This window comes from Onychomys torridus, chromosome 4 (genome assembly GCF_903995425.1).
Source record: "Onychomys torridus chromosome 4, mOncTor1.1, whole genome shotgun sequence".
NCBI lineage: Eukaryota > Metazoa > Chordata > Mammalia > Rodentia > Cricetidae > Onychomys > Onychomys torridus.
Window position 1 is genome coordinate 54243934 of NC_050446.1, and position 144179 is coordinate 54388112.

A 144179-nucleotide genomic window follows, 5' to 3' on the forward strand; every position below is an offset into this window, starting at 1 on the left:
ACCCTGGTAATGCAGTAGCTGGCAAGAGTGCTTCATCTCTAAGCCACACAGGAAAGATGGCTGGCTTGTTAAAGTAGAGAGAAACCCCTATTTTCTAGCATTTCAAATTATTTCAGAACAATCTACCTTTTCTTTTGTTTTTAAATAAAAGATTTTTAGAAAATATTGGTCAAAAATTTAAAGAAATAATTAAAATAGGGTTAAAGATGTAAAACTCATCAGATTACATTATAGAGACCAGTAATGACTAAATTCTCCCTAGATTTTATGAACAACCTTTATTTACAGAAATCAAACTTGTCCAATAACAATATAGCAAAGAAATACATATCAAAATCTGCTGCCATTGTACTTTTATGGTTTTTATTGCATATTTACAATTTGGGCACATTATAAGGATATACAATAGAAGCCACATTTCCCAGCCCTTAAAAATCCTATAGGAAAGGCTAGATAAATCACACACTGGTATATTTGAACATGAGTACTGGAAACATATGTATGATCATAATTTCACAGGTGAATACTCTGTGTAATGGAACAGAAGATAAGGACAGTACACAGTAGGAAAAACTCACCCAAGTATGAAACAAAAAAGCTGGCCTGAAAAGATGGAAACGATGTCCTTCATAGGTTGAAAGTCTACAAAACCATACCGACCCGCTGTGTAAAACTGTGAGGTAGTTCTTGCTGTCTCTTTTCTGCTTTGCTGACAACCACTGGGCACTTGTGCAAACAGGTGTCTTTTTCAAGCTGTGGCACCAGGAACTGGCTCTTGTATATCTTCCCGCTTCTTTCTGATCCCCCCACTTCCCTCACAAGGTGTTCTGACTTTCCTTACCGAAAGTGGGTGGGAAATGTCACATGACTGAGTTAGTGCCATTTCTTCTAGCTACTAAACTAGCATGCTTAGAGTGGAACCTTTCACAGAGTGGAGCTAATTCAAAGATTTCACGTCTTAGGAACCTCTCGGGGAGCTGTCTTGTGGCAGACAGGCTTCTTTACTTCCCTGAAATGCCAACTACCACATTCAAACATGAGTGCTACCATTTCTACCCCAACTTCTCTTACTATTTAAATATGGGAATCAGAAAAACAGTTTACACCTCTTTACACACTCCAAATATAGAAATCAGAGTACAGGACAATCACACTGGGGAAAAGAATGGTAGTTTCTTTTTAAAGCCCACCCCTAGGAGGCAGCAATTTTAAGTATTTACCCATGAGCAGACAAAAGACTATATTCACACAGATGTACGTAAGAATGATCACTATAGATTTGTTCATAACTGCTGCTCCTGCAAACAGCCCAGTTAGCCAATAAGAAACTGGAAAAAAAAAGTGGTAATATAAATGGGGATACAATACTCAGCAATAAAATAGGGATGAATTAGTAAGAGACCAACTCCACGGATAGATCTCCCAAATATTATGGTAGTGAAGAAGCCTTGTCAAAGAGGGCACTTGGTGTGTGAACTTTAGATAAGTTCTAAGACAGAACAGTCTAACTTGAAGTAGGAAAAAGAGCAGCACTTGTCATGTAGGGGTCAGTGATTGAGGAAAAGGGCCATTTGAGAGCTTTCTAGAATGGCAAGTTTTCTTCTACATAGTACTCCGTGTATTTATGAAAATACAGTGCATGTGAATGTTCTGTGCATGTAAATTTTATACCAAAAGAAAGCTATAAGCAAGTCTGGAACCCTTGCTTGTGAGAGGTATGCTGAAGTATTGAGCTGGAAGCATATAGAGGTTTGCAATTTTAGATGCCTCAAAAAATCATCTGGATGGCTGGACAGATGGATGGGCATTTGACAAAGCAAGTGTAACTAAGGCCCAGGTGGTGAGGACACTATGACATTGTTTTACATTTTATAGACAGTTTTATGGTAATACTTTGGGAAACAGAAGGTTTAGCATTTATTCCCCTCCCCCCAAAAAATGCCCTTACAAAAATATTGTCAACAAATACTTCTATGTGCCGATTTAGAAAATTAAGCTTCTCTTCAGAGTATGAGGTGAGCAATCAGCTCCCAAAATCTATGCTGGTTCAAAACCATCTGAGTAATATTTGGATCCTCTCACATTTTTGGAGAACTATGTCTACTCTCATGTAATACTCAGAGAGACTTGACTGGCTGAAGACTACCACCTGAGCTAAGATGAAGACACATTCTTCAGAGAAAAAATAACCATAAGAATGGTTTGTGCTCCATCTTATCAACTAAGTCAGTCAGGAAAAGAAAGCACACAGGTTTGAGGCTTCAGAGGACAGGCATCTTCATTCTCCAGAGGCCAAACTATCTGGTGCCTCTAAGGACTCCGCCTCAAGATTGCTGGGAACTAGCCTTACAGCACATGGCCCCCATCAGAAATGGTATTCTACATGTCCTATTTCAAACCCTTCACAGCTCTGCTCTAGTTGCCTGACAGTAACTATTTTTAGCCATATGTTTAGAATTCCTGTATCATGACATATAGGAATTACATACTGTATCTTGCCTCATAAAGAGCTCTCCCCAAAATAATCTCCATTCTTTGAAATATTTACTCACTAGCTTTCATAATATTTAGTTTCGGCACTGGCTTTCCTGTGCTCTTGATTTTCATGTCTGAGCACAGGTTCTGCTGTGTCCTGAAGTGCACAGACTAGCGTTTATTCTCAAGTCTCAGGCTTGCTTTAAACTACTGCAAGGGCATTAAGTCACACTGTGCATCACATCCACAGACTGGCACCACCATGGCACACCTTGGTTTTATAGCATGTTTCCTTCTTAATACACTCCAGCCATGACTTTCTTTGGCTTGTGTTAATTAGTGGAGTTAATGGAGTTGTCCCATGCCCTGTCAGACGCAACATAGATGATGCTTGTGTCATGCCCTCCATCTTAATGTTCCATCATCTTCCCACAGCAGTCTGTCAGCTTTAAGGCTTCATTCTACTGATGAGGGCACCAGCCCCACCCTCAATACTTCAGGCATGCAATCTAAATGCACATTTCCTTATCCACTGGTGAGAAGGGGGTAGGAATGAAGAGGGCAAGGGTAAAGTGGGACGAGGTGAGGGAAGCATGCAGCAGAAGGAATAAATAGTGTGTCCTCGCCACCACTCCATGGATGTCACTTAAGACAGGGCAAGATTAAGGAACACTATTTTCTACTCTGCAGGATTATAGCAATGATGCCTTCCACTGTACATGCCCCTTCAGTTCTCAATACTTCTGTAGATTAGTATATTTCATTATTGGAATTGATGACTTGTACACTTCATATTTCAGAGTCTCAGGGATAATCACTGACATATATTGATTCTGAGAAGTCAAGGAATGTCAAATGCTATTCATTTTGTTTCACCAAGATACTTGTTGGCTACATATCAGAAAATACTTTCTGCTCTCAACTGAGACTCTTCTAGAACTGAAAGTTAACAATGGTAAGTTTGCTAATTCAGTTAACTGTTGTGGCTATCTTCACATATCTTTTTAAATCCTAGAGAGCTTTTTCTTTGGATGCTTAAGTGGATGACAGTCTATTTACTGATACTTATTTCTGCCTGTGCCTTCTATACCGACTCAAGACCTACAGAATTACATCTGCTACAGTAGCTTTAGGTTTTAGCAACCATCATGTTTTTCTTATGACTCAGTGTGCTTTGGGTAGGATGTGAGACATACACAAGAATACCAAATCTCTTCTGGAAAGTTATACAGTATATAAAAGAACAATGAATGATCTCTACCAATGTATACTGTGCAGTGGACATAGTCACCCAACCTAACAAACATACCACTGCATGCAAAGGGGTTTAGATGAGAGAATAAGATTTGCTTAGCACTGCCAAAAAAGTAACTTGACATGTTCTCAATGAGAAGACGACAGTAACAATGCTAACAGCATACCACATATCCGCTGAAAGTAACGCTGTGACCAGCACAGTAAGAGCAGGGAACGTTCACAAGCCTACTTAAATCCCAGTAAAGTAAGAGATCCACCCAACTCTGCAGTACTGAATCCCAGTGAGCAGGCTGAGCAGTTTCCCCAGTATCACTGATGAATCACCCTTGTCAAACAGGGTCAAAGCAAAGAGAACTGGGAAGGAGGCCAAACTGATCTAAAGGAAGCTGTCCTCTTTGCACCAGAGCTCTGCTGAGTCAGACATGCACTAAGAGAAGACATCCAACCGCCACTGTCTACTGAGTTTGCAGGGGAACAAAAGCACAGGCCACAAACAAACAAAGAAAACAAAGAAAGAAAAAAGACAAGGCAAACAGACACAACCTAACAAAGGCTGCCCAGCTAAGGTCAGTCAATGCCTAGGAGACTGAAGGAATACAGGGGCTACGGCCCTGAATCGTTAAGTATTTCTTTTTAATTACACTTGTAGGCTAATGTTAGTATCAACATAACAAAGGCCTGAGATTTCAGACAAACTGAAGCCACATCCTTCGTGTGTCCTCTAAGAGAACTGTGACCATATCAGGAAAGTTGGGTGGGAGGTTGCTGGGTTTTTAATTCATAACTCCTGTGTATCTACAAAGACACACACACAGAAAGGGGCAGCAATGTGCCAATGAAGAGTGACTATGCTCATTCTGTATATCTAGTTGCATATGATTATTCAACTCATACACGGCATTCCCGTATTTTGTCTTACTTTAATTTTTGCAGGAAAGAGAGCTTAAGGTGTATGAAAATTAACTCATTTGGAATTATGCATCTATGAGCTTATGGTATAATGACAAAGTCATAATAAAACACTGATGACTCTGAAACTCAGGAAAAGAAAGATACTGAATATAAGAAACAAACATCTAAAGGTTACATGTCTAAGGATCTAACATCATACACATTCCAGATTTACAAGTCAGTCCTAACTTTAGAACATACCACTGTTTAAATATACCCCAGAGCACAGAGGATTATGTCTAATGCTCACAAGGGAACACAGGTGGAGGACTGAGCATGTGACACTCAGGAAGAGTCTAGGCACAAGACATGTGGGGCAATAGTCAGCCCCATGAAGGGCCTGATGAAAACAGGAAAAGGTTAGCACCATGATGAAGACTGGAGAGTCAGAGGAGCTCCTTCCTCACAGGAGGCCAGCCCTGAAGGAGGGTTATCAAGTATAGAAAGAACTTCTGGATGGTCTCAGAGTGGCAGTGTGAGACAGGGAGAGCAGTTGAATTTTTCCCTGGACATTATGGCACCATTAATCAAAACTACTCCAGGAAGAAAAGGCAAGGATGATATGTCCTTCATTTAGGTGGAGATGGCAGGGAGGCGGCTGAAAGCCGTGCATTTTAGATCAGACATGTAATGCAGGACACTGGAGATGGAGTGCCTAATGGCCCAGAGCTGAGGACAGCAGCAGAGTGCGCATGTACAACCGACCTGTTTTAAATGAGTTCAGAACTACACTCAGACACAGCAGAAGATATCATCTTTGAGGAATGGATTTGGGAGAGATGCTAGAAATGGAGAGAAAGGGGGGTGGTGAGGTGACAGAGAGCAAAAACATACAATTTGGTAACTGGAAGACTAAGGTTGATTTTGGGAAGAACAGCTTCCTGCAGAGTGAGTTGTAACAGACACTGAAAGGTTTTGCAGAATGAGGGATGAGGATGGACTGGCAAGGAACATGGACTTCAAGGCTGGCAGAGAAGAGGCTGGAGAAAACTGGCTTTAGCATAGGAGGGGATGTGAGCATCTCTACAGACCACAAAAATAAACTAGCATTCAATTCTTTGCATAATTCTGTACTAATCATAAATCCAGTTGTTTTTACCTTAAAAAATCTAAAATAAAAATTAACACAATGTTAAATTATATACATTTTATAACTTAATACAAACATAAAAGCATTACCATTTTATGACAAATTTTATTTCTAAAGATCTGTACAGTTTTTGTGACTAGACTTCTTCAGGATGATTTTTGACTCTAGTATCATGAGATATTAAATATTATTAACAATTTCTGCTTTAGTTCCAGAGTAATTACTGTGATATAAAAGATTACATTGAAATAGTTAAGCATACCTTCATCCTCAGCCCTCCTTCCCCAAAGACAGGCATCTTTGGGTAGTTAACAATTTGGACAGCATTTTTTAAGAGAAAAATTAAAAATAGTCTTCTATTATTATGTTCTTAAAGGTCTAATTTTTTCTCACAATAAACATGCTTATTTCTTATTATATACACATGCATATATGTGAAATTCCTGCCTAAAATACATGCAGCCACCATTAAAACCAAATGATTAGCCCATCCTCACAACCCTAAGAATGCCCTTTTAGTAAGGCACTCATGTTTAGAATTAGGATGTAACTACCAAATTAAAGAAGACGTTTATTAAGCACAGACAACTTTTAATACATTATGAATACAATAGGAAAATGTCTTTCAATTAATATGATATATCAAAGATCTGAAGGGTTTTCTTCATATAGACAATAAAAAATAATCAAATCTGAAGAATTACAAAGTAAAATTTTGAGGACACCACTATCCACTAACAGTCTAACTATGGTTTAAATATTCTACATCACCTGGGGAGGAAGGGCAATCGTGTTTTTATAGAGAATTCCTAAACTCCGATTAGCACCATTCAGAAGCTTATTATCAGTTGTTCATCTACAAACTGACAAGTCAGGTCAAGCGTGAAAGCATGGACTCAGCGCAGTGTTTACAGTTCCTTCTTCTAAGATAGCTGGAGTCTATAGCATCAAAGCATGTTATGTGATTATGCCTCGGTAGCTGAGAGGTGTTAGCATTTAGAGACGTGTTGTAGGAAGAAAGGAGGCTTATTCTGCTGGGAAATTCATCTTAGTGAGCTGTGGCTAACACAGCAGTATGCCAACAGCAAAGATGTGTGGGCATATGACCTGCAGATCTGTGGGAGCTGAGGACATTAGCTTTCCGAGGTCACCATTTCGGGATGTCTCAGCTGCTGCCTTTTGAGACTGACCAGTTTCATTCTGTCTCTGATGTGTTCTGCAGTAGAAGCCATGTCGCTTGGACTCCCAAAATATTGTTCAGTTCTAAAATCAGAACACATGGAAAATACACAGGTTAATACAAATTCATTTAACTGTAACAAGTGCATAAAAGCAAATGTTATCATAAATTGTGATATAGCCTATGAGCAGAAACTATTTCAACTGGGGCAAGGCACAGTGACTTGCACCTGGAACCCAGTCTGCTGGAATTGCTTTCTTTTGCTGCAGATAAATCATGACATTAAGCTACTTTTGATGGTTCAAATCCAGATATCCCTCGAGATTTTTCTCAGTGTAGACTATGAATAATGTTCTTCCAAGGGAAAAAAAAACTGGTAATTTTTTTTCAATATGAATTCCAAACACTCACTGGAAGTTCGTGACACAGCAGTATGTCCCTTGTGTCACATATCTAAGTGCTTTCTATATATTGATTCTAGGATGCCCCCGTCCCAGCCTTGACCTGAAAAAGCACAATTACTCCACCCTGTACAATTACTCAGGGAACCAAGACAGAGCGCTGCAGTCACTGCTAGGAAGTAAGGAAAGGAGCCGAGACACTGGGCTCCAGCCTCAGTATTCTCCTCTATCATATGAGCACAAAGCAGGGACACTTGGCTTCGATTTGATGGCTTGGTTTCTCTATTGTTTGAATTAACTCCCTTTGCACTACCTCTCAGTGACTCAGTGACAAGGTCTAGATCTCCAATGATCCAAAATGCTTGATTCTTTTCCTGGCTTATTGATGTCCACATCAGGTCGTCTCACATTGGAAATAGAAAAGAGGGTGTAGATCAGGGCCTGATGACCTTCCATATGACAAATCCCAGATGCCTTAGGGCTCATGAGAAGGAGACAGGTCTAGAGCCGGACAGACCTGAGACTGTGTCCTAACTCCAACACCTGGAAACTATGAAATGCTGCTCCTCTTACTAAATTAGAGCCTCCGTTCCTTCTGTTTTAAGTCATGAATAATCACCCTGGCCTGGATCTATCTGGTCTAAGAAATGAAGGTAAAGAGCTGAAGCTGCTTGATTGATGTATCTTAGGAGCTCATAGGTCTCAGTCCTTTCCTGACCCTCCCCATTCTGAATGAGGCCCCAAATCTCACAACTCCCCACTGTCACAGCTCAGGCTAGAAGTCCACGTCTCAGACTAATCTGCAATCGTCCATCTATAATTGTCAAGAGGCAAAGGTGACATCAGCAAACACCAACTATCACTGCTGCCAACAGCTGAATTTGGAATTCCTTCAGTTTAAACTGATCTATTGTAGGAGTTGAAAATGTGGACCAAAATGAAAGTGCTTAGCCTTCTGAAGAACAGATTTTCTTCTCTTAATGATTTAACTTTTAAATGATAAGAACATGCACCATACCCATCGGGGTAAATCACAGGGACAGTGAGTCTATCCAAAAGTGATTTCCCAACAGCTTCAATTTCCTCAAACTGTTCCTCATCATTAATTGCTTCAGGCTCTTCTGGACAGTCTTGCAAAATCTGTAGCAAACAAAAGGGGTGGTACCAATCAAAACCGCAAAGGGAATCAATCCCACTTGACCTCTGTAAGTTGAAGAAGGTGTTCTGGTTCCATGCTTAGTGTCCTGCCCTGAGCATCAACTATATGAGACTGAGCTATGACTGCCTAAGTATCAACTCTACGAGGCTGAGCTGTGTCTGGTGAAGAAATTCTCATCACAAATGAAGCATATCTCTGATAACAATATATAATCAGGAGTACAAAAATATCTCTGGTGATTTCTAGGAAAGAAATACTGGAATGCTGCTGTGGATATCGCTCTGTATAAATAAAATGCTGACTGGCCAGGAGCCAGGCAAGAAGTATAGGTGGGACAAGCAGAGAAGAGAATTCTGGGAAGTGGAAGGCTGAGGCAGAGAGACACTGCTAGCCACTGCCACCATGACAAGAGAGATGTAAGGCACCGGTAAGCCACGAGCCACATGGCAAAGTATAGATGATTAGAAATGGGTTAATTTAAGATATAAGAACAGCTAGCTAGAAGCCTGAGCCATTAGGCCAAACAGTTTAAATAATATAAGCGTCTGTGTGTTTATTTTATAAGTGGGCTGTCGGACTGCCGGGACTTGGCGGGACCCGGAGAAAAAACTCTCTAGCTACAGAATGCTATTTGGAAAATGAATAGAACTCATGCTTAAGAAATAGTGCCTAGCTTATTAGACAACCATTTACTAAACATTTAATGAGATGTTTACTTAGCAAAGCAGAGTGTGAATGTCAGACTCTATTCTTGAGGAGTTTATGGACTTCAAACTCAAAGAAACTGTAAAACCACAACCAATATAATGTGCGCAAATGTAACTGACATGCAGATCTGCTGATTTCGCTGGTTATAATTCTAATATAGAAAGCTTTACCATTTCAAAGACATTTCATTCTCTTTTTTTATTTAAAAATTCAAGATCTGGATTTAAATTAGAGTATTTCTTAGTTACTATGTTGTACAATTTGCTTACAGCCTTAGTCAAGCTCATGCTTACCTTATGAAAGAAAGCAGTCAAGAAGAGAAATAGTCCATGATGACAAAGGGCTTTACTTAAGTTTGCTCAATAAAATGGGTCATTATAAGCAAGATGAAGGCCAGGGATAAAAAACAAATAAACAACCTCCCCCTAAAAAAAACAAAACCACCAACTTTCTATTTGAAAAATCTTCTAACTATATTTATTTTTATATACCTTTTAAAGAATTCTCAATTTAAAAATACTCTCACATTTAAAAATAGTCTCCTCTAAAATGTCATCTGTGGGTTAGAAAGCTGAATGATTCTCTTTTGATAGAGGCGGGGTACTGGGTCCCAAGATGGGGTGGGGTTTCTGGGCCTGCACTGGCATACTCACCCTGTACAAGCCCATTAAGCACAACATTTAAGGTCTATACTTTTTCTGGATGAGTAGCATAGTTTATAATAATAAAAAATGCTCACTGAAATCATCAGCAGATAAACAAGTCAAGCCATCTTCTGTAGCTGAAGTTTTTTCTGGTCCTGTCCAGCCCTACAGACCCCACAGCCACTTATAAAATCATCATTTAGAAACTTATATTAATTAAAATTGCTAGGCCATTAGCTCAGGCCTACCACTGACTAGCTCTTACACTTAAACTCAGCCCATTTCTGTTAATCTGTATGTTGTCACATGTTCCATGGCTTTGCCTGTGTGCCATTACATGTTTCTCCTTAGATGGTGGGCTGGCATTTCCTGACTCAGCACTTTTTTTTTTTCCAGAATTTTTCTTGTCTGTTTATCCCACCTATACTTCCTGCCTGGCTACTGGCCAATCAGCTTTTTATTTATCAACCAATCAGAACAACACATTCACAGCATACAGACCATCCATAGCGATTTTCTATACTTTTTCCATCCTCACTAGGCCTTTGTCTGTCTATTGTCTGACTAGGGTCTCTCTTGCTCAGCCTACCCTTGAACCTCAGGACCTTCCTGTTTCAGTTTCTGGAGTACTGTGACTATAGATACAGACCAACATACTCAATGTCATTGGGCCCATTTAAACAAAAACACCAATCTGCACAGTTCAGCGAGCAGGTGAGAGAATCAGCTACGTCACTTTCAACAGTGTGCTTCAAATATGAAACCCCTCAATTCCTGAGGTACCCTGTCACATCTGTTTGCTCTGAATTCTTGAGGCTCCCTGTCACATTTGTTCATCCTGAGGTGAGGCTATAACTTAGGTTTTCCACATATTACTGTGTATTTTAAATCTTCTGCATATAAACTCCCACTATAAGAGATCAACACAGAATTAACTACCTAATAAAACTTCCTTCTTGAACGGGAATATACTCAGCATCACCATTGTGAAGAGAAATGGGTTCTGACAAAAATTTGCCCAAATAACACAACTATTTTTATTATTGGCTTCTCTAACTAATGACATAAAACTATGGAGAAATAAATTCTAGAATGAATCTTTAAAAATAATCATGGAACAAAGGTTTTGTTTTTAGTTTCATTAGTTTATTTGGCCAGGCTTTACCCTGAATTATGAAATCACCAAGTAACTTTTAGAAACTTTCTGACAATTACTACCGACATAGTTCCAAAATAGTTTCCTTTCTTGGCTCAATGAAAAGGCCTGACAAGATGACAGCAGAGTGTAGAGAGAGACCTGGACCTTGACTGGCCTGGGAGGGGCAAGGAGAGAGGAAGCCAGGATCCCTGTAGCTCTGGAATCCCCTGGCCAAGCACTCCAGCCCGGATCAACTCAGGAGACTTAGTGTAGACACTTTTGAGATAATACACATTCAATGAACCTTAGCAACAAAATGAATATGAACAGTAACACATAGATTAATGATATAATTACATTATTCCAACTAACATTTTAAACATTTGCAATGAATACCATCAAGGAAACATTTCTTTGTTTTGTTGTTATTTAGATTTTAAAAGAGAATACAATGGGGCTGGAGAGGTCTCAATGGTTAAGAACACTGGCTGCTTTTCCAAAGGACTTGGGCTCCATTTCTGGCACCCACATGATGATGCAAAACTGTCTGCAGCTGCTGTCCCAGGGGATCTGACACCCCCTTCTGGCCTCTGCAGGTACTGCACTGCATGTGGTGCCCAGATTTAAATCGAGGCAAACACACACACATAAATAAAAATAAATAAAATCTCAAAAATAATTGTTTAAGATTCTGCCTACCTTTTCAGCATTTGAGTGAAAGGCAATAGCCATTTCCAACCTATGCACCCTCTCTTCAGATGCTACTGTGAACTGCTTCCACACTCTGTTCAGTCGAGGAAGTGTGTCCCCTGAGGACCGGGAAGTACAGCGCAAAGATTGGCACAGAACGACCGTGGCCTGCAGCAACTGTCTGCCATAGTCGTAAGTACTCTAGGGAGGAAATCCACCGAGTTAAATAGAACACAAGCAATCCGTAAGGAAGGAGGTGGGCACACTGTGCGGCACACCGTACATCTGTACTACATGGATCCCGTGGCCTGTCAGCAATCTGCAAACACAACTAACAAATGCATGTCTAGTTGGCTCCCAGGGTTGTCTCTCTCAACTTCTGTCCTTATTCTGTGCTCGCCATCTCAGCCGGCTAAATTCTACTGGCCAAAAAGAGTGTCAGCTCTCTGATCACCCAACAGAAGAGGTGAAGTGAGCTGTCCTACATTACATATAGGAAAGTAAAGTAGGACAGTGTGAATTCTGCATCAGGGAAAATACACAAACACACCCTCAATCCCAGAACAACTCTGTATCGCTATGCTAATTCTAGTGACACACTGGGAATGCTATTTCTAATCTGCTGTCACTAACAAGAGCCTCACATGAATTCTGTGAACTACCTGATAGTCTAAACGGCACAGCATATAATACAGAGCAGAGGGAGCCCAGGGACCCTACACTTGGGAGCCAGACCCTCTTGAGTTCACATGGCCCAGTCTTGGTATACCAGCTAGCATTTTCTCAGCTCTGTGTAACAGAACTGACCTTTCTTAGACTTGGAAGGTTAAGTTACACCAACACCTGCAGAAAGTCATTCACATACTGTCCTTGAAGAAAAGAAGACAAGGTCTGTACCTGTGCAACATCAACAAATTTTCGATGTTTTTCCAGTAAAACCTTCGTTTCCTGAGCATCATCGCCCAATCTGATATGGGTCTTCAGCAGGGCATCCAGAAGTTCACTTAACCACTCTACTGCCTAAGGAACACACAGAATAAAACTGGATTCATAATTCTTGCCTTGTCATGAAATACCAGCTCTGTGCAAAAATGACCTCTGTTTGATTAGTTAGCTCTTTAATCATAACCCTGGTTTTAGAATTCATCTGATGCCATGCTCTACAAACTAATGATCTTTCTGGATTCTCAAACTGCTGTCTCAAATGTCAAGGCAGGACCTACTGAGGAGATGTGCTCAATGTACACCTAGTATCACATGATATAGGGCCATGGGTCCCTGTAATACAGTTCTGCTGGCATCTCATTACAGATGCACATTATGACTTAAAAGGATAACTTCTCTCTGTCCTTCGAGATTTTCTAAATACATGATTACATCAAGTTGCTTGTGCAGCACTGAGAATTCCCTTGTGGGACAGAAAGCAATGCTCTTCACCAGCCTTCATTCCAGGACAGAACTAACATCGCCATCAAATCGATGATAATAATTAATAAGCATTCCCAGTCTCTAGCTCAACAGAGGATTTCACTGAGCGGGTGAGTGTAGTGAAATCAGTAAACTAGCTGAAACACCAAGCTTTATTCTCTACAGGACACACAAGGACTAGACATAATAAACTGTCTTTTTTAGGAGTCCACTTTGTTCATAGTTAAGAGAACTTAACCTCCTAAGTTAGCCCATAATGAACTTAATCTTAGCTAACTTCCTCTGGGGCTGACCAGGCCTTACCTGGGAAGCATCCTCTTCACATTTAAACAACTGCACCATCTGAAGCATCTTCAGCCTCCGCACATCTACCATGTCCTCACATCTAATAAACCAAACACAAACTCGGCTTAGTATTCTGGCCTCAGGGAGCTACAGCATCATCATCTCACACGCATGTTTAACAATACACTAAGATACTTAGTCCTATGCTCTAGGGTACTGCAACTATTTTGTACTGACTTGTCAGAAGTTTATGAATATCTAATCTATTATCTATGTTACGTCAAGACCTCAAAATACCTGGAATGATACTGAATGACAAACCCTCTTGAGGATAGCATGGATTCTGCAAAATATTGAAGCAAAGCATAAACGCAGTGGTCCACCAAAACCCAAAGAAATCTCCATCACCAACTTTATTAAACAAGCTTCAAAGATAAAAGTATAAAAGTTTAGAGGATGATGCTCCATGGAAATGTAATACATTTTGTCAAATTATATTATCTAGGACAATACTAAGTTCTGAATAAAATGGTATGGTTCTATACTCTTTAAGAAAAAAATAATCCACATATCTTTTGAGGTAAGACAAACACAATGCAGAACATGGTTTAATCTCACTGTGGTCTGCATAGATAATATATAAAGTAAATTCCAACAGTGTCTGGTGTAACTAAGATATGATCCATTTCCTTCATCCCCATGCAGTTCCATGTACAAGAGGCAGGAATGAAGCTCCTGCAAAGTTCCACATATCAGAAATAGGTAATCCACTAGGCCCCAGACTCTAGAGTCAATGTTCCTGAAGAAAGTCTAATGATAACGCAGAAGCAGCTTCTAACAGGCTACTTTAAAATACAGTTTCTAATGTTACAATGCAGCTTATTTAAGGGAAGTCTACAAGTGACAGAAGAGAAATAATGATAATTATTTCTCAGATCTAAAGCAAACTATGTAAAACAACTTAATGATAAAGATGATTGCCACATTAAGCTCAATACATACTGTGTGTCACTGGGAAAACAAGACAGTTTGGCTTAGTTCAAATTATACCATCTAAACACACAGGAGTCAGATTAGAAAATGTTTATGGGAAATGAATTTTAGTTGATAAAATGGTAAAAGTTACATATCCATGTGAAACATTTTGCTGGGGTGGAGAGGAACAAGTGACTCATTGCCTAGTATAAGCATCCACCAGACAGAAAACAAGGAAAAAAGAAAGACGTCATGGATGAATGAAAAACACAAGCTATTTAAGAAACTAAAAGCAACTGCAATCCTGTGGGAAGCTACAGGCTGCTAAGAATGCAGAGCGGAAGGTGTTCTCCTACACTATCCCAAGGGCACAACTCCATCTCAAAAGATCATCTGTCCTGAGGAGAGTAATCCACAGTCAGCCATCTCTGGCCAGCTTCTCTCACCAAAGTTCAAGCCTCCACCTCATGGAAGACATGATGACATGAGACCTTTGAGGCCCCACAACTATCCTAAAGATTATTACCTTAAGATGGATAACGGTGGAAATGACCACCAGTTATCAAGATGAGTTGGTTTAGATACGGAGGCTGAAGATGAATTTCATATGGTTGAAGTAGAAACAATGAATCACAAGGCAGTCCGAGGACAGTAATAGTGGCAACTATGAAAAGATCTATACACCCATCAGCTGGGTGCTTCTCATGACACCACCTGTGGTCTTGAGGTTCCTGCATGGTTCAGAGCCTGTGCATGTTAGTGGACAGCTCCTGGTAGCACAGAGCAAGATACCCAGTCAAAGGATGGAGGTGAGCAGGATGGCTGGGAAGGGATCTGTCCCTGGAAGTGGTAACAAGGTTCTACAGAAAAAGGTAAAGCTTGAGGAAAAGGGAACTGAAGAGGCAGCTGCAGTGAAGGGATCTATATGAGCTCCTCCAGCCAAAAATGCAAAAGAACCAAACCAGAATGGAACAGACAAAACCATCAACAGGTCAGGAATCCAAAGAAAGCTAACCAACCAACCTACCAACCACCAACCAACCACAAAGAACAAACACAAACACAAACACAAAGAAGAGGAAAAACAAAACAAAACAAAAACACCCAAACAACCTGGTTCTGTAGAAGTCATTAAGGCAGGGATATAAACAAGTATAGAAAAGAAGGGTTCTCTTCCCAAAGTGGAGCCAAGTTCATCAAACATGTGAAGAATTGCTTCCGGATAAGTAGCCAGGAAGCTCCTTGAGATCTCTGGCAGTGGAGGAAGTCCCTTTAAGAAAATAGTTGAAACACTTTGAAATATTCCGTCTTCCTTTATTGCTATAGCAGCTGATATCTGGCTGTCTTTTTTATAATTTTGAAGTGAGGACTGCCCCCCCCCCCCCCCCCCCCCCCCCCCCGTGTTTGGTAAATGTTGACCAGATTTCATTGCCAAAAATGTTGTTTTGATGCCTGGTTCATTTTCAAGGGTGGAAATGCACTCTTTACTTGGCTTTAAGCATGCATGGAATGTTAGGGTAGGACATAGTAACAGTGCTGGGGAGACAAAAATAAAGGTGTGGAAACACTCAGTATTCTCATAGAAACAGAGGCAAAGGCTTCATCCAATCCTTGTACTTGTGAAGATTACTCTTGTCTGCAACAGCCTTATGAGCAACAAGACCCAAGGTAGAAAAAAGAAAATCTTGGGCATCTGAGATAAATTTAAATTTAGAGATAAATTCTAAATTTGATAGCTCACAGCAACTTGAACTAAGAAAGAGACAGCAAAGTTCAGGAGAAGATGAATCTGATCTAGACACAGCAGGTTGGAGGAGAATGTGGCACATCTAGCTAGAGATCCTCCAGAGGCAACCCAAGTCAGGAGGTCTTGGTAACTAGCAAAACATGAGCATGCAGGGCAGGCTCAGGGAGGACTCAAAGAGGAGAAGGACACCACATGGCCTAGAAGCCACAACTTCAGCAATAGAAAGAGAGACCAGGAGGGACAGACCAAGAGGTTGTTCTGTGACACAGCTGTCACCGACTTTCAAAGACAGAGTACCAACTACGTCCCATGCTATTTAGAATCAAGCGAGTCAGATCTGAAACAGCCGGATTTTTCCAAGATTGGGTTTATTACATACAGCGACTAGCAGTTACTGACACTGGAACAAGCAAAGAGAGAGGCAGGGAGGGCAGAAAGGAGAATAAAGGATAGAGAATAAACTAGAGGAAGTGAGGAGCACAGGTTAGACCTGCAAACGACTGAGTTGTGAGGACAAGTGGTGACATCAGAAGACAGCGGGTGAAGAGCGAGCCGCTCTCCTGCGACACTTCTGCGTGCACCATCATTATTATACTTCATATTGGAGAGAGAAGCACCCACAGCAGGAACTAGAGCCAGCGTGGAGAACAAAGGTTGCTAGAGTAAGAAGCCAGAGCCCAGATGAGGGAGGGCTCACCCTAGAAGCTGACAGAGCTAGCACACCCCGCCCGCTGTAAGGACACTGCAGGTCCAGGACAGACAGGGTGCAACAGGGATTCCTGCCTTGTGACTCTGCGTGGTGTAGAGGAAATGTCTGGGAACTTCTCCTCATGACTTAAGTTTCCAAGTGCGCAAAATTCCATACAACCATGCCAGAGTATGAATCTGTGTCCATTCTTGCCTCTGTAATTTTAATCTTGTACTTTCTAACACTTTCAGGTCGTCATTAGAGACTGAGTCTCTAAAAAGCCTTAAGTTCCTGTTAGTCTATCAAGTGAAAAAAAAAAAAAAAATCAATGCCAGTCTGTGGTCTAACCCCACAACCAACACAGCAATGGCTATGACAGAGATGAGGCGAAGAGACAACCGGGTAAGGTTTAACAGAATTCTAACAGAAAACAGAAAAGCACGCTTTTCAAAACAGTCTTCTTTTAGTGAGAGTATCTGAGCACAACTAAAATCTCTATAACCAGGTAAAAGGGAGAAAGGTGTCTCTTCATCAAATAATAATTACCATATTCACCCCAAACTACTATACCTGTACCATATAACAAGTAAGGGATTTGGTTTTGTATGCAAAACACAGAGTATTAACTTCTGCACAGAGTGTTTAGCTTCTATCTTAGCAGCATACTATCTTGGTGAACTGAACATTAATAGTCAGACTTTGCCTTTGTTTTCGAAGCTGCATATCTTCCATCACCCCTTGTATGTGGTCCACGTTTTCTTTATTTTCAATAGTTACATCCTTTCCATAGGCCCAGGAAGCCTGATTGGAGATCTGATCCAGGAGACCTTGACCTTTTTCCCGTAAGCCTTGCAATCCCACATCTAAAACAAATGACACCAGATTGAATTTCTTAACAAGCGTATGTCCACTTCATCAGCTAGACACAGGTGCCAAATGTAGATGCTTTAGATACTGACATGCCAGGATGCAGATCTCTCACTACCTCAAGCAACAGAACCTGTAAATGGGGCTCAAAGTGGAACACTTTCTTCTGTTGCCAAATTCTCCATGAAGGGAAGTTTCAAAACAAATCTGCATAGATGACGACTTTTAAAAACTGACAGTATAGGAATCTGTATTTCAACAAATATGATTTTCTATTTTCCCCTTTTTCCTTTTGTGTTCCAATTCTAGGGAAATGATGCCCATTTTTAAAAAAAAGATGCATAAGATTCGCAAGATTTCAAAAATGCTTACAATGTATAATCAAAGCAACAGGATGAACACTGTGAGGAGGGTCGCTGTGAGGAGGGTCGCTGTGAGGAGGGTCGCTGTGAGGAGGGTCGCTGTGAGGAGGGTCAGTGTGAGGAGGGTCAGTGTGAGGAGGGTCAGTGTGAGGAGGGTCAGTGTGAGGAGGGTCGCTGTGAGGAGGGTCGCTGTGAGGAGGGTCAGTGTGAGGAGGGTCAATGTGAGGAGGGTCAGTGTGAGTAGGGTTGCTGTGAGTAGGGTCGCTGTGAGGAGGGTCAGTGTGAGGAGGGTCAGTGTGAGGAGGGTCGCTGTGAGGAGGGTCAGTGTGAGGAGGGTCACTGCAGCTCACATGCTATGGGAAGCTCCATCCAAGATTTCTGGACTCCAAATTAGACATTTGCACAGGAGTTCTCTTTTGAAGAAAAGTATGGCCCAAGAAAATTTGTGATATGTTAAATCACACTTGGCATATGAAATATTAAACAGGTATCATGCATACCATCCATTAACTAAACAAAGGCTGTAAGCAAGTAAAGTGTCAATACAAAAATGCTTTGTAAACTAATTCCCTGAAGTTGTTTTCATAATGAATGACTCTGGTTCATTCATATGTCATCACTTTTTACTAACTCGCCTTCATGTTCTGTGTCTTCCCCATTCACCCCTTTTGTAAGGTGTCCCCTTCTCAGTCTGACTTCCAACTAAGGAAGTACATTGTGTCTGCTACTGCACATAATGGTCTTGATATCAAGTGACAGCGCAGGGTTAATGAAACTGGACCACACTCTCCTTGAAGATAACTCCCAGTGTGGACACACAATGCACATAGTCAAACCAACTATTCTTTCTTGTGGTTAGAATATAGCAGCAACAAAAATCATTGCATAAAACACAGTCTAGGGCATGCAAGGTTTATCATGGAACACGTCACAATTAATTACAGTTTCTGCGTGCATGACAAGTGTCTGTCCCTGGAATATGCAAGACACAGCTCTTTAGATTGAGTAACAGGAAGGTGAAAGGGCCAAAAAAGGCAGGGCTGACCAATCACAATGGAAAATAAATGCTTCAGCATAAATTATAGCCCTTCAAGGGAATAAAGCCTTTCAATATTATGCTTTCTGTGTTCCCTACAAATGATAATTAGTCCAAGTATATAAATTAACTGTCTAACCATGGTAATATTTTTTACAAAGAACCCGTAGTTTTCAGCATTTTTAAAATCTGCTTACCAACACTTTTCAGCTTCTCTTCAAGCAGTTTTAAAGTTTGCTGAATCGATGCTCCATCAGCTGGTGCTACGTCTACGCACAACATACCTAATAAGCCATCCAACTGCTGAGATAACTAAAGCAGAGGGACAAAGAGACAACCCTGATGTCACCGGCATCTTGTCTTCAGTGATTAATGAGGTTTATCTAATGAGGTCATCACAAATACACTTGCAGAGACTATGCAGTTAAAAGATAAGGATGAGCAATCAGAATACATGTTATCTATAAGATGGGACACACAGATGCACCAAGAAGGTTAGCAGAATGCAAGAAGTTAGTGATGGTTCCGTTTCAGTCTATGTTATAAAACATATTATCGAGAAACCATCAAATTAAAGTAATAGCTTGGAACACTCTAGTTAGACAACAGGTTTAATTACATGCATAATAAAATAATTTTTAACTAAAGAATTTCATCTCATTACTTCCACCAGTAAATTACTGTCCCAGAAAAATAATCATGGGGCATGCAAACCTACACAAGTTTTGTACAGATTGTTTGCATCATTTGGAGACATGGAAAGCAATAAGAAGAGATACTCACATCTTGGGCCACACCATGAAATTCCAAAGCTGCCTGTAGGAGATTTTGCCTGAACTCTAGCTGACTGGCCTGTCGGTAGCAAACATCGCTAAGCTGTTGCTGTAGAGACTTCAACTCCACAAGATCTTCCTCGTCCCCAGCATTCAAGAGTGCTGCAATCTGCTGGTTAAGTTCCACATATACTGCAAACCACTCCTATGACAGGGACATTACAAACTGAAGGTCAGATTAGCTCCTGGAGCACTATTCATGACTTCTCAAGAAGAGAAACAGAAAGGTTTGTAAGGCAGAATTATTAAAATAGAGGGTAAGTTCTCCATCATCGATTCCTCCCACCATGATCCCTGGAAGTCTTTCCTGTGCCTTTGTACACGGCCGCTTAGTCCCTGATCCAGTGGAAGCCTGTTTACACTCAGGGAACACAGGGCCTTGAAGTTGTCCCAAGGCAACTGCAGTCCTTCCTTGTTACTCAACATCCCACAAGCCTTGAGTGAGTTCAAAGGTAGACTGGCTCCTCATTATTTTCTCCACACTGTTTCTCGTCTGTTTCCCCCAACCTCACCACCTTCTCAGTGCATGCTGGTGAATTTTTCCCTGCCAGCCGCCCCCTCCCTCCGCAGAGGGTGTGGCAAAGGCTTGGCTTTCTCTCAGTGATGTTTCCACCATGTACCAACACCACCTCTTGAACTTGTGTTCTTGATTTCCGCTCTCAACTCTATTATTTTCATTTCACCTCACTGACCTATTTTAGATACCACAAAAACTGATTGCCTACTACTACATAGCTCCCTAAACCTTAATTTCGTGAATTCCATCCTCTGACGTCCACGTACTGACCCCAGTTGTCTTCCTTTAGCAGGCTCTCACTTCCATGGGGTCCACCAATCTATGACTAACAGCTTTACTGCCCACAACCTGGCAGCCAGCCTCTTGTTCTTTCTTCTCTCCTAGATCAAAGATTATGACTACCTGACGTACATTTCACAACCTGCAAGCAGGTTTCTCTGCCTACTGTGACTAGACCAAGCTCACATTGCTGTGGTACTACAGCCATGTGCTATATATACACAACGAGGGTCAGTAGCAGAACACATATTACAACAATGTTCCACAGATTATGTAGCTCACCATTATCACAGTCACTCACACAATGTTTATGCAACATAAAGACATATTTTTCAGTGCTCCCCCCCCCCCACTGTTGGTGGGAAGTAGACAGATTTTTTTTTTTTTCCACTTGTCACTACCATCAGACCTTGGCAAGGCTTCTGTGTCTCTCTGGTCAACTCTTCTCCATTCTCATGGCTACTGGTTTTTTCATGTCTTACCTCTCTAGCTCTCTTTTAAAACCTTATTACTTGCAGCCAAATATTTGGCCTCTTCTTAGACTTAAAACAGCTTATAATTACTAATGTATATTACTTGTATGTAAGGGTTCCAGAGCTGTGGCATTCCCATGCATGTATAATATCCCACTTTGTGCTTTGATCAAAGACCTCATTTTTTTCTTATTATTTAAAAAATTAGCATACACAGTATTAGGTTTTATTCAGCAATGTCATTTTCAAAAATAAATTTCTTTGTGTTATTTTTCTCCCCTCTTTTTCCACACACTCCTGGCACTCTCCTTGTGCCCCCCGCCCCTCCCCCCACTTTCATATTATTTGTATCTTACTGGCTTTCCCACTTCTTTCTCAGACCCTCACTTCTCCCTTTCATGGTATCTCTTCAGATTTCACAACCTGTACCTACACTGCCCTCTCATTTACTGACTATAAGCAAGAACGAGAAAGGACAGAGAGCTCCTAAGATCTTACTTCTTACTTCACTAGGGAGAAACAGGAAGCCTCTCATCTTCCTACCTGAAAACATCTGCCCTCTTCTGGGGCCCTACACTTTGCCTCACCCTGCGGCCACCGGCTACTCATGGTAGCCAGTCCACTGCTGCTGACACAGCTTTGTTTCTGCTGTCACGTGGTCTCTACCGCCCATTAATGCTTTTTCAACTGGATTACTTTCATCAGCATCCAAGTAAGATGAACTATATTTAAAAGCACATTTTAGGATGCCTACATTTTAATGTTTTAAGTTAAATCACACATGTGCTTATGGGCGGGTGTACACACACAGAGGATCTCCCTTTATAGTTCTCAATACTCATTTTCTCTCCCATGCTTCTGCAGATTCTTCCCACTTCGAGTTTTCCATCCCTGTCCTTTGCTTGGACTACACCTTCACTGAATTTCAAGGTTTGGGTACTAAATGTCATCTCCTCAGAGAGACCTTTTTCCTCAACACCACACCTCTATTGCTCTCCACTCCCCATCTCTCCTGACTTGAATGTAAATTCTGTATGGTAAGACTTTGCTATAAGTCAAGACTTCAGAACAATGTGCTCAATTAATACACATTGAATAAATATACAAAATGTAATAGCCATTGCAGACTTGACATTAAATTAAGTAGGTAATGGGATGATTTGGACAATGTCTGGAGATAATTTTTGGTTAACATGACTAAGAAGAACACAGTAGTAATACATATGAAAGCCTTATAACCAAGACCTATGTGTCTAAACTGGCAGAAATGTACAGAGGTCAAGTTACTGTCCCATTAATGGTGGTGATAAAAACTGCCTTACTATTTTATTAGTTATCTTAGAAACAACTAGTTCTTTAAACTCTTTTTTAAAATATGAAGTTATTACAATGACTGATAAAGTATAGCTATCAAAATCTTATTTCCACTGTATGTGTGTCGTGTGCATGTGGGGGAATGTGTGGGCACTACTGTGCAGCATGTGTGTGTGGGCAACTTTCTGGAGTAGGTTTTGTCTTCCCACCATGTGGGTACAGAGGACAAAACTCAGGTCATCAAGCTTGACAGCAGGCACCTTCTCACTAGCCCAAGAATGGCTATCTTAATGTGAAAAAATATCATAGAGAAAATTGCTGTCATGTTCTTAAATAGGGAGTGATTTCACTGTCTTATTTGTAGCACTCGGAAATTTAGTTAGTATTCTGAAGAAAAGTGTCCAGTTCCTGAAAAAGAAGTTGCAATGATTCTAAGCAAGGCAGTAAGCTGAAGGGTTAGAAGTCAAGAATACAATTTCTCATGTTGGTTTGGTGCACATCAAGTGTCTAAACTCTTTGGTGGGCTCCAGGGTGTACATTTTTAAAAGCACCCTTTAAGTTACGCCCACTATGATGAAGAATCACTATTGTGTGGGTGTTTTCTTTTTCCTTTATGAATTCATAATATACATACAGGTTCTGCAACTTCGCCAGGGATGCAAATATAACACAAGAACTGGTATGCCTCAAGAAATCAATAGATTGATTGGAGATGTGGATTTTACTCATTTACATAACTAAGGTTGTCCTAAAGACAAATCAGTCTATCTAGGATGAGGGTCAGGGAGGACCTGGCTCACCTATAATATATACTTAAAAATTAATCCAAGTGTTTCTTCCTAGAAAAGAGGGGGATGTGGGGTATATGTGAGCTCAGGCAAGCAGACTGCCTTTGAATCAATCTAGTCTATCAAGCTTGCACTCTGTTGTATGGAAAATGATTAAGTATAGCAAAATAAAAAAGCACAAAATTTGGGGCCTGAATTAAGACTTAAACAGCCAATGAGCTTGACTGTCTTCTTTATATTAAGACAGTCAAGCCCCAGTCACCAGTGTGTGTGTGTGGTAGAGGCACACAGCTGGGATGATGAGCATCTATGCTAGCTAGCTTTACCAGGGAACAGCATCCTAATGCAGATGAAACACTGCCAAGTCAGGCTATCAAGGTGACTCCCACACAGTTTACATCGAGATGAATTGTGTCTTGACTCCTTAAAGCAAACCTGTGTTGCTGATTCCTATTAGATGGTACACAGCAGGAACATGTGGCCTCTGTGGCCAGGACATGGACAGAATGCCACAAAGACTTTAGAGACTATATTCCACATCTTACCTTATGTTTTCTATTACACTAGCCTCCACCAAAATATAAAAGACTTTCACTGAACTAAAATTCGTTTTTTGTGGTTTTTGAGACAAGGACTGGCTTCCAACTTGTAACTCCCCTGTCTTAAAGATCTGAGACTACAAGTATTCAATACCACACCCAACTTCTATTAAAGTATTTTAAAATTTGTTATCAATTCTATAACTATTACCCGGCTTCTTACTATTTTTCCTATTGTATCAAAAAGCTGAATGAATTTCTAACCCGTAATCCCTTGCAAAGAACTACATGTTGGTAGGAGTCTCATTCTTCTTTACAGTAATCCTAAAAGCCAAACACATTCACGTTTTTAGTTTTAATTCTCCACTATGCTTTTATGTAAAATTTGAAATTTAATGCTTAGCATAGTAATTTAATGCAAATGGTATATTAAAATTTTCCAAATTCTATCTTTGTTAGCCTATCAATACTAGAATTTTGCCACAAGACCTGAAAAATGCCAATAAATTCTTCCAATGGTTGGATCTTATTTACAAAGAACAAATAAAGTTTTAATTCTGTTGTTGGGTTTTGGGTTGGTTGGTTGGTTGGTTTTGGCACAGAGTATGTGGCCCTGGATGGTCTATAACTGGCTATGTTGACCAGATTGGCCTCAAACTGTGGGAATTCTCTACCCTCTGCTTGGGATTACAGGTATGTGTTATATACTACAGCCAGTTAAGAAAGTCTTGAATAAAATACTAAATATTAGAACCTTAAATATCATAAGCTAGCACATTTATTATCAACCAACTTATTCACAAGTCAACAATGCAGCGCCACCTATTGGCTAAAACAGTGCAATCCTCCTAAACCCTACAAGGGAGACTTTTAAATCAAATGAAAGTTTAACAGAACAAAATGATGAAACTCTATGTCTACCAAGCTTTAGCAGTTATCAACTGCGACTGACTCCATTTCATCCAGACTCCCACCCATTCTTTCCACACCTATCAGTTTTACAATGAATCCCAAATACCACACGACTTAAATAAATGAATCTATAATGGCCCATGAGTGTTTCTTTTCTTGAAGACCATGAATGAAGATGTCAATTTACCTACATAAGGCCACAAGCACTAACAGCATAGGAATTAAGACATGAACAAGAACATGTTGTCTCTTACATTTGTCATTAAATTGAGTGATATCTCTAAGGAAGAAATAGAAAGGCACTCAGACATCCACTGGGAGGCTGGTAAAGCATGCATAGTCCGTCAAAAGAGTCTGCATCTAGAAAACAATGTGGTGGCGTCTGAAGAATCTACATTTAGATACTCACGGAGGTGGTGGCCTTTCCAATTTAAAAGTTCCACATACATTTCAATATGCAAAAGTACCCCGAAGCACACAGATCCCATAAGCACACTTGCTTCTTTAAAGTAACTTAATGACCTTGTAAAGACAATGTTATATAAGCATGTCTATGTGTATAATCTGCACATTTATCCTTACTGTACTCAACATACAATGTACTTTTGAATCCAATGTGAACTTCTATATGGTATGTGTATATCCATTTTCTACCTACAGGTGTTTGTCTTGGTTTCTTTTTAAAATGACAAAACACAAATACTTGTCTTCAAGCTTGTCATGTCACAAACCCTCACTAAAAGTCTTACATAGTAAGTCCACTCAGATGAAGTCTAGAATGCTCTATGACAAGCATTATTTTCAAGAACTAAAGAATAAAGGAACACATTTTAGAATCCACTTACACTATAATACTGTACTCCAGAATAATCCACACAATTCTATCAAAACAAATCCCTACCACAAAATAAAAGAAAACCCCAAACCAACTCAATAGCATTACATCATTTAAAAAGGACCAAGAGAATTAAAAAGATTATAACCACAGGAACAGGGCTTATATGTTAAATATAAATTATCCACTACAACTTTGTTTAACCATAAAAGAGAGATCCATGTTGAGAACTGTGCAATGCATTAAAACACACACATTTTCAATTATAGGATTTCATTTTTAAGTTTTTATGAGCATGAGTTCAACATTATTACTACTGGCCAGTTTTTGAAGATATTCTAAGGAGATGGGAATTAACAGAATCAACGTTAATTTTTCCAATTTTGTATTCAGTCCACTTAAAAATCAGCATGAGTAACACAGCTGAGGCTGATAATGTGCTATCTTATGATGCTTAAGGTTCTAATATTTAGTATTTTATTCAAGAAAGTCATAGCTCACAAGCCAGGTATGACTTTCTTATTGAGGCCAGGCTCACTACCCCACAGCAGAAGCTAAGGAATACTAGACTCCTCCACCTACAAAGTTTTACATTTTAAATTCTTTTGAGCCATCATTATCTACAACCAGTTTAGGGATTAATTGATTGCCCAATGTAGCCAGGCAGTGGTGGTGCATGCCTTTAATCCCAGCACTCGGGAGGCACAGGCAGGTGGATCTCTGTGAGTTTGAGGCCAGCCTGGTCTCCAAAGCGAGTTCCAGCAAAGATGCAAAGCTACACAGAGAAACCCTATCTCAAAAAATCAAAACAAAACAAAAAAAAAAGATTGCCCAATGCATATCTGGTTTCCTGATTGTCACCTTCCTAATTACAAGAGTAAACCTTTAAGTCAACAGAGAATGGACAGATGTTCTGTATGGCACATCCTCAGCTCCATGGTTGAGTTTAACACAGCGGGTGTAGTGTGGCTCTCAGAGTTCAATTGTATTGTATGTTCCCAGGAGAGCAGGGAAGGCCTCTCACTCCAAAGACTACACAATAGGAGTGTCACCGGGAAAAGGAAGGGAATGGCGTAAGTAGGATGGGGACAATTGAGGGCTCTAAAGGGAGGTGAATATGATCAGAATATTTGCTATATACGTGTAAAGATGTCACAATGAAACCTGCTACTCTCTATGATTAATACTTGCTGAAACAATAACCAAAGCCAGAAGTTTCCATCTTCCTGTGTTTTCAGATCACCTGTTCCCTGACACTAAACGTCATCCAAACTGTGCTTCTAGAACAAAATCATGGAACTGTATGGGAATTAAGACCAAACTATCACTGATTATATGTGAAGTCTCAACATGTACGTTCAGACCTCTAAGCACTCAACATAAGCACTCTGTGTCCTCTAGCAGCATGTGGAGCAGCCGCTGCAGAGCACTCCACCCCACCCAAGTGCTAGTGACCCACAGAAGGCCACTCTGTGACCTGCAGGGGGAAGGCCACTCACACTGTGCTGGCTCTCGATCTCCTCATGCTTTTGTTGCAGGGCCTGGGAAGCCCTGATGGAGTCACCAATGCCCCACTGCGCTCTCAGCTGTTCAGATCCAGGCCCTTCCAGCCAGTTCACAACCTACAAACGAAAGGTGAGATGATAAAATGGCCACATGCTCTGCAAACTTTCACTCCATTAGTTTTCCTCCCCTAAATTCCTCAAGAGTGTATACCCGAAATTATTCACATTCTCTTGTGTCTCACTGGTAGTAAATGTTTCAGAAGTAACAAAGTACTACTGAAAACTAGGACCAAAAGACCCATGTCCTGACTCAGTGGAATGTTTTTGCCAAAGCCCTGAAAACAGAGTTAAGTGATAAAGTTAAAATACTACTTTCTCGCTGTAGTAACTAACTGCAGAATCAGACTACATGAATACTCTCTAGGTGTCTCCACAGGATAAACTAAACGTTCAGACTTCTTGGGAGAAGTTCCACGAACTCCGTGCAAAGGAATATTGGAGGATCTACAGTTTGGCAGGATGACAGGACCCTGTGCTCATCTGTGGAGTCCCAGCAGCAGGCGTAAGGAACTAACAACCATATGGGGTAGGTAGGAGAGTCATTCTAGTGTCCATGTCCCACAGGGTCAGGTCCATCTTGAAACACTGAACTCGATGATACCCAAAGTTGTAGCTTCCATCGGATATTAACAATTTAGATCAGACCCTGGGTGTTTTAGTAGAAGGACATTACCAAGTAACACTGGTTATATTCCAATCTTTGTCAGGTGCTCTGGGGAACAGAGCAAGGAACTCACTCAGGAGGTTTTGCTAACTCTTCTGACACTGATATTGTTAAGGAATTCTAAAGAAGCTAAGCAGGAAGAGTGCCATCAAGCTTTACCTGTCGCTAAGTTAGAACAGGGGAAGTGAGACTAGATGGACAGTGATGCTTACATCTAAACTTAGGACAGTTCTCTTGAAGTGAGAGCAGATGCCTCCATCACTTGCTGGGATGGCCTCACAACAGTGAAGAGTGCCTTGTCTCCCACAGTGCAATTCTGCTAACACAGGGTTGACACACACTCAGTTTTCAATGTTTATGTATTATTTTTTATAATTATATAAACATACAACACAAGGAAAATCACATGCATTTCATTCTGTTAATTTTGAAAGCAGTTTTCCTGTATCATTCTAGATGTATTTGCTATAGCCAACTCTTTAAGATCCAAGATCCAAGTGATTTCTAACCTGTGGTTTTCATTTAGCACTAAAATATAATGCTGTAGTAATTTTCCATGTGGCAACTACTATAATTTTAGAAGAGTTTACAAACCTCAGTTTTAAGCCACCTCTGTGCCTGCCTTTCTCCAACTGTCCAATCAATCAACCCATCCAGCAACCCACTAACCCAAAGATGTACCACTTCACATAACTGTTATATCTGTGTTCAACATCCTGTTGTTACATGGGTTGGTGATCATTTGAAGACATTTACAGTCAATGCTAAGTGATTATATGATGAAAATTACACAGCAGTCATATATAGTATTTTTTTCTAATTTTCTTTTATTTGCTTGGAAAAACATCTACTGAAATTTTCTTATTCAATGATAAAATGCTAATGGCTAATGGTATATATTATAAAACAATCCTGTAAAATACTTGCTTCTATCTGAAACACCTAACCATCAATTTTAACTGTGTTTTCCAATAACACAGTTATCTGCAAGATATACAAACTATTGTGGAAAAATTCCTGCCAATCAGAAAAGAAAGCTCTCCATTCACTATTAGTGAGACTGAATACATTGGAAATGTCTGTTTACTACAGGTATGGAATCTTCTATGATTTCTCTTTGTGGTTTTATCTTATATTCTACTGCCTTACTATATTAACTTCTACTTTAAAGTTCAATACTAGGATGCAAAGCTCAACAATAAAACAGTATTGCTGCTGAGTCACCGGAATAACCATTGAGCTTTCTTTTGGTTGAACTCTGTTGTCAAGTTCACTGTGAACCCTGTTGGCAGGTGTTCTTCAGAATAAAAGTCTGTTCCTCAACAACCTCACTGTTTCTTCTTCAATCTTTCACCCAAGCTGTCTCTGCATGAGCAGGGTTTGAGGACCTGCTTCACTTCAATAGCCAGTATCTTTTTCACAAAGGAGACATGAGCAGGTGTGAGTCTGAATTCCAGCTCTGTTCCTACTAGAAAGATTTTGTTTCCTACCTTGAAGAGAGTGTGCAGGGCTACTTTTAGAATATGCCAGTCAGTGTACATAAGACAATCATTACTATTCCATATTTTAGTGGTAGATACAACAGTTAGGACAGGCACTTTCTTAAGAAACCTATAAACCTCATGAAAATATAGATGAGAGACAAACCATAGAGCTAGCCAGAGAGGACAGAGGAGCTAGACTGCAGGGCAGGTAGGAAAGCAAAGAGGCGGAGAGTTACAAACCCAATGCACCACAGCTAGTCTTACATAGTGACTGGCACATCCCACAGTAGTCCTGGGTGCCATATTTAAAGTGAAGAACACAGTCTTTGAACGAGTGGGAGCAGAGGCAGAATTCACTCACACTGGGTGCCGTTAGCCTCTTGGCTTGCTGACTAACTTGACCTCGAGTGCCCCTGTGATGTCCCCCTTCTCCTTCAAACTCTTGCCCTTTTGCCTTCTACACAGCATGAAGGTCCCAACCAGACTCACACCTCTTGACCCTGGAATTCCTTGCCTGTATATCTATAAAAAGCAAACCTTTGTTCTTCATCATTAGTCCATCTGCTGTATTAGTACAGCACACAAAAGCAATTAAGAATGCAGAACTGTGGAGACGCCATAACCCTAAATATGAAACTCATATAAAGGAGAGACATCTCATTGACACAGAAACCCAGTTACATGACCAACAACACACACAGCTTTAACATACTCAGAAACTGATTTTCTTCAGTATGCAACATCATAGTGTACATGCAGTAACTGTATGGCAATTTCTAATAAAATTATTCAAGTTGAGGTCAATGCTCAGTAAACAAGTCCATTTAAATGCATCAAAGATGGTGGCTTGCCAAACGGTGTTATAAAATTTTCATTTACATTTTACTCAGTCAAATATGAATGGTAACGTACTCCAAAAACAGTTCTGTGCACAATCTATAATAACATGACCCTTTACACAGTTATTAATACATTTAAATGCAAAGTTTAACCTTGGAGATTTGTCCTTAAAACCTATGAGGACAAATATTTGCACAAGCCAAAAATGTCTATGGCAATCCACCATTTTTTCATAGCTGGAGTGCCTGAGGGAATACCAGGACACACACAAGGTCAACCCAGCAGGAGGGCATGCCAAGCACCTGACTTCAGAGGGACACGGGACCAGAACATAGCCTCTGGCTGCGCACTTAGGCGACTGACAGTGTTCCTACTTTGCACCTATGGCGTCTCTCTAGAGTGGAAGAAAAGTGCAGGGAATGCTCCAAACATAACGTCTGCAGCACTGGCGGCAGAAATACTGCTGCAATGGGTAATGGGAAGACCGCAGCTCTCTTCAGGAAAGTGGCGCTATCGCCACCCAGGAGTGTGTGAAATCGAATTTTTAACTTCACAGAAGCAGCACAGAGAATATTTGCATTCCTCATGAAGTCTGACACTGCTGAGCTAAACAGTGACTGAAAATGTTCACACAACTACTTAGCACACACCTTATCAGTTACTGAAAATTATCACATGACTATTTCGCTACAGTTTATCAGCACTACTGATTGCTCATGTGTCATATTCTCAGAGATGTGACAGCACAGTCATGTGGACAATTCTGTTTTCACTGACTTAAACAGACGTGCAGTTTTCTGATTAGCTTTATATAAACTGATTTCCCCCAAATCTGTAAGACACTATGGTGTATGCCACGCACTGAACCTATCATTCACATGTTACTGTAGTTACATTTAAACAATTGTTTTGGCAAGGGAACTAGATCTTTCTTTAAGTTGTGGTCTTCGGCAACGCTGCATGCTGAGCATTGGTGCAGCAGCATATTTACAAACTTCATAAAGAAAACAGCTGGGGATGGCCACACATGCCTAAAATCCCAGCTGAGGCTTGAGGCAGGAGAATCATGAGTTCAAGTCCTGTCTAAGCTACAAAGTGAGACCTGGACTTTAAAAGAAAGAAGCCGAGCCTCAATAAAATTTATCTGGTTTTAACAATGATCTGTGAACTATCATCACAGTCATTATAAATACCATCATACACATCCTTATCACCATCATTATAAATCATCATCATCATCACCATCATTATAAACATCATCACTATCACTACAATCATCACCACCACCACCACCACTACCACCACTACCACCACCGTTCTCTAATCTCTTAATTGGGCATTTTAAAAATTTGTCAATACATTTACTTTTTTAATCTTATTGTTTTATCTTATCTATTTAGCAAAGCATATAAGGTGATGAATCTTATATCTATGTATAAACCCAAAAGCCAGAACTGGTTAAAATCATCACTTTAAATCTTCATGTAAATAGGTGTGCTACTGTCTTTAGTGCCATAACTGTTCTATTTGTGCAGGAAGAAACTAGGGCATAGAACAGTCTTCCAAGGCCAACCAGCTCAGAATTAGAAAAGGTCAGATCCAGACCACCTAGGTTCAGAATCTGAGTGTTGTCCCAACCACTGTGCCATTCATCTCTGTGGTTGTCAAAGATAATTCCAACATAAAGGCTAAAGCTTACTTGGGCTTAATGCAGACTGCTTTAACTTACTAATGAGTACATAGAAATAGTCATAATTAAACATATGCTCTGACATCTTTGGTTTACATGGGATTAAAGTAAGTAAAATCCTCAATTTTCTGCCTGGAATGCAACACTGTTCTTTCACATCCTGCTTCCTGGGACATCTTACTGATTTAGTCAGAGGTCAGCAAGCTGGAGCCTAAAGGTCAAATTTGGCCCATCACTTGTTTTGAAAATAAAGTTTTACTGGAAATAAGCCATGTACATTCATACACAAATACTACACTTATACATTCCTTATACAACAAAGGAAGACTATGTAGCTGTAATTACAACACTATGTGATCCATAAAGCTTAAATAGTTAGCCTTTACAGAGAAAGTCCATTAATGGTTTCTGGCAGGCCATCCAACATTTTGGCTTCTCTGTGCCACACTGAGTAAAGAATTACCTTGGGCCACACATTCCAGTAAGTATCCAACCTATTACTCATGGGTTATGAAACCACTTATGAGTTTATTCTGTATAATGCTGCTGTCCTGGACCATAATGCAGGCTGGGCTCTCTTGTGTAAGGTCTAGTTTAGTAAATACACACTACCATTAGTGTGTTGGGTTCTTTCCAAACGCTAACCTTCTAAAAGTGGTACTCTACATGGTTCAATTAATGAGAAGATGCTTTGTAGAATCTAGTGCACCCCAAAACCCCAAACTCCCCTTCCTTATCATGCTATTCTCTAACCACAACGAAATGCCAAGTCTCCTACAAACCTTTCCTCTGTGTGGTGAAACCATCCACATTCTGAGAGAACAAAGTCAACTGCCACTTCCCCCCACTAGGCCCTCTCAGACTATAGCAGCCACAGAAATGACCCCTCTGCAAATGCCTAAAGTACTCGGGCTCTTTACTTGTGATGCAGTGTTGTTTTGAAATCTAGATTCATTGGTTCTCAAGGTAAATATTAAGTGCTTCTTATGTGTCAGGCATGGTGCTAGATTTTATATAAGTTATAAAAGATTTCTTTTTGTTGATAAACTTAAGGAGAAAACACTGCAGCATTCCAAGCTGCTTGTACTTACACTTATTTACTTATTTTTAGAGATTTGTTTTATTTTTAATTACATGTACATGTGTGTCTGTGCACAGATATGAACAGGAATGTAAGCACAGGTACCAGTGGAGGACAGAAGAGCACATAGCATCAGATTTCCTGGACCTGGAGTTACAAGGATCTGTGAGCCCCCTGAAGTGGGGACTGGTACCTAAATGCAAGTCCTCTGCAGGAGAGCTCCATTCTTACTGCTGAGCCAGCTCCCCCAGCTCCCCCAGCTTGTATCTTTAAGTAAAATTATTTAAAGATTAACTTTCTTAATTGTTAGTAGATAAAAATCCACCATAATCTAAAGAACAGAAATGTCTAGCATTTGTTTTTGGTATTTTCAGCCATATTCCTAAAGAACTAAAATTAATAATTAAGTACATTTAAAATTTTATTAATATCATAAAAGGATAAGTTTAATATTTGAATCACCCACATCATTGTATTACTTTGCTAAGACAGAATACTTCACAGTGATAGTAAACAGTCTAGTAAGTTTTAGAAATTAAGAATGAATCAAACAACCATGTTCAAGTATTATGAATTAAATGAATATAGAGACCATTTAAGTTTCAAACTAGCGTTTTTGAAGTTCATTCTGTTAGTGAGTTAAATGATCGATTCCACCATTGTAAAAATAATGTCACTTTAATATAGACACTCCCTATGAAGATATGGGTCCAGTTTGAAATCTGTCAAGTTCTCTGTGTAGTCAGTCACATGGCAGACATTATCAGGGAAAAGACACTTGGAATGCCCAAGGATGAGGCACCCCGGCCTGACACCCACCTGCATCACCTTCTGCTGGATCTCCTCTAACTGTGTGCGCTTACTGCGCTGCCTGCAGACTTCCTGGTAGCGCGTGTACTGCTCCCGGAGTGAATCTAACAACTTCATAACCTGTGGCTGTGCGAGCAGCTCATCATCCATAGGAGACCACGAGACCCCTCCATCAGAGCCGTTAAACCGACGCTGCTGTAATTCAGATAACAACTCATGCCCTTTACAAACGAAAGATACTTGTAATTAATGCCCACAAAAAATACAATCCCTATATGTCGATATTCTATATTACAGTCCCTGATTTTAAAGCCTATTCCTCTACCTTCTCATAAAGAATAAAATGCAAGTTAAAAACTTCATATATCACAATGAGTAGGAAAACTGCATATGTGCATAAAGATGAGAAAATAATCATTTTATATATACTAGGAAAAATTTTTGAAACAAATGGCCAATTGTGTAACTATATAAACCCTATACACCATAGTAAATGTAGAATATATGTGGAAATCTATATTTATCAAGTTCTTGGTGGAATAATTACTCAAGACATTGTGTCAATAAATCCTCTTTCTCTGTAGAGCAAAATTATATTCTGTAATTTCCATTACTAATTCAAGAAATGTGTTAGAGGGCTTCAACTCCTTGCTCTCAAGCACAGAACTTAAAATAAAAGTTGACAGTGGGGCAAATGCATTGTCAAAGTAACTGGAGAAAAGTTTTATGAGCAGTGCAAAATGATATTGAAATCACCTCTACAGGAATGTCTATAGCATGCTGACTGACTAGTGAACATGCCATCGTAGCGGAAGAATTACCTATAGCAAGCTAACTCAGGAATCCACTCATACATGAGAAACTGACACAGAAGAATACATAACAAGCATATTTACAATTTTAAGAATAAAGAGACTGTTTTCCTAGGACAAAATTATTCTGATTATTACAAAGGTATCAAAAATATGGACACTATAAATCTTCTCATCTTTATTTTGGAAGTATCCTAAATTTAAATAGCTTTTAAACTATAGAAAGCATTTTTATTATAGCTTTCAGATATAACCAATTTCTAAAAAAAAAAAAAAAAATACTAGATTGTTCTAAATCTCCATTATATACTTTCAATGCCCACTTTAAGTGTCCATAAAACACAACTTAGTGCACACATATAAATATTGAAATGCTCTTAAATCAGTATTTTCAATAAGATGCTTTCAAAAATGCTAAGTAATTCATGGAACTAAGTATTCATATAAAATAGTACTTTTACTGACCAACTATTGTAATTTCTAAGCATGTAATATGTAGATTGTAAGTATTCCGTTACTCCCTAAGGAATTAAAATCCATATCATACTGAAAACTGAAATAAATCTGAATAAATATATCAAATCTATTCAGATTTAAAAAAATTATTCCTGGCATTTTATAATTGAAAAAACATTTGTTTTAAAAATCTGTACAAATACTTAAACACATCTGAATGTTTGCATGGGCTCCATATATATCTTTAATATAGAATCCATCATTGCAGCATGGAGCATGGGGCATCAGTGCACAAGGCCACTGCCGAGGGTTTAGTGTTCCACACAGATGAACACGAACTGCTGACAACGGCTTCTGTACTTGGACCTGCTTTGAACTGTGCTGATAACTTGACTACAAATAACTGATTTACTTAGGTTATTTTTTCATCTCTAAGCCTTGACTTCTTGAAGTATAAAATAGAGAAAATAATATGAATTATATTATCTCAAACACTGTTGAGAGAATATAGCACATAACAAGAATTCAACAACCCAATGAGATAGAATTAAATACACTTTGTAAAATCCTTTTTATAAAACAGGAAATAAATCCAGTATTTCAAGGAGGAAATAATTTGTCACTACTAATTTTTAAGTATTATATAAACACCATCAGGTTAATCCCAAAGCAGTTTGAAAAAGTTCCCTTTAATTTTCTACTATACTAACCACAAACACGTTGAATACATTTTTTAAAGAGACCAGTACTTTACTAGATTATTACTATTATCGCTAATAAATGTTTTGTTTTTTACTTTACCTGTCTGAAGGACTGTCTCAGGATCAACAGACGGAAGAAAGTTTAAATCCACAGACCTGGCAGGCATCAAAAGAATCATTTTTAAATGCTATAATATTCCTATAAAGCTACTTCAGAAATTGTTTTACACATAATACAGGTATTCCAGAAGGACTGATGCTAATTTCTACCAGACCATTAAAGAGCCAACACCAGCGTTCCTCAAACTGCTCCGTGTAACGTAGGAAATGATTACTACCAAACTCATCTTATAAAGCCAAACCAGAGAGGAACACAGCAAAAGAGAACAATTTCCCTGAAGGAAAATAAATGCACAAAATCTTCAATATAATATTTGCAAACCAAATTCAACAACACATTAAGAGGATTATATACTTAACTGCCAAGTTGGGCTGGCTTCATAGCAAATATAAGAAAGGTTCAACATACATAATTAAGTAAATGTAATATAGAACACACAGACTTCAGGACAGAAATCTCAATAGATACAAGGAGACAAGGGTTTCCCCTCTCTCCACTCATATTCAACACAGTATCTGAAGTCCTAGCTAGAGCAGTGAAGGAAGAGAAATAAAGGGATACAAAAAGGAGAGGAAAAAGTCAAACTATCCCTTCATGAAGATGACACAGTCCATGATCATATAACTAAAACACCCTACAGAGCCAACCAGAAAACTCATAGACCTGCTAAAACACGTTTAGCAAGTCAACCTGCAGAAATGACTAACATGAATACATATATGCATGCATGTGTGGTGTCCTAACAGTTATGTTCCACGCCTTCCCTACTATGATATTGTTTCTTGGGCGGCTGCATTTCTGCCTTTACTTTCTGAAACATGTGAGAAAGAGGAAATTCAAGAAAGATAGAGGAGCTACCAAATCATAGCCAAAGAGCATACTGCTATATGCTGAACTAAATCCTGTAATTTGTTAACTGATCTATGCTCTCACCTCTTGGGTAGCCAAGATGCTCCCTGAGGGCTAACACAATAAAGGTTGATAAAATTTTCAAGAGATGGAAGGGATTCTATTACCTAATTATGAAAAACAAAAAACAAACAAACAAAAAAAAAACAACTGAACAATAACATTTGAGGGTGGAAAGAGACCGGTAGACACGAGATTTTATTAATACTTCATATGGACACACAAGTCAGCATTTCCCAAAGTCTTTCTCAAATACTCTTCCTAGAGAAAGATAACATGGCCCTGAACTATTGTCGTATAAGCATGGGAGGTCTAAAGAAGCACTTAGACAGGCCTCTTTGATGCTGTGCTCCCTCAGAGCCCTTAGGCCAGGTTTACAGCCATGAGCAGGGATAGAATACAGAATTAAATTCTGTCCATCAACTCATTTTCTATGGGTACCTTCTTCATATGCACGTCTTTCCTGAGAAATAAAAGTGTGTGTGACAGCTATATAGGAACCACATACTTAGCCATATATATGTATTTACACTTTCATAAGGTGTTGTGGAACTCTGTTCCCCAAGTAGGATATTCCAATTGCTGTCTTGAAATAGAGCAGCTACATTTACCATCAAGAGATTGTCCTAACTGTTTTTCCAGAGGACCTGGGTTCAATTCCCAACATCCACATGGCAGCTCATAACTGTCTGTAACTCCAACTCTAGGGGTACTAAAACACCAATGTACATAAAATAAATAATTTTTTTTTTTTTTTAAAAGAGATTGTCCTAAGACTGGCCCATTGCCATTTTCCTATGAGGGAGGAGGGGGTGCATTAGACAGCACAAGAGGCCTCTCCCCACCTGCTGGATATACAAGGGGCTGACACTTGCTAGACCGAGAGTCTCTTCTTTGTGACACAACTGCCTATAAGTTGCCTACTGTCTTGTAGGTAACCTCTCACACATGCTCTCACAAGTAACCTAAACAAATTATTGGTTCACTAAGCTAGAACTGTGTGGGACCATTACTCTAGTGGGTCACAGGTGCTCTGTCTGGGATGAAAAGACATTGTCTGTGCCTCCATGGGAAAGCCACACAATATAGACTATGTACAAGACATTAACATTTGTGACTATTTATGGTATCCTTAATTAGACTGAAATTCAAAGTATCTATTTTTATATTCTAAACTCATTTTAATCAACATTTGGTAAAATTATCATCCTCTTACATCCGTGTGACTGTGTTATTTCAGGTGACTGACACATGACCATATTTACATTCATATGCATAGGTTCCAACACAGGGTCACGGTCAGATGCAAAGGAGCTAGATGAGAATGCTTGCTGGTTCCTGCAAATTTCCTAATGAGAAAGCACAGCTCTAGTGACCACCGACAATCAAAAGCTCAGAGGTGATTTATTTCTTAACGTGTTTTAGCCTTAGGTACAAAGGAACTCGGTCTATCAACCAAAAGGGTAAGACTGGCTAGGCTGCAGAGGGCAATGAACACCCTGGTAAGGTAGTAAGTCTGGAAAGCTACAGCTGGATGATACAACTCAACCACTATGTCAAGTGTGATGAAATGCCAAACTCTTTAGCTATCTGGTACTAATGAACTTAAACAAAGTTGTAAGAATTTTATTTCGAGCTGTAAGTGTTCTCAGGAAAAGGCAAAACCAGGAAGAGTTGAAAGTGGCTTCATTTTCAAAGTATGTTCTTATAACACAATGCTTCCCAGCACAGGGAAAAAGGAAAACAGCCAGGCTCATCAGAAAGTAGCTTTTTTAAAGCCAACTAAGTCAAAGGAGCGCTGTGTGTGTCAAGCGATGCTCACTAGCTGTGCGTGGCAGTTTCTGAGTAGAGCCTTGTTCACTGTGGTCCTCTTAGCCTGAACCAGCAGCATGGGCATCCTTCACCAGATGACCCCACCTACCTTTCTTTCTCCTGCTCATTCCCCTTGTCACTTCCATTGTTAATCAGAGCAAGTTCATCTAGTAATGATGTAGACTCCTTTGTAAACTTCTCAAAGACCTGCAACAGGAGATTGTATAGACGTACCATGAATAATCTCAAAATCAATACCTAATAAGGACTTTAGTGAGCAGCAGCATTAGTCAGTGGGATTTCTTTTGCTTCCCAAAGTCACATGGTACAATTCAACCACCAGAGCACAACAGTGCACAGAGCCTGGAACCAAATCACATCTCAAGCAATGAAGAGTTTTAATGGCAATGAAATTTTCAAATTTAAATGCATTAAAGTATTCAAACTTATTTATATTTTATAATTTACTATATTATAATTTATAAATATAATGTATAATATAATTTATTTTGAATTTATTTCCATTCTTATCCTTCTTTAAGAAACATCTGTACAAATAACAAATTTTACAACTATACAAATGTTACTGAGACCAGTTATAGCCAATTCTAGTTACAGACCATTTCCTCATCTTACTCTATCACCAGTCAAGACTGATCATATGTAACAGTCAAGAGGTTTACAGACAAGTATGTAGTATAAAGATATATTACTTATCATTTTAACACGAGTCAGTATTAAAGTAAGTATTTCTGAGAAAGGATGTGGGCACATCTGAACACAGGTAGACAGACAAACAGTTGTCTGATAGATGTGTCACTGTTTAGATACGGGGCAGGCATGGCTATTCATTGAGGGATAACCAAAGTTCCCTTAAGTCAGCATGCAGTCTCAAGAAGCTACTTTAGATACCATTCTCTCCACAATTCAATAAATGATGCTGTGTGACACAGAGCAGCACACCTCAGAAGTCTGGACAGGGAGAAGCTTTCCGAAATGACAAGCTTAGTCTTTCACGCTGCATCGCAGGCTGATCACTCACATGATGAGCATCTTCTGAAATGGTTGTGTCATGAAGACCACCTCTCAAGAAACTGTGCTGCTGTCATTTGACTTTAAGGTCCTGATCCAATGGTACAGCTAACACAGAGTGCTACTGTACCCTGCCGGGCTGATCTAAATGTTTCAGTCCGTATTGATGTTGTCTTGCTCACAATTACCGAAGATAGTACTACTATTAGGATCACTGAGCTACAGATATGAAAACTAAGACATGGAGAAATTAAATATATCAGGGAAGGCCACACACCCAGTTTCTAGCATCAGGACTCTAGCCCAGTGACCCTGACTACAGAGTATGGGCTCCAAACACTACACTATGACACACACAATGTGCTACTTCATTTTTATAGGGACAACCTACATCTTAGTTGATTAAAATGAGAAAGTCAGTCACATGTAAAGACATTTGACTATCTTGTTTTATAATAATATACCAACCAGCCTCTTATTTAGCCAGTCCATGTGATCGTAGGTAAGACTCCCACCAAAGTCTTCGGTCAGCTGGCATGGCTCTATGTAACGAGTCAGCTTATTGGCAGACACTAAAATAACCTATGGAGAAGAAGAAAAAACACTAAGTAAACTATTCAAGTCCCCGAAGGTAAATAAGGAAACAGAATTAGGGTAAAACATGCAATACTGCTTCAAAATGATAGCAAGTTATCATTTATTTAGTTAATGCAACAACATTTCAAATCAATTCAATGAATTATGGTTATCTGCTTTAAAAATCTATCAAAAATTCTGACAATACCAACATTTAAAAAAAATACTAGCAGCTCAGATAAATCTATTTTAATATCTTATCAATATTAAAAATCCATTGGTAATAAAAATCTTTTCCTTAATAAAATCATATGACAAAGAATTTTATATCAGTTTAAAATTAGCTGGCTGTACTAAAATGATAATGAGTATTTTCTAGGCAAACCCTGTAGGAATATGTACTCCTAGCATCCAGACTGTTGACACGCAAACACCATTTCTCAGTGAACGGAACCAGACTAGTCAGGGTGATGACGAAGTATGGAGAAGAACACCACCTCGCCAGGTCACTAAACACTGACAGAGACCACTACGGCAGCACCAAAGGGTCCTGAAAAGATCTTCACTGACTGAAGACCTCAGTAAAAATAAAGTGGACTGAAACACCGAATGGTTTAAATCTGTGAACTTAAAAGAAATGGTAATCTTCAGGCTAAGCCAAGGGGTGAAGTCATTATGTTGAAGATCAGCAACAGAGAGCAGTAAACAAGGGCAGCAGCTCTCCTAAGAGGGACCGATGGCAGGCACACAGCAAGAGACGGCAAGTCTCTCCCTATGCAAACGCTCCAGCAAGGACACAGAGAAAGGACAGTAGAACTGAGGGGTTGAGACACTGGATGGCACAACTATTAACAAAAAAAGATAATGGTCGACAAGGGAGTCTCATTATCAAGGAACACATTGCAAGGAGAGCAGTCTTGGGAAAATATGACTGTGGAAATCAAGGCTAAAGGTGGTGAACGAGTGTTCAGTATACTTTAGGATGCTCATGATGGGAAATGCTGCATCTGTCCAAGATGCAAAAGATGAAAGCTGGTCTGCCCAAGAATGACAACAATGTGTGAAAAAAAAAAAAGAAAAGAAAAGAAACTGAAGATTAAAAAGCTTCACTTAATGGAAAAGCCCATGATCCGACAACCAACATCAGGAGGACTGCATATTCATTCCCAGGAAGCAGACACCATTCAAAACCCTTCCTGTGCTTGTAATCAAAGAAAACCTCGGCAGATAAAAACAAAACAAAAATCTAACTGAAGAAATAAAACAAATTTCCAAGAAACACAAAACACTGCTAACAACATTTCCAAAAGAGTAAAAATCAATCTATTCTGAGCTGTACATGAACTATGAGTGACCACAGCCTCAAAGCACAGATTCAGACTGCCCAAAGAAAGTGTTCCTATGTAGAAGCAGTTACTCGGACTTCATAGACACAGAAGGAAAGAAAGTGGTTCATGGAAAGACTTTTTCAATAAAGCTTTCTGATGATGTTCTTAGCTTTCAGGTTGGTGGAAGCTAGTGGTCTGCTGTTAATATATTCTGAAGGTCTTTACCTGTTGTTGAAATGATGTTAGATCAGACAGAGAGGCGAGCTATTCAGGGGGCTAAAGATAGCCCAAAGTAATTTGGCTCTAGATCTATAACATTCCAACTCTCCACAAAGTTCTAATGAACTTCTATAAAAACTGAAAAGACTAAACATGGCCAGGGGTGTCTTTGACAAAGGAACACAAAGGACACCTTTGGTCCTGGATCTCACCACTGACAGACATCAAGAAAGGTAATAAGAACACAGAAGAACACAAATTTGAACTAATATACTTTTATTATTATGAGTGTTTACAGCTAAAAAGGGGTGGGAGGAGCATTCTGACTTTTGGTGTCTCCATTTGAGGTCAGGATTAATGCCAGATCTAGTCTTGTCACTAATATACAGACCCTGTCCTCTGGCCAGCGACATTTGTCAGTCATTGGTGAGGTGCTGGTGAGGGGCAGACGAACCTGAACACACTGCTAGTGAAAAGGAAGCTGAGCAAGTGGGTATGTCTTTCGGACAGGAAGGATGACAGGGAAATACTGAAGTCAGCAAGGAAAGGCCTATCCAGTGGACAGTGAGAGGCACTGCGGAAGTGAGCAGCAGAGAGGCCACTAGGAGGAACAATCCACGTGATGGCAAAGAAGATGAGAAATCCTGTGGGAACAGTGACAGGACCACAAGATGCTCAGCTGATCAATGCTGGGGAAGCTGACAGTGAAATTTTGGTATATTATATTGAATTCTAGGAAGTAAAGAATTTGGTCATGCTTGTAAGAGCATCAGCATTTGTAACAAAATTATACTGTTAAAAAATAAGTAGAATATCTACAAAGACATAGGCTTTTTTTTTTTAATCAAAGCCCAAATTATCAGAAGTGACTCCACAGAAAATAATTTTCAATTAACTAAGAGTCAATGTTGAATTTAATTCTATCCCTAAGCTCGAAGTTCCACTTAATGGCTGGTGCTGGACTTCCCTTGAAAGTTGAATCTGTTTAGTGGCAAAATAACCAGCATTTGAAATTAATCCCATCTCTTTAGGACATCAAGCTTTTAATAAGCACTTATTTACTGGGTAAATACCAAAACCGAATCTCTTCAGTGTCTAAGAGAAAATATACTGATACAAGAAGCTTCATTCATTAAATTCTTCCATTTTAAGTCAAACATCTATGACATCAGCCCAAAGCTGTTTTTTCTTTTATCCTCCAAGATGCTAGTTCATTCATTCACACAGGAGCAAACACCAATGCCTAAGCAGGATGTGACAGGCTTTCAGAAAAGGCACCGGGTTTTCCTATTCTGCTCCCAGTCTGAGTCTGAACAGCTGGCACCCGTTTACTTTGCATGCTCGCAGAGTAATGTTTCCTGTAGGTCCTAGCTATGAACTTCGAGTCTGAAGTGTCAATCTCCTTGGTGCCAACCACAGCACACAGGCTTTCTTGGCCTCAGCTTCTTGGGATGTGGTTTTCCACACCAACTGTTAGGAGAACACTCTGTACTAGCTAGAGCCATCTTCCTTTAGTTGGCTAGCACACATCTCTCCACTATGTCCACATAACAGTCAAATTTACCAATGACAAGGTTGCAAGAACAAGCAGGGAGAAGCAGCTGGTTTCTACTTGGTACACAGAAAGCCAGAGAGAGCACTACTCCAACCAAAGGGACTACAGAGAAACCTGAAGCCTGTGGTACATGGGGAAAGCGAGAGAACGAAGCCAAGAGCCCAACCAACTCATGGCTACTGTAGCTCAACACTTTCCTACCCACTAAAACCCAAAGAAGATGAATGGGTTAATGTGCAGATACAAATGCCATTTACCTCGATTTTTACTGTCTTAAAATGTCCAATATTCAATTCAGAATAAAATGAAAAGGCATACAAGAAACATCACAGTCAAGACTCAGAGCAAACAATATAAACATTAGGAGACACAAATGATGATGTGTCTGGTAGCGGGAACTATTGCGATCGCTACAAAGTGGATGAGAACAAAAAGGTCATAGACAGGGATGGATGAGAGGTCACCAAAGACAAAAAATAGACTGGTCACTTAGGGCTTAAGGGGGCTGGGTTTTTGGATACCACCCCAAGTACCAAAATCTAAAGATTTTCAAGTTTTCTAAGTACAGTGTTACTGCATTTGTATTATCCCACATGAAACTCCTTCATACTTTAAATCAACCCTAGATCACTTATGATAACTAATAAAATGCAAATGGTGGATAAACAATTGTTAAAGTGTATGGTTTAGGAATAAAGGCTATGTTCAGTCCAGAAAGAAGTGCATGCATCTGTTTGTGGTTTTTGGGAGGGTTGTGTGTGTGTGGCTGTGCATACACGCATATCTGCCTGCCTGCTTGCTTGTCTGTTTGTACAATGTAAGTGGAGGCCAGAGGACAACCTTGGATACCCTTCCTCAGGATTCTGGAGGCCATTCACCCCTTTGTTTGTTTGTTTGTTTAAACTTGGGGTCTCTCATTGGCATCAAGGTCACCAAGGTCACTAGCCAACCCCAGAAATCTGTCTGTTTCCATCTCCCAAGGACTGGAATTACAATTATGTGCCATCATGTATGGCCTTTTCACTTGGGTTCAGGGATTGAAATCAGGTCCTTATGCTTGCTCAGAAAGCGAGTTAGCAAAGGGGCCATCTCCTGATCCCAGAAGGAACTTTTTCAAATATTTTTGTCGCGCCTGCCTCGACCAGCAAGGAAGACGCGACACCTGGATCCTTCTCATCACAGTTTATTCAGACCTTTGATTAGTTACATTGTGTCTCTCTCGCTGGGGCAAGCCTCGCCCAGCACCTAAGTAGGGCTGGGCAACCAACCCCAGGCAGCCACGTGGGCACTGTCCACAGGTTCACGCATATGCCAGCAGCACACGAATCCAGCCACAGCCAAATAAGGAGCTGTTTACCATAAAGAGTGTTTGCCATCGGGAAGGCAGAGGGTAGAAGCCAGAGCCATCTTTAGGGTGCGGCTACACGCGGCTCTCTACATATTTTCATATATGATTTGGATCCATGAATGTGAATACTTGGATGGAAGGCTGGGAATGCAAGAATCAAATAGAGATGCTACACAGCAAAACCTTGGCAACAGATGAGGAAACTTTCCAGTGGTCTTGTCAACAAATTGAGTTACAACCAAAACAGAGTCTGAAAATGGATCAAAATTGAAAAAACTCCAAAAGAGAAAATACCCAAACTAGGCTGGGAACATAGCTCCATAGCAGAGCACTTGCCTACCATTCATAAGACCCTAAGTTCAATCCCCAGAACTTAAAAAACAAAAAAAAAAAACTAATAAGAAGGGGATGATACGGGGTTTAAAATAAAGCAGATCAAATAAGAAAAGTGAGAAAATTTCAAATCATCTAACATGGACACAGTTAAAATTCCAGGAATACAGAAAGCAGGGGTACAGAAATATTTCAAATCAAAGTGCCAGAGAATTTTCAAAATTAATGAGGGACATAGTCCGGAGATAGAAGAACTCTAGAGACTACAAACAGAATGAATGCCAAGTGAAAGATCCACACATATGAAAGAAAAGTGCTGAAACCCAATCCAAGTGGAATCCTGAAGGTTGTCAAAGGGAAAGAGTGACCGAAGCATAAAGGTTACAGACGAATACAGCGGACTGCATGTAAGGAAACCCGAAAACAAACATGGCAGATCACGGACACACACTTCTACATCGACGCTAAGGTCTAGAGCAGCCTAGGACCTGCTACATTTCCTCTTCATAATCACTGAAAACCTTAAATACAAAGATTCTAGTTATTAGGAGTTAGTACAGAGTGTACAGAAGGAAATAAAACTTTTACAGTTTATGAAAAAGACTCTCATTCAACAAGTGTATGAGTGCTGAGTATAGACTAGTTACGGTTCAGCAGGTACAAAGCAAGTACTTTTAAGTAACTAACAGATCATGCACAGTAATACCAGCAAACTCTACTTTCAAGGATGCAACACAACTGTTTTCATAAAGATTATACTTACCTCAAAGCCAAGTCTATCCTTTTCTTTCCAAAAACAAAAGTGTGTTACTTTCTTATCCCAGAATTCATCTGGCTTCACTACACATACAAGGGATACCTCAGCTGGAACAACATTCTGAAAAACATAGAAGAATAAGTACAAATTACACATGCAAATGACTTACTAAATGTGCAAATTACTAAACACTTGCGATGATGCTACAATACTTAGAAAAGAAATCAAATAATAAAGCAGAAGAAACGCTCCAAACTCAAAATCTAAATGGCAACAGAGACAAGCTATTAGGAAAGTTTTCAAACAGTTCTAAACATACCATACATGTCAATTACATTTGTTATATACAGTATCCCTGCTGGGAGTATGTTTAGATTAAACCACAAGACTTACATTTTAGCTAAGAAACTAGTAAAATTGGTTTTTCTATGGTATGGGATAAATGTTTTCTAATACCACCATCATAAAGAATTTCTTCAGGAAATGAGAAATCCATTTCTCACAAAGTTAGTTTCTTATCTGCCATTACATAAAAAGTCAGGATTCTTTGTGATTACTAACTGGAAGCAGAAGACAAAACCACGTTTTCACACGACACAATTTCACACTTTCTAAAATGACCAGGAGTGGTAGTTAACCTTGTAAGTGCTTCTTATGAATGAGAAAGCTGCATAGAAGTCTAACTTGGAAATACAACTATTCAATTCTGTGGTGCAGTATGAGCAGAAATCCGGTGCTCCTGTACAGACGGGGATGTAGCTAAGGTTAGCAAGATAAACTCAACTGTTTTCAAACCCCTTATCAGAGAGGCTGGGAAAGTTTAGGGTGTGGTTTATTCATTTATGAACCTATGAAACATCTGCATTTCAAAGTCCCCGGATAGGAAAGCTATGAAAAGCAAGAGAAACAGGGTCCCTCCTTCAGAGCATTAGTGACGGTAGAACTGGGGAGCAAGAGAAACAGGGTCCCTCTTTCAGAGCATTAGTGACGGCAGAACTGCTCTCACGTGGCTGGGGAGCTCCCAAACAGCTGGCTCCAGCCCCAAGACCAAAGCGGCAAGTCACTTCCTGAGTAGAGATTGTTAACTAGGGGAGAATGGCAAAGGGAATTCTGAAAAGGTTAGATTTGAGTCAGTCCAAATGTCTAAAAAATTACCTATCAGGGACTGAAATCACAGCAGGGATTAAGTCAACTGACTGTCCTACACAACTGTCACAGATCAAAGTGCAGTTCCAGCCGGTCCCAAGTCCTCACTTGTGACGGCTGAGTGTTACAATCAAAGGAAGAGCACAGACCACCATCCGTGGACGGCTGACCTAAGTGGAATTTAACCAGTGTTTCCGAGAAGTCAGACCGGTCTCTGGCATTGGGAGGCTACCACACATTTGACAGAGAGGTTGCTATGGGACACCAATCTTAGAAATTGGTCCTTTGAGGACACTTTTTGAACTCAAGACAGAGCCTAATGCGGAAGCATTTAAGTCATATCCTTAGGAAGGAAGCAATAGGGGTTGGAGAGTTGGTTCAGCAGTGAGGATCACTGGCTGCTTTTTCAAAGGATCCGGGTTCAATTCCCAGCACTGACATGGCAGCTCACAACTGTTTGTAACTCCAGACCCAGGGGATCTAACACCTACTTCTGGTCTCCTCGGTCACCAGGCACAGTTGAGATACACAGACAATGCATGCAGATGTAACACCCATACAGATTTTAAAAAATTAAAAAAAAAAAAAAAAAAAGAGCAATGGTAGATAATTTGGGATCACTTCAGATACGTGGGAAAAGCCAAGGCCCAGTACTTGGGCTGTGCCAACTTCCACCTCTGTGAGGCTGAACTTAAATAATGTATACAGTACTTGAGCCACACTAAGCTCCAACACTAAAGCTAAAACCTAAAATTCTCTCTTGGTTGCCACCCTCAAATCCTTTCAACCCAACCATCCTAGGTTGGAGCATTGCACAGGGTTCTCCGAGTGGAGGATCTAGAAGCTCAGACCCATTTCTCTGCACAGAACTTAGAGCCGCCAGTCATCACTCAGGTTCACTGACCCCCTCATATGCCACTGATGCTCACTGAACACATGCTGCCTGTTCCCGCTAATTAATTATATTTCCCCAAATCAGTCGACCAACTCATTTCATTGAATTTGCTTCTTTTAGGGGTGTCACTAGGTGACAATCCATGCCAGGGGGGGCTTTTCATTTCCTTCCATTTATTCAGAAAACTTGTTTTATGTAGCTCAAATACTGCCTTTTCTAGAAACTTCTAAAGAAGACCAGATGCCCAAGAGCAATCCACCCCTTTAAATGTTCCCATGTCACATGACAATATTTTCGGTATCCTTGCAGCAGATAACAAGAGTTGGCTGTGTCTCTGTGCATGCCAGAGAGCGACAGAACAGTGTGGGGGACACAAAGAAATACAAGACCAGATGCCCTACCCCAACTCTGCAGACTTAGTAACTGTTTATTCAGTGTGACTATGTGAGCTGTTAATGCCCTGCAGACACGGCTATGAAATACATTTCTGGGCTGTAAGTTCTTAGTCTGATCATCGCACACCCTTCATTTTTATTCTTGTTTCTTGGTTGGCGTTTCGTTTGTTTGTTGATTGTTTTAAGAAGGTACTAGCATGTAAGACTGACCTGTAAAACTTGACTTGCTTCCTATATAACCAACAAGAAGCAGCCCAGGGGAGGGAGTGTGACCCTGAAAGCAGAGCACCCAGAGCACCCAGATGAGTCCTGTGCTCTTGGTCTGCACACATGACAACCACAGGCTTTCTTGTTCACTGTTCCAACATGCCATACTCTTTTCAGCCTTTAAAACCTGTACAGCAAGGTGGGGCTCAACTCCACTACTATATAAATTCAAACATATAAAAATGGAATTTAAGCAATCCAGTGGTAGTGTGGCAATATTTTTTCAGAACTAAGTCCTTGCTGAGAAGCCTGGGCATGGCCTGATAAATAACATATAACTGCAGTTTTCAACATGATACCCTGCTGAAAAACCGAAAAGCATTTCCTGACCAACAGACAAAGGAAACAGAATCACCTGCAGCATTAAGACCACTGTCTTCACCACATTCCACTGAGACTTTCTGCCATCCACGATCACGGTAAATCCTCGGGCCTTACACTTCTCACTGAAACAAAACACAATCATGGGTGTTAAACCAGGTCCAGACTCTCCTCATAACCCTGGCAGAAGAAGGGAAAAGCTTTAATAGCAGGTAGGGTACAAATCATCTCGACTGGTCTAATCTACAATATCAATTGATAACATTCTCCCGAGTATTCTTTCCATTTCCTAACATTATTTTTTTCTCATTTCTGAAAGCATTAATCACAAGCTAATTTGGGAGGAAAATACTCTAAAACATGGTGAATTAAGGTCTTAAAAAATGATGAAACCCGAGTACCATTTTAACAGTACCAACAGCTTCTCAATTTCTCTATTTGTAAAATGGGATCAAAGAGAACCAGGTAACTACCACCTGCCACATGTCCTATGCACACTTCTCACCAGAATTGAGGATTCGAGAGGAAACAGCTAAAACAGGTGGAAAATAATAAGCTATGACTAAACCACTGGAGACGGCTTCTCTGTGCACAGGAAATCTAACACGATGAGGTCATATTGCTTTACAAATTGAATGAAAGCTTAAATGCACCAACCTCTAACCCATCGCTACTTAGATTTTTCTCATTCTTAGTCACCTGGCCAGCAAAATGCTATCTTCAGTATTGCAAAATGTGTTGTACCATATTTAATTATTCAAATATTTACGCAATGTAGGGCTGGAGGGATAGCTCAGCTGTTAAAGGCTAGGCTCACAACCAAATATTTATGCAATGTAATGGCTTCTACATGGAAAAGTTCCATCCCAAAGACAAAACTACACAGCAACCCTTACCATTATCATTATGTGCCTGCACATTTAGTGCAAGGGCCTCAACTGCCCTCTCTCAGTACAAGAGAGAAACTTCAGCCTTGCCGACTAGAGCAAGGATTTGGAAGGGAAGGCAGTCCAGCCCAGAGTCCTTTCAATTACCCATTATCAGAAAGGTAAATAGCTGACCTTCCCTGGATTTCAATCTGGCAGTCTACGAGATTTCAGAGGCCCTCCCTGTTCCCTCCCAGCATCCACATTAGTCACAAGTGTTAATTTAAACATATATTAACTCTAGCATATATCTAACTAGACAAGCAAAGCAGCATGTCTACTTCTCCTGAGAAGCAGTGAGAACTCCAAGAATGAGGAGACAGAGCTCAGTATTTGGAAGAGAAACAGGATCCTTGGTAGGCAAAAGCAGAAACTGGGTTAAATAAACCGAATGTACCCCAAAGACAATGCCAACAGAAGCACATGACCACACAAGAACGTGAACATAAATAGAATAGTGTAAGTTCTGATAGTACAAAAAAAGGAGAAATCCAGTGTCCATCATCTGCTAAACAGGAAACAAAACAGTACAGCCACATCAAAAATTACTGGTCAGCAGTTGACACATACCACAATACAGATAACCCTTCAAAACATTATGCCCCAAAGCCAGACTTGAGCACCCAGAGGTAGTTTAATTCTCTTGTACAAATGCACAGAGCAGATTAGTGGCTGACTGAGGCAGGTGGTGAGAGAAAATGGGCAGGGACGGCTAATGTAGAGAGATTATTTTGGACAGATGAAAACTATTTGGAGTTAGTGTGACCACACGACCCTGTGACTATACTACAAACCACTGAATTGCACACTTTACTGAAACAGTAGTTTATGACAGGTTAATGAGATGTATTTAAAATTTCAAGTATTCAATGTTGGGATCTACATTGAGGGGAAAAAAGGATCCTCTCGACGTTTCTGTGGAAGGGAAGAGGGATGCAATACGCACCTGAACCTAGACTCACAATAGCACTTAAACACTTGCAGGGAGTGGGAAGACACCAGACACCCATTAGCACTGGCAGGTGCATGTAAAGAAGAAATTCCTAGAAGTCCTAGCAACAAGACATATATGAAGGTCACTATGCCTTAGTGGGGCTTTACAAGCCCAGAAAGGCCAGCCAAGACAGGGGAGCTGGATGCAAAGTGGCCTCTGGAGAAAGGCAAGAACTCAGGGTCTCCTGATGCTGAGAAGGTTGCAAGAAATGGAGCCAAGACAAAGGGTTCCAATGTGGGCCTGACACCCAAAGATACACACCATTCCCAACACTTGCTGTTGCCTTATTAGCATCTATAACCCTGAGATGTAGGTCACACAATCATTTGTTAAATATGTTTTTTTAAAAAATAACACATTTATATTTCAATGCATATTATAAATTATCTGCAGGTTAATACTGTGAAAGTAATGAAGCTTGCAAATGCCATCTGTAACGATCTTAAAGGATAAAACAATACATCTTTTAGAGTGCTTAAAAAGACCCTTAATTTTAATTTCCTTACATTTTTCACTAAGATTAAAAAATGAAAATATATACAACCCAGAGATATTATTTCAAAACTGCCAGCCAAGTGGTATTTCAGATGCTTTACAAAGGGCATGTTCACAGGTCCAGGGTGCTGTAAGATACCACACAATAAAGAAAAAGAAAAAATTTAAGACCCTAACTCATCAGGGCCTTTCCAGGGTCACAAGGCTGCTTTAAAACAGCTCTGTAAAAGAAATGTGGATACCAAACACCCTCACCTCTGACCCATGAAAGCCTTCTGAAGGATTTCTAGGGCCAGTGCCCTGATGCTCATAACTATTTCTTGATTTTATCTTAGAGCTCTTCTTTTGCTCAAAGTTCTGCTGATACATATCAGCACTGGTTTGAGTGTGCTTTTATTATAATTCATCTTCATCCGAGGACATGCTTGCAGAGTATCAGAATGTTTGTCTTCTAAGACTGTTAACTCCTAGCTCAATGCTGTGAGGTTAGGAGGCCTTGGAAAATGTGTGACGACCTGTCTGAAAATGGCTGAGTCAGCATACAACAGCTCTGCTCCTCCTATGCTGAGATGCGTCCGACCACTGTCTCCATGGACCCAGCCTCTCCTCTAACCCGTGACCCAGCACGTCGTTCCTCTTCCAAAGTACACGAGCCACACTTCTCTGGCTGGTGTACCCACAAGAATGCTGAACCTGCTCCTGTCCCAGGGCCTCTGCCCTGGACAGTAGTCTTTCATCTAGTACTCTGGGGGCTGACACTCATTTCCACCATCTTGGTCAAGTGTTACCTCACTGTTCCGTAAGCTCCCACTGCCTCTCCTGAGTCTCTGGGTTTGCTGTCTCGGCGCAGGAATGCCTGACACAATGAGTACGTGTCTGTGGCATTTGTGTGCTGGTCCTTAGGGAGAGCTGACCACTGGTCCGCTTTATTCCCTGCTTACTCAACACCTATAAAACTGAGGTAACCGTGCAGGCTCTCACACAGTCACCAAGCAACAGAGACTTACAGCCTCAATGGCTACATGCCTTGCACTACCTCCTGAAGCCCCTTCCTTCAGAAGTTTCTCCTGCAACACAGAGTGTTTCCACAACTAGAAAAAGATGACTTAAAAATCAGAACTTAGACTTCTAAAATTATCAAAATTTGAGAAATGTACAAGCTAGTTTTAACAGATGTTGAATTTCTATCAGGAATTACATGAACAATTCCTTGGAAGCATTTTATGAAAGACCTAAATTGTGAGCCCAGAAGATAGCTTCTGTGGTTTCAAACCCTGACACTCTGTCACACAGTCAGCAAGTTCTGGTTGAACTAGAAAATAGCATGATTTGAAGTACTGCAAAACACACTGTTGAAAGAAAAACTCTAAAATTTTACAAGATATCCAGGATTTCCTTTAGAATATGATATTCAGTTATTTTCATGTCAATTATCAGTGGCATGGTCCAAATTTCATGAGCATTTACTAGAAATTATGAAGCCGTGACTGTGGCTCATAATTTAGGGGAGAGGGAACAGAACTCCTCTCAGGCGAATTAAATGGCTCAATACTACCTATTGTTTCCTTAGATGTTGGGTATTCTTTCCATATCTACCACCCAATCCCCATCCACAGGTCAAATCTGAGGTCTACTGTAATTAAAGTTTTAAAACAAAGTTCAAAGCAACCACAAGCTTGCTCCAAACAACTTCTGTCCTCACAACTTTTACATCTATTTAGTTTTTTGACAAATGTGAATCCCTGAGAATAGTCGGTTAGCAGGTCCTACAAGCCCACATAGGTGTACGCAGAGTGCTGAAGAAAAGGAAGCCCTCAGGAAGACAAAGGCAGACACTGACACGAAGCTGGTCAGTATTCGTGAAACAGCATAAACCCTGGAAAACTTAAAAAGAACTAAATAATGCTTGTAAAAACTGAAGAACTACCCTTAAGCACATCACTAAATTTATAATACGTATGCCTGAGAGAGACAAGAGAGAGACTAAGCTGGGTAATTTTTTACCTGTTTTGCCTTCCACCTGACTTCCTAGGTTCACACTCCTGGATGAACACAAGTCAGGAGACAGGAGTTGATTTGCTGTGCCTTCACTCAGCCTCGGCTACCCAAGCCTCTTGCAGGGTAGCCTCCCAGTAGCCTGAGTGTGATTCCACAAATCCCAATAGCAGCCTCATCACAGGTGAATGCATCTTCTGGAACTCAGCCTCAAAGACATGTGGCAGTGTTGGAGGCACATTCACGGAAAAGTAATATGTAGGTAGGCCTCTACTCCTGCCTTGCTTATTTTTATTACATTTTATTTACTTGTTTGTTTATTTATTGTTTGGGGTTAGCACATGTGAAAGTCAGAAACGTCCCTGCAAGCCTTGGTTTCTCCCTCTACCACACGGGTCCCAAGTATCAAACTAGCAGCAAATCTTTATGCACTGAGCCACTGCACCAGCCTTTTACCTACGACACTTTCAGCATCTCATTTGAACCTCCAAACCAGAGTTCATAGAAACTGCAGCTATGCTGATTTGTACTAATTTGAAGAAACAAACAAAACAACAACAAACAAGAAAATTCCCTTTTAGATCAGTGTAAGAAACAGCAGATTCTAGCCCCACTCTGTGACTGACTAGCTGTGTGATCCTGAAAAAAACAAGTCTCTTACTTTCAGTCCCCTCAACCATCAAACAGAAAAGCTGGCCCCAACAGTCCGTCCAGGACTATTTTCATGATTTATACAGCCGTGAGTCTACCTGATCTCAGTTACTAAAACAAGGGGCTTATCACTCAATGGGAATTGACAGATAGCAACACAGATCAGCAAGGCCGCTCTGTGAATGCACTGACTATGGGTCTGGTCATTCTCCTTTAAAGAAAAGAAGGAGAAAGACAGAAGCCTTTACTTGAAGTCTTGGGCTTCTCTAACACTGAAAGGCCAGCAGCATCAGCTCATTGAATGATGCACCACACCAGAAGCGGGTCTGTGCCCCAGTCAGTTCTGTTGTCCACCTGACACCCATGAGGAGAGGGAACCTCAGTTGAAGAACAGCCTGTATCTGACTGGCCTGTGGGCAGTGCCCTCCCCAGGCAGGAGAGCCTGGGCTGGATAAGAACGGCAGTTTAACACGAGCCTGGGAGCAGGCCAACAAGCAGTGTTCCCGGTGGTTTCCGCTTCAAGCTCCTACCCTGAAGGGTGTTCCTGCCTTGGCTTCCCAAGATGATGAGCTAGTCAATAGTGAACAAGTCAAAAACCCCTTTCCTCCCAAGGTGCTTTCGTCATGGTATTTACCACAGCAACAGAAAGCCAACTAGGAGCGAAATTGGCACCAAGTACGTAAGAAAGCAGGTTCAACATGAACCTGGGGCAGGCTAGCAAGCACCGTTCCTCCGTTGGATCCAAGTGTGGGGTGCTGATGCAATGGACCTGACCATACTGTCTTTTGGAAGGTCTGTGGGAAGATTCTGGGGGCTAGAAAAGCCCCTGAGTGCTCAGATTAATAAACTATTCTGGGACTTGCAAGATAATACTAAACACAATGCAGACAATGGAGTCCTGACTTGTAAAGTTCTAGAGGGAAGTCTGAGGGTTCCTCAAAGACTTCACTGGCTCTGGCCAGCTGGGGCTGAAGTATCAGCTATAGTTAACTAAAGAGCAGCAGGACTGAAGTGAGACCTTGGCTTTACGGAGATGATAGGTAATGGCTAGCTGAAGCTAAAAGAACCAGCTGTGATTAAAATCCTCTGGGGAGTATTTCACCAAGGTCAGTACACAGAAGCTGTGGGCAGAGAGGGCCAAGGCTGCATCTTCAGCTGGAAGCCGAAGAGTCTCCCACGTGGAGGTGGTTTTGACGAAAGCTGAAGGACTAACGGGGTCCTGGAGAGAAGCTGAGGCTCAGTACTATGAGAGGCCAAGAGAGGCCACTGGGGAAGGTGCAGCCTCGACTGCACTGGAGACCCCAGAACCATGCGATAACCACCAGAGGGCAGAGGCAGGTGTAGTGTGGAGCCAGCCTTGATATGAGCCTACCAGGCGAGCTGTGCATGCTATGGATAGCAGAGCAGAAGAGGTGGGCCACCTGTCTTCGAAGGCCAGAAGAGGAAGTCGATCCCTCAGAGTTACAGGTGTTTCTGAGACACCTAATGTGGGTGCTGGAGCTCAATCAGTGAAGAGCAGCTTTTTAGCTGCCCAGCCATCTCTCCAGCCCCTGCTTCGATTCTGAGGTGATGGGTAGACTTTAGCAAAGAGGAATGTTTGAGACTTTTCTTTATTCAGTAACTATGAAAACTAAAACCTCTGGGACCTATAACTTAAATTATGTATACATTTTTGTATTTTTAAAATAAAAATATTTGAAGACTAACAGCTTCACTCATTTTAGAGATTATTACCAAATTAGTGAAATAAAACAAAGATGAGTTCATGTAGTTCATGTAGATTAAGTTTCTTCCTCTCTCTCTCTCTCTCTCTCTCTCTCTCTCTCTCTCTCTCTCTCTCTCATCCTACTCCACCCCCCATGTGTGGGGGGAGTTAAACATCCATGCAGTTGTGTATACTGTGTGCACATCGAGGCCAGAGGGGGACATCAGGTGTCCTGCTCTACTACTCACTAACTGAGCCTGGACCGTGGCTGGCAGTCACCGAACCCTAGCCATCTTCTGTCCCTGCCATTCACAGTACTGGGGTTATAGGTGGACTAGCAAGGGGCTGTGTCCAACTTCTTATGAGAGTGCTAGCACTGGAACTCAGACCTTACAGCGCTCTTAGCCACTGAGCCCTCTCCCCAGCCCAATTTCTCTTCTTTCTAAAGCTCCATGGTAAACAGGTGCTGAGCCTAACTGTTCTTGAGGTTGAAGGTGCATGTTTAGAAATCTGTGTGCCGCAAAGCGCACCGAACGGTAAAGTATCTTATCTGTGTACTGGCATCAGCTCCTGCTCCATAAAACTGTAATTTCACTGCTGAAAAGGCATGTAATACTCCAACAGCAAGAATCACACTAGGAAACACTACTGAAATGGAAGAAAAAGACACCTTTAGAGTCACCTTGGAATGCTGAGTAGATAGTCCAGAGTGACACTCAGCTCATCCATATTTGTCTGCTCCAGGCATAATGGAATGGTCAGGATGAGTCCACTGCGCCTGTCCTTTCCTCCTACGGAAAAGATACGTTAGGATTTACCAGATATTAAGAAGCCATATGAATAACATTTTAATCCAATGTTATTATAACAATTACAAGTTTGGGACACAGTTTGGAAACTATCTAATGGTGATCTGTAGTTTATAAATGCTTATAATAGTAAAGGCAAAAACTCCATAAAAATTCAGAAGAAAATGCATCTATGAAATCTTCATCAAAACCAAAATCATTTTAATTTTCTTCCATTTAGGCTGCTGCCTAATTGAATCAAATCATCAAACACTTCCTGTGTGTCTAGTACAATCAGCGCTTGCAAGTCAAACGAATTTGCATCTGAAAAAAAAAAGCTTTAAGTCATAACAGCAGTATGAATTACGGTCACTAATTTGCTACATGGTGTCTTCATGTAGCATTAATATGCTATAAAAAGGGATTGAGACAATAGAGAAAATGAACTTTACAAAAGAGCTGTGGTAAGTAAAGACTTGAGGAAAACTTATAGGAGTTTTAAAACCAAGTTTAAGAGAACATCCCATGGTGACAGATGACCTAAGTTCACTACGAAGAAACATGGCTGTGCGGAATATGGACAGCAATGGAAGGCGCATCTCCTATGCAACAGATTAACAACGAATAACATACTTATTTGACTATTTGATTAAGAGCAAACTACAGGCTCGGTTCCTGCTGTGTACAGGCAGGAAAGCCAGCTGCAGACTGTTTAGAGGGCAGTAAAGACACAGCTGAGAACATGGAGCAGGACCTGGGGGTTACAGGAGAAAGCCAGGGGTGGAGCCCACTGAGATCTCAAGTGCTTAAGTCCTTGTCCCATTTGCCCTGAGTGTAAAATGTAACTTTAAAGCCCAGCCTGATGTCCGTGCCGGCAACCTCAGCACTCAAAAGGCAAAGCTCAACACCAGTGTGAATTACAAGTGAGACCCTCACACAGCCACTGACTGTGGACAGAGCATAGCAAAGGCACTGAGTTCAATTCCCAGCCTTGCAGGTGAAACAAGGGAACTTTTTTATTCCTACCTACCATCTTTCAAAATTCCGCTGGACTCAACACCTAAGCCTACTGTCAGGACCAACTGACATTTACAATAGTTCAAGAAGCCTAAGAAGCAGCAAATCCTGAAGAAAACAATTCTGTAAAATCGCTAGCAATTCATCACTAAAAACTGAAAGCCCGAGGTGAAGAAGACTTCCATTAGTGACAGAAATGTGATTCATGGCACGGCAGCTGTCAAGGGCTATTTTCTATGCAACTGTTGATATTGAACCACTGTCTAACATCAATAAACCACAATTTTGGAGGATTGGATCATACACAGTGGCTCAATAGCATTTTTGTTGATTAGAACACAGGCTTTATTTTATTTTTTTAATGGATTACACAGGTGACTTCCAAATGATAGCAGCCCTTGGGTAATTCTGCTGGTTTGAAAACAGTTTTATTATTTATAAAAAAGTTTGAGAGTAACTGACTTTAACTACTAATGGTCAAGAGATAAAATTTTAAGAGTGGTCAAGGGAACTTTCAATTGCTCTTCACAACTGATAAGTTTTGCTCACGCATTTAAACTAAATGCACAAGAGTTCACACCTAGACTGTAGATGACATCTAAAGCACTTTGAAATCTTCCTTTAGGGGTCAAGTTTAATCCTTAAGACTACACCACCCTGAACCCCACACCCTCAGCTTGTGCTGGGGTTGGGAAAACCCACTGGTGTGAAGTGGAAGTATCAGAAGCCGGGAGAAAGAAAGACCTTCACGAGAGCTATGGTGAACAGGGTCAAATGGTGCACGCAAACGTAAGACACAGACATGTTACTGGTGTGGAGAAAAATAGCATCCACCGTGACAAGTGCAGGAAGACCGGCATCTCAAGATGGAGAAGAAGGGACACAGAAGCATCTTCCTGGAGGACAGCTGGCACACCCCAAGCATTTCAAGGCAGTAGGTATGTTTGTTTGGCTGGTTTTGTGTTGTCATTTGAGACGGAATCTCCAATAGCACAAGCTGGCCTCAAGCTCTTGATCCTCCTGCCTCGGCCTCCTGAGTGCTGGGGTTACTCAGGTGCCTGACAATTTACCAACCCTTATAGCCTGCTCGATACTTCCAGTTGTAGGAATTCACATGATCGAGCCATTATTCTGAAATTCACAAGGCTACAAACATAAATGATAATAGTATCATCCATATTAGAACACCATGGAGAGGACTGAAGTGCCAATTAATTGATAACACAAATTAGAAAAGAAAATAAAGTTAGGAGTAGCAACACCAAGAGAATTCAGCATCCTGTTTTGTCAACTTTACAATCTTCATCAGGAAACTATGTCAACTTACAAAGACACACCAGATGTCTGAGGTTAAAAAAGAAATTAGAATTATCAAGACAATGACAAGAGCTCAGGGAAACAGGAAAGGAAAGGGAAAATAGGATAGTCCGGGTAACCCTGAACTGGCGCATGGGGCCTCAGTCTCTTCAGATTCCAAAGTCTCGGGGCCAGAAGGATCCACACCTCTACTCTCATGGGAACAGACGGCCCTCCGTCTTGTCCTTAGGTCATCTTAGTGGACAACACTTCTCGTTAATCACTGTAAGCAAATTCAAGGCCGGAAAACAGCAAAAGGGGCATTTTATAACTCTTCTGGGGCAGTGAAAGTGTTCCTGAGAACGACAGAGGTCAGAAGCTGAGAGAGAAGGGATCAGAAGTGGTCACTCCAGGAACATCTGCTGAAATGCTGGCTGTCGACCATCACTAATTACTCAATTTTTACTTCAGAAGTGAAAAGTCATGATTTCATTAGAGTTTAGTCAAATCACAGAACAGATAAAAACCAGATCATGGTGAACCAGCAGCAACGGATCACAACAACTCATTAAAGAAATGCCCTAAAACAAAACCTTTATAAAAGGAATTTTACAGCATCTGTTAAACCAATCAAAGGAAGCTGACACATGGAAGAGTTCTGGCACAGCACACGTACCTGAAAGAAAGGCCAGCTTTTTCTTCAGGATGGGCAATATCACCGAGGCCTCCATTTCACTCCAGCAAAAGTCCTTGCCTCTGCAAAACAGTGAAATGTCAACTGCAACACGACAATTACTCTAAGTCATACTCATGATGGTTTATCCAGGTAAGCCTTTTTTTCTTTTTTCAGGGAGCTGCAGACATTTTAGTGGCATACCACCCCAATCCCCAGCTGTGACAACCAACCTAAGTCTAGACATTGCCAAACACTCCTTAGTAGGCAACGCTGCAGCTGGGTAAAAACAATGGCTTACATGTTTTCCGGAGCAACACTCCTGCACACTGACTGCAGAGAGCAATAGCTCGAAACTCACTTCAGTTATTTTATTAATCCATCAAGTAGCCAGTCAGTCTTCCATTGCTTTCCACATTACACAGCTTGCTCCTAATACTTGATTCCCTCTGCCGCAGTACTAACAGTGGTCTCTAATTTCCCACGCTCTGCCTCCCTAACACCTCACGACAGATACCTCACGACAGACTGGAACCTCTGTTTGCTTCAAGGTGCAACTCAACAAAGTCTTAGTTACTCGCTCATCTTTCCACATTTCAGTCTTAAATGCTCCAGGGGTGGGGCCAATTTATTAATTGAGTTCTTTTCTTTTGATTTGTAGTGACTACTGTTGGTTTTGTTTGAGACAAGAACTCATTATGTACCCCAGGCTAGCCTCGATCTATGCCATTCCTCCTATTAGCCTCCTTAGTGCTGGGCTGAGATCATTCTCTAGGGCAAGCCACAGTTTCTGTTTGGTTTTCCAGAGTCTACTCAGTCACAGCCAAGGTTTATGGTTACCTACAAAAAGAGAACACTCACTAACTAGTCAGTGCTGGGAGCAAGACAGTTTTCCTTAAATGGAGGTTTTGTGAGACCTGGCCAGCCCTCCACACTACTAGATGAAATTTAAGGAGAGCAGGACCTTTCAAAACAAAACAAAACAAAACAAAACAAAACAAAACAAAAAGCCAAGGCTCAGCTTTACTGCCCTCTTAAACTAAGCCGCAAGTCTGAGAGAAGTCTCCATCACTGTCCATCCTTCCCTCCTCCATGGCAGCTCACCCGGTCCAGCAAAGGGCAGGTGGGTCCTGGAGAGTACTGTGAGAACTCAGTGAGAGCTGTTCTCTTCAAAACAAGTTTCCAAAGTAGAAAATATGACTGTTTGGATTCCGTGTCCAGCAAGGACCTGCCACGAGCCCACCCCTTTTCAGCCACTGTGCTGTTGGCTGGACCAAAACACTCAAGTTGCAGCCTTGTGCTGCAAAAAACACACTTTAAAAAAATCCCATATTTGAAAAAAATATCTATATAGTCATCTGATAATGGCTAATTAAGCAAGGCTAAGTCAGCCAGTTAAGTATTTTACAGGCTTTGTGGTTAAGAGAAAAACAAAAACAACAAATACCACCGCTGTTCCCACCTGCCTACAAAGAAAACAACTTGTCAAACTAATTCATGTACCTTTAAGTTTACTTCTTAAACACTTCTTTCAATTTGTTCCTCTCAGTGTAATTCTGTATTAGCCCTAGCTAGCAGAAAGGAGTTCACACAGCTCATAGTTTTACATTCTGCTAGAAAATTTATAGCATTTCATGTTTCTAAATCAATACTGCGTTTGATCAGTTGTTATCAGCTAATCAGGAACGCAGGAAACTTGTGTTCCCATCATAGAGGCTACCCCGTGTTCTCCTTGGGGTCCTAACCTGAGGTTTGACAATGACACTAATAATGATTATGTTAATTAACATGTACCTTACACTCAAGTGTTTATTACAAACTGTGCCCTGTAATGACTTCTAGTATTGACTTAATGTTCCCAGTATTTCTGAGGTAAGAGCTAGCTTCTCCAACATCACACAGCTAGTGAGTGTGGAAATTGGGACTCAGGCAGTCAGGTTCCATCAGGGCCACTTTCCTAATATGCTATCAGCTTACCAATCAACTCTGAAAATATACAGTGACATCTCGGCAATTAAACACCAAACTTGTCTAGACGGGATGCAAATAACAGATATGCAGCAAAACAGTCTTTGTCCTTGGGATTTCCTGAGTGAAAGAAGGGGGTGTCTTTTGTCACTGCTAAAGTGCCCCTTCCTAAATACCCCATGCTAATAGAGCAAACTATGGTGGAGCCTACACAAGTTCAAGGGCATGCCTGAACAGCCACCACTCTCCAAAATGCTGGGGGGGTGGTGGCGGGAGAAACAGACTCAATCACCAGCGTCCCATAATTTATTTCATCATGACCACACAAGAAGAAGACACCTGTTGGTCAGGCAGCAGACACACAGGGCTCAGAGAGGCTAGCACACTGGACAAGGCTGTGGTTCTGAACACTCCATACTTTACCACACATCTGTCATCTACTTGGCTACTCCTGGGCTATGTCATTCATTATAAACAGCTTTCCTGGGACCTGAGTCCTGCTAGTGAATTAGCAAACCTAGGGAGGTCCTGAGAAGCCTTGATCTGGAGCCTATAAGCAGAAGTAACCGGAGACCCAATCCTGCTACTGGCATTCAAATTGAGGTCAGTCAAGTGAAATTCAGCCTTTCAACTTAGGAGTTTGACACTAACTCTGGAACTTCGTGCCAAACTGAAGTGAAGTGGACAGCAGACAGTACTTAGAAATTGATTATGAGAGAAAAACCCTTATATTTAGTGTCAGAGTAGATGGTAATGACAGTTACACATATGCACATGATACAGAACTGTAAGAAGCAAAAATAACACCTACTTCAAGAAGTAAGTCTGACCTCTCTGAAAGCTTCTAGAAACAAAGAGCTGCTGAGACAGACCATCTGTAAGATGCTCCAACAGGGTAAGCTCAGCCTCAAGGTCCCTCAGTCATGCAGTAAAACTGGCTTCCTAACCAGGCTGTTCCTATCTGGTTGCAAGCACAAGTTCTGAGCCGCCTTTAATTCCCTCTGGTTCTGAAGCCTGTTTTTCCATCCTTCTCATCGGTTCCATGCACTGTACAACACTTTTCCAGTAAATTCTTGTTCTGCTTACGTCAGCAGGAGTGGGGAATTCAGTCAAGGGGACTGTGAGTGGACTAGGGAACAACACATTCAGCACTTAGCAGACAGCGGCTCTCATCACTTCCTGTTTTATTTATGAAGTCTGTTGTCAGGGCTGGAGAGCTGGCTCAGTGGTCAAGAGTATCGGCTCTTCTTACAGAAGACATAGGTTTGGTTCCCAGCACCCATAAGCTGCTCACAATGGTTTGTAACTCCAGTCCAGGATCAGATGCTCTCTTCTGGCCTCCATGAACACCAGGCACATAGGTGGTGCAAAGATAAACACGCAGGCAAAACACTCATGCACACGAAATAATTAAAAAAAAAAAATCAGTCAATACATGGAGGGCAAGGCCCTTGGAGCTACACAGTTACAGGGAGCTCTCAGCTGCCTGATGTGGGTACTGGGAACCGAACCTGGGTCTTCCAGGAGACAAGAATATCTGGACTCCTGAGACCCCACTAGGCACAAGAAACAATGACTACAGGAGACCCTGGGGATACATACTGTGACGCTGGAGCTTTGCGAGCCAGGTTATGGATTTTATGCCAAATAAAATCAAAGTTTAGTTGTTAACCACTGAGTTTTCCTGTGCTAAAGGGGTAAACGTAAATTTCCATCTTGTGTTTGAGGCTCCCCCTGGCAGGCTGGTCCTGAGGCAGCCTTCTGTTTTTCCCTCTCTCCTCAGAGGCAGCTGAATCTCCTTTACAGTGAGACAAAGTACTAGTGGTTTTTATCCAACAGCTTTTTTGTTAGTTTTGGATCGCATTGAAAATGACAAGGCAATGAGAAACACACATTTGAGGGTGCAGGGGTCACAATCAAATACAACACAGTACAAAATGTGACGCGTGGAGAGAGCCTCCTCCTACCAGTCCCTCCACTGCTGCCACTAAGGAAATGAGCCACAAAAATGGTGGTGACTGTACCGCGACTTCAGTTCTTCAAGTAACGGCTGGGGGCCAGAGAGATGCCTCAGCCATTGAGAGTCTTGCTGCTCTTCCAGAAGACCCAGGTTCGGTCCCCAGCATCCACGTCAGGCAGCTGAGAGCTCCCTGTAACTGTAACTCCAAGGAATCGGATGCCTTCCAAGGCATTCACTGATACAGACACACACATAACATATAAATCTCTTTTTCAAGTTGTTATGGCTTAGCTTTTCAAGTGTTTACAGAATCATTTTTTAATTTGCTTTTCTAGGTTATGTTAATGCCTTGTGGAAGAGTTAAATAATGTATAAAGTACAGAAAATAAGGAAAAGCTCTTATAAAATATAAAGACCCTCCAGAGTGAGATATTAGACAAGACAGGGGCACCAGCTCCTGCTCTCTCCACAGGGGTAAATACAAGCATTATTTTTCACAAGAAAAGGTTACTCACTCCAAACATATGAATGAGCCATAAAACCAGCAAGGGTACGACAATGAAGACTGGGACAGGAAGATACACTTTTTAAAGATTTGCCAAGTAAAATAGGACATGCTTAACAGAAAATAAGATGAGGAACATACAACTGTGCTTTTCCTATTTCATATGTTGTCATTTAAAGAAGTCCTCTTCCTAACACAAGTTATTAGATAAAAATAAAATCAATAAAAGGTTATTATACAAAAAGGGACAGACAGCCTTGGAGGGCAGTGAGGGTAAAAAGAAATCCACTCCTGGCTGCATATTAACTTCAACCAAGGAGAAGATGGGCATGGAAGTACTCTGTATCTGTACTATTTTGGTTCTCAATATCTTAAGTAATGAAGTCATATTTTATTGTATTTCTTGACAAAAATTTCAAATGCCACTGGGTTCCTTCTAAAGCAAGAGGTGAGAAAATCTGGGAGGCAGAAACGCACAGAGACAACCCTTTCCTAATAACTGCAGGCACTCTAGCTTGACCCACTTTTCCAAGACCTCAATTGAAGGAGCAGAAGGACAATCAAGTAGTTCCGTGGACACCTTATCTTCCCCAAGAGCATAGAAAAGCATCTTTAGGTCTGTATCTTCTCACCCACTCCCTGACTTATCTATGTAACAAGTTACTAGCTAGAGGCATGGTGAGGTACTAGACACCCCTGGCAGTCTGAAGTAGCAGAAGCAGCAATGGACCACTGAACAAAAGGATGTAAAATAATGCAACAAAACTTTCAACCCTGAGCCTGCACATCAACCTACATACTCAGTGCCCCCATCCTCATGGCAGCCATACCCACACCCCACCAAGCTGTCTGTCCACTGAGACAGGCTCCCACAGACCCAGGAGCTCACAGGAGTCACTGGATATCTAGAGGCTAATTCTGAAGGTGGCCAGAGAAGTCAATAACTGCCATCAATGGGCAGCCATTAGAGGGCAGCAGAGCATGTCCCGAGCAGCAGGACAGGACAATTACAGGCCTTTTAATCAAGACTCGGCAAATTACACTTCAAAGGAGATTGTAATTGATGATATGTGCAGGGGGTACTGGAACTCGTCTTTCAATAAGGATAAATCAACCGGTCTGCTAGGAAAATTCAGTTAGATTCTTTGAAGAGTGTTTTTTAACAACCAGAGAAAACCCATTAGGACTGCCTGAGGCTAACTAAATCATCTCTAATAAATCTACATCATGTAGACACATAATGGAGAAGAACAAAACCAGAGCACAGGCTCCTTAGCCTTATATTTCCAGGAAAATATTGAAACACCGCTCTCCTTAAAAGCAGGTTAGGAATAGTTTTGACGGTCTTTGAAATGAGAACAAGCACAGGCACAGGCGAGAGCTCACTGCCTCCCAGCCTGGCTCACCATCCCCACACACAGCACAGTGTAGGAACAGGCTCCGCTTAGCATCAGGATGACACAGTGTTGTGTGACCTCTGTGTTAGCACAGGTGCCGCTGTGATTAGGATCCTAGTTCTAAACAACAGTGACAGTTCCAAGGGAAAACAACAATCCTCTGGAAAGGCTTGAACGTGGTGAAGCAATGGCTGTCTTCCAACACGTGCCTCTATGGAGATCCTCCTCCGCCCTCTGATTTCCAGATTCCAACCCCCTTCACCTGATGCAGGTGGTCCTGGCCTGGCCGGGTCAGAATTTCTCTGGGCTATGGTCATCTCTCTTCTCCCTTGACCTTGCTTCTAGAAAGAAGTCTCTGGTTTGTTGTTGTTGTTTGGTTTTCTAGCCTCAACAAAGATACACACACATTCCATCAGTCTAAACTCAGACTAAATCTCATTTCCTAGATACTGACGATCCTAATGCATTTCAAGGGAAGCTCAGCCAGATGTGTTTCAAGGCCCCAGATTACAAACAGTAATAAATTAGCTTTTACTTGTTACTTGTATGTCAGATGCCGCAAAGGAAAGAGTACTTTTGTTCAAATAAAATAACACCTATGATATGCATTGACATTTTTGGAGTGTTTATTTACATAATGTAAAAAGGGTTACCCTTACCTTAAAAGCTGCCCCCTCATCAAAACTATTTTTAATTTTTATTTTATGTATATGACTGTTTTGCCTACATGTATGTATGGACATGTGTGCATGCCTACAGCCAGAAGAGTGCACCCAACACTCTGGAACTAGGGTTACAGATAGGTTGTGAGCCACCATGAGGGTGCTGAGAACTGAACTCGGTCTTCTCCAAAAGCAGCCAGTTCTCTTAACCCCTGAGCCATCTCTCCAGCCCTGGAGAATCCTCTACTTTTATGGACATAATCACTGAAACTAGCTCACAGGATTGAAGATCAGGTGAGTTTATTTATTTAGGTATATATAATCTGGCATATAAAACAGTAATTGCTCAATGAACACTGCTTACTACCTATAGCTACATTTTCCTTTCTCCATTCCTGGCCAGTTACCACCACTGACTCCACTGCAGCCACAGTCAGGGCATTCCCACTATCGAAGCCATGTTATAAATAACACAGGTCCAGACAATCTGCAATGGCCCAAGAATCCCTCATCGGTGATTCTACCAGTATCTACACAGCACCACATTTTATCAGAGGAGAAAATGAGGGCAGAGGGATAGTCTGTTTAGGTCACACAAATGAACAGATCACAACGCACAGAAGTGGAACCACTGGATCATCTACTGACTGCCTTTGCATCATTTCACTAAAGTGTGGGTAATTAAAATGGCTCGGTTTCATGGTACATAAATTTTACCTTGCTAAAGCTGTCAAGAAATTTACACAAACAGAAGTGTCCATTTGTAAGTCAGGAAAGATCTGGAAACAAATGATGTGCATTTAAGGAGTAAAAAACAAAAACTAAAACTATGTGAGCAACTTGCTCCCAGAAGTCCGCTCCCTGTGTTGCAAATGCTTAGTGACTCGTCCCAACTCTGTTGTGATCAGAGCAGGAGGCTACCAAGAGCTTCAGCAGCAAAGACGAAGTCTTTCAATACTGCACATACTTTGGATGACACTGAGGTCATGTTTTCTAAAGAGTCCTTTGTCTGTTCTGGAAATGGGGAAATTAAGATCAAGGTTCCAGGCGGTTCAGAACCTGGTGAAGGTGTCCACAGATGGCACTGTTTGGGTATCCTCACAGGATGACAGGACAAAGGGAGAAACACTGCCTCTCCATAGGGCAGGACAGAGGAGCAAAAATGAGAGTGTGCTCCCTTCAACCTGGAGTCCTTTCGTAGAGTGCCAGTCCCATCCACGAGGTCAGCAGCCTCTGCATCCATCACCTCCACAAGGGAATCAAGTCCACTTTGGTGGACACCGAGTTGCCACAGCACTGGGATCTGGAAAGGGACATACACTTGGAATAGGACTGACCACTTGTCAATAATTGTGCAAAGTGGATGATGGATAAAACTGCTTTCTTTTTTCCCTGTGTTTCTTTATATTTAAAGATGCTCCTGATAAATGCCCAATCCAAATCTTTAAACACATAAACATTGTGAAAAAGGAGCCATAATCCTTTACACAGCACTTCCCAGTTAGCATTTTATTTTTACTTTTCAAAATCAACAGAGAAGCCAGATATGGCAGCACATGGCTATCATCCCAGCATTCAGAGGGTGGAGGCGGGAGGACTGAGTTTGAGGACAGCCTGAGCTATACACCGAAACTGTCTCAAACAAACAAAAATATTAAGAGGACTCTGGAAACAGACTACATGTGCCCTTACAGTGTTCTCACATTCACCATGTGAGCAAAGACTAAGTATGTGAACCCCATTCAGGATCGCTGAGGAGGGAAGAGACCTATTCTGATCAACTCCATAGGCAGAGAGTAAGACATGGTGGGAGGCAGCCGTGAGGTGCACAGAACTCCAGCTCTGCCATCTTCTTGGCTCTCAAACTTCTCAGCCTTTCTCACTTTGCAGCTAGACATCTTCTCAGAATCCACCCTCTCTATCACCTCCACCATACATACTTCTTTCCAGGTGATTAATTACGAGGAAAAGCAAAACATTATGTCCACAGTACATATTCACTGTGATACGCAGACAGGAAGTAGTGGCTGGCCAGACAAGCAGGTGGATCTGCTAAGTGAAGTATCAACAAATATTATGAATGTTAATAGTTTGAGTCAGACAAATAGATTTCCAAACTGTGTGCATGGTGCATATTAATATTTAAGGACATGTTCTGAATGGACTAACAATCTATCCTGCCTATGTGGTCAATAACGACAAAGAAAGCAGTTACTCTTTGTGAGATCAAAGCAGGTGTGGGCTCCACTGTCAGAATGTCCTACCTGCTGGCCTAGGAGGACGGCCCACACTCGGCCAGTGCACAGTAAATACTTGTTGACTACACTCCCTGCTCATAATCACAGCAGCTCTCTCGTCTAGGTGCCATTTAGCATAATAATTAGGAAGTAAAGGAAAATAAACGTAGATAATTTTAAACTAGCCCAAGCACTATGAATAGAGTGTGTATTTGCTTTGAACAGAATATTAAATTACATAGTTCAGGGACATTTGCTGAAACAGCTTGGGCCCTAGCCCATTAGGATCATGAATGAAGAGAGACACTTTATAAAGCCCTCTTTATGCTGAGCCAACTCTAACTTTGGGCTTCTGGAAATGGATTACTTGATTTCACTATGTACACATTGAGTTTTCATTATCTATATTTCAACACACACACAAGTCATTATTTAACATGCACATTTTCCATTTCCTGAAATTATACCTTAGCTTTCATTACAATAATTACCATGACCCCCATCTCACCTTTTTACTTTTTAGTGTCTATGAATGCTTTGCAACTTGTAGCTTTTCCTGGCAACATTTAGATGGCTTCCGACTCTGTCATCCCATTGCACTTGGCAAAATAATCTAATCTGTTATCCACAAAAGAACTACAGAGGGAAATCTAGGGTCCCTCTGGATAGTTAAAAAGAAAAACTTTTACTGGCAAGTATCTCCCAATATTTGAAGCAATAACTTTGGTTATCCAGCAACGTAATTACTATAACTCTACATCCAAGATGGCTGACAACAGAAATTATACATATATCTACTATAGGGCCATGCAACATGCAAAATCTTTTTTTAAATGAAAAACCATAGCAATTATTTACTATTAAAATAAAGTAATCTAAGGTTCCTGGACCAGTGTGGTGTGTGTGTGTGTGTGTGTGTGTGTGTGTGTGTGTTAAAGAAAGGACAGGGGATGTAGCTCAATCAGAATGCATGAGGCCCTGGATTCAATCCACAGTGCCACAAAGTAAATGAAGACTTAGGGGACTCTTTCCAAGCACCACGGCTTCCACTACAGAAGATACCAGTTCAGCAGGTGGCACCAGACAGCACTTCCACTTTAGGGACTGCATTGCCAGCTGAGCCCTAACTGCTGCATTCTGTTCCTAAACAGGAACAGGGTGACAACTAGGTCATATCTGGAGCCAAGTGACGGGAGTCAAATCCTGACTGTGCCTCCCACTCAGCATTACTACAATAGTATGACAGAATTCTTCTCTTAAATCCCCCGTTAGCTCAAACTCACTCACACAGGCTTCAAGGCTTAAATAAAGAAGAGGACCAAAGCTAGAACAATGACTCTTCTTGACTCCCTCCCCTGTGGTCTTCTCTGTGCCTGGGAATCTACCACGGCATCTGTCAACCACCTCAGGCACATGGTACCCAAACCCTCAATGGAAATATGTATGCTACATCATGAGTTGCCAGGCAACTTCTATTGGCATAAAAGACATCGTGTGTGTGTGTGTGTGTGTGTGTGTGTGTGTGTGTGTGTGTGTGTGTGTGTGTTGCAGACGTGAAAAGCCTTACCACTATTCTGGCCTAGACTAGACATCATACTTCTTCCATGCTTCTGTGCTGAGTTGTTACACGGCGTTTTTAACTAAGGTCCCCTCTGTGTGTTGGGAGGTAAGAAGTTCTATTTGGGGTTTGTGAAAACATAGCAAATAAAGAGGAACCACTGTGATGATTCTACCTGTTATCACAAAGGGTAAGCAGTAAAAATGGGCTTGACTTCATTACAGGGTATGGCTGAAATCCCTGAGGACTAGTCTTCATAAGAAAAAAGCACGCAAAGTTCATCCATCGTGAATGCTAGCTGCTACTCTACACTGTGTTATGGAATCAGATGCCCACTCTGTTCTCAGTAGGAGGAAAAGTATCATGTCACACAGTTTCACAATTCATAAATTAAGCAAGATATTGGTGACTATGCAGTCTACATCTCCCAGTATGTCTTTCACAGTCTGGACAGACTAACAAGTACAAGTAAAGCCACACTAAATCTGCACCTTCACTACAACCCCAGACCCCAGGACAACTACTAACTTTAACTAAGGTAGAAAACACAAACCATGTTTCTGGGGAGACAGTTCTAAGGATTTTCCTTTAGCCTCTAGAGAATAAGAGTGCAGAAAGAAGAAGACAGTAACAGGGGACCTGACACTAACCAGAACCATCCAGATCGGCAAGGCCACCCTAGGTGCACACTCTCTGAAGAACAGTTGTGACAGCAGCAGACTCAGGAGGGCAAAGCTTCAAAGGTGTGTAGGTACCAACTTGGCCAGAGGATGTCAGTGCCCGCTAACCATGATGTCTTGCATGCTCAAGAATGCTTCTTGAGACAGTGGCATCTGCACTGAGGACTAGTCAAAGCACACTGCTCTCTCCTTCATAAGAAGTCACTCAACAGACTGAAGGCCCAAAAAGAACCAAAAGGAAGGGAAAGCAGAACTGCCTGTCCAATGGCCTGCGAGTCATCCTTCTCACCTCAGTCTTCTACCCTTGACCTAGAACTTACAACATTGCTCTTCTGAGTTCTCAAGCCTTTAGTGTCAGACTGGAAGGCTCAGCACAGGCTTTCCTGAGTCTCCAGCTTGCAGACAGCAGACCCTGGGGCAGTTCAGCCTCCATGACTGCGGGATTCCATCCCTGTGAGACAGACAGCAAGAGAGAAAGCGAGTGCACGCTGGCTCTCTCCCTCCTTTGGTCCTATTTCTGCCTCCATTCCTATGTGCTTCATTTATTGTAAGAAAAAAGAGGGAGGGAGGAGGGAGGGAGGGGGGAGGAAGGGAGGAAGGGAGGAGGAGGGAAGGGGAGGGGAGACTGACTCCTCTCCAAAGGAGGAAAGAGAAACCACCATATTTACCTGCACTGGCAATGAGAGCAACCTTAAGTCAGTCTACTAAAGAAATGGTCCTGTTTACAAACAGCCAGAAGCCATCTTCATTTATATGAAGACTATATTTTCATTTACAATAAACTATATTATAAAAATAAAATTAGAACATGCAAGCTGCTAAAAATTTAACAAGAACAGAGTAACAGGCCTTAATAATCATGCCAAATGGAATTCTCTCTCTTTAAACAAACATTTTGGGGACATGAAAAGACACGCCTTAGATCAGAAATTTAAAGTCTAAAAGCAATGGACAAAAGCAAAAAGAAATGAGATGACTGATCACAGCCAAGAAATAGAATAAAATGGAAAGGTCTTCTTGGCACTGAAGACAGACTAAGTTACTAAATATACTCAAATAAAAACTAAATAAAAGGCAACCTGGTGGTCACACAGATGGCCTGCTTAAACTAAATGGGTCACAAAACAAAACCCACAACCGTGTTCCATGAAAGGAAGTGGGTGGGGACAGGGATGAAAGGGAAAGAAGCGAGCAGTACGAACACATTAGATACCTGTGTGAAGCTGTCAGATAACAATCCATAAAAAGAAAAATGCAAAAGTAAACTGGAACTTTCTCATCTTTTAAGTTCTTTCAGCAATGGAACTTCCAAAGCCAACAAAACGACCTGTTCAGCTGTTATTAGAGCATGTTGGTCTCGAGCAGCACCCTCTCACTTTGACACGTACTACTGTCCTCTTACAGGTCTCTCTCCCCCTTACTAACCACATTTAAAAGGTTTGTTTCTATTTCAAGAGTGATTTTCCCGAACACATATATGTGCACATGTGACAACCCGGTGCCCTTGAAAGGTGTCAGACCCTCAGTGTTACGGAGGTGGTAGGACAGACACTGTGTGGATGCTAAGAACTGGACCCCAGTCCTCTGCGTGAGCAGCACTCTTAATCACTAAGCCATCTCTCTAGCCCCCATCTTTAAACCTGTACTGAAGACACTTCGGGGGCTGGAAAGATGGGGAGAGGTTAAGAGCAGGTACTGCTGTTCCAGAGAGTGGAGCTCTAGTCCCAGCGTCCATGTCTGGCAATTCACAGCTGCCTCTAACTCCAGCCCCAGGGGATTAGATCCCTCTTCTGGCCTCTGAAAGCACTACATTCATGTGCATGGACAGACAGACAGATAATTTAAAAATAAATAATTTTATAAATAAATTTATAAATAAATAATAAAATATGTCTTAAACGCCAAACCAGCTTCATTAAAAAAAGGAAATATGCAAGGTGCATATAGAAAAGACAAAAGGGAAAAGCACAATATTAAAATAAGAAGTGGAAGGAATAAGTTTTCAACCACAGTAGAAGACATGTTACCTAAGACTATGTTTCTGCACTATTCATGATCGGAAAGTCCAACTGGAAATAGCCTATGTTCACACAGACAGAAGACTGGCCGAACTAAGAGTGGATAAAATTACACAATGGAGCCAGGCTTGAAGGCACCTGCCTTTAATCCTAGAAGTAAAGGAAGAAGCAGGCAGAACTCTGTAAGTTCAAGGCCACCCTGGCCTACAAAATGAGTTCCAAGCCACTGAGAGAACCATAGTGAGACCTTCTCCTAACAAAAGATAAGAAATAAAAGAAAAATAAATAAAGACGCCACAATGGACTGGCACACAGGTCTAAAGCTAGGCAGTAAGCGCCGCACAGCCGGGAAAACCTAAGCCTGCTTAGTAAATAAAGGGAAGAGTGAGTCTCTGGCGCTTGGGCCGTCTCTCAGGCTGTTTCTCTCCTGTTTGCTTGTCTTGTCCAACCATGATGTGCTGGTTTTCGTTTTATCTTATTATATCCTATTTTGTTATACTTTACTATTAGCCCTAAGAAGCCTATTCTTTTCTAATGAGAGACAGAAAGGGAGTGGATCGGGGGGGGGGGGGGGGGGTTGAGAAGAAATTGGGGGGGGGAGTAGAGGTGGGGGAAACCGGAACCAGAATATATTATGTGAAAAAAGAAACTATTTTCAATAAAAGAAAAAAAATAAATATAAAGACATTTCATCTAAAAAATAAAACACTGGCTATATTTAAAAACAAAACAAAAAAAGAACAATGATACACATCTATCGGCTCCACTGGTGCAAAACAATACAAAGGAGCAGCTAGAGAAATTGCTGAGAAGGCGGGGAAGGGCGAACAGCTGGACCACAGCAGCAGGAGAAGGGTGCCCGATGCTGCGGTCTCCAGCCCTCTGTATCAGCCTTTTAAAACGCATTAACGTGTCCCATGCTAAAAACAGGAGGGGCTGCAAGAACAATATGGTGGTGAAGAGCGATCATTGCTCTTGCAGAGGACCTGGGTTCAATTCCCAACTCCCACATGGTGGCTCACAATCATCTGTAACTCCAGCTCCAAGGGGTCCGACAACTGCTTCCGGCTTCTGTGGACACTGCACCCATGCGGTGCAGGGACATACATACAGGTTAAACACATATACTCATGAAATAAATATTAAAATCTGACCAGCCTGTAAGCACTGCACAGTAGGAAAAACCTAAGTATGTTTAGCAGATCAAAGGAAAGACGATGCTCATTCACCTGCTCCATTTGTGGAGAGACGATACAAAAGATAAATAAATCACTGATAAAAGGTGGAGAACATAGGAGCATCTGCGAGGTGAGTGGATGTGGACTTCCGGGATGGAAACCCAACAGGAAGAGCAGTCACAGTTGAAGTTCAGGTGACAGACTGACTGACACTGAAGGGGGAGGTGCACTGAGCCAAGCATCTCTTAAGCTCCTTTCAGACATATCCTCAGGGTGTAAGCATGAGAGCTACAGGATCACACTGGGTTCCAATACATGGGTGCAGCGTACATTGCCCGCTGTGTGTTCTAGGGGTGAGCCCATAAGGGCATGGATGAGAGGAGCCAGGTGTCTTACTGTCAAAGAGGGGAAGGAGGAGGAGACTACCAGGATGCCCAGTGATGGCTGCATTAGGAAAAACAAATATAGTTTCTGTGTACAGAGATAGACTGGGGGTGCACAGTGCACCAGCCCTGTCCACTGAGAGCACTGACGGTTACTTTATGTGCTAATTGTGACGCAGAAACTGAGTGCCACGTGCTTGATTAAACAGTATTCTGGGTTTCTGCATGGGTATTTTGGGATAACATTAACAATCTAATTTGTACAGTAAATGAGTTTGCTTTCCATAATGAGTGGGCCTCATGTAACCAGTTGAAATCCTGAATATTAATAGGCAAAAACTTCTAACCCCAGTTAAGAGCCCTCTTCAGCAGCTATACGGCCTTCACACCTGCTCTACAAGGTCAGCGATTCCTGCATGACCACAACTGAAGTACATCAGCACACCCCGAGCTGGCCCACACTCACCTTACAATTCTCAAGCCTCCATAAATACACAGATACAGATGATGAAATCAACATGGGCACAGGTACAAACAGACGTACGTATCTCCTATTGGTTTGGTTTCTTGGAGAACTCTGATTAATATAAGGGCCTAAAAGCAATTCTCTCTCTGTAACAATAATGCAAGCGCCCACATCCTGATTTCTAAATAGCACTTCCTTGAAATGAAATGAAATAGTATTCTTGAAACTCTAGCAGATTCCAAAGGTGGATAAGGCATGAATGGAAGACTGTGGCATGCCTGCCAGAATGTAAATGCTAAAAGATTTACGAGCCCCTGTCAAAAGGACACCAAACAATCCAGGTAAGAATCATGACTGTATGTTCAAACTCGTAAGTAAAAATATGAGAACTCTGATATTTGCAGACTCAAAATACCATCCCACAAAGTAGGGTTATTAATTATGAAGGGACAGTCATCCGACGGTGGGAAAACCTGGTAGGCATCACCAGAACCAAGTGATGAGTGCACATGACCAGTAACGGAACAATACAGCAGCACAGGCCTCCTAATAAGACACGGGGTCATCACTGCCGCAGAACCACAGCCAAGTGCACAACCCAAATCTAACAATGAGGAAGTATCCCATCCACCTCGGTGGTGGGGCGAGTTAAAAGGGAGCTGGCGAGTGTTCTCCCAAAATGTCCGTGAAACACGGACTGAGAGTGTTCTGATTATAAAGGAAGAGAGAGGGTTGGAGAGATGGCTCAGAGGTTAAGAGCACCGACTGCTCTTTCATAGGTCCTGAGTTCAATTCCCAGCACCCACATGGTGGATCACAACCATCTGTAATAAGATCTGGCACCCTCTTCTGTGTACATAATCAATAAATAAATCTTTTTAAAAAAGGGGGGGAGCATAACAACCGAAGCAGTATTGAACAGAAAACAGCCAAGAAAACAAGGTTCGTCCCCGACTCAAAAGGACATACTAAACAGCAAAATCTGAACAAAACCTTATGTTATCCATAATAATTCCCCAATTTTACATTATATTATGATTATATAAGAAAGTGCCCAAGTTTGTATTTCTGGGATGGTATGTACTGAAATATTTAGGAGTAAAGAAATACCATGTATACATATTGCTGAGTGACTCAGAGAGAAATAATATCCCTTTGCTGCTTAATGAAGAGTAAATACTGTGCTGGGTATGGTGGCACATGCCTGTGACCCCACCACTCAGGAGGTATAGGCAAGGGGACCGAAAGTTTGCTGTCAGCCTTGGCTACATAACAAGATCCTGTCTCAGAACTCCGAGACCTGGGGTCTGGGAGGTGGCTCAGTCTGTCAAGACTTGCCCTGCCAGCATGAGGTACAGGTCTTCATGGGTTCTTCAGGAACTGAGGTGACAAGTGCCAGGGTGCCTCCAGGTCCAGCCCTACTTCCACTGGAGTCCTACGATTGCCTCTCAGACATGTTCTCCACAGTCGGAGCACATTAGATCCCCAAATCTGTGCCGTGAAGCTTGGCCCTACAACATCGCCAGGCAATGTTTTAATCATTAAAAAAGTAAAAACAAATAAAAAGTCAGGTTCACGGCACACACCTGTAATCCCAGCACTGAGGAGAAAGAGAGAGAGGAATCCTGGGACTCACTGTCCAGCCAATCAATCGGTGAGTTCTAGCTTCAAAACTAAGGTAGGGAGTGAATGAGGAGGACCCCCAGTGTTAACTCTGGGCCCCATACCCAGGCATACGTGCAAGTACATGAATGCACGTGAGCATGCACATGAGCATGCATGTGAGCGCGCACACACACACACACACACACACACACACACACACACACACACACACACACACACACACACGAGAGAGAGAGAGAGAGAGAGAGAGAGAGAGAGAGAGAGAGAGAAAGAGGTGCATATGCACGGACACAGCAATGAGCTAAACAGAAAAATCAGAAGAAAGAACACTGATGGCCCATTTTTCAACTGTTGAACACCCTCAGCAATTAGAGAAATACAAATGAAAACTGCTGAGGTCCCTTCCCCCTCCTGTCAGATGGTTTTCACCAAGAACACAAATGAGCCCTTAGTCACTGCTGGGGGAGTGTGTGCTGGGGTGGCCACCATGGAAATCAGCTGCAGGTTTCTACAAAACCAAAAACAGAACAACAAAATGACTCCGCAATACCACTCCTAGCATACTCAAAGGAGTCTACATCTCCTCTATACCACAGAGATACTTGCACGTCCACGTTCACTGCTGTCCATGCATAATTGCAAGGAAACTGGATCAGCCTAGATGTCCATCAACAGATGAATAGTGAAAACTGACACAGAAACACAATGGAGTCTTATTCACTATAATGAAAAAAGAAACCCACAGAAACATAAATGGAACTGGAAAATATTACTTGAGGTGAACCATATTGCATTTTCTCTCTCATGTATAAACCCTAGATTCTAGTGAGTATGCATGTGTGTATATACAGTGTATATACATGTGTGTGTGTATGTGTGTGTGTGTGTATGTATGTATATATATATATGGGGGGTTTAAGTGGGTACAAGTATGTGTGTGTAAGTGGATGTTAGTGTGAGTAGAGGGCAGGAAACTTAGGAATGGCCCCATGAAAGGGGTCTTTGAGGAAGAGTTGTAGGGAAGGTAACAGAACACGTGTGATAGGACAGGAGAATTCTGGGAACTGAAGGGTCCAAGTGGAGAGTGGGGGACAACAGGGTTAGGGGAGTAACCAAACTAAATATGCATGGAAACGTCATAAGGAAATCTGCTACTTTGTATGCTAATTAAAACTAAAATGGAAAAAAGAAGACAAGACCAAGAAATACAGTTCACAAGTAGAGCACTTACCTAGCATATGCACAACCCTGGATTTTAACTCCAGCACAGGAAAAATGAAATGCAGAAATGGAGCTGATATTAGGAGACCATAAGGTAAAGACTGTATATAAGAATTCTTCAGATTCTTTTTGGTTACTGTTCTGTTAAACACTAAATTATTTCAAGATGAGGGCATTTAAGTAAAACTCCAGTATTCAGAAGTTTCCCCTTATTATTCCACAGCACACAGGCACGTTCACACACATCATAAAATCGAATGGGAAAGTCCACAGTATTGTTTGCTGTGCCTTCCACACAATCGAGGCTGCACAGGCTGCGTCTCCACCTTCTCCACGGCACGGCAGCCTCCTGACTGGACAGCCTCTGGTGGACTTCCTGACCACACACCCCTTTCAATCAAGCTTCTGTCCCCTTACTGCTGTACCTGGTGTGAAGTGGCGGAACCTCCACTGGACTGTCACAAGGCAGTTCTGCGGGATCATGACCCTGACTCTCCAGCTGTGTGCCTCTCACCAGCCACACACAGAACACACCTCTGCACTGATGCCCTGGTGCAACACTTTCTTCTACACGGCTCAGTTGCTCTGAGGAATCCCTATCTGCCTTCAAAGCCTTGCCTTCTGTCTTAGCAGTACAGCGTTCCCTGCCAAGTGTAAAGGCAGATGGGCAGCCTCCTCTAAAGTGAGCTCACCGAGAAAACTGATCACACCACAGTCACTCGTTGAATCACTCAGAATATAAAAAGTCCTCAGACAGTGTTCAATAATATGAGTAATTGTATGTACACATACACACATGCAGAGAGCACACAGTAAAGAATAAAAACATTAAGAAGGCCCAATAATATTTTGCTGAAAAATGAAGAAAGCTAAGAAAAAATTTTTGAAACTTGTAAGTCAAATATACCTCGCCAAGAGAAATGGCACAGGCTTCTGCTCACTAAGTAATGTAAGAAAGAACAAGTCCCATTGAATGTTTTATCTGATGCAAACTTTACATTTAATTTCCATAGTTTTATGGTAAAGGACACTGTCTTAGCATGTCCATTGCTGTGGAAGCTCTTGGGTCATACTCCCATCACTGAGGGAAGTCAGGGCAGGAACTTAAGGCAGGAGCCTGGAGGCAGGACCTGATGCAAAGGCCATGGAGGAGTGCTGCTTACTGGCTGCTCCTCGTGGCTTGCTCAACATGCTTTAGTATAGAACCCAGGAACATCTGCCTAGAGGTAGCACTCCCACAACTGGCTGGGCCCTCCTCATCAATCACTAATTAAGAAAATGTACCATGGACTTGCCCATGGGCCAATCTGGAGGGACATTTTCTCAATTGACATCCCCTCTTCCCAAATGACTCCAGCTTGTGTGAAGCTGACACAAAACTCACCAACACAGACACTGCTGCTCATGGCCTTTTAAATCATGAACTGAGGTGGGGTGGAAATGAGCACTGTAAGTAAAATGATATAAAAACCGAAGGCAGTTGCACTTTCTATTTAAGAACAACCACCATCTTTTTGTCAAAGTGCTTTAAGAGACGTGACTCCCGACTCTAAATTCAGTTCTATTAAAAATCCAGTCCTGAATCGCACTGTCTTGGTTCTAAAACCAAACCCATTATGTATAATCTTTTATCAGAAAAGCAATCAAAGGGAGCATGATCAGTATTAGCTGCCCTTCTTTCCACTGCATGTAATACAGGAGAAATGGAATTACTTCAGTCTTCAAGCAGACATTCTTAAGCTATTAGTGACACAATGATCCAAGTTAAAACTTCTCTGGAAAAAAAAGATCCTGTAAAATCGAAGTGTGTAAAACCCTGAGCACAGACATTAGCCCTGTCCCTGGGAGGCTTCCTGACATTTCTCAAGCTTGCTGATGACCAGTTTGACTTGTGGGATTCATCTTTACCCACCTTGTCCTTCCCATGTGTTCCTATCAGAGTCCATGTGGCATTAAGCATCCACTAAATGTCTTTGCTTGAGCAGGGAAGGGACTAAGCCAACCTCACTTATCATTATGTCTGCCTCTCCCCATGAGTCCTGAGATTCACAACACAGGCTGAACACAATGAGTATAAGGCAATAGCTGAGTTAGTTTGGAGGCTTTCTTACATTTGTTTACTTGGAGGAGGAAGAGGGCACATGGCACAGTGCACACCCAGAAGTCAAAGGACAACCCGTGGGAGTTGGCTCTCCTTCCACCATGTGGGTCTCATGAATGGAATACAGGTCTCCCGGCTTATCTGCTGAGCCCTATCTAGGTAACTAGAGAATTGTTTTAATGGTGAGTTTTAATAAGGCTTTACTTTGCTCTCTATAGGAATTACTAAAGTGTTTGTAGTCTACGACAAGTGTGGATAATTAGACCGCATATGCCTAACACAGCAATAGGCCTGTTTCCAGGACCATGAAACCTCAGACCCTCCCTCAGTGTCTGGAGGTACAGAGACTGTCCAGCCTCCACACACTAAGACAAGAGTCTATGAAGCTGGCAACCATACTCCCATCACAAAGATGGAGATCCAATCATGGAATTTTTGAAATTTTGAAATGATATTGTAGGTAGTATGTAATTATACCATGTAACACATAGAAAAGGCTTAAATTCCATAAAAATACACATTAAAGAAAACACATAGCATCTATCACAGTTAGAAAAGCAGAAGCTGGCGAGAATTCAACAACAATCCAGTAGTCTCCGTCATCTACTCCAATGCACCAGCCCTGTGGTGGTAGGCCCTCAGTCTGGGTTTCCTTAAGAAACTGGAAACCTAATGTTTGGTGAATGACTAATTAGAGGCGAGTTAGTATCATTTTATAATTCTGCCTGCATGTTACTTCTAGAGGTCATACACAAAGATCTGAGCTAAATATGCATGCCCAAACTAGAAAACTAGAACGAAAACTCCTTCCTCAGAGGAAAGGCACCATCACAGAAGTTAATTGAATTCTTATCTGTCTCTATTTTTATCTCCATGGTCTCTATTAACTGGCCTCTTTTCTTTGTCTTCCTCTGACTTCCCCTTCTTTCCTCAGGCTGAACCACTTTTCCTACCACTACTAGAAACCAAAGCCACCCGCTTACAGTGCTAACACAAGACCCTGAAGAGCCCTTACCAACCGTTACCACGGTCAACTGCCAATTCCTTGTCTGCAACCAGAGATTCTTAGTCTCAGTAGCTATGTATGTTATTGTTGGGACCAAAGAGAAATCCCAAGTAGATTAAGACTGCCTTGGAGTTGGTCATGGTGTCACACATCTATAATCCTAGCACTTGGGGGCAGGGACAGGAGAATCTAGAGCTTAAGGCCTCTGGATCACAGAGGACAGTGGAGGTTAGTCTAAACTACATGAGAAAGGATCTTTAAAAAAAAAATAGAGAACTACAAATTTCAGTCGCACCGGGTGATGTACCCTGTAATCCAAGCAACTAGGAAGGTGCGGCAGGAAGAGCCCTGTCTGCTCTGTTCCTATAAGTACCTTTTTAAAAACTCAAAGGAAATAAAACAAATCTTCGAAAAATTAATATAGGATTTTATCATTTTTGAGTTGCCTAAAAACATTACAATGGCTATAATACTGACTGGCCACTTGATGGAATTTAGAGTCACTATGGAAGCAAGTCTCTGGGCATGTCTGTGAGGGAACGCTTACATCAGGTTCAATGGAGAGGGACACCCCACTCAAATGTGGGCAGCGCCGTTCCCTAGGCTTTGGCTCTGGACTGCAGGCACAGGGCAAGTGAGCTGGGCAGCAGCATTCTGCACCCTTCTTCTGTGCCAAAGCAGCCTGGCCTCCTTGCTGTGACAGTTGGACCCTGCAACTGTAAGCCAGAATACCCCAGCTCTCCCTAAGTTGTCGAAAAGTATTTTGTCACAAGAACAAGAGAAATAATTAATACGGATATCTAATTCACAAACTGATGTTTTCTCTTTGTGAAACAAATACTACTTCATATAACACTTTCTACAAGGTAAGGAAGCCATTTGCAGGATGTGTGTCTTGGTTTCCTTTCCTGTTTCTGGGATAAAAATACTCTGATCAAAGAAACTTAACAAAGACAGCGTTTATTTTAGCTCACAGCTCGAGGTATGACATCATGGCAGGGAAGTCAAGGAGCAAAGCTGGAAGCAGCCATTACCACTGCCTTCTCAACTGCACACAGCACAGGATCAACGCACCCTGCTGCTCAGCTTCCTTTCTCGCCTTTACTGTCAGGGAACTAAGTCAGGGAATGCAGTCACTGGGGAGGGGGGCTTTCCCTCCATTTACATAACCAAGACAACCCCTACAGGCCTGCTCAGAAGCCTGTCTCCCAGAGAGCTCTAGATTTTATCAATTTGACAATACTAACCACTACAAAGCACAATTGAATTTTCAAAGCAAAAATTTTAAAGATAAAGACTTTAAAAAACAAAACTTAAAAGCTGCACAAGACAGAAGTTTTGAGCAGCAAAAGCCATGGGTGTTCATTTATATTTTAGCCAAACTCCACATTAGAGTTATAGAGGGAGTTTTTCAACAACTGTCTACACCAACCGAACTGGAATCCTGGAGTTTCAGCCCAGGCACAGGAATTAATCCAAGGCTTCAGAGCTGATGACAATGTATTCAAAATTATTGCCCAATTCTAAGAACTAACACACTAAAATATTAAAGTATCAATTGGCACTAATACTCTATTTTAAAAGAACTGTCATTCAATCGCATGCCAATCTTTGTTTAGTATTCCAGTGTTTAAATCCAATACTCACCAAGCTAGACCCTCAGTTTGATGGTATCATGAAGACAAACAGGAGATAAAGTGTAGAGGAGGTGGAAGGTCAAGTGGACTGTCAAAGAGTGAGCATCTGACTGAGAGACTCTGACAACATTAGTCTACATGCAAGGAAAGTGTCACTGCACTGTAAAAGGAGTGACATGGTGGGCCTCCCAAAAGAGTGTGGAAGTATTTTTTCCTCTCCCTCTTCCTGGGTACAAATAAGTGCACAAAACATTTACCTAAACAAGCATAAGGAGTGAGAGAAAGGAACAGACAAGAGCCTGTCTGGGGACCATGAGACCCAAAGAACAACCTACCATGCGTTCAACAGTTCCTGTCCCTTCAATGCATCTCAGACACAAAGGTGAACGGCTATCAATGAAAACCCCAACAGAAGGGCTGCCAACACAACTGCAGCCCTGGGCCAGACAAGGGCAGGCAGTGCAGCAGGGCAACAAACTTCACACCCTAGCCAGACAGGATAGGAAACATTGCACTCAGCCTTACCCCACCTGCAGGGTGATAGATCACAGAAGGCCACAGAGATCCAAGAGTCTCATCTTTCCCCATGTCCCTTTATCCCCACCCCATGTACAGGTGGAAAGCACATGAGGACCACATTAGAATTCCATCAGACTAATGCAGCCTTAATGCTGGGCATGGTGGTACACAGCTGTGGTGTCAGTAACTGGAAGTCTGAGGCAAAGACATCATCTGGACCCAGGAGTTGGATGACCAGCCTGGCAACACAGCAGACCCTGTGATGGTTGGAAAGAAAATGGCCCCCAAAGGGAGTGGCACTATTAGGGGGTGCGGCCTTGTTAAAGTAGGTGTGGCCTTGTTGGAGGAAGTGTGTCACTGTGGGGGTGGGCTTTGAGGTCTCTATGCTCAAGCTACTCCCAGTGAGTAGCCTGCAAACCAAGATGTAGGGCACTGGGCTACTTCTCAAGCACCATGTCTGCCTGCATGCTTGCACCATGATGATAATGGACTAAACCTCTGAAAATGCAAGCCATCCCAATTAAATGTTTTTCCTTTGTAAGAGTTGCCATGGCCAGGCAGTAGTCTTTCTTCCCAGCACTTGGGAGGCAGAGCCAGGCAGATCCCTGGTCTACAGAGTGAGTTCCAGGAAAGGGGTAAAGCTACACAGAGAAACCCTGTCTCAAAAAAAAAAAAAAAAGTTGTCTTGGTCATGGTCATGGTGTCTCTTCACAGAAATAGAAACCCTAAGACAAACAAGAACTCCAACCATCCATTTTGACCGTGGCTAAAACAAATGAGAAAAATACAGTCTCATTAAAGAAACATAAAACTGTAACAAAAAAAACAAGAGTGAGAGGAGAGCTGGACACAGCGCATAACCTGCAGTGTCTGTAATCCCGAAGTCCGGAGGCTGAGGCAGGGGGATGGGGAGCTTGAAGCCCACTGGGAAACACAGCAAGTTAAATAGACTAAATCTCAATGAAAACAAGGGTGAAAAAATCATAAAAATGAGAGGAGCTCCTGAAGTGACAGTACTGAATAGTGACATCAGGGCTGGCTCGTCACGCAGTGTTGTGACACTTGGACAGCTGAGACATCTCAGGGAGAGGGCAGGGACTGCACACAACTCTAACAGGGAGGAAACAGGAGAGCAGATCTCCAAGGATCCAAGGGGCCAAAACAAAAATCGCCCACGTCAGCCTGCTCCCAGGAGTGAGGGGAAGGGAGGGCGGGTAAAATGTACCAGGAGAAATCACAAGGCTTTCGATTTGGCAAGAGACAGATACACACGCACAGGTTCAAGAAGTTAAGTGAAACCTAAAGAGGACAGAACCCAAAGCATCTGCCTCACACCACAACATAATCAATCTTCTGAAAACCAAGGACAAAGAATGCATTCAGAGAAAAATGGGATCTTACCCGGTGTTCTGAAGAACAAATGGCAGCAGGTCTCTCTTCAGACACCACAGCAGGCAGAAGGAGGCAGCACAGTATTTTTAAATGCTGAAGAAAAAAAAATAGGTAGTCAACCCAAAAACCTATACTCAACAAAAAATGTTGAGCTCAAGGGAAAAATGTAAAAGATTCAGAGATGAAAGGAAGCTGAAGAGATTTGTCAACAACAGACATAGTTTAAAAGAATGTTAACAAAAGAGGGAACTGTACCTTATGAGGAAAATAATGTGGTGAGCAAAAACATTGGTGAATACACTTTTCCTGCCCTTGTGTTTGACAAGTAAAGAGGAGTGGTCTGCACATGGGAAATATTTCAAAGCATAGGGTACTATTGGTGGAGAAGGGCTCTCTTCAGGAGGCAGGACTTTGCCGGAAAAGGAGGACACTGAGCCCAGCCTCCAGTTCCTGCCACTCTATCTCCTGGTCCCCACCATGTGAAGAGCTGCTGTGGGATGCCCCTGACACTGGGTCTCTTCCAACCAAGCTCTGCCTGCCATAAAGGAGGAGAGCTCTGAAATGGTGAGCACGGAAGCATCTTTCCTCCTCTCAGGCACTCGGGCTGCCAGGAGTTCTGTCAGAAGACAGCAAAGGCTGAGAGGAGATGAAGCGGGTGAGGCATCCATACCTCACCACGCTGGTAAACAGTGGCAGTGGGCTACAGGAAGTTCATGCTCTGACGATGAACATTGACAACATCTAGAATCACCTGAGAGACAAAATCTCTGGGCATGTCTATGAGGGAAATTTCTAGATTGGGTTAACTGAGGTAGAAAACACCCTTCAATGTGGGCATCACCATTCCATGGGCCGGAGTCCAGGCCTAGATGAAAAGACCTGAGCTGAGCACCAGCCTCGGCCTCTCTGCTTCCTGGCTGCAGATGTAGTCTGACCGCTAGGAACAAAAAACAAAGCAAACAAACCAACAATACAGACTTCTGCCCTAACAGCAAATACACTAAGTATAAATAATCCAAATATACTGAGAATATATTCAAGAAACATGACCCAACTATACGCTGCCTGTAACAAGGGTCACAATTTATGGAGCTGGGGATTGAATCCAGGGCCTCAGGCAAACTAAGCAATCACTCTATCACTGACCTATAAGCAAGCCTCATTTCTTTCTTCTTTTTAGTTTGAGACAAGATCTAAGTTGGCCTTGAACTCACTCTGCAGCTCAGACACACCTTAAACTGATTCTGCCTCAGCCTCCTGAATAAATGAGTTTAGAACACACACCACCTACCCCAGCTTAAGCTCACCACAGAGTAACTACCGAGGCAGGCCGAAAGTGAAAGAATGTAAAACAATTAATCATGTAAATAATGGCCAAAGGAATACAGGACAACCTCTAACAACCTTGAAAGCTGACTTCAGAGCAATGGAAACATCAGACAGAGAAGTACATCACAGAATGAGGGCTAATCCATCAAGATACAGCACACCCGAATGTGTGTCTGACAAACAGCAGAGCTGGAAAACACAGGAAAAACAGACTGAGAAGGTAGCCCACAGTCACAGCTGAACACTCAACAACAGTCTATATCCTCCTATACCCCATTTCTTCCCCCTCACTCCTTCTCCGCCCACACCCTCTCTCACCTGCCCCTGGCCCCTCAAAAGTTCATAAACAGAAAACCAACAACAAACAATATAGAGCCCAACAGTCCTGGATCAAGCAACAATTCCTAACCAACATGTATGGGACAGTGTATCAAATAGCAGAATGTACCTCTCTGCATATCTTTCAAAATGTCCATGGACCACATCCCAAGATGACCCCAGGCAATGGAGCAAGCCTGGGGAACCATAACACAACTGAAATCAGACTGAATGTACTCTCTGATCACAATGTAACAAGCCAGAAATCAATAACAAAGATGAAAGGGAAATCCATTTTCAACTATTTCAAAACCAAGGAGCAGTTTTCAAATAATTCTCAGGAAGACAGTGACCAAAGCGGGGTGAAGGTACAATTCACCGGGAACCTACCCTGTAGTCGGCCTCGCTCCAACTCTGAGCTTATGTGTGATGTAAGAACTGGACTCCCATTATAGACTTCATTTCAGCACATCTATCTCACTGGTTAGGTGGGCATTGTTTATAACTGACTAGGATAAGATCGGGTTTTGTCGGGTTTTTTTTAGTTTCCTTGTGATGTTAGAAGTGCTGTTAAGGGGCAGGACACACGTTTTCATGCACAGAGCCCTGAGTTCAATCCTTAGCACTGCCATTTCAGTTCTTCTATGACTTGAATCACTGAATCACGTGACAGAGTAATGAACACACACAGGTGGGTGTGTAACCAATGCTTACCCTCATCAGCCTGTGCTTGGCACTCAAATGTCACCAAAAGCAGCTGCAGGGCATAGTACCAGTCTGCACAACAGATGTGTTATCCAGAATGCTGGGGTCCCTCAAAAGTCCTGATTCTCAAGGTGTGGGCCCTGCGCGATGGGCCTCTTGCAATTGACTAGGTCGTGAGGACAGGCTAGCACTCTCCTGGGAGAGATGTCTAAATCACATGACCTCTGCCCAAGTACAGAGGAAGCAAAGACAGGAAGACCTGGAGTTTAATGCCTACTTGGGCTGCAAAGCGAGCTCAAGGCCAGCCTACGCAACTTACTGAGACTCTCACATTTTAAAATGCAAAGGCAGCCAAGCATACAGTGTGGAGGAAAGGTGCCTGGTCTTGTGTGTATAAGATCCTGAGTTCAGTTCTCAACGTCAAACATGAGAGATCCCAAAAAGCCCCTTCCTGCCTTCCTCCAGGCAAAGCCACACGACAAGAAGATGGCCATCTACGAATCCCATCAGACACCAAATGTGACAGTGCCTTCTTTATCTCAGACTTTCCCTACCTTCAGAAGCATCCAAAATAAACCTGTATTGCTTATAACATACCCAGCATACAGCCTGAACAAACAAACTAGATAAAAAAGCAGCCTGAACAAACTAGATAAAAAGCAGCCTGAACAAACAAAAACAGATGTAAATTACAAAAGTTTCTGTCCTACCAACATTTTTTTTTCTAAAATATCTGATCTCAAGGAAGTACTAGGGGAAAAAAAACAAATATCTGCATAGATGACTCACACTAACATATGAGTAACTGCTGAGCTTGGACAGTCCCAAGGTACAAAAACACTCACCCAAAGGACATTGTAACAGAAACTGTGTACAGAACAGAAGCCAAGGGCTCTCTCAACTCAGCTGCCCCAGGGCCTATCACACCCTACAGCCCTGTTTCTAACCTGGTAGTTCTAGTATTTAGGATGTAAGTGGGATACAAATCCTAAATCACAAAGCACTGATAGTACCTTCCTCCTTGCTACAAACCCAGATCCTGAAGGGGCTTTGCCACCTTTCCCACAAACAGGAGATGGTTAGCACGGAAGCTCTTGTGTGGATAAAGACAATCCAAGCCCCACCAACATTTGTAAACCCTGCGCTGGTCCTCTCAGCTGCCATTAAAGCTTACTCCTGTCTCCTAAGTGCTCTAGGGCATCCGTGTAGATGGTATCGCCAGTCCCCAGTAGTCTGTAGTCTGTCCTCTCAAATCAAGACAAAAAGACTTAAACAGGACTAACTGTATTTTAAGGCAACTAAGAGAAATTCTGACTCTTGGATTCAGCCGGGCTTGAAGACAACGGGTGTTTCCCTTTGGCTGAGTCACTGGGCTTCAAACAGACTCAGATTCCACTGAAGTGTTTACCTTCCCTCCTAATTTACCATCCCTTTCCTTTCCTCAGCATGGTGGCCATGTTTGTAACTACACCATCACCTAAGTGCCAATAATGTGTTCCAGAGTGCTGGAGTGTCCATCCTGTGAGGATTAAGTGGGAGGCACACATAATGTGCTAGGCTTAACTCACAGACTCTCCAATACAAAAACAAAAAACAAAAACAAAAACACGCAGAAACAGCAAAGGCCTGATCATGCTAACCCCAGCCAGCTGAGAACTAACCAGCTGCCCATCTCTCTAGCAAACCCTAGGGCACCAGGTTGTCAGGAGAAAAGGCTCGTCTGTGTTAGCACTGGAGGTTGTAGCCCACTACTGGAGCACCACTACTTGGAAGTTCAGTGGGTGGGGTGGTACCTGATGCCAGGTGCGCAGAGTAGAGTTGTTCCCCTTATCACCAGGCAGAAAAAGAGAGTGCCCAGACCCCTTTGGGACTTGCCTCCAATGACCCAAAGAACCCACCACTAGACCCCAGCTCTTAAGGTTTCCCCCACCTATCAATACCACCAGGCTGGGCTCCAGCTTCTGACACATGGGCCTTTGACAAATATGTTAGATCCAAGCTTCACCCAGAATGCCCAGGGCTGAAGAAGAAAACAAAGGCAGACACCCAAACTACAGCAAGCTGGGAAAAGCAGACTCTGCTCTGGTTTTTAAGCAATGGGAAGTAGAGGAGGAAGGCAGTGTAATGATGACGCTCCTGGACAGTAGATTTATCAGACTCAACTGACTGGCTGCGGTCAGACATGCCGGAGCACACGACAGAGAAGGCAAACTTGTAAAAGTGGGTGTTACTGCTAATCATGGTTACATATGCAAATGGCTTTTATTTCATGCCTGATTATTATGCAACATAAATGTGCATGTTATGAATTATGTCAGACTGATGTGTTCTGAGCTTTATGTAACCACCACCGGGCTTCCAGCCCTCTCTTGGCAGCTCCCTTCTTGGTCAATTTCAAAGCTGCAAAGCAGCAGGGCCGTTCTTCCTAAAGCTCTAAGCATCCCAAGTCACCAAGCTGGCCAGGTCAGGAGGTTGGCAATTTGGAATTCCAGTGTTCAGCTGGTCTGCCCTGCAACTACGGTATTCTAGTCTTTCCCAAGCTATTCCTCACCTCAACCGTTCTCTGTCACTACCCAGCTAACGGGGAACAAAAGAGTTCTGAAAAGTCAACATCCAAACCGAAGCTTTTGCTTGATTGATGGCTTGTTTGTCCAAGACAGGATCTCACTATATAGCCCAGGCTAGCCAGTCACTGTAACTCGCTATGCTTCTCTAGCTTCCCTTGAACTCAGTGGCAATCCTCCTGCCTCGGTCTCCCAAGTGCTTGGATTATAGGCATAAGCAAATCCTAAACTCTAAAATACTTCACTTTGAAGAGATGTTAAAACTAACCCATAACAAAAGAAGTCACCAACAGATGGACAAAGATCAAACAATTTGCTTATTAATTAGCACGGTAACACCCCTGGCCAGTATTCAAACTACTACCTCCATGGAGGGAAACTCGGCAAGTATCTCCAAAGATTAGAAGTGCAAGTGCCAAGAATCTCCTGGTGGCTAATCTCAGTTGTCTACTTGACTACATCTAGAATCAACTGCACCACACGCCACCTCCACAATGCTGTAACAGGGACCCAACCTGACCCCAGGCAGCGCATGCTGGTGGCCGCCACATGGAAGGACCTGAAAGAAGGGCACTGCTCTTTGCCTGCTCTCATCTCACTCTCGGTGACAAGTTCATCTGTCCTCTTGCTGTGGCATTCCTTCCACACTATTAGAACCAACTTCTTTGGGATTCCAACACAGACTGAGGACCAGCAGCTCTCTAGGAATCCTCCAGGCATCGAGTGCTAGAATGGACTGCTCAGCCATCCACGTCATGTACTGAGTGACTATGAGACAGCCAGTGCTGGGCTGCCCAGATCACATCCTCTAAAGCCATCTAACAAATCCCCCTGGAAGCTTATCTTCCCTCTATCAGCTCTCCTCCTCTAAAGTAACTAGTCAAGACCTAAGTTCCAGTTTCTAGAAATACTCTGACATACACCTTCCCCCTTCATTATCTGTGAAATAACAAAACAGGAATGATTACAGTATTATCCTAACAACCAAAGCAGTAAAAATTTAATAACAATAATAATAATAATAATAATAATAATAATAATAATGCATCTGGCATCAGAATCGCAGCAGATGCTTCCCTAGGCATCTCACACATTTTCTCATTTAATCCTCCTACAACTCTTAAAAGTGGGTGCCAGGGAAAAGAAACCCAAGATGACGTTGTGAGGCAGAGCCAGGGTTCGGGCAGAGGTGACCAAGCTCCAAAACCCAGTCTTAACCATCACAACTTCCTAACTCACCTTAGTGACTGTTACATGACAGGTGGCAGAAAACAAGGCAGGCTTAACTACGGAAATAGCAAGATTTGTTAAAGACATACCCATAGCACTGCTGTGGCCATGAGGAAAATACACACATTCTCTCTCTCTCTCTCTCTCTCTCTCTCTCTCTCTCTCTCTCTCTCTCTCACACACACACACACACACACACACACACACACACACACACACACTCAAACACAAATTCAGGGGTGTTCTGGGGTATTCTAATAGAATTATTTCACTGGTACTTCTCAAAACTCTTAGGGTCATCCAAAAACACAGGCTGAGCTGAGAGAAACGTAGTAATGCAATTACTACTTTATTAGTATTCTAAGGGGTCCTTGAACAGAGAGGTGACAATAAGTAGAAAAACAGTTGCTGTCCAGATAAACCCTGAAGTTGAGTTGTTTATAGTCACTGGCTACATGCCGACGATGTTTGGTTTTGACTAATCTGCCATCCTAAGATAAAGTCTGAGGAAACTGGAACTGGGTGAGGTGCATGAGAGGGCTGCCTTGTATAATACATCTAAAACTATTCCAACAAGAGGCGGGAATAGGCCGTGTTCGAGCACTCACCCACGTGAAGCTAGGCATACACTTGTCCTGCATGAGGTGCTGAGTTTGATCTCCAGCACCAAACATAATAATATCAATCAATCAATCTCTCTCTGTCTCTGTCTCTGTCTCTCTGTCACACACACACACACACACACACACACACACACACACACACACACACACTCAAAAAGAAGATGCTAAGAGAGGACCCAGTGTAGCTCAAAGGCAGCCTGGGCAAATGGCAAGGTCTGTCTCAAAACACAAATAATCTAAGTGCCATGGCTCATACACTTAATCTTAGTCCTTGGGGGTGGAGGCAGGGGGATTAGGGGTTTAATGTCATCTTCAGCTACCCAGAGTTCCAGACAAGCCTAGGCTACAGGAGACCTTGTCAGCAAAAGAAAGGGGAGAGGAAAGGAGAGGGGAAAGGAGGAGGGAGGAGGGAGAAGGGGGAGGGAGAGGAGGGAGGGGAGAGAGGGGGAGAGGACAAGGAAGAGGAGAGATCAGGTAGGGAGGAGAACAAAGCTCTTCATGTCCTTCATGAGAGAAAAAGAAGTCAAGGCTCAGACAGTGTGCACACTGTCCTGGAAAGAGAGTGTGGGCTAGGACTGGGGTATCTTTTCTGTCAAAAGGATAAGAAAGCACAAGGATATGAAAAACAGACAATTCTGGAAGGCACAGGAACCTAAGACCGGCCACTTCACAAAGGAAAGGATTCCAGGAAGGAGGACAAAAGTAAGTCTTCTACATGTGTCTGCTTGCCTCTTATAAACTGAAATGTAGGCCATATTACCTATTCACAATTAGCTTTTTATAATAAAAAGGACTTGGACAAAGATAAACTGTGAAAATAACGTAGGGAGTGGGAGAGATTAGAAATCCAAATTCAGAAATGAAAAGAAACCCTCCACTTTCCCACTTTCCTCCACTATCCGGTGAGACTTTCCCACCGACACCGTGTCTCCTCAAATGGGCGGATCCTGGCTGGGGGAGAGGGGGGCTGCCAACCCAGCACGTTGTCCGCTGCTTCTTCACACTGGCCTCTCTCCCTGAACAGTCTAAACTTAACAGCCACCCACCTATCGTGTTTTGAGCATGCTGTGTATCTTATCTACACCAGGGACAGCAAGTGCCAAGGCTCACGATGCCAGGGCTCCCACCCATGACCACAGCCCTGCTCAGTGACCACAGCAGCACTCCCACCACACTGGCCCACGAAACAAAACCTATTCACCCTATCTGGCCTTTGCTATAGGAGTCTGTCTGCCTTCAAGTCCTCCTCCATGGAGTTCATGTGTGTGTATTTATACCACATTCTGCTCTGAAAAGGACGTAAGACTGTATAAACTATTAAAAACGAAAGCAAAGAACCTAGGCTGGTGCTGAGACAAAGGCATTAAGACCTACTGGGACACCATGGGGTGGGTTTCAAATCCAGCTTTGGCTTTCAGAGCCAGTTTGGAGACCCAGTCCACATAGAATAATTCTTGAAAGAGACTTATTACATAAAGCAAAGCAACCTCTATGAAACAACCAAGACACACAGCCACATCTTCAAAGGGTGGCACCGTCCCTGTCAGTGTTCCTCAGGGGACTGTTGACACTTTACCAAAGCACTGATTTACAAAGAACAGACACAAGCTTGACAGCCCTGTCGTTAGACTTAGTGTCTTCATCCCTTGCCTCCCAATTAAATTATAAGCTCTATGAAGACAAGATTCACCTCTTCTAATGCCTACCCATAGTTCCAATGGGTTTTTCTTTCTATAAGAAGAGGAAGAGGAAGACAACGATGACAACCACCACTACCTCCACCACCACGAGGAGGAGGAGGAGGACAATGACAACGACAACAATGAACTCTTCCCTCAATGTAAGTGAAAGTCTACATGATGCAATCTGAGCTCTCCCTGAAAAAGTTCTCTCTAACCCAAACCCTGCAATTTCCACCCCCATTAAGCAGACGTTAGCTGCAGCCTCCATGGAGTTTCCCAGTCCTTTTGTGGGATTATTGGGCATCAATTTCATTTGTGATCTTCCAATACCATTTTTAGTTTTGCATATCCCTAACTCAAAGCTTGCCAAGATATCCAATCAATGAAACGGAAAGAGAAGCAAACGCTCTAGCAATCCCTATTAAAGGAAAAACAATATTACCATCTTTCAAGAATAGAATCAATAGCTCTTTACAAAACAGCTGACAAGGGCAGGCTCCTTTCTAAATGACTCTGCAAGTTCAGGGAAGATGGGAAGTCTCATGCAGACTGTCTCCACTTCTTTCCAAGAAGCTACACTTTCTGCAAATCCTCAGCTGTCAGAAATTGTCCTGTCGGGGTCTTAACATGCATATATGCACAGCCCTTTACGATCTCTACCCCAGCCCCCCTACCTGGGCACAATGGAAAATGGAATGAATACTAAGTAATAAATTATGTAGGTAAAACCATCATGAGCAAAACAAAGTATTAAAAAAATGCTCCTAAGCACAGACATTAGGACACATTAACAATCCTCTATCTGTATTTTATTCATGGAAATCATTAATAAATAAGTAGTCTCCTTCAACCCTGGATGGGCTTTTTGTACATCAGTATTTTCAGTTTCCAGGATACTCCACACTTAACTCCCTGTATCCCCGCCTCCATAGGGGGCAGCTGTAATGAATGACAAGACCTGGCTAGGAACTGACTGGTGGGGAAGAGACCAGCTCTCCTGTTCATAAGGATTTGAGAAGGTAGGTGACATATCCAAGGTAGCCATGGCTAGCAAATGTGGCATGTCAGACTACAACTCTGGCTCAGGCCTACAGTTCATCGTACTCATCCAAGTGACCTAAATGTCCGTCACTAACTACTGAAAAAAACAGAAAGTATTCAAACGCCAACATGACACTCACTTGTCTGAAATCAAATAGATTACAGGTAACAGATAATAGATAACACAAGGCTAACCCATAGTAGAGGCCTGTGCACTCTACCATTTCCTCTACCAGCCTGCCTCAAAAGACTCAGTGTTTGGAAAGAACTGTCTGCCAAAATTAAAGCCTAAATAGCCTAGGAGTTTTTATAACTCCTTCTAACTCTGGAAACCAGCCAAGCGCCATCACTCTATCCCCTTAAGTCTGTTCTTACTAAGCTAAGACATAATCTTAACAGCCACAGTAACAAATTACACTTAAAGACATGCGACAGTTTATTACTAGGCAATTTTCAATTTTCTTTCTTTTTCTTGAGGGGGAGGGGCAACATCTGCTAAGGTGTACTTGTGGAGGTCAGAGGCAACTTGTGAGAACTGGTTCTCCTCACACCAGGTAGGTCTCCGGGATCAAACTCATGACATCCGGCACCTTCACCCACTGAGAAATCTTACTACCCGCCCACCCCCTTTTCATTTCCCGTGAGACAGGGTTTCATGTATGCCAGGCTAGCCTCAAACTCCCTTTCCAGCTAAGGACAGAATTTCTGATCTTTATGCCTCTACCTCCAAGTGTTGGTATTACAGGCATGTTACCACTCCTGATTTATGTACTGCTGGGTCTTGAACCAGGGGCATGAAGCAAGCACTCTAGCAACTAAACTATACCTCCAGTCTTTTTAATCTGTATTACATGCAACTACTTGGCTTTCTCATAGATGTCCTCATATCTTATTTAAGACTTTCAGACCCTGTGAGTAGAAAGTACTGAACTGTATAAGACAGTGGGCATGTAGGACTTTATGTTATCATCCTCTGTGAGGAAAGCCACGCTAATGCTACATACTCCGACTTAGTTAATTATCTACCTTCATTAACTCATAAAGTGCAACAGGAAGCAAATGCTGGAATCTGATAGTCCAAAATGAAAGGGGAAAATCAGAAAGGTCACCTCAGAGTGCTCCAGCCCCTACAGGTGTCAGGTGATAGCTAACGCATACTGACAAGACAGGCATTTGTATCTGTCCCAGAGCTCAGAAACAGGGAAAGTATCCCACTAATCTTTGAAGGCTCTGTTTAATCTGGACACCAAAAGCAGGCAAGAACAAACTGAAAAGGGAACATAATGCTTATTACTATGCTTATCATGTATGACTACAGTGCAGAAGTCAATATATTTATGTGAAAAGCAAAAATATACATGTACTATCATCCCATCTGTGAAATAAAAGCTGCCTGTGAATGCATGGCTACATGTACGTGTAGTGGGTCATGTGAACTGTGTTTACACACACACAAGTACAAAGACAGAGGTACAGAAATGTGAGTGCCATTGTTAACAGATGCTGCTTGAGACACAGTGACTGTAGTGAAGGGGGGGGGGGAGAGACAGGAAGTGAAGGGGGAGACATTCAGCTTCTAATCTATATTCCCATGATCCTTCTGGTTTTTATAGTTAGCATGCTCCATGTCTGATAAATAAAAGTTTAAATTAAAAAGCAGAACCCAACTATTCTTTTCCTAGAGCTGCTCTAGTTAGTATAACCAACTCTCCTTCTTTTCTTCACTCATTCAACAGACACCCAGGGTCCCACTACTACATATGTCTACCGAGTTAAGCTGGAAAACAAGCATGCTAGTCGCCATGTTCTTAAACAGACCAGTTACTTCTGGAAGACACGAGAGAGTTCAGTCAACTTCTAATCTGTATCCATTCCAGATTTTCAAAATCTTGTACTTCAAAACTATTAGCATTTTTCCAATGACTACATGTATTTATAGTCATCACATATAGTCTATATATAGACTATGTGTCAGGTACACCGCCACTGGACTTGCCATGAAAATGAAGACCATCTGCCTCCTACCTAGCTTCTAAGGAGCTGGGCATCCCCAACACATTAGAATTTTAAGGGGTGCATAAAAGCTGGACTAAGAGCCAACACTTCAAAGCGAAACTCCACCCTCCAATACAAAACTGAATTCCAGTTTGATCCACAGAAACATAATTATTTTTTGTACAAAACTGTTCAATTATTTTAGCCCTAGAGGGAACAAATTAATAAGAAAACAGAAGCCACGTTGGCTAACTGAGAGCGTGAACACAGGGCTCTAGGATCAGGTAGGCATGAAGAAGCAGACACTAGATATAACCATGACTCTGTTTCCCCACCTGAAATAAGGAAACCATGCCTTCCCTCTATTAGGATGGGAGAAAACAATTTATTCTTAACAGCATGACAAAAATCTGGTAAAGCAGTAGGCTCATACACTTGCTTCCTTTTACCTGGTTTAATTCCCCCCACCCCAACTTTGTCATTCATTAACCAAGCAAAGTGTAATTTCTGCATACCTCACCAAGCAGAAGAATGCAGGAAGTAAAGTCAAAAGACAGAAGTCCACATTCAGACCCTGTCTCTAACTGTAAAGTTTAAAAAAGCAAATCAGAGGATCTTTCTGCACCTACCAGTGAACTACATAAAATCTACTTTCTAGCATGATTTAGAGATAAAATATGGAAATACCTGTGAAGACATAAGCTATAAACATTTCTCCAAAGAAAATACACAAATACCATAGGAACATAAAAAGGTAAAATGTAAATAAAAAGCACATCACTTGGCAACTAGTAGGATTGATAAGACTCATCAAAAAGACAATCATTGCCAGGGAAGATATGGAACAGGGGGGACCCTCGGGTATGGGGGATATAGCTCAGCTGGTAAGGTGCCTCCATGTGCAAAGGCTCTGAGTGTCATCACCTAGACCACATCAAAAACAAATTAATAGAAGAAAATAGAACCTTCATACATTGGTGAAAGAATGCCAATGTATAGCAGCTTAGGGAACGGTCCTTCAAAATGCTATGGTCACCATGTGACCAGAAATTCCACACATAAGTATAGTCCCAAGAGAAACAAAAATATGTCCATAAAATATTTAAAAATGACTATGCACTGAAGCATTATACAGAACAATAAAGTAACCCAAATGCTCATCAGCTGAATTAATAAACTGTGGTATATCCACACAATGCAATATTATTCTCCCATAAAAATGGTACATACTATAATATGGATGAACACTGATGACATTAAGTGAAAGGCACTGAGGACCACATAGCTTATAATTCCACCTAAGGCATGTCCAAAAAAGGCAAATCCACCTAGCCATGGAGTAGTAGTGCTTGCCTAGAACTGGCTATGACGTTTACACAACTCTTGTGAGTGTAAAAACTACAAAACTGTACACTGTAAGAGTGAATTCTATGGCATGATCTATATCTCAAACAAGGCTTTATGGAAACCTAAGTTTCTGCTCCTCTTTATTAAAAAACACCCTGCTCTTCTATTCTAATTAGGTTTCTGCTACTGTGATACAACACTGACCAAAACCAAATCGGGGAGGAGAGGATTTACTTCACCTCACAAATTATAGACCACCATCAGGGAAGCCAGGGCAGGAATTCAAGGCAGGAGCTGAAGCAGAGCCCATGGAGGAATGTGGCTGACTGGCTTGCTTCCATGGCTTGCTCAGTTTGCTTTCTTATTATATAAGGCAAGACCACCAGCCCAGCAACGGCATCAGTCCACTCAAAAAAAAGGCCCCCACAGACTCATGTACAGTAGGCCAATCTGATGGAAGTCAGTCCTTAATTGAGATTCCCTCTTCCCAGGAAATTCTAGTTTCAGTCTAGTTGACAAAAGCTAACCAGAAAACTAAGTAAACGGCCTACTTTCCCCCAAGAGATTTCTCCTGTTTGCCTGCAAGAGCTAAAAAAGCTTTTTGAAGTTAGATATTACACACAAATGGTGTTTTTAATAAAGTTAACTTATTCCAAAGACACTGTACAAAGCAGATTAATCTGCTATAATCTCATTCATTAAAAAGGATAAACTTTATAGACTGTGTTTGTTCTAAGGGAATCCTTATAGGATACATATACATACATCAAAATGTGAATTTTTTTCTGATTTTTCAAATACATCTTTAGTAGGAATGCCTGTTTAAAAACACCTTCAGGCACCTGCCAATCACCTGAAACCCAGGCAAACCCAACTTTTCTGTCCTCATTATAACGTTCTGCATTCTGCTTTCAGATTGCTGGGCCCATCACCGCATCCTATTCTCTTCCATGGACTATTCCAGTGCTCATTCACAGTGGTTAAAATGCGGGCAAACTCTTTTAAATGCATAGAGGAGGGCTAGTTTTTAAGGTTCAATTTCATCTGGCATGTCTGAATACATATGCAGCAAAATGATTTCCTGGAATTCGGGACATAAAAATAATTCATAGAGAAGTGTAAATGCTCTGCAACGCCTTTGGGGTTTTTGTTGTCATAGGGTAAAAGCAGCCACCAAGTTCTGTCCACAAAAAGTATTATGCATAAAGGCTTCCTGGTGCTAGAACAAAGAAAGTATTTTATTGCCTAAAGTAAAAGGAAGATATTTTCCTTCTATTTAGTATTGTTACACTAAAATAGCATGCCAATGAAACCAGCGAGGTGTGACGAGACCCAAGGTTTGTAAACAAAGATAAATTGTTCTTTCTTGAGATTTCTTCCTGCATGGGGGTAAATCCGTCCCACTAAGAAAATAAAATTGATCCAACCAAAGAAAACCACATGGATTTTCCAACATTGGGGTACCCTGAGTGTCAATTTTAATGTGAGAGCTTGTCATACTGCTAGCAGGCATGGTGGGTTATGGTGGATACAGACAAAACCTGAAGACAGCTAGGACCTGTCAAACAGCAGCTGTCTAGTTATTCCGACAGCAGCACTCCTAACTTCTCTTGGTGAGGGCCATGTGTGAGAGGATGTCAAAGCTCAGAGAGCCACGGGGTTGTCAGTGTCCGCATGCCCCTGCCGCAGGCAGGGTGAATCCCACCATCCCCTCCAGAGCTAGGCAGACTGCGGCTCTCCTTCCTTCTAGGGAACACTGTCCCCGCACCCTAGCCAAGTATCTCGGGCCTCCCTTTGTAGCCATCTAGGGCTTGGAGGGCTGTGACCCGCCCGCAGGCCTGGAGGAAGCCGAGTCCTACCTACGGACGACCCCTGAGCTCGGGCCCAGCAGCCCGCGTCCCGCACCAGCGGCCACCAGTGCACACAAAGGAGCGGGCCGGGACGCAGAGACGCAGGGGCTTTGCCGGGGATGCCCGCACGCGGGGAAGGAAGGGACCCCGTGAATCCAGGCTGACACTCAAACCTGTTGCTGGATTCGTGGACCCGGGGACCCCGCCAGGGCGCGGGCGCAACGGGTGCGGGCCGAGGCCGAGGCGGCGGGAGCGGGGAGGGCCCGCGGGGCTCGCACCTCGGGCGCTTTGTCTGCGGCGGGCGCGGAGCAGCCGGCGGGCGGCGTAGAATGGAGGGGGGTGAGGGGGGGAACCGCGCCCGCCCTCCCGCCCGCGCCACGCGCGTCCCAGCCCCGCGTGGCCTGCGCCCCCCAGCCCCGCGCGGCCGCACTCACCTGGCTGGCGCGGGCCGGGCTGGCGGGCGCTGGGGACGACGCGGGGACGCCGGCGCGGCGGGCGGAGAGCTGGGCGAGGCGGGAGGGAGGCGGGCCGGGGGCGGAGCGGCCCGGGCGGCGGGCCCGCGGCAAATCGCTGCCCGGCCCTCAGTGCGTCAGGCTGGGGGGCGGCGGCGCGGGTGGCCCGGCCACCTCCCGGCACCCGCGGCCCGGCCCCGTCCGCACGACCTCGCGTGCGCCGGTGGCGGAGGCGCGGAGACCCCGCCCGGCACGGAAGGGGGCGGGGCGCCTGGGATTGACGTCCGGTGGTCCCCTACCGGGAGGAGCCCGACCGCGTGGGTGGTGGGAGCAGCCCCGGACCGGGGGTCAGGAAGTGGGGCTGGAGCTGGAGTGGCCCTGACACCTTGTTTGTTTCCTCCTGCTTCATCCACCTCCCCCCTCCCGGGGTCTCCCAGGTCCCCCTTGGTCTAAGGTGACCCCTTTGTGCAGGGATGCCTGTGTGTACCCATGTACCCAAGGTGGGAAGCTGGAGGGGAAAGGGTTGCGGGCAGGAAGGGCTGGGTGGGATTCCAGACTTTTGTTTGGCTCTGGGGAGCTTTCCATTGGATGATCCAGAATTCACAAATGGGGCTTTCTGATGAAGATTGCTTCAGAGTCTTCTTTCTTATTTTATTGCACAAGTCACTTTTAGGTCATTTCCTGAATTCAATTCCTAAGAGTCATCCACACAAAACCACAATGGCCACATGGTCCCAATTCCAGGCCTTCCGAAGAACTACGCTGCCACTCCAGTATCGCCCAGTTCAGTTGATACTCTTTCCATTCCAAATAGACACCCAGCTTTCTCTATTTAAGCTCTCCTGCTGAAAATCCGAGAGTGATTCCTTCCTCTTAATTCTAGGGGGCCAATCTCTATCTATTGTTACTTGGTTTAAGAAGTCCTGCTTTTTAGCACTCTGAGGACCACATGGCTTTCTAGATTCAATTCTGCTTGAATTCCATGCAACTGCCAATAAACCTTCCAAAAAAACGGGGCCCAACATTGCCACTTCTGCCTCTAAAATCCTCAGGGGTTGAGTCTAACAGTAGACAAACTCTTTTAGGCTCTGATTCCTCTCTCCCTGTTCAACTCAAGTACCATCTCCTTCCCTATCCACACACCACACTTGGTCCACAGGCTCAGATGCTGTACTCCCGTAGTCCCTCCCACTTGGAATCTACCCCTCACTTAACCAGGTGAAAGCCTACTATCCCCAAAGACAACACATGCTTCCTCTTCCCTGCACTGGCTCACAAGCCATCCTAACCCTAACCCTTTCACCGGCCCAAATCCTCACCCCCCACACTAAATTAGACCTTCTTTCCTCTCTACCTTCATAGAGCCCCTGATTTCCTATGGTTATCCTTGGCACTTTCTTTTTGCATTTCTTTCTTTGGTGGTCTTACTTCCTGGGTCATGTGATCCCTAAAAGGATGGAGATTTGACCACCCTCATTTTGCGTTCCCCAGAACACAGCACAATGCACAACACCAGGAGAGTTCTCCTTTAACTGTTGCGGTTAAGTCAGTTTCTATTCAACAACAACAACAAAATACTAAGCATCAATCCATTTAAAGGGGAGGAACCACAACAAAATCACCACTCCAGTGTGATGCTTTTCTTCCCTCTACCACGTGGGACTCTCTGCTTACCATTTTAAAACCTGTTTTCTCCGCTCACAGTCTTTGCTTGCCTTAATAACAGAAGAGCGTGTTGTCCCTTACAACACCACCCTGACTTTGGCATGCACACTTTACCTACCCGCCCCTCCCATGCTATATCACCCAGTTACTTGATAAGCAACAAGAGAAATGAACAAAACCAAATGAAAGATACCAGACTATGAATTTACAGGCTGAAGATGTTGCACCTCTCTCTCAGAGGCTAACCAAATGAGCTTAGCTCCATCATTTCAGTTGAGTAGGCCCCACATCTGGAGTTCTTTTGGTTCTGGTTTAGCACTTGGAGTGTGTGTGTGTGTGTGTGTGTGTGTGTGTGTGTGTGTGTGTGTAATGGGGGGGGGGGGAGGCTGATTACTATAGTGAACCTTGCAAAACAAGTATCCATCCCTTGCTTGAGCTCCCAGTGACCACCCCTCACTACCCAGAGTCATTTTTCTCTGAAAGGTCCTGCCGCCCGCTATGTGGAACTGAACTGTGTGTCTCTACAAATGTAGTGGGTAGACAATGGTATTGGTAGAAACATCACCTGTCTTAACTCTAATTCTGAGTAGAGTAGGCAGCTCCTAGATCTATAGTTTCCTAGCTCTGTGACCTTGGACAAGCACAGACGCTACCAGGATGACTACCCTAAAAGGGAGCAGTAATAACAATGATTGCACTGTAAGTCATTATGATAAAATATGAAACGAAGTATGTCAAAGTGTCCACAAACCTGAATCTAGAACTAAACTCTGTTTCAGAGAATATCCAGGTTCTTCCGTATGTAGCTTCGGGAACATTTGCTAACAGCAATCACAGCATATTCTCCATCCATGCCCCTTCTTCACACTGCGCCCACCTTCTCCAGCTCGTTAGTGCCTCTTAAATTGTGCCCCAAACAGAACCTCCAATTCTGCCTGTGAATGATGGCATTTCAAAACCAGGCTTGACATCACATGACTGCTTTGCTACCTCCCTGTGCTAGCCATACATATCAAGGTATCATCAACTAAAAAGAAGCAAAATTATCCCCAAATCTTTTTAGGTTTTTACCGCAGACACAGTGGTAAAAACATATCTTCTCCAAACTGCATTTTGTAGCTCTGAGGAGATCTTTACATTAGTGCATCTTAAATATCATTTTAGATGTTCTGCACAAAGAGCCCCTGCCATCTAGATAGCAGTGTACAAGGAGAAGAACATTCAAGGTTAGGGACAAAGAATCCGAAGGGTACTTTAAGTAAAACATTTCTAAATTTCATGTTTTTCTGTGCAATTTCCCTGGGGCTTCTTAAAGCTGCATTTAAATATCATTTTAAAGGATGTGAATTCTTAAACTCATCTTGTTTTCTTTTTCTAACAAACTAATATCAGAAATCACTTTTTGTTTTGTTTTGTTTTGTTTTGTTTTTCGAGGCAGGGTTTCTATGTGTAGTTTTGCGCCTTTCCTGGAACTCGCTTTGTAGACCAGGCTGGCCTCGAACTCACAGAGATCTGCCTGGCTCTACCTCCCAAGTGCTGGGATTAAAGGCATGCGTCACCACCACCCGGCCAGAAACCAACCACTTTTTATAAGAATGTTCCATGTGTGGTATGTTTGGGCCTCTTTAGAATTCATTAAGGTAAGGCAGACCAGTATTGTTAATGCCTTTTTACTGGAGCGTTGGAGCATTGGGAAGTTGCTGGGGGATATCTTTCTGTATGCTGTGAATATACATTGTTCCCACTGGTTAATAAATAAAGCTGCCTTGGCCTATGGCAAGGCAGCTTAGAGGCAGGCAGGAAAATCCAAGAAGAGAGACAGGAAAGAAAAAGGCGAAGTCTGGAGAGAGATGCCAGCCTGCCACCCAAGGAGAAACATGCCAGCAGACCGAACCATGGCAAAAGCCCGGGAACACGTGGCAAAACATAGATTAATAGATATGGGTTAATTTAAGATATAAGAGCTAGCTAGCAAGAGACCTGCCATAAACCATATAGTTTACAATTAATGTTAAGCTTCTGAGTGATTATTTTATAAGCGGCTGTGGAGCCATGAGATTGGCAGGGACCAGAGAAACCTTCTGGCTACAGGCAGTTTTCAAAATACTCCCAGCACTAAAACTGACTTCCTGGAGAAATTATACTTCCCATAGCTAGCCCTTGCTGAAGGGGTGTGCCCAGGAAGTACTCTTGGACTATATGTGTGCTCCCTAACTATTACTGGTTTCTACTGGGTATAATGAGCAGGCAGGTCACACTTTTTCAAAAAATGACCTGGGTGGGGGGAGTTTAGTCCAAAAAAGTTGGTCTAATCAAGCAATCAGCTGGCGAAGCCAAATGGAAAAAGAGATACAAAGGTAGCCAGGATTCCTGGGCAGTGGTGGCACAAGCCTTTAATCCCAGCACTAGGGAGGCAGAGGCAGAGGCAGGTGGATCCCTCCCTGTGAGTTTGAGGCCAGCCTGGTCTACAGGTGTACAGAGTGAGTTCCAGGACAGGCTCCAAAGCTACACACAGAAACCTTGTCTTAAAAAGGAAAACAAAACAAAACCAAGAGTAGCCAGGATCACGAAGAGCCCTGACATAGCACTATTCGATAGGAGTTAAGGTCAGCCACAGTGTGACTAAGCAGAGAGTATCTGTTCTCACTCATCCACGCTATTTATTAGGCACCCACTTTGCCTTAGATACTGGGGTTACAGTACAGATACAACAAAAACTTTGCTTTGGGGATCATGTGTTCAGTGGGGGTACAGACCATAAGCACAATCAGTAAGAAAAGCACATGACATATCAGAAGACCAGGCATGCTGGATAAGCAATGTAACAAGTGGAAAGCACAGGGAGTGGAGTACATTTGTTATAACTGCGCTAGGGGAGAACTCACTGAGAAGATTCCGCAGTGGAGGAGGAGAAGACACTGCATGCTTGTGAGGGCCTGGGATAAAGATAAGATAAACATGGAGACAGGGTAGAAGCAGAGGGAGCCGGCAGGGGGGTCCTCAGGAGGCAGGTGTCAGGGAGCAGATGTCAGGAAATATGGGATCCAAAGCTTGGCTCTGAGTCTTCTTCACACAAACTAAACAAGAACCAAACAAGCTAAGAAGGAGGTCCCGCTGTGCACTGACTCCTGTAACTGGCCTATAGGGACAAACAAAGAAACAGAACCTCAGGAACTTTTTTAACAAGTAAAAATCAAAATTTGGAAATTGTCCAAGCAGGAATGAGCATGCTACTCAGCGGTAGAGTGCTTGCCTAGCTTCAGCCACCTCAAGTCCTGGACTCAATTCCCCAGTTCTGAAGAAAAGGAAAGGAAAAGAAAATTGCCAAACGAGATGGCATAAATTGTAATAGCACACATTTAATATATCATTAAATTTTTAAAGAAAAATGTTTAATAGTTTTACAAAAATGATGGAGTGTCTAATTTTATCATTTTTAGATTTGACGTTTTAATATCCAGATCAGAATTTCTCTCATTCCATGAGACAGGTATAAAAATCAGGTCATCTTTTAAAATAGTCTTTCATAATTCTGAATCTCTGTGAATTTAACTTTTAAGTTGGAGGAGCTCGTTGGCTTGTTTCATCCTCTTCTAGCCTCATCATGTAGACCTTTCCCCCCCAGAAGTTTTCGTTAGGCCAATGTAAGCTTGTCTCTACGTGTGTTAACTGGCTTTATTTTGTTTTGTTTTGTTTTCTTTTATAAACAAGCCAAATGAAACAGTAAAAAGTAATATCTGGTGTTGCTGGTGCTAATCATCAAAACATTTTAAAACTAAACTGACTTATTTTTCTAGTCATGAGGTCATAGGATTTTTTTTTTATAGTTGGAAACCTCCTCTATTCCAATGTCCTGTTTTTCATTAAATTAAAAGGTTAAGCAACAAACCCAACTCCAGAGTCAGTGAACAAAATATCACAGCCTAGAATCCAGGCCTCCTGCTTACTATTTGATCTAAACGGAAAGTATAGAGATATGTGTGTTTTCATCTAGATGTGTGTAAGCATATGTTAATAACTTAAGCATAATACAAAGTTTCCCCCTTAATCATCAATTATTTCAGACAAAAAAAAAAAAACCCTGTAATTTCAATGAATAATTTCCCTTCACTCTCGGTTAATATAAGCTTTAGCTGTACATTAACAAAGGATGCCAAATGATGATCCAAATGTCCAAGCAAATTGTTACAAAGACTTCTGACAACATATAATACATTAATTGAATAGTAGGCTGTAGCAAAGAACGAGGCCAATGGTTGTACATCTCTCATCCCCAGTAGAATTTCTTCCAATGAGTACTAACTAAGTGTTCAGTGTATGTTGAAATGGCTGTCTCTGTGTTCCAACTCCACAAGTGACAAACTGGTTTACACTGGATCCAAGTAGAAAGATAAAGGAGTTCTAGTATAACCCTGGGGCAACTCAGAGCCCTAAGGGAAGAAATGCATCTCTGGTGATCTCAGAGACTGGAGAAAAGTCACTGTGTCTCTCACTGCTTCTGTCAAGTCTGTCCTCTCAGATGCATCTGCAGTCTGTCTGTCCTCTAGCAAAGCAGCCTGTTTTAGATGTCAAGGGCTGAGCGCCGAGGACCAACTGATGCTCACCCTCTGGCTTGTGAAGTTGCTGATCTATTGATTTGGTGAATGGCCAAACACTGTGACTGGTAGAACAGAAATAGCTTGGGGAGGGTGAGAAAACATCTCTCACCATGCAAGGAAGTTTAGCCCTGAAGAGCTAGGAATATTTCCATGAAGAGAAAAAGGGTTACCAGACAAGTGCCCTGCCAGGGCCAGATGTATGCTCCTCTAAGTAGACACCCCTGTGAAATATTTCAGATATGCAACCAACTACTGATAATGTAAATCATTCCCAGTCTTCTTATCTTATATTAAGATCCTGTACATAAGTGCTCGTTTTCTGATTTGCTGATGCACTCTTAAAACCCCACTCCAGAAAAAAAACAAAACAAACAAACAAACAAAAAAACAAAAAAAAAACACCTTATATCAGCTTGTGACAATTGTACAAAAATATCACTTTTTTACTTCATCAGACTGGTTTTCATCATTGAAATATGTCTAAAACATTTAAGTCTAAACATGTTTTATTTGACACTGAAGGTGTAAAAGACTTGATCATCATCTGCATAGTGAAATATTGTCTTATTGGAAAGGTGTTCTTTAAGTTACACTTCTGGTACATGCTATTTCAGTGTGGGTCCAGCCAGGTCTGAGATGTTAGTACACGAGGACAGAATGTGAAGGGCGATCTTAGTCCATTTTGCACAGTTGGGTCCCTCTTGTTTTCCTAGTGTGTTACAGCCCTCAGCCTGCATAGAAAGGTCAAGAATATTTACTACAGAGCCCAAACCCTTGAGTCCCGCGCTGGACCGGGAAAGCCTGAGGCTGGAGCCTCAAATGGCCCCTTCTTAAATTAATTCTCTGGTGGTCAGAAATGACTCTCTTGTTTATCTATCTTTTTTCCTTCCTTCCTTCCTTCCTTCCTTCCTTCCTTCCTTCCTTCCTTCCTTCCTTTCTTCCTTCCTTTCTTCCTTTCTTTCGGTTTTTTGTTTTGTTTTTATAATTCTGTGAGATTCCCTGCCATCCCCCCCCCTTTTTTTTTTTTTTTTTTTTTTAGCAAATCATGGTCAGAACCATTTGGAAATAATCTCCACCCATCAGCAGGCTTCTTCCCATGTGTTGGCTCTTTCCAGCTGCCCTGGAGAGGTGCATCAAACCATGGCCAGCAGCTGAATGGCAGCCCATGGGAAATCCCGTGGCATGGAGTGAAGTCGAGGGAAGAGCTGTCAATACAGAGACGAAGAATTGATTTGGTGGGTTGGATAAAGTGGAAAATGGGAAGAATTGCCTTTTGTATTAATCTAACTTTCCCTCTCCCTCTGAATACAACATTATTATGTAACAAAGGGCCTTTAAGCCATTTCTTTCTTTTTTAAATTGGCAATGGGACAAATACAGATTGTGTCATCCTGGGTTAGAGCCACTTCTTGGGGTGTGGGGTTACTTGATTCTGGCACTGTGCGTCAGTGTAATCAAAACACAAATTAGGTTCATGCCTTGTGGATGCTGTGTTCAATTTGGAGAAAGAAAGAAGAAAGAGTGCTTTTCTTTGGGAACACATAAAACAGGAGCTACTACATGCACGCTACTTAACCACTTTATTCTAAACCTTAATTTTTAATATAAAAAAAAGTTTTCAAAAACACCAGCAATATATCCAATCACCATTCATAATGATGAAGAAAAAATTCTCAAGACAGGCTCTTATTACACAGCCTCGCCTTGCCTTGACTCATCATAATTTTTCCACCTCGGCCTCCCTAGAGCTGGATCTGCAGAGGACCATGTCCAATTTAAAGTCATGCATTTTCTTTATCTAGACTTCTCTATGTAAACTATAGCACCAAGTTTATGCTGAGAGCTGTTGCTGCTGCTTATCTTAGCAACCAGAAGAACAATGCTTGGGGTCTTGTCTGAAAATATTGTCCTCTACCTCCTTCCAAGAAGGGTGTGTTCACCTCTACAGCTATCCCACGATTCTGTGTTCTGGTCAAACCGATTGTATTTCAGAAAATGCATGTGAACAACTTTTAAATATTTTACTTGAACAGAATGCAAGCGAGAAAGAAGCATAAGGGAAGTAAATTCAAAGATGTCTTTGTTTGTGTGACAGAAAATAGAATGCTCCGGTGCTCTGGAAACCTGGGAACAGAAACGAGGATGGCATGACTTTGCTCTCTGTCTGACTGAGAGACAGCAGCCCAAACACACACTGAGTGCAACATGATACTTGCTGGAGCTGTAACTCAACTCCACACAAAGTGTTCCCAGGACCCAGACATGAGTCACTGCCAGGTGTCTGGTGAAAGGTTTGCAGAGGCTCTGAACTTCAGCTGAATAAAAAAGAGAGTCAGAGATATCTAGACTGAGAAAAGCAGAGCATGGATAGAGGCTGGGAAGCAGTGGAGACGGTGGTCTCACAGGGAGCATCCCGAGTGTCCTCGCTGGGGCTGAATGAGGAACACTTACAGGGATGATCAAAATGAGAAGTGCTTTTGATCCAGGCTTGAAAACAACCTGCAGAACCCAGGCATGTTATTCAAATGACTGAAATCAAAGAAGATTTAGGAACTAAATGCATATGCTGTGAGTGACAGGTTGATAGCTTATGGAAAGACGTATAATCTCTAAATCTATTGCACAAATTATAACTCCCAAACAATCAGGGAGAATGTCTCTTTCTTTACTATAGTAATGAATATTCATAGCCATCTTTTTTCATTTCTTCAACGTGTATTTATGGAGTGCTCATTGTTGGTGAATTGTGTTCGGGATTGAGAATACCACACAAACTGAAATTAAAACCCGACATCATAGAACTTGCACTGTGGTGAGGGGGAGACAGAAAATACATTTTCAAAAACTCAAATGGCCAATTATCAGATAAATGCTGTGAAGGAAACCGAAGAGGACCAGATAGAGAATGAGAGATAAGATGTTATGATCTGGGAAGTTTCCCCAAAAATGGAGGCATTGAACAAAGACTGGGGACAGTGAGGGCTATGCAGTGAGAACGTTCAGTTGTAGGAAGAGTACTTCTGGCAGAGAACATGACCACAACCTCAACCATACGCCATAAGAGCAGAGAGAACACCACCCCAGGGCAGCAGGTAGAGGAAGTGGGAGGAAGGAAATAGACAGGAAATGGTCTCATGGGCAATTATAAACAGAGTACTCACCTCTGGGCAAGTTGGAGGCAGAGGGGTGATGGGTGGATTTATCATCTTAGGGTCAATTCTGCAGAGTCAGAATAAACGTCATTGGAGTAGAAACCCAGGAACAGGGGAAGATGAGAAGGGAGAGCTACTACTCAAGACAAACTCGAACACACTTGGCCTACGCAGTGTAACAAGGGTGGCAGGAAGTGGTCAGACTCTGGTTTTCTGTCAAAGAAAAAGTATCCGGATTTCCAGACAGGCTGTATATGGGATGTGGAGGAAAAGAGAGAGAGAGAGAGAGAGAGAGAAGAGAAGGGAAGAAGGAAAGAAAGAAAGAAGAGAAAAGAAAAAACCTAGAGATAAGGGCAATGTTTGGGGCCTAAGCATTTAGACTAGAAGTATCCAGCTTTCTAAGGAGAAGATGGTGAGGGCATTCAGTCTAGGGGAGAGACAGAATTCAGTGGCTTTGTTTCAGAAATGCTAGCTTTGATATGCATACCAGAGAACATGCATACAGCTCTCTGTATGAATCTAAAGATAAGAGGTTGGGACCAGGAACAGTCCCTGGAATTTGTTGGGTGAGTAAGCAATGTTAACATCATGAGATTCAGCAGCAAGAGCTGAGAAGGGTCCCAGCACTCAGCTCTGGGACTTGGTGAGTGAGAAGATGAGGAGAGAAAGTGAGTCTGAGATGCAGCAGCCAATGAGGTTGGAGAATACTCCCAGAACACCACAAAAGAACGTGTCTTCCAAAGGAAGCGGTGACCAGCACAGTAAAACACTGCTAACTTGAGGAGCAGATGGTGCGGGCTTTCCAGAGAAACAAGTTGATTGTAAGGATTGGCTTATGTGGTTATGGCAGCTGAGAAGACCAACACATGCAGATAGGCCAGCGAGCAGTTCAAGACAGCCATGAAAAGTCCATAGTGAGTTTAAGCCTTCTGAATTCTTGCTTGCTTACTGAAGACAGACTTCTATGCCATTCAAGTTTCCCATTGATTGGGTGAAGCCCACCCAGTCTGCTTTACTCAGTCCACTCTTACAGAAGCATCTAGAAAAAAATTTACTAAATAGCAGGCAACCACAAACCAGGCAAGTTTGATGCTTAAAATAACCATCACCAGCTAGGCATGGTAACACATGCCTTTAATCCCATCCCAGCATTTATGGCACAGAGGTAGGTGGATGTCTGTGAGGTGGAAGCCAGCCTGGTCTACATAGGGAGTTCCAGGACAGCCAGGGCTATATAGAGACATCCTGTTTTGATAGATAGGTAGCTAGGTAGAAAGAAAGAAAGAAAGAAAGAAAGAAAGAAAGAAAGAAAGAAAGAAAGAAAGAAAGAAAGAAACATACATACATACATACATACATACATACATACATACATACATACATGGAATTAACCATGACAGTAAGTACTTTGAGACTGAGAAGGAACATTGCAAGTAACAACATAGACCTTCTTGGTAAAGTTAGGAAGCATAATTATGATGAAATAGGAGAAGAGGGTAGGATTGGAAAGGAAACACAAGAAAATGGGAAGAAAATCTCTTTTGCTCCAAAACAAAACAATTCATGTGCTTCTAGGATCATACAAACTGTAGGAAAAACTGAAGAAGAGCCACAATCTACCAGGGTAGACTGATCTGCACCCCAAAAAGGAGCCTGGTGGGGATTAATGGAAAGCAGGTACCTCATAAAGCCCCAGACTGAGAAATGGGCCACAGAAGTCCCAGAGAGCATTGCTCCACACAGAGGGAAGGATTTGGAAAAAAACACATCTTCAGTGCAGTTCTCTAGGATTCATAAAGACTAATGTCAACTAAACATGGTTTCTAATCAGCAAGCAATGCATGAGGGTATCAAAATAAACATTAGATTTAATCCAATAGGAATTTCAAATATTGTAGTTAATCATGCAAAGAACGTGAAGTAACTCTTACAAAACACTGAAAGAAATAAAAGATGGTAACATGAAAAATAAGCAATGAGGTGCCCCTCTAAGATGGGGCACATTTGAAAACAGTCTAGACAAAGCTTTTAGAAACTAAAAATTAAAAGTGTACAGATAAAAAAAAATAATTGTCTAAAACATCCTGGGGACAACTAAACATAAATATTAACAAACTGGAAAACAGAGCAGAAGAAATACACAAGATGCAACACAAAATAAGCAGATAAAACCTGAAAAAAATCAAGAAAGTTGGAAGTAGTCAGGGAAGATAATCAGAATGAGACAGGGAAAGGACATTTGGTCCACATGGCTAATGCCAATCATGTAAGCAAAGGACAAAACTGCCTGGGGCTTCTGCATACTGACACTGAGACCGATCTTAGACTATTCCCATAACTATGTTCTTTGAGGGACACACAAAGGGGGTTGAAAAAATGGAAGAGCCAGTAACAGATTTTCATCTTAGTTAATAAAATAAACTTAATGTGAAAGCCCAGAGACCATTGAAATGTCTGTAACTTGAAAAAGGACTAAACCGATCTTATCATAGGACATTAAAATTGTCCTACAGGTGCTATTTTTCCTCCATGTTGACAAACGTATTTGGTTTCTTTGACTTTATTTTTATTCTTTCAAGCTAAGATGTTCTTTTCTCCCTCCATTCAGTGACAGTTTTCTTAGACTGGGGTGGAGCAGTATTCTAACTGGAAATGATTATTTGTTTTCCAACCATCCACTCCTACTACCTCAAGTGAAGTGGTTCTTTTACTTTTATTTTTAATTACTTTTTTTGGGGGAGGCGGGGGTTTGAGACAAGGTTTCTCTGTGTAGCTTTGCACCTTTCCTGGAACTCGCTCTGTATACCAGGATGGCCTCAAACTCACAGAGATCCGCCTGCCTCCGCCTGCAAAATGGTTCTTTTAAAAGATGGCAATGCCCTTAATCCCAGCACTCAGGAGGCAGAGCCAGGTGGATCTCTGTGAGTTTGAGGCCAGCCTGGGCTACCAATTGAGTTCCAGGAAAGGCACAAAGCTACACAGAGAAACCCTGTCTTGGGAGAAAAAAAAAAAAAAAGATAGCAATGACTATTTAGTTATCACAGGCAGTGAGATTTCTCCCTCTCCTCTCTACATATTGGACTTGATGTGGCTAGCCATTGTGATGGTTGGCTTTTTCTTGTGTGAACTTGACAGAAACTGGGATCATTGAGAAGAAAAAACCTCAATTGAGAAAACGTGTCTACCAGATTGGCCTGTAGCAAGTCTGTAGGATATTTTTTTTTAATTAATAATTGATGCTGAAGGAGCCCAGCTCACTGAAAACAGTGCTAGCCCTGGGCTGGTGGTCAATGGTGGTATGAGAAAGCAGACTGAGCAAGCCAGGAAGCAGCACTCCTCCATGGTCTCTGCTCCAGTTTCTGCATTCAGATTCTTGCCTTAAGTTCCTGATTCAGCCTCCCCTGATGATGGACTATAGTCTGCAAGCCAAACAAACCCTTTCATTCCCAAGTTGCTTTTGGTCATAGTGTTTAATCACAGCAACAGAAAGCAAATTAAGATACCATTCATTCCTTTTCCCCCTACAGTCAACAAATATTTATTAGATTTTTTTTATTAAATTTTTATTATTCTCTAAAATAAGTGGAGATCAAAAATTAAACTATACTCCCTGAGCTCTAGATGTTTGTAGTCTACTTAACAATGAAAATGTGTGTACCACTAGGGACCAGAACATGATGGGAAAGTGAGGAGTCATTGCTTCTACAAAGCTCTTGCACTTGAGTTTTCCTAGAAAGAGATTGTATGTTGACCCACTGGATGAAGTGGACAATGACATCATTTGACACAGAGGAGGAGATGATTGGAGGGGAGTACCGCAATTGGTATAGTGAGGACTTCAGGAACAGTTTCATAAGGCCATGGCAGAACCAAGACAGCCACTAAAGCCAGAATGAAATACAATGTGGAGTCCTGGGAGGCTTGCAGTCCCTTGAGAGGGCTTTGGATTTTATCTCCACAGCACTGCGTCAGTTACTGTTTTCATTGCCAGACAAAATACCTGACAAGAAGTGATTGTCTCGCAGTGTGAGTAGACACATTCCATCACCATGGGGAAGGCATGGTGGCAGAAACAGGAGACTGGATGGTCACATTGCACCTGTAGTCAGGAAGCAGAGAGACAGAGGGTTAGCCGTGTCTGTGCCTAGTTTTCTTTCACTTGTTTTATTAACTCTAGAGTCTCAGTCCAGAAAATGGTGTGACCCATAGTAGGTGAGTCGTCCCAAGCCAACTAACCCACTCAAGGCAAGCTTTCATAGACATGTCTGCAGGTTGTTTCCTAGATGATGCTAGAGTCCATCAAGTTGACAACTGAGAGTCATCATCACAAGTCCAAATCAAGATGTCACTTTCTCCTCCTCCTCCTCCTCCTCCTTCTCCTTTTTCTTCTTCTATGTTTCTTTCAAGTTTAGAAATAACCATCCCCCACCCTCTTATTTTGTGGGATGTATCCAAAGCTGGCCTTGAACTTACTGTGTTGTTGGAAATCTCCCTGCCTCAGCTGCCCAAGTGCTAGAATTACAGACATGAATCACCAGGTCTGGTTACAGTCAACACTCTAGTGAGAAGACAGAAACTGAGTTTGAGGTACCACTGAAGGAAGACCACGTAGACAACTTTAGGATTTAAATTATAAGGAAAGAAAGAAAGAAAGAAAGAAAGAAAGAAAGAAAGAAAGAAAGAAAGAAAGAAGAGAGGGAGAGAGAGAAAGGGAGGGAGGGAAGGAGGGAGGAAGGAAGGAAGGAAGGAATGAAGAAAAAAGGAAGGAAGGAAGGAAGGAAGAAAGAAAGGAAGGAAGGAAGGAAGGAAGGAAGGAAGGAAGGAAGAGTGAGTCAGGTGAATTAAGAAGAGAATAGCCAGGTTGAGAGACAGTGAAGTGAACAAATGATGGTCCTTTTAGGAGGCAAATGGCATAGCAGGCAAAGGAAGGGACCAGGTGTGTGCCATCCTATAATCAAGGTGGCTGTCCCCAAAAGTGTCAACTCCAATAGGTGAACATGCATCCCTTTTGATGCTCTTCCTTCTGTTGCTTTTATAATAGTGATCCTCACTGTAAGATTCTTAGCTTTTCATTGCAGACGATTCCAAAGACCTTCTAAATATAAAGAATACAATTCACCAGGAATCTCATCTTGCAGATATATAAAAAGCATGAGCTGTGAATACAGGCCCATTTTTAGAAAATTGTCTCATACCTTAGCTAGAATGTTGTATCTTGCTTTCAACGTTTGATTGTGTTCCATGAACACTATTCTGCATACAAATAATCTTTGCATGTAAATTTTAATGACCATAGAGTGTCTTATAAATGAACTGCAATTTTTAAATATTGGTGAATATTACTGTTGGCTCATTTTTCTCTCAGATATTATGTTGTAATAAACACATTTGTGTATAATATTTTGTGGGTTTTGGTTATTTCCTAAATAAATACTCTTAGAGGTGAGATTGTGATGTCAAATTTAAGAACAGTTACACATCTCTTTATGTGCACAAACTACTTTACAAATACTCCGTTCCAACTGATATCCCCATTAGCACTTACAGCTGTATTTAAAAGAAAATATCTTCTAAATGAATAGGCAAAGATTTCTTCCTCCTAGTTTGCATTTTGTGAATTAGAAATGAATGCATTTATTGACATTTTTATTTGTATTTTATTTTCTTAATGTCTTTTCAGTGCTTTCATAGCTTTTCTAATAGAATGTTGCTTTTCCCTTGGTGAGTGTCAGCTCCCTACATACCAAAAAATATCAATTTTCTTTTTGTCAGCCATGCTCAATTTGCAGATATTGACATATGAAGCTTTATGCTGTTCTATAGCTGAATGTAATTGTTTCTGGTTTGGGAACTCTTGATTTGCCTCTCAAAACTTGTCTCTTTTAATGGTACTGACATTGTTGTGCTCTGTTTCTGGTTCCCAGTCTATTTCTCTGTGGTGTCAAGCTAACATTTATTCCTTCAAATAGAGAGATTTGTCACAGTCTTCGGCCCTTTGGGGTCAGTGTGTTTACACCCCAAGATTGGGTCTAGGCAAATACTTAAAAATTTTTAAATATGGGCACTCTTAACATAAAACTATTTTGTGTAATATGTATATTTATTAACAGTATGGTTATACTCAAGATTTTGTGTCATGTGTGTGTGTGCGTGTGCATGCATGTGTGTTAACATGTGGGAACAAGTGTATGCATAAGTATGGAGGCCACTTGCAGGTGTCCTTCCTTAGCAACCATCTTCCTTGTTTGTCGACACAGAGACCTAGGGACAAACTGATTAGGAGAAGCTGGCTGGCCAGCAAGCTTAAGTGAGATTTTTCATTTCCCTGTATCATGTTCTCAGCTGTGTAAGAAGGATTTTTGGTGAGGGTTAAGTTGTTACACATGAAGATGGTACACATACGTGTGTGCAAGTGTGCATGCATGTGTGAAGGATAAACTGGTGCACGTGGTAGGTAGCATGGTTCATTAACAGCTAAGTTTCAGTAAAGAAACTCTAATACAACTTCTTATTTCCCAACGAACACACAGTAAAGTAGAAAAGAGTTGGCTGAAAAGAGTCCAGATAAGGAAGACAAAATGGAACCTGTCTGAGGATAACCCAGATACAGGAGACCATGGACAGAGAGCCATCTGAATTTGGTAGCTAAAAGGATATCTGAGTTTCTGAAATAAAAGGAAAATTACAAATTCCATTATTAGCATTTATTTATTTATTTGTTTGTTTGTTTGTTTAGTGTTTTTAGAATGGTTCTCTCTACACAGCCTTGGAATTGCTGTGTATATCAGGCTGGAATGCACTCTGTATATCAGGATGGCCTCAAACTCATAGAATTCCACCTGCCTCTGCCTCTTGAGTGCTGGGATTACAGATGTGCATCACCACACCCAGCTGTTTTGTATTGACAAAGTAATGTGAAACTCTAATAGTTAGCAATTATTTTGATTTTTCACTCTAAGGAAAAGAGTATGATTATTTAAATAATATCTGGTTTTGTTGAAATCACTTGCTGAGCTCAGATTTCTGTTGTAAAGTTGTGGACCTGTAGAATTGAACTATGACAGTAGAAATCCAAATCTCATGCTCATCATTGGTAGGCACTATGGGCTTTAATGTATTTCTTAAACTTTTGTGACATATGGCAACAGAAGATAATCCTCTGTTGTTTTCAGGTTCACTGGTCATTCATTTAGCTTCACTCATTCATCAGTGAAAACAAAACATCCCAGATACACCAAGTTCTGCACATCACAGGGTCTATTAGCTGGTGTGTTTGGGAGTGTATAGCTGTATTTGAATTTTAAAAGAACAAAAGCCCTTTACATACATATTGCATCAATGCATTTCAAAACTTTGAGTGTATGCAGTTTATTTCCTGTTAAAAATAAGTAAGAAATAGCCTCTGGTTCTTTCTAGTTACTCAAGTTTGGCTCACATCACTAATACATGTGAGCAGTACTCTGAGAGACAGCTCAGCTCCCAGCCACATCTAGTAGATAACATGTCAGTGCTGTGAAGATTAAGCTACTTATTAAAATATATGAAACTGTTTAGTGAGTCCCAGAATTGGGTCCACACCACTGTCCATTTATAAAAATTAAGGGAAAGAAATTTTTCAAACTGGTTTCTCCTTTAGAATCCCATTATGTTGTAGGGTTGACTCCTTCCAGGGTCTAGAAATGTTATCCACACATGGACTGGCCTTAGATTGACAATAAATTCAGATCTATCTGCTTACTCTCACTGCAGTATATTTCCCATGGCTTCATAAATACATTATAAAGTGTGAGGATTTTTTTCCCTCGGCATGTACACACAAACAATAAGTGCAATTAACTTCTAATTCCTAGAAATTTTTTACCATATAAGAATTCATATATATATATATTTGGAAAACCAACCTGTGTGTCAGGTAGGCTTTTATGCTATGAGGCTTTATTATAAAAACCAAGGGATAAAGGATGCCTTCTGCCACACACAAGAAGAGGGAGCAGCCACTCACTTAATGCCTTCCCATTCATTCTTCTCCAGGGATCATGGATTTGGAGTCTACCGTCTGCCTGAACATCCTCACCAAAGCCCCAAATATGAAAATGCTTGACATAGTCAACGCAGCTGATTATCTCCCAGGCAGTTGGATATTTGAGCTGGCATGTAAGACTAGAAAGCACTAGACGACTGTTCTCTGGTTTGCCATTCCTTCGGCCCTCTTGCCGGCCACTCCCTACAAATGCTTGTTCTACAGGAAGTGAAGTTCTGAGGTAGGCCGGGGGAGGCCATTTTTGACTGAACATTTTCAATGACGTGGCTCGTAGATGAATGGAAGGAAACCCTTCTTGCTTGCTGTTGTTTGATGTAGCTACTTGATGGAAAACAACTGAAGTCTCAGCAACACAAAGGAGTCTGACTCTGACGTATGACTCAATCGATCCAGGAACACAAGAACTTGGCTGCATCAGCTGAAGGCGTTGTCTACCTGCCCACATTTTCAGGCATAAGGGGGAAATGCCAACGAATCAGCAGACCTAAACTTTCCAGTTGGGTTACTGCCCGTTTCTCTCTTCCTGTACAGTAATTGTAGTGAGGCTCAGAAAAATATCCTGAAATGGACTATGATAAAACTTATGTTTTTCTATGAGAGAAAAAAAAATCTATTACAGGGTCCAGTGTCTTCAGAACTCATCAAAGGTCCGATACATCATCTCTTTCAAAATCCCCTTCCAGGTCATTTTGCCGAGTTCCCTAGACACAGACACTAAGGTTGATGGCTGCATCTGAACCAGGGAGTGCTCTTGGGAGATCCACCTATGAAAATGTGCTGCAGAGAGAAAAGCTGAAATGCAGTCATTTAGAAATGAGGCCTCAACCAGTTGTAAGGGAAGCAAATTAGGGGTGGGGACCAGGCCTTTGCAGTTCTGAATTAACCAGTCATTGGTCATGGTTGCTTTTTGAAAGAGATGTACCCTGAAAGACAAAGTTTCCCAGCCAAGAACAAGTACCATTGAAAGACACTTTGTGGCAGCAGCTGGGAGTGTCTGCTTCAGTCCCGGGACAGGATCTAGGTGGACTTCCAACACATGCATGACAACGTCTGCACAATGCGACCTTTCTTCCAGCCTCTGAACTCCCCCTTTAGGTCCACTGGCATCCTTCCTGGTTCCTGACTCCAGGCTCCTAACTCAGGCCCTTTGTTCTTTGGGGTTCCTCTCTTAAATGGTCTTAAAGTGATTATCTATCTATCTGTTCTGGCCTGCTTGGGTTAAGCACTAAAAGTCTTTCATTCTAGAAAACTCCCAGAGCCCTAAACAAACTAAAATGGTGGTCATGTCAGTCTCCTTAGAAATTTATATTTCTTTCCCTTACCTCCTTCAAGACTTGTTTAGATGATTTTTTCATTGACCATCCTTTTAAAAACTGCACCCTTTTGCCTGCAAACATATTTTTGAATTCTTTTCTCAGTTTTATATGGTGATATATTTTGTCCCCCAGCATAGTGTCCACCCGAATAAAGCTTGTCTGAAGATCAGAGGAAAAAGCCAGCCACTATATTAAACATAGAAGTCAGGCATTCATAAATCATAGCACAGGCCTTTAATCCTAGCATTTGGGAGGTAGAGATCCATCTTGATCTCTGTGAGTTCAAGGTCACACTGGGAACAGAGCTAGGCATGGTGGCACACACCTTAAACTCTAACACTAGTTAACCATAAAGTTCTGGAGGTCTGTACAGACAGACAGGAAGTGACAGAGCTGGGCAGGAAGAGGAAATGATGTAGCTGGGCAGATAGAAGAAGTGAGATGGCAGGGACGGAAAGGCATATAGACATGGGTATACAGGAAGTAGCTCTCTTTGGAGGCTGAGGAGTTGGTGAGGTGAGGTTGCTTGTGGCTTGTCCTATTCATCTGATCTCTCTGCTTTCACCCCAGAATCTGGCTCCGGGTTTTTTATTAATAAGACCGTTTAGCAATTCATCTTACAGTTTTATTATTTTATTATTATGTTTGTAACATATTCTAATACATCATAGTATTGTTTTATTTCAGTTAGGCACGCATATCCCATGATGACCATTCTTGGTACATACTAGATACCAGGTTAGTATGTGTTAAAGGGATGAAATAAGTAAGTATATCTTTTTCCCAAAAATATTTATTTTATCTTACAGAATGAATGTTTTGCCTCTATGTATATATGTATCTAGTTTCCACAGAGGTCAGAAGAAGGCATTGAACATTGTTGAAGTGGAGTTACAAATGATTGTGAGCCACCATGTGGGTGCTGAGAGTTGAACCAGGGTCTTCTGCAAGAGTAACAAGTGCTTTAAACCACTGAGCCATCTTTTCAGCCCCTAAATAAGCCTATCTAATATGTTATAGAACATGCATAGTTGAGGGTTAGTATAAAAACATATGGTGACTTGTAATGATTAAAGTAACTCAGAGTACAACCACTTATTATTGTTAGTTATTTGGTAATTATGCTTGTAAAAGGTCAGGTTGCTCACACACATTTGCTTGCAGAAGACCCTCAACTCTTCAATAAGCTGCTGCAAAAGGGATTTAAAATAAAGCCATTCTACTTGGTGGCTAATGGTAATAGCATATTATTTTTAAATTATGTGAAATAGCAAATTACTTATTTAGAACATACAACTTGCAAAAAATGGGATAATCTCATTGATTGACAGCATTGCCCATCATGAAATTAACAAAAGATAGCATCATATCCTAAATAATAAGCAGTAGCAGATGACAGGGATGAGACTGAAATTCCTGGAGGTGTGAAGTCAGAGTATGAGATTTTTGTTATCCTCACTGGTCCATATTTCCTTCAGTAAGGGCAGGGGAAGAGAAAGTTATCATTTTGAAGAGATAAATATTTATTTGTACATGAAAGAAAGATTTTTAGAAAGTATAATAGTCAAACAAACATTTCCATTCCATGAAATGTCATTTTTGACTCCTATTCCTAAGAACTTAGCCCAAATTGAAGTTCCCTGGGCTCTACAGTGAGTAAAATTTGATAAGAAATGTGTAACAGTCTCTTCCAGAATCTTAAATGCACTTTACTGCTTTGGGTTTTTGTTGATAATTAACATCCCTCCAGCCCCTTTCATCACCTAATCTTTAATGTGAACAGACAACTATTCTCAAACGTGGAAAAAAATTTTAAATCAAAGGTGTAGAAAAGGTTCCTTTCATTTCATTTTTGAAATGGTTTATCTTAGAGAGAGCGAGCCAGAACTAGCGCTGGGAGTAGCCCAGCAGTGGAGTGCGTGCTTAGCATGCATGAACACATTACATCATGAGAGGAATTATGCATAAGCTCTCCGTGATTTATACATAGATTCCTGTACAATAAGACAGAGTTCAGATTCTAGCTGTATCTTTTTTCTGTTTATAGAACCATGGAGGGAGCTAATTAACCCAAGGACTTTACCTGCAAAGCCTCTGGTTACAGCTCAAGACCCACTGTTCCAGGCATGTTTTGTTTCCTAATATTTAAATGGCAATGGCCCAAAAGTGTATTGTATTATTGTTGCAATTTTATTAAAATTGAAATATTTTACTTTCATGCTTCGTTAGTTTGTATGCATTATGTTTTAAGTTGTAAGTTAAACTCCAATGGACTCCAGGACTCTGTGAAGTTTTTGTTTCATTTCCTTTTTTGTTTTTGTTTTTGTTTTTTCCAGACAAGGTTTCTCTGTGTAGCCCTGGCTGTCCTGGAACTTGCTCTGTAGACCAGGCTGGCCTCCAACTCAGAGATGGGCCTGCCTCTGCTACCCAAGTGCTGGGATATATTCGGGTCAGAGTGTTTGACTTAGAAGGTAAAGGAATTTGTCATCGATGATGTTGGAGGCTGACAACCTAAGTTTGACCCTCCAAAGCCTACCATGCTATAAGGAGAGAAGTTGTAGTCGGAACTCCACACATGCTATGCCTTACAAATATGTGTATACACATACATACATACACACACGCACACAAAATAAATAAATAATGTAAAAAAGTTAATTGGGTAGGTATTATTAACTATGCTCACGTCATTTTGTGATCTAGCCCCCATTTTGGTTAAACAGTGACAGTTCCCCTAAAGTAACTTGATTGCCAGAGCTGAAGTAACTGGCTTTTCTAGATTCTTGCTCTCTGTCCCCACTGACCACCAGCAAGGGCTGATCACAGGGGATGTTCATTGATCACCTGACATGCTTCAGCTCACCAGTCACATTGTTTCCCCAGTCACCCCCAGCAATGGCCAACCACAGACCCAAACAGGAAAGATTTTAGTTCCTTTCCCTCTTCCCCTTTTCCGCCCTGTAACTCCCAGCCTGGAAGCAGGCAACCAGCTATAGGCCCCTCCACAGGCATGCCTTTCCTGAATAAAGCCTGTGCTGTCCTTGAATTTCTCATGCCTCTGTCTGTCTTTCTCATCACAGTAGCAAGAAGGGAAAACTACTTCTTTCTGGTCAAGAGAATGAAATCTCTGGTGCTCCGGATAAGTGAGGCCCATCAGCTGGCTAAAGAACCACGGCTCAGGAAAGCAGACCCACCATAAGCCAGGATAAAGATTCGGGGGAAAGAGTTCTCTGTTTAATTCAATAATGTACTTTTCCTTCAAAATTCCTGACCCCAGGGAAGTCCCTTACAGAGTTGTGGCCATGCAGCTTTTTAAAAGAAAAGCATAACTGCCTGCCTCCCTCCATCCTTCCCTCCCTCCCTCCTTCATTCCCTCCCTCCCTCCCTTCCTGTGTGTGACAGGGTCTCCCAATGTAGTCCTGGCTGACCTGGAACTCGGAATGTAGACTAGGTCAGCCTTGAACTCTCAGAGATCCATTTGTCTCTGCCTCGTAGTGCTGGTATTAAGGTGTGCACCACCATGCCCCACCAGGCACTTTCTCCTTTCTAAATATGCCTTCCCTAACCCTTTGGGTTTCACTCTTCCTCCAAAGCTCCCCTCCTGGCCATGTGGCTGCTTCTCTGCCGGGCCTGACCTCCATGCCAGCCTCAATCCAAGGACATGGAGTTCTCGCCTGCTCTTTTCCATCTCCTTCCTCCAGCAGCCGCTGAGATGTAGAGCTTGCCTGTTGGGGGATTGTTCTTTTAAACCCTAATAAAATTATCTGCAAGTTTCCTATTAGATTTGTTGTTAAGTCCTTACATTAACAAGACTAAAAACCCCAAGAAGGGACCTTGATTTCCTGGGTAACATGGAGATTTCCCCAAAGCGATTCTCCCAAATTTCAGGTGACATTCTCATAGTCCTTCCAGGTACCACATGGGCGGTGCAACCTTTACCCTTCCGCAATTCAGATCTTGACGTTCTCAAGATATGACAGTATTTAATGATTGTGGCTTTAAAGGGGCCGGTGCTTAAACAAGGTTGTAGGGAAGAACCTATTCTAATACACAGTAAGTCCAGGGACTCTACATAGAGGGGAACTAAGGATACAGCAAGCAGACCTCTGATAAGCCGAGAGAGGCCCAGGAGAAACTTAGCTCTAAAATCTCCTCTCACTTCTGGCCCCCAGAACTGTGGGAATGGGAGATCCGGGGTTCAAGCCACCATCCTAGGGCACTTTGTTATGGCAGCCTGGGCAGATTAATGCTCTGCACATTTCAAATGTGGCAGTTGTTAGCCTTTGTTATAACAGATGTATCACTTCCCCTTTAGTCTCTGATTGAAATGCAGTTTCATTTTTGTTGGCTCATCTGTGCATGTGCTGGCCCAGCGTCTGTGTGAGGTGTGTCTGCAAGCATGCTGGTCCCCTTCCTTCTCCACACTTCCCTCTTCATGTCTTCCCTGTGTTCCACTTCAGCTCTTCCCTTCCCAGGGGTTTTGAAATGACCCCTACGCTGAAACCAGAAGTCTTAGGTATGTGAAGTGGGCGGAGAGCATGTCGTTTTACTTGGAATGGAAAAAAAAAATGATGCTGAGGAATAAGTGGGACTAGGTAGTATTAGATTCTCTGAAGAGAACAGCATCCTTCCTTGCCTGATCAATACACTTATTTAAACAGACTTCTAATTAATTCAACTTCTCACCATGTAACAACTTTACATTTTACCACCTCCATATACGTCTTTCTTGAACTCTCTTGCAAATCAGTGTTTCTCATTTCTCTCCCATTTCTATATCCATCCCTTTGGAATAAGTTTCCTGTCTAGAATCTGACCTGTGGAGACCATGCTCCACTCCAAATTACTCCTATTGTATGAGAATTTGAAAACGCTTATTATGCATGAACACAAACTTTTCAAACACACAACTTTCAACCAATGCCTTGCCTTGATGACTCTGTCTTAGGGAACACCTATTTGCTACATTTTAGATGAAAATGCTTAGGGAAAAAATGGTGCCAAGTCTTGTTTGTGCAAATAAACAACCATTATCTCTCCCTGACAAACCACCATACAGATGGGTAACTAGCTTAGTTATGCAACTACCACCTACAAACTTACCAAATTAAGCTCATAATGCATGGGTACTTGAGCATGTCAAAAACATACCAGAAAAAAACCATCATGCCCATGAATTTGTTGAACACACCAGAACACTTCAGATAGTGATGTGACCCTCCCCACTAATCATACACACAAAGAGGCCCTTTATATTGTTGAGCTATGGTGTCACCCACTGGCCCTCCAGAAGAGCAGCCAATGCATTTATCATGGAATTGACAGGCAACTGGTTATCACACTGTGGCCCCTGGGACTTAGCTCAGTATGATTCTCCCATGTGAACTGCCCTTTGTGCCTTGGACCAACTGTGCATTTCCTTAAGCCAGCCCTGTACTTCCCCTTGAGAGCTTTACACACTTCCAACAGCTCTTACTGGTTTCTTGATTTTTAATCTTGTGTTACCGGCTGTAGTGAGTCTCTTTGCATTTGTATTGATGAGAGCAGGAGGTAGAAAATGGTCATGTAAGGTAGGGAAGCCCCCCACCCACCCCAAAGACAGCAGTTGGGTGAGTGTCTTTTCTGGAGTCAGGAATGCCAAAAGAGAGTTTTGTCGTTTCTTATGATAAGAAGCCCCTCTCTGGAGGTTGTTGTGGTGATTTTCTGTTTGTGCTGTAACAAATCTTGCCTGGATATCAGAGTGCAGAGCTAGCCACTAGAGAGGCCAGGCAGTGGTGGCACACACCTTTAATCCCAGCACTTCGGATCTCATGCCTTTGATCCCAGTACTTGGAAGGCACAGGCCTTTTTTAATCTCAACACTTGGGAGAAGGAAACAGGAAGTGACATGGCTGGGTGGAGAGAGGAAGTGATACAGGGGGGCGGGTGTGTGTGTGTGTGTGTGTGTGTGTGTGTGTGTGTGTAGACAGGAGCTCGGCCATTTCAGTGTGAGGATTCTTAGAGGTAAGAAGTCTTTCTAGTGGCTGGCTGCTCTGATCTATCAGCTCTTACTCTGATAGCTGACTCTGGGTTTTATTATTAAGACCAATCAGAATTCATGCTACAGGTTGTTATGTGAGAACACAGCTGGAACTGGAGCCATGGACACTCACTCCTTGGCCAATTGGACTCAGCAGCTCATCTCTTCTCATGTCTTAGCCTGGTTTCTGCAATAAATCCTTTACAATGTCTTTAGACTAGCAGCTTGGAGGCATCCTATTTCCTAGGATTCCTATTGATACAGTTCTTCTCTCTCTCTCTCTCTCTCTCTCTCTCCCTCCCTCCCCCAAACTCTCTTCCTTTCTCTCCTCCTTCTCTCTTAAGTTCCATCTAAAACTCTCTCTGCAATACATGAATTTCATGTTTCAATTTCCCAAGAACCCTAAAGCCACTGTCTCAGGGTTGCTTTGGGGACAGTTGACTTTCTCAGGACCTTAGAGTCCTACCACACCCCAAAACTAATTTAACTAAGAGCAGAGACAACCCTGTCACTCCCAAAGACACTTCAGTGTCCCCTATCAGCATGAGCTCTGGCTTGCTCTGGCCTTCACCAAGTTTTCAGCCTTCTGAACACTGCTGCTTCGACTCTGTGACATACACACACCTGCCCATATTTGTGTGTGTTGTGTAGCTCCACATTTAGGAGGTACCCTTCTGTTTGAACATTAGTCAACCCAAGGTTTGCAAACACACGGGTGTGCCAGTGGAATTTGAGGCTTCAGAGCTAAGTGTGGTTAGTAGAGGATCCTGGAGCACAAACGCTAGAGACTACTGAACCGAAGGCTGAGCGCTGTCAGGTGTCAGAAAAACTCAGCGCTAACCTAAATGTGAGAAAAAGCAAGTCTCCCAGTTAAAACAGTCCCTTCTGGAGGGAAGAAGAGGAGGGATGGGAAGAGGAGGGATGGGAGGAGGAGGGATGGCCATTAGATTCCTGAAGTAAAGAAAACAGGGGTCTAGGAAATAAAACAAAATTTATAAGCCTTATGGTGCTATGAAAAGTTACAAGATTCACTAAGCCCCACCCTCTGCACAATGCTATATAAGCAGTAAAATCAGTGTGATGAGGAGGAGCTTTCTATTGGCCAAGTTGGAGCCATGCATGATGCCTGCAAGTAAAGCAGGAAGCTCCAGGGATGTAGCCTTATGAGTCATCACCCGTGCTGGAGTGGGCTTTTTGTGACCCCAGTAACCTCGCTGTGGGTGTTTTCGGGGCGGTGTGCTGGTTTGAATGAGAATACCCCTCCTCACCTCCTAAACTCATGATTTGTATTCTTGGTCCCCAGGTGATGGAGACTGTTTGGAAGGATTAGGAGGTGTGGCCTTGTTGCGGGAAGTATGTTGCCTGGGGTGGGTTTTGAGGTTCCAAAAGCCCAGGCTGCACCCAGTGCCTTTCTCTCTGCCTGTGGATCAGGATGTAAAGCTCTGGGCAACTGCTTCAGCACCATACCTTTCTGCTCCTCACCGTGGTGATAACGGTGAGACTGTAAGCAAGCCTCCGAGTAAATGCTTCCTTTTATAAGAGCTGCCTAGTTAGCCCTGCTGTCTCTGCAAAGCAATAGAGCAGTAGCTAAGATACACAGAATAGTTTCGTAAGTCTCTGTCTGTGCCCTCTTTGGGGTGAAGAGACATTTGTTCACACCTTCCTGGGAAAAGCCACATAACTCTATGTGTGTGTGATGTGTTAGTTAAAACTGGTAACTACAATTGGAATAAAAGAGCTGTGACTGTCAGTGGCTGTATCTACCAAGTGAGACCAGTACTGCTGGCAAGCTAAAGCCAGTGAAGTTGACAGAACTTGTAGATTTATTATTATCTAATAAGTTCTGACATGTGCAAAAACATAAAAATCTTCACTTCTATTGCTGGCATAATGTGGTCACGACACTAACCATTTCCACCTCCTAGAAATTGTAATACAACTTGGCAAACAGTAGGCACACCATAAGTGATTGATGAATACATGGTATCAGAAGATATCTTGACAGTTTCTACTTCTTTCCATTCTTACAAGTGTGGCCCTGGCCTGAGCTTCATCATGTCTTTTCTGGGTCATGATGGGGGTTCCTTATTGCTCATTCCATTCCCCATGTTCCTGATAGTCCATTCTCTACACAGCAGCATTGGCTCTTAAAAAAAAAGAAGAAAAATGAGACATGACTGTCACTGTCCGTTTCACTAAATACACATCAAGGTTTTGAATACAATGGCCTGAATGGCTTTTGTCTTCTGCCTTTATCCCAACTCACCCATTCTGCCTTGGTCCCTGCTGGACCACAAACACATCAGGGGAGTTCCCATTTTTAGATCTCTGTGCAAGCCCTTCCCTTTGATGCATTTCTCTGTTATGAGCATCCTTGGATTCAGTTTGACATGACTCCAGTCATCTTGAGCTGCCAGTGCTACAACTGCCATGACTATTCCAGAATAACCCTAGTCAGTTTTTCCCACTTAGTTTCCCAGCAAACTATAAATAGACAAAACTGTTAGAGTGGTATGTGGAGCTTACAGCTGGACCCTGGGGTCGGGAATGTGCCTGACTCTGATATCGCTTAAGATAAACCTGATGCATTCTGGTTAGGATAAGGTCACACACACACACACACACACACACACACACACACACACACACGCACGCACGCACACATCCTTCTGACACAAATTTCAGGCATTCGCTTATTCTTGCTACCTTCAAGACCATAATGCAGGTTAATAAACCCATCAATAAATTACACTGTTGGATTATGAGGTGAAATAGCAATTAGAAGATGCCTATGTGTCACATGGTGAATAAAAACCATTAAGAAGACAAAGAATTGTCTCTGTTCCAAAGAAAAAAGGATTGGAAGAGCATCAGAAACCACAGGAGAGCTGAAGAGTGCAGAGACAGAGAAGGGTAACCCTGTGGAAAGGAGGAAGCAGGGACAGATTGAACCATGGACAACTAACTAGCAGAAGGGAGATGAGGAAGGAATGGTACACAGCCTCTGCAGAAGTCAAGTCAGAAGACTGGCAGTACTACTCACAAGTGCACAGTCCTTTTGAGATTCAAATCCAGCCGGGGTTTTGGTGAGCTGGTGACTCCTCCACCATGATGAGTTAGAAGTGGAGAGGATGTCTCTTTACATTCCTCATGACTCAGAGGGCTGTCATGAAGTGCTTTCATGAGAGAGAGCATTTTAGTTAAGACTGAGCTATCCAAGTCATTGAGCCTGGGGTCAAACCAGCACAGTCTCTGAGTAAGAGACAGATGTGAAAGGTGGACATGGAAAGGGAGAGAGCTGAGTGCTTCTGCTGGGGCTCTTGGTTGGTAATGTAGGTGATAAACCCGTCCTTCATGGTAGATGCGTCACCTGAGGATACGTGCTAAGTCTGGCAGTGCTGAGCCTGAGGTCAACAAGTGGCCCAACCTCTGGAAACGCCTACCTGCTGTAAAGTCTGCTGCTGCCAGGCCTGAGAACTTCAAAGCTCCATCTGAGGATCTGCTATCCACAGCTTCCTCCTCCATCCAGAGCTGGCTTTAAAGGTGAAGACTGGTCTATCATCACAGGTAACAATGCTGGGTTTGCTTGTCTACTCAACACATCCTGGAGGCATCCTTCTGTTTGCACACTGGTCACCTCAGGGTTTGCAAACATGGGGGCATGTCAATGGAGTTTGGGACTTCAGAGCCAAGTGTGGCCAGGAGAAGATCCTAGAATGCCAAGAAGGAAAGCTAGTGAGCCGATGACTGAGCTCTGTTGGGCATCAGAGAAACCCAGAGCTAGCTAAATAGAGGAAAAGCAAGCCTCCAAATTCACTTAGCCTTCCATCTGTCAGAGTCCAGTTGTGGAGAACCCAGAAAGAAACTGCTAAAGTTGACTTTCCTTATTTGCTTTACTTTGTTTTTATTCCTGCATGTCTCCCTCTTTTAGTACATGTAATGGTATTTTGAAATTGTTGTTTTATAATAGTTTATTACATCTTTGAGAATTTCATACAATGCACATTGATGCCAGACTCTTCCCCTAACTCCTCCCACACCCTTACCCCATCCCCAACTTTGTGTTTATTTCTCTCTCTCTCTCTCTCTCTCTCTCTCTCTCTCTCTCTCTCTAAGAACCCACAGGCTCTAATTTGTGTTGCACATATACTTCTGGGTGTGGGCCGTCCACTGAAGTGGGATCAATGTAACAGAGGCAAGTCTTAAAGAGAACCAACTTTATTCTGGTAAAAATGATTTTATCTTTCAATTTTTTAATTCTGTTTTTTATATTTATTTAATTAATCTATTTAATAATTTTATGCATTTTTATAGGACAACCAGATTTCTTAATGACTTTCCTGCTTCATAACATTCTTTTCCATTTCTTCTTCTCTTTCCTTCCTTTAATTACCTTATTTCTTCTTTCCATGTTCTCTTTAATTTGTTCATCTAATATTTTTGAACTAAATTTTTCATTCATTTCATAGCATATTTGTATTAGTCATGGTTCTCTAGAATAGAATTTATAGAATGAAATATATATGTATATATATGTATATATGTACACACACACATATGACTTATTAGAGTGGCTTACAGGCTGTGATACTGCCTGTCCAATGTCCAACAATGGCTGTCTAATAAGGAAAAGTCCAAGACCCCACTGGTTGCTCAGTCCATGAAGCTGGCTGTCTCAGGTGGTCTTCAGTATACATCAGAATCCTATGCCAGGGAAGGAATGGACTTGACACAAAGAGTGAGAAGAAGCAGGCAGAGAGAGAGCAAGCTGCCTTCTTCCATGCCTTTTACACAGGCTGCCTGCAGGTGTGACCCAGATTAAAGATGGATTTTCCCATCTCAAAAGATCCACACTACAAGTGGGTCTTCCAACTTCAAATGATTTAATTAAGTACAAAAAGCCACACAGGTGTATCTAAGAGCTTGGATTTAGTTAATTCCAGCTGCAGTGATTTTGACAAAGGAGAATGGCCATTATAATACCGTAAATTGTTTTTTTCTTCTTCTTCTTGTTCTATAGTAATTGGTGGTATATTCATTATCTTTATTTTGTCTTTTTTAATCTCTTTCTATTTGTTGTTAACACTGTGGTTGTTTTCTCTTGTTGGAGTGGCACTGGGGACAGAGCCCTCAAGAATTTCCTGCTCATTAAGAAGATGTCCAATTAGAGCCAAATAGATATCTACACCACAGGTGTGCTACTCATAGCATAGAACTCTGAGAAACACACAACATGATGCACCCAGGAGCTCATAACTCTCAAGTACTGAATCCAAACGTCCTCAAACAGTAGACATTGCAGACAGAGTTCCAATACCACTACTAAAATAGTCAACAACAGTCAACAAGTCGATGAATGAGGTAAGGAAATTACTTGAGGATGAACATAAGGAAGTCAGCAACACAGGAGAACAAGTGAGTAACATTAGTGAAAATTTTGGCAAATAATTGAGATCTTGAAAGAACAAATGGAAATGTTGGAAGTGAAAAACCAAATGAATCAAGTCAGAAGCAGAGTGGCAAGTGTTACCAGTAGATTAACCAAGTGCATGAAAACTATCAGGGAGGGAGGCTCTGAAGAGGAGTACAATATTCAGACCCCAGGAAGACAGGGAAAAAACCAAGCCTCAATAGTCAAGAACTCTGAGATCAACCGATTTGCAAAGGCAAACATGCTGGATCACTCAGCAGAAACCTTAGCATCCAGGGAAGCATGGATGGGATGACATACCACTTAAGATGGACTTTTTAGGAGGAAAAGTTCTCAACATCCTGCCCTTCTTGCCTAGTTTCCTGTGGCTCTATCCACCCCTGGTCTCCCCACTGTTGCTGTTCATACCACTTCTGTCTTCTGTATTTTATAATCTCCGTTTTCTGTAATCTGTAACTTCTTTCTCTTCTCTAAGTTGCTAGGCCATACATCCAGCAGACCTTCAGCTTTCCTTTCAAGTCCATATCGTGGACCATTCTTGGCATCTCCTTGTTGGCTGTCTTCCTTTCCTGCCCTCAGTAGCAAGTACTTTGAGCCCTCTCTCGCTCTCTCTCTCTCTCTCTCTCTCTCTCTCTCTCTCTCTCTCTCTCTCTGTCTGTCTCTCTCTCCTTTGAAGAGAGGAAAGCATGTATGTCCTGTGCCTTAAATATACTAGCTGTGCTATATGTTGAGGCCTTCCATAGGAACGTTTAATCCCCGTCTCTCTGCTCTTGACACTTGTATCTCCAATGGTCAATTTGCTAGTTTCTTGAATGTCACACTTACCAAGTCTAAGATATCTTTCCTGCTACTCTTGTGCCTCCCACATCTCTACAGCTCAGACAGGATGCCATCATGTACTCAGAAATCTGAAGGCAACATCAGTCTTCACCTCCTCTATGCCCATACCCCCTAGCCTAATAGCAATCCCTATAAAGTCACCTCCAGAACATGCCTCCTACCAATCTAGTCTCCGCTGCCACTTTCGTGTCCTGTTCTGGGCTGGTCATCTGCCTCCTGAGGAGAGGCTCCTTGCTTCTGTTCTTGTTCCTTGTGAGCTCTTGACCTTCTGGACTCTTTTCCTCTCCCCGTATTGCATTTCAGGTTCTCCTCGTGTTCTCCTTGGACCATCTCCATAGCCTCTCTTCTTTCGTTCTGTTCCTGTCTCCAATTACTTCCAGTTGGATTTTTTTTTTTAAATATGTGGGACCCATACCTTCATCAAGATACAGTAAAGCTGATGGCTATGCCTCCAAACCTGTTTCCCTGTCTTGTTTCTACCACACATTGTTGCTTTATGCTTCTGCTTGGGGCTCTTATAACCACAGACTGTTATTTGTCTACTCCTCCCCTTTAGTTTAAGATTTTTATTTGAGGATCCAGAGAGATGGCTCAGTGATCAAGAGCACTTGCTGCTCTTCCAGAGGACAGGAGTTTGATTCCCAGCACCCATGGGCTGCTAATAATCACCTGTAATTCCAGCTGCAGGGGATCTGACCCCCTCTTCCACTTTTAGGGGGCACACAAGTGGTGTACATGCACATAGACATATACACATAAATAAAAATAAATTTCTTTTAAAAAGTCTCTTATTTAAGGTTTTATGCCTTCTAGGAAACACAGCCCTTCATCCCCCGATTTCTCACAATATAAGCCACAGGGCTCCTGAGCTCCTTATCTCGTTATGGCGTGACACCAGTCACAGACTCTCCTCCCTGCCTCACCACACTGAGCACTTTGGAAACAGACTCAGATTCGTAATGCCAGCACACAGACAGGGCTTGCTAAGTACTTAATAAATTGAGAGGGAAATAATAGAGTGTTGAACAAAATTTGAAAAGTACAGATCTCCTCACAAAACAAAAAGCAACGTAAAACTGTCATCCCTGAGAGGAGTGTGAGGTGAAGGGGTAAGGGAAGGAAGGAAGACCGTTCATGGTTTCCTTTCATGTGTTTAAAGAAGAAATAACTGTCCCATTGTGTGGGGATTATGAGAATGGGATAGGACTGTTACCACAAGCAGGTCTGGTCTCGAATTAGATTGCTCACTAATTGGGTGACCTTGGGCAAACCACTCAATTTCCTCATCTGTAAGGTCCGAGAACTGGCTAAAGCAGGCTTCTTTTAAGCTCTTTCTCAGGTTTAAAATGCTATGATTTTACAAATGGAATGAATTAACAACTATATAATGGAATTCTCAGTTCTTTCTCCTGTTTTCAGGTGAGTTTTTCTCTTTGGATGTTAAAAAGCTATTGCAGTTTCTCACAAACAGTTAACATCTCATGGAGGCACCACAGTCCCGACCTAAGCTTCCTGCCCCAAGTACACTGGAGCAGAAAGCATTGGCTCACCCTCCCAGCATGCATTTTACCCCACCCTCAAAGTCCAAGTAACCACACACTTCTGAGCTCTCCTCCAGAGATGGAAATTCTAGGAGATGGAAATAGGTTCCCCCACGAGGTGCTAAATATGTTTGAAAAACTGCTGCATTCTAGATCCTTCCTTAGAGACAACCAATCTGTTTGTTCTACTCAAGGCTCAGAGAAATCCTGTAGTGTAGAAATGTACCTAGCAGCATTTCCCTAACCAAGGAGCATGAACAGCATGTTTCCCAGCACATGTATCTCTGTTTGTGGCCATGTGTTCTGACGGCACCAAACTGGGAAAGTCATTTCCAGTGACCTTTCTGCTGTGTATCTAACCGTTTTCTCAGGGAAATTCCTTGTCTGAGCCAGCTTGACCTGAGCTGTTTCAAGCTTCACAAATGCCCTTGATGACTCCTTTCCAATCCCGTCATTATTTCCCTTAATTCCTTTTCTGTCTTACATTGCCTTGATACAAAAGTTAGTTTGGATGGAATTTATAAAGGCTATCTATATACCTCACCTTAGAAGACTTCCATTTTGCATTCTCTTGATAACATTATACAGCACATTTGTATGGATATGACTTAGATGCAGAAAACATCCAGCTGGTCTAGTTGACACCCAAGCTTCCCTAAAAAAATACATTATCTTAGAAATTACTTGCGTTTTTGTCCAATCACGCTTGAGCCATACCTCATTGGTAGAGAAATCACTTGAAGGACAGAAGAACTTCTGTTCTGAAGAGCCCATTGAACTCTGAGGGTGGTATATCACTCTGTTGTCAGAAGCAAAAGCTAAACCTCTGTAGATTGTCTCTCTCATGATTTATTATTCCTACAAGCACTTCTTGTCTCTCTCCAAGCACATCCCATTGAGTTAAGATGAGAGTTGAGGCCCCATGCTGAAAGATTACAAAGCCTCAATTACTTGTCCTACTTTATAGGGATTTGCTTTTAAAGCAGGCACGGAGCGGTGCTCTGATGGATGGTGGTGCTGGACCAGGCTCAGCGTGACTGGAGACAGCTGCAACCGCAGTTAGCATGAGGCTAACGGCTCTGACCTGACTGCAGAACCCTGTCCATAATCGCAAGCCAACACTGGGGCTGTAGCCAGCAGAGTTGACAGCTGTCTACTTGAGAGCACTGTGGAACGATTTCAGTACAATGAAGTCTAATTTTTTTTTTTAATCCTCTGGTTTTCAATTTGGGGAGACTAAGAAGCTGAACGTGGCTATTCTCAATGATGTCCTAATAGTACAATTCAGGATTCAAATGAAACAATGCATTTGATGGGGCTTTGACATAACTACCAGTTAGAGAGAAGGCAACGCATCATTGTTTTGGGCATTGCTTTTGAAAGACAGGTCCAACTCTAGAAAGGAATCTGTAGTTATGAAATGCATGGGTAAAATAGACTTGTCTGAGTTTAACAATAGAGTTATAAATATTTTAAAGTATTTTCTCTTAGGTCATTTCATGGGTATCATAAGTAAAATAAATTGAATACTGGCATAATAATAGGTAAGTTAACTGAATACAGTAACTAACTCATAAATCAACTCTATAAGAATTTTAAATAAGGGCTGGAGAGATGGCTCAAAGGTTAAGAGCACCGACTGCTCTTCCAGAGGTCCTGAGTTCAATTCCCAGCACCCACATGGTGGCTCACAAATATCTATAATGAGATCTGGCACCCTCTTCTGTATTCATAATAAATAAATAAATCTTAAAAAATATTTAAAAAAAGAATTTTAAATAAGATAACATCAGTATTAGAAAGGGGTACAAAGCTTTTTGAATGGTGTCATTATAAATGGATAGACAAAAAATTTTTATCTTGATATACTTTTTCAAGTAGTGGTAGTCATCTTAAATGTAAAATGCTTTTAGAGCTAAATAAATGAATCAACATTAAGCAAAATATTAAATAATTAGAAGTTGTGTATATACCTTATAGAATATTTGTGAGATGAAGTTGTAAACAGTCATTAAACATTATGGCTATAACTAATTGTCACCAGGGAGCCTTCATCCAGCAACTGATGGAAACAGATGCAGAGCCCCACAGCCAAATGTTAGGAGGAGCTCAGGGAATGCTGTGGACCAGGAAGAGGAAGGATTGATTGTAGGAGCCAGAGAAAACCCACAGAATCAACTAACCTGAGCTTGCAGGGGCTCACAGCGACTGCATATATGTTACAGTTGCGTAGCTTGGTTCTCTTGTGGGACTCCTAACAGTGGGAGCAGGGTTGTCTCCAACTCTTTTTACTGGCTTTTGGAACTCTTTCCTTCTACCAGGTTGCCTCATCCAGCCTTAATAAAAGAGAGGAAGTGCCTACTCTCAATGCAACTTGATATACCATGGCTGGCTGGTATCCATGGGAGGTCTGCCCTTTTCTGAAGAGAAACAGAGGAGGAGTGGGTTGGGGTGGGGTGGGGAGGAACTGGGAGAAGAGGGGGAAGGGGAAACTGTGGTACGGATGTAAAGCAATAAATAAATAAATTATGGCTATAATGATTATCTAGGGATAAAAGATGATACCATGTTAAGTGAAAAGGCTGAACTATTGCAAAATTCACAAGCCTATTTACCTAAGATTAAGTTCAAATATATGTGAGAAAAACTTCTAAGTAACAGTGTTAAAATGGACAGAAGCTTATTTCTCCATCAAACATAAGTCCATTAGGCAGATCAGGGCTGGGGCAGTAACAAAACAGACTTTGTACTTTAGTGTTGAAATCTGGAAGGACTCAACCTAAGAGATGACTCCAGAAACCGTTTTGGGCTCCAGGTAGCAGGATAAACAGAGAAGAAGGACAAAGGCGAAGTATGCATGTGTTTTATCTGAGGACTGATTCGCAGAGATGACCCATGACCCTTCTGCTTGGATTCCTCTGAACTGGATTCTGGCTACAGTGGAAGCTGAGTATGTCCGTCTGAGTCTCCAATCACATATTCTTTATGCAGATAAAAATCAGGGCCTTCTCACCACCAAAAGGAAGGCACTTAGAGGACAACCAGAAGTCATTGTGATACCATCATTTTCCAGCTATATAGAAAAACCAAGAGAGGGCTGAGGAAAATGTTCATTGGGTAAAACATGCAAATGTGAGGACTGAAGGTCAGAGCCCCAGAATTCTGGGGGGGGGGGGTAGCTCTCTTGTAATACCTGTGCTCTGGAGCAAGCTGTCTAGCAAGAATAGTCCTGTCAGTGAGATCTGGGCTCAACTGATGCAATCTGATGCAAAGAGTAAGGTGGGTAACAATGGAGGAAGACTCCCACTGTAAACCTCGGAACTCTACACACAACTGCACACATATGCACCCTTACACATGTGAACATGTGTATACATAGGCACCAAAAACGTGCGCGTGCGTGCATGTGTGCGTGCATGCGTGTGTGTGCATGTGTGTGCGTGTGTGTGTGTGTTTGTGTGTGTAAAAGTTGAAAGAAAATAAACTGGGCAGAGGTGGTGCACGCCTTTAATCCCAGCACTTTGGAGGCGGAGCCAGGTGGATCTCTGTGAGTTCAAGGCCAGCCTGGTCTATAGAACGAGATCCAGGACAGGCTCCAAAGCTACACAAAGAAACCCTGTCTCAAAAAAACAAGAAAAGAAACCAAAGGAAAATAACATGTTAAACTGAAACAAAAGACACCTAGATCCTGCTTTTACTTCTGGTTTTTCAAGTCCCTCTGTCTTTTGGGTTATCCTTCCTAAGTCCCTCAAATCTATATGCATTTCTCTTGTTTTTATCATGGAGAGCAGTTCATCTCTGCCTGTTTTGATGTTCAATGTGTGTACGGGTTTCATCAATAATAAAAGACCTATAAAATAAGATGGCTTACTCTTTATTTTACTCCTTTATTCTAAATATATTCTCTCCACGTATAAATTAATGTTCCATCACAGCAGTTTTTATGCTCAGACGTCACGGCTCCTACTTGCACCCACCAATGCTCCCTCCCATTCCTCCCCCTCCTCCTTTGGTTCCCTCTTCCTCTCAGGTATGTGTGTATATGCATATGTATTTTTCCTTTCTATTATACTTTTATTATTTAAAGTTAAATATATTTTGATAATGTTCTTCCCCTCCCCCAAGTCTTTCCAGGTCCTCTTCCCCTCTCCACCCATTCAACTTCAAGTTCTTTCTCAGAAAACAAACAAAACTAATACAAGGACCCTCACAACTAGAAAAAATAAAATACCCCCCAAAGTAAACAAAAAACAAATGAACAAAACCACCAAGCTGTAACCAAATAAAACACACACACACACACACAAAAAAAAAAAAAAAAACAAAAACAAAAAACAAAAAACAAAAAACAAAAAACTGTGGAGTCCATTATATGTTGATTGACTACTCCTAAACATGAGGCCTGTCCTGGAGCAGTTGATATATCCAGAGTCACTCCATTAGAGAACATTCATTTTCCCTTTCCACCTAGGTTTTCTTTCATCCATCTACTCATTCATTCATTCTTTTTTTCTTTTTTAACATAAAAAATATAATAAGATGAAACAAAATCTATCACATCAGAGTTGGACAAACAAATCAACAGAAGGAAAACAGCATAGAAGAATCCTCAAGAATCAGAGACCCACCCATTCACTCAGGAATCCCATAAAAATACCAAACTGGAGGCCATAATATAAGAGGACCTGGTGCAGTCTGTAGGCTGTGTGCAGCAGATATATTTTCTCATATATGAAATGTAGTCTGAAGGTTTCTCTGGTCCCACCAGGCCCCCCATAGTCCCGTGGCCTGCTTATAAAATAATCACTCAGAAGCTTATATTAATTAGAGCTGCTTGACCATTAGCTCAGGCTTATTACTGACTAGCTCTTACACTTAAATTAACCCACAATTCTTATCTATATTTAGCCATATGGCTTGGTAGTTTTCTCAGTTCTGCCTTTTCATTTTGCCTCCTCTGTGTCTGGCTGTCGCCTCCTGACTCTGTCTTCCTCTTCCCAGAAATCTCCTCATCTACTCGGCCCACCTATACTTCCTGCCTGGCTACTGGCCAATCAGTGTTTTATTAAACCAGTGTACAAGAGCATTATCCCACAGCAATGAAAACACATAATACTTTGTCTTTTTATTCCCATTGCCTTTGCTTGTTTCCTTACTCCTCTCTTTAGATTTTTTCTTCCAGTGTTCTACTTCTATATACAAATATATAAATATATTTAAAGTACAGACTCTGCAAATAAGGGAATATGCAATATTGTCAATCTTAGTTTAGCTGATTTTGCCAAACATGATATCTAATTTCATCCATTTTCCCGTCAATGTACTTTTACTCTTCTTTACAGCAGAATAAAATTCCTTTGTCGCCAGGCGGTGGTGGCACACACCTTTAATCCCAGCACTCGGGAGGCAGAGCCAGGCGGATCTTTGTGAGTTTGAGGCCAGCCTGGTCTACAGAGTGAGTTCCAGGAAAGGCTCAAAGCTACACAGAGAAACCCTGTCTCGAAAAACAAAAAAACAAAAAACAAAAAAAATTCCTTTGTCTATAGGAACCACATCCTCTTTATCCATGTTTGTGTTGATGGACATCTATGGTGGGTCCATATCTTGGCTATTGTGAACAATGCAACAGCGGGTATGCATCTGCAGATGTCTCTAGGGCATGTTGACTTAGCTGGATTGATGGTAGTTCTGTTTTTAGGGTTTTTATTATGTTTTTTGGTGGGGAGAGCTCTACTCCAATTTCTATAGTAGCTGCTGTAGTTGAGCATGGGATCTTTCCTTCATCTAATATTTTCTTCAATTTCTTTGATTTTTAAAGATTTTGATGCAAATATATTTCATCTTCTTTGTTAAGTTTGTTTCTAGGGCTTTTGTGTTGTTTGAAGCAATTGACAATGGGAATTTTTAAATGACTTCTTTCTAGGAAGTTTGCTATTGGTCTGAAGGAAAGCTGCTAATTTTTGTATATTAATTTTATGACTTGCTACTTTGCTGTGAATGTTCATCTAGGTAGTTTCTAGTGGAGTCATCAGGGCCTTTTAAGCATAAGATCAAGTTACCTACACAAAAGAATGGGTTTTCTTATTTTCTTATGTACATCCCTCTATTTTTTCTCTTGCCTCCTTTCTCTAAGACATCGAGAATTATATTGGATAAGAGTGGAGTGATTGTCCTTCTCTTGTTTCTGATTTTAGAGGGAGTAATTTCAGTTTTCTCCCCATCTAGAAGAGTGCTGGCTGTAAGAATGGTACATACAGACTCTCTAATGTTGGGGTATGTCCCTTCTATCCTTCCCTCCTCCAGAGCTCTTATCTGAAGGGGTGCTGAATGTCGTTGATTGTCTTTCCTGCATCTGTTGAGACCATTCTGATTTTTCTGTGGCTGGGTCTATTTATATGCTATATTAGATTTATTGCTGTGCATATGCTGAGCCATCCTTATATTCCCAGAATATTGGTCAAGGTGGGTGATCATAATCTATTGCCAAGTTCTATTTGAATATTTCATTGAACATTTTTGCATCTATAAGCAACAGAGAATTTGTCTGTAGTATAGTGGGTAGCCATCCCAGCCTTGGCCTGGAAGTTCCAACCCCCATTGAGGCTTCAGTAATGGTCATGCCCAAAAGGCAGGGCGGAGGAGGAAGCGGAAGACCGAGGATCTAGAGGAGAGGCTTCTCTTGGTTCTGGGACCCTGGATGCTTGAGGTAGACTGAGCAGAGTTCTCCAGAGAACACCGCTGGACTGCGCCATAGCTTTCCCAGACCCTGCAACCTATCCCTCATTTGTAAGTTACCCCACAAAATAAACCTCCCTTTTAACTACGTGGAGTGGCCTTAATAATTTCACCAATACTGTAGTTTTGTTGTTTGTGTATTTATCATTTGGGTATTATGATGGCTATTGTTGGTTATGACTTGACTACATCTGGCAATTAACTAAAACCAAAAAATAGAGGGCGCACCTGTGAAGGATTTCTGCTTAAATTGAAATGGGAAGATCTACTTCTCACCCAGGTCCTTGAGGTAGGAAGGCACACCTTTAATCCAGATTGTTAATTCAGCTCTAATCTGGAGAACACCTGCTGGATGTGGCAGAGGAAGCCTTTTCTCTTTGCCTGCTTGCTCTTACTTTGCTAGCAAGTCCATTCCTTCACAGGCATGAGAGCCTACTTCTTTGGCATTCCAGATACTGAAGACCAGCTGAGATATCCAGTGGACTGAGCAACTGCTAAATTCTTGAACTTTCCTTTCATAACCAGCCATTGCTGAATTAGCTGCCCCCCCTCCCATGGTGTTCCTCCCCTTTCTATTTTGTGGAATAATTTGAGGAGCATTGATGTTTGCTCTTCTTTAAAGGTCTGAAATGAATCTGCTCTGGGATTGTCTTTGTTTGGAGTCTCTGTCACTGTTTAAATCTCGTTGTTTCTTCTGTTTCTATTTACATTTTTCAGTGTCCTATTGATTCAATGTCGGTAGACCTTACGAGTCTAGCAATTTCTTCAGCTTTTCTAGAATTTCCAGTTTTGTTGTTGTGTCATTTTTCTCTGGAATATATAATTTTCATCTGTGTTGTGGACCCTAGCTTGACTTCCTTACATCATCATCTGCTTGCCTGCAGTCCGTTCTAGGTCACCAATCAAGTTCACTAGTAACCCTTTGAAATTTGCCTCTAACGATTCATCCGTCTTTGAACTAGTATCTTTGAATTCCAGTGGTCGAAGAGTTACGATCATTTGGGGGATTCACAGTACCCTAGCCTTTTCACAGTTTTTGTGGGTTTATCATTGCAATTTGTGCATCTGTTGGCTTGGATATTCTCTTATGTTTCATTTGGGAGTCTTCCTAATGAGCAGTCTATGCTTAAGGACTCATCCCACAGTACCACTGGAAAGGAGAAGACAAATTGCTGTACTAACACCCCCATCGAGCCAAACACGATATAGAAACACATTTAAAATCAAATAAATCCCACAAACACATCACCAATAGCTATACAGCAGAAAATGGCAAAATTAACATAACGTGTTATGTGAAGTTAAAAATTATTCAGATTTAATGAGAAACAGTAAATGAATGAGATCACAGAAGGGGGTAAGGGAAAGAGAGGAACAGATGTGAAGCAGATGTGAGGCAGGGTTAATAAAATAATGAAAGGAAAAGAAGAAGAGACAAGACTGTTATAAATGAAATGAGAAAATGTGTGGTTAGAAAAAAGGGGGGGAGAAAAAAATATTGCCCAATAATGAAAAAAGTTGTAAACAAAATTTGATAACTGTAAGATGAGGAATGTGCAAGTGTATAAAATCTTTAAATAAGATACTATCAAGTACCGTTCAAAGTACAGTAGGAAGAGGAAAAAAATGGGAGAAAAGGGGGCAAAAGAGAGAGAGAAGAGGAGAAGAGGGGAGGAGGAAAGAAGATGGAGTCCTAGAGCAGCTTTTCCTGGTCCTTAAAACTGTGAGTCTACTAGGAATGTGCCAATTGTCAGGGTCTACTTAACCAGCAGATGCTTGTCCTTCCTATGATGAATTCTTGTGCTGGTCCAAACAGGACCTATTCTCTACAAGGCAAAAATTGTTACTTCATCTCATAAGCCCTACTCAGGTTTTTGCAGTTCAGGGGTTGGTATTATACCAATTCAGCACTGTGTTCAGCTTTCCGTTAAACTGGATTTGGAGAAAGCTGCCCTACTTCTAACTTTACGCTCAGGGGAAGTACCCTTGAGGTCACTGGTCTCCATATTCTCCTTGTCATAGCTGGTTGGACCAATAAGTATCCTAAGTACCTGACCCAAAAACAGTCTTCAAAGAGTAGTGTGGCCAAAAGCAGTAGAAATGAAGGTAACCTGAGCCGCCTGTGGAAGGTACTCTGAAGGGAATTAGAAACATCATTAGTCCAATAAAGGTATATCAGGAGAGAAAGGAGGACTAGTTAGTTGGTCGTATATTTCCATGAGAGACCAAAGTAACAATTGTACCAAATCCAATTCAGTGGAGCAATGAGACCCTCCTTCTCCCAGGTTCTTTGATATTCTTTTTTTGTAATTTATTTTTTAAAGTATAATTACATCCTTTCTTCTCTCCAAACCATCCCAAATACTCTCCTCTTTCAAATTCCTGGACTCTTCTTTCATTAATTTTTGTTATATACAAATATGTATGTATATATACATATCTGTTTCTAAATACATAAATAGCCCCTGCTCAGTCTGTATAATATTACTTGTATGCTTTCAGGGCTTACTATTTGGTATTGGATAACCAGTTGGTGTGCTCCTCCTAGGGGAGACTATTTCCCCCTGCTTTCAGCATTCCTTAGCTGCTTATAGTTCTTTAGGTAGGGTTGAGGCCTCATAGTAAAGTCATAGATTTTGGAATAGTGGGACTTTGGGGGTTACTGGGAAGAGTATGGGTGAGAGGCTGCTTATAGGAGCGGGGATGACTCAAAAGTAGCTGCATCATGAAAAGCTCACCCCTAACGTGGGTGATAACACGTGACAGCTGCCTCCCTGAAGCAGGGCTACAGTCATCTGGACAGGTCCAAGAGTCTCCTCTTGGCAGCTTTGCTGGTTGGAGTCTCCTCCCCCTTGTATTTAATTACTGCTTCTCTAACCCAGGGGAGGGTCCCTCGTGAAGCTTTTAAGTTTCAGTTTTCCCAAACATGTGAAACTGTTTACTTCCTGAGTCTCACACGTTCTCCCCTTTCCCTGGGCACGTTTCAATTTGGAAGATACTGCTATACAACGTAAACCTATGTGCTCCAAAATGAAAATGGTGTGTTGGCTCAATTCCACATCTATTTATAATTAGTGTTTTCTTCTTCCATTGAAATGACAATGTAACTTCATTTTAAGATCACTTATGTAAAACAAACTTCCACTGCCAGGAATGGGTTATACCTTGTTGAATCACTAGCCAAAGGAGTCCCACAGAGCCTCCCCACCCCCAAACGTCACAACCTATACAAACCAATAGCCTATTGGAAAGGCTACTGGTTAGTCTAAAAAACCCTGATGGTAAGTCCCTATTATTGAAAATACAACTTACTTATATCATTGGCCATTAAGAAATCAAGCTAGTGCCTAACTAGAAGTTTCACCCCTACTGATTAGCATTCATGATGCTGGAAAGAACTCTGTATGCTACCAGAGGAGAAAAATATTCATCAGTATCACCCAGCTACAAACCCTGTGATGTACAACACTGGCAAGCCTGAAAATACAATAGAGGTATAAACATTAAGGGAGTAACCAATCACTTTTTAAAATTGAATTGAAGGCCCACTCCATGAGATGGAACTCATAATTCACACTGTTAATGTTGCAAGAATCCAAGACTAGATAGGTCATAGGATTAGGGGAAAACTTAATACTATTATTAGGCTAAAGGAGAATATCAATAAAATGACTTCCAATAACATAGTGCTACACCCATATATCAGTGAGTCACTCAGTCCTCATCAGAGAAGCTTATTCTTACAGCAGATGGGAACTATCACAGAGATTCACAACTGAGCCATGTGGAGAGGGGAGAGACTTTGGAGCAATCAGGTCTAAATGGGACGGGGATGCCTTTATCAAACCTCTCCCCTCAAGGCTTAGTGATCTATGTGGAAGAGGAGGCAGAAAGATTTCAAGCACCAGAGATGGTCGATGACTCCAAGAACTGTTTTCCAAACACAACAGGACTGATGCACACATGAACTCACAGAGACTGTGACAGCACACACAAGATCAACCCAGGTTCAAGCCAGATAAAATCCCAGCACTGAGAAGGGGAAGTGGAAAAAAAAGTCCCACCCTTCACCAATAAGCTATTTGCAATTGATACTTGCTGGAAAAGGGAGATCAGTTTTCTTCAATGGAATGTCCTTGGGTGTATCAACCACACTTCCAGTCCCGTGTCCAGGAAGAGTTGGCCAGAACAACATGGACTCCATGATGTTTTTCTTGTTTTATTTTATTTTTTAATTTTATTTAGTGTGTGCACTTTTTGTTTTGTTTTGTAGTGGCTTATTTGTTTGTTTGTTTGGTTTTTTTGTTATTGTTGCTAGAGAGAAAGAGAGAGAGAGAGAGAATATGAAATTGGGTGGGTATGGAGGTAGGGAAGATATGGGAGAAGTGGAGGGAAGAAAAAGAATATGATCAAAATGTTATATGAAAAATATTTTAAATAAAATAAATAAATTTATTTTTAAAAAAATCACTTACACATTTGCCATTTGATATGACTAGTTTCCATTTGGACGATTACAACTTGTATGTTTATAGGAAGTACACATTATTTCAATATCCAGTAACTTCATGATATTTTGGTATTTCACTTAAATCAAACATGAACATTATTTTTCAATGCTAGGCTCCATCACTGGGATACACACCACCTCACATGCTAAATACAAGATGTCAGCAATCATTTTGTAAAAAGCCAGATAGTAAATACTTTAAATATGAGTCAGATAGTTCCTCTCCAAACCATTCTTTGCTGCCTTTGTAATGTAAGAGTAACTATTGATTATATAGATGGAGTATGGCTAGCCTATTAAATTCCATATAATTTTTAAAAATATTGCAAAATGTTATTCCTCCTTTGAAGTGATCAATCATGTCAAAAATGTAAAAACTATGTTTGTAGGCTGCAGGAACACAAAAAGTAGCCATATTTGATCTATGACACCATAGTTTCCAGTCAGTATTATGGTAGAGTCACATAAATTCTAAACACTTTTTGCATGATACTTCCATCCACTTTTCTGGTAAAGACTGGTGTTACCAATACCAGAAATTCAGCTTCTTAGGTAACCTGTGGTAGTTTTGAGTTCACCTAATTATATGTTCCAATACCCCGCATCAGAAAGACGTGACCATAGTAATTAGTTTTCATTTGACTCAGCCGGCTTAATCGTGCAGAAATGACACTGGATTAATGGTGCAAGCAGCTCACCCTCAAAGGGAAATTGAAAGAAGTAATTAGCAATTTTTACCTTGAGTGAAAAGTAAAATTGCTATATAAATATGGACTGTAATAAGGCACATAGACTCAGCTTTAATCCAACTCAAAGAGACTTGGTTGAGGCTAATGGTAAGAAACAGCACTTGCTCATCACCTTTATTCAACCATGAGGATATTTCAAAATCCACAATTTGGGTTAAGCACAACTTTCTTAAATTTATCTCTCATTTAAAGTGGAAAACTGTAAAATGATACAAAAATATCTATAAAATGTTACTCGCCCACTCTCCACTGTCCATGTTCAAAAGGCGCAAATCAAAGTCCAAAGGACTGTTTATCTGGCTCAGGCTTCAAAATGCTCAGCAGACCCTGGAAGGTCTCTGCTGCTCATCATCCAGAGCTTTTCCTCTGCTCATCACAGAAGCCATTTGGAATATATGAAATAGAGTCTATTTGTATATTAACATTTCTTTTCATAGAAGATTCCAGAATGTAAAAAAAAATAAACCTTTCACTAGTTGCTAAGTCTGCCTTCCTTTTACTTCCTTCTCTTCCCTTCCTTCCTTCCTTCCTTCCTTCCTTCCTTCCTTCCTTCATTCTTTTTTCCTTTCTTTTTTTTTTCTCCTCCTCCTCCTCCTCCTCCTCCTCCTCCTCCTCCTCCTCCTCCTCCTCCTCCTCCTATGTAACATGGATTAGAACCAGGGCCTCATGTATACTATAACTGAGTTCCATCCCCCAAGCCCTAA

At 41.9% G+C, this 144179-nt stretch overlaps 1 protein-coding gene across 3 annotated transcripts; it reads right to left on the reverse strand.

Moving 5' to 3' along the window:
- Positions 1 to 259: 259 nt before the first annotated feature.
- Positions 260 to 98917, reverse strand: Sestd1 (SEC14 and spectrin domain containing 1). 3 transcript variants are annotated; one of them, XM_036183775.1, is made up of 19 exons: positions 98861 to 98917; positions 83752 to 83835; positions 59232 to 59311; positions 56137 to 56245; positions 48723 to 48813; positions 45671 to 45784; positions 40017 to 40130; positions 38626 to 38723; positions 35775 to 35830; positions 33715 to 33926; positions 27071 to 27193; positions 19865 to 20059; positions 19279 to 19393; positions 17520 to 17679; positions 13425 to 13506; positions 12591 to 12713; positions 11703 to 11894; positions 8373 to 8494; positions 260 to 7036 (listed from the first exon to the last, which is right to left on the reverse strand). In XM_036183775.1, exons 3-19 carry the CDS (start codon positions 59284 to 59286, stop codon positions 6907 to 6909), a joined length of 2091 nt encoding a protein of 696 aa, XP_036039668.1. In that variant the 5' UTR covers positions 59287 to 59311; positions 83752 to 83835; positions 98861 to 98917; the 3' UTR covers positions 260 to 6906. The 3 variants fall into 3 exon arrangements, with proteins under 3 accessions (XP_036039668.1, XP_036039669.1, XP_036039667.1); XM_036183776.1 differs by lacking the exon at positions 83752 to 83835 and having other exon boundaries at positions 98861 to 98911; XM_036183774.1 differs by lacking the exons at positions 83752 to 83835; positions 98861 to 98917 and adding an exon at positions 70516 to 70537.
- Between the last annotated feature and the right edge of the window lie 45262 nt (positions 98918 to 144179).

Bases quoted from the DNA above. Each gene is read 5' to 3' on its own strand.
- Sestd1 (XM_036183774.1), bottom strand. The intron at 40,131-45,670 runs GTAAGTATAATC...TCTTCTCCATAG, and splicing joins AGGATAGACTTGGCTTTGAG to GTTATTTTAGTGTCTGCCAA. The intron at 13,507-17,519 runs GCAAAGTCTGAC...TTGGTTTATTAG, and splicing joins ATGCAGCTTCGAAAACAAAG to ATGTGAGGACATGGTAGATG.